The sequence below is a fragment of the Apus apus genome, chromosome 3, assembly GCF_020740795.1.
Source record: "Apus apus isolate bApuApu2 chromosome 3, bApuApu2.pri.cur, whole genome shotgun sequence".
Classification (NCBI taxonomy): Eukaryota; Metazoa; Chordata; class Aves; order Apodiformes; family Apodidae; genus Apus; species Apus apus.
In genome coordinates this window covers 27192351-27336529 of record NC_067284.1, presented here as the reverse complement: position 1 = coordinate 27336529, position 144179 = coordinate 27192351, and the positions used below count along the sequence as shown (strand labels likewise).

At 38.5% G+C, this 144179-nt stretch overlaps 1 protein-coding gene across 2 annotated transcripts; it reads left to right on the top strand.

Moving 5' to 3' along the window:
* Positions 1-57056: 57056 nt before the first annotated feature.
* DLGAP2 (DLG associated protein 2) lies at positions 57057-143864 on the top strand. 2 transcript variants are annotated; one of them, XR_007889099.1, is made up of 11 exons: positions 57125-58126; positions 75282-75493; positions 92577-92724; positions 96255-96474; positions 115398-115747; positions 124677-124762; positions 125848-126263; positions 135467-135558; positions 139192-139344; positions 141667-141947; positions 142375-143864. XR_007889099.1 is itself a non-coding variant. In XM_051615365.1 (10 exons), exons 1-10 carry the CDS (start codon positions 57125-57127, stop codon positions 141883-141885), a joined length of 2898 nt encoding a protein of 965 aa, XP_051471325.1. In that variant the 5' UTR covers positions 57057-57124; the 3' UTR covers positions 141886-143864. The 2 variants fall into 2 exon arrangements, 1 of the variants encoding a protein (XP_051471325.1); XM_051615365.1 differs by having other exon boundaries at positions 57057-58126; positions 141667-143864.
* Positions 143865-144179: the final 315 nt, after the last annotated feature.

The window sequence follows — 144179 nt, the reverse complement described above, 5'->3', positions numbered from 1 at the left end:
TAGAGCAGAATTATGGAATCGTTTTGGCTGGAAAAGACCTTTAAGATCATGAAGTCCAACAGTAAACCTTGCACTGCCACGTCCACTACCAAATCACATCTACACAACTTTTAAATACCTCCAGGGACAGTGGCTCGACCACTTCCCTGGGCAGCCTGTTTCAGAGTATGAAAACCCTTTTGGTGAAAAAAATTTCCTAATTTCCTAATATCCTAATCCAATACAATGTCCCTAGCACAACATGAGGCCATTTCCTTTTGTACTGTCATTTGTTACTCAGGAGGAGACCAAGGCTCACCTCACTCCAACCTTCTTTCAGGTAGTTGTAGAGAGTGATAAGGTCTCCACTTAGCCTCTGTTTCTCCAGAACAGCCCCAGTTCCCTCAGCTGCTCTTTATAAGACTTGTGCTCTAGACCCTTCACTAGCTTTACTGCCTTTCGCTGGACATGCTACAACAGCTTGGGAACACCTACGATGTGGCTCCTGCCCACCCCTCTGCTGGGATTAGTTAATTCAGCAGGCAGTGGGACTTCTCTCCATTGGACCCATCTTTACCATGATGTTCCATGCTTTTTGTGATCTTTCTGCATAGTAAATTTTAGCTGACCATTTACGAGGTCCTTTCTAACACAAAGTGTTTGGCAGATCCGTAGGTGGATAAATAGAATTAACAATATTAAAATCAACTGGAAGTGGCTCAGGCTGGCTCCTACACTGTAATTCATGTATCTTCTACATGTTTCTGTTTTAGCCATGCATGAATTCATTCTGATCAGGCTCTGAGCTGGTCATTCATGAGCAAGTTTCAGGCCAAAAAAACATAATTAGTGTGAATACAGTATGGAACTAATAAAGTCCTGCTGGGAACTGAGATGAGGCCCAGTGCTGTGCTAATGACAACTTACATGGCTACTGAGTAGAAGTTGGCTCAGACATTATCATCAGAGCCTACATTTTTGCAAAAAGCTTTAGAGAGACCCTCAGTACTGATAATCTCATGTTGCATTTTACCATTTGCAGTTTGTGTGAAAGAAGAGCTGACTGAGACATTAGGCTAACTAATAAGCCTTGCAGAAGTACAGGGTTCAGAAAACACCATTCAAGCTGGTGATATTTGTGAACAGCACCTCTTTAAATGTGATCTTTAAGACTGACTAGAGTGGCACTTTAAATGCGCTTGTTCAAAGTGGGCTCTGTATCCAGCTGCGTGAGAGAAGTCTCACAAGTACTTCTACAGCTCTAATCATGATGCTGTGTTTTTCAGGCCGTTTTTTGGTGATCCTGGCTTAAAAGGTCAGATAGTTCATGTAACATTCATTACTTTGTCCTAGCAGTGTCAGGCATCTGTAGCAGTTAACTTTAGCTATTATTCTCTAAACCCTTGGAGTGAGGGCTGGAAGCCTTGAAGTTCTGAGCCTTGAGTTTTCTCATGTTTCAACAAAAATATTTTGCTATTGAAAATGACATAAACTATACCTTAAGTATATCAAGGCTGTAATGTGGGGTGGGAATAAAAGAACAGAAACTGACTGCCAGCCATAATTCTCACACAACTTGAATACACAAATGCACATTAGAAACACGGGAGTTAGGATTTGGGATTTGGGGTGCTTCTTTTTATTATTCTATGTATTTATTTTTGGAATAATATATGTCCTTAAGGCTTAGTGAAGTGCTTCTAATCTTTTTGGCATCGGGCTGAATAAGAACTCACATTACACATTTTACTTTTATTTGTCTCCATAGAAACTGGATGTTCAAATGTGTTAAGTTATTTTTGTCTTTGGAACCTTAAGTGCCTCATAATTTGGATGTGTACTCAGAGGGAAGAGTTGTGATCTCAATTAAATTGTGTTGCCTTGTATACCATTAGCAGGTGAAAAAGATGGTTTTTGAATGACTAGTGCAGCAAAAATAAATGCTGGAAAGAGAAATTCAGAACTCTGTATTGCAAATAAGGTAACCATAATGTTACATCAACTTGCAAAATCTGTAGGGTGGAATATATCCTATTTAGAAGATCCAGTGCCAGCACTTTGTTGCTGTTGCACCTTTGAAATCTAATTGAAATAAGGAAGGCCATTGAAAGATGGTTATCAATATGGCTGCATTAAATTTAATCTCAGTTGGTACTTTGTTTCCCAGCAGAGATGTTATAATTCCTCAGAATCAAGGAAAAACACTACTGCAGCTGAACCGAAGCTCACTTTATTTGGCTTTTTAATATAGAGTTTATTAAAGAAAAACTGTTGTCCAGAGTGGAAGATTGAGAGAACGAAGAGCTTCAGAGAATGGCTCTGTAGTAGAGAGCTTTAATACCAGTGCTTCAGATAGTGACTGCTTTCATTCCTATGACCTAGGAGAAAAGCTGGTATTTATTTTTTATTTTTTATTGGTTTTATTTGGATACAGGTAGTGTCTTGAATTCTATTGCTGGGGGGTGTTACTGCACAGAATTGGTAGATATTGATAATAAAGGAACATCACTTCCTAGTAGGTATCAAGACTCACTCTCTTTTTAAATAAATACTGGTTTGTTGCATGAAGGACAATTAGAATGAGTGATAGTAAAACAACAGCAACAATGAAAAAACCTGAAGACAATATGAAGCTACATTCATTGTGTCATAGAGTAATTTACATTAATTTGTTTGTTACTCTCTGTTGCAAGTCAGAAAGACAAAAGGAGACAAAGTAAAGTGAAACGATAGGAAGTGCAGGACAGATGACACCTAGAACATAGTGGTAGACAGAAGGAATACCATGCAGAGCCAGAAAATTGTCATCATGCAGCAGAGAACAAGCTTGGTATTTATATGTGTGCTGTGACACGAACACAAGCACATGTTATATCTCCATAGCAAAGAATTTTGCTACTCTGAGCTGCCACCCAGTAGTCTCTCATTTCTCTTCAAAGGCTTCAGGTTAGCTAAAGTACATCCACACATCTAGTCTGCAAGGAATAAAATTCCATGGGGGGCTTTAAAAACATTTTTAAGGAAAACATGCTAACCAAAGTTTCATGGGGCAGTACACTGGAAAAAAGGTCAGTTGGCAGAGGAAGGGAGTACAGTAAACTTTTACATTCTAGGTACCTGTGTACACTGAGAGATATGCCCTTTAATTACTTTATACTGTCCAAAAAAATGCCATGTTTTATAGACTAAATTCAATTCTATAAAGTAATATTTTCTTAAGCTATACAAAGTAATTTTAAAATCAAGTTAATTTTTGTTATCAAATGAACAGAAGGCAATCTATTTATTAAACATAGTGAGCAAAGAGCAGATGTTATGAACGGTGTGCTATCTCTTAGCAGAGTGTAGTCACTAAATCATATAAAACAGACACTAGCAAGTACCTCATTAGCTAGAAAATACCTGGCTTGTGAGCACGCTGTATTTTCATTGTTGCAGCATCAGACTTGCAAAATTATTTCTTGCTTTAAGTATGACAAATATGGTGCTCCACAAGAATACTCAGGTACAACTCTGTTCACTCATAAAAGATGGAGAAAAGGTGATGTAGTATGCAAGAGAGTCAGTACTCCAGTATAAATGTCTATTATTCCATATTTTTATGAGCAAGTTTTAAAAATCTAGAATAACAAAATAATAAAAATTATACAGGGCCACTGCAGAACATCTGGTCTAGGTCCCGCTCAAAGCAATGCTAACCTGGAGCTGCTCAGGGCCTTGTAGAGTCAAGTTCTGAACATCTGCAAGGATGGACATGTCTGCAGCCTTTCTAGAAAACCTGGTCCAATGTTTAACAACCCTCAAGGGTGCCACATTCAACTTGCTGTCCACCATGAACTCCAAGTCGTTTTCTGAAAAGCTGCCTTCTAATCAATTGCCCACCAATCTCAGCTGTGGGAAGAGGTTATTACATGCCAGGTGCAGAACTGGGCATTTGTCTTGGATGTCAGGAGTTCATTATCAGCCTGTTTCTCTAGCCTGACGGGTGCTTCTAAACAGCAGTCCTAATCTCCAAAACACTGACCTTTCCCCCTAAACTGATGCTACTGCTGATGGTGAACCCTGTGCCCTCGTCCAGATGCTAAATAAGGTGGTAAACAGTCCTGACCACAATTTTAACCTCTGGAGACGCCACTAGTACCCAAACACTGGCTGAACTTTTTATTAGTGGTCACAATACTGCAAACCTGTTGTCCAGCTGATTTTCCATCCATCATAATAATAAGTAGTCCACCTACCCAAACCCATGGCTATGGATATATGAATAGGGGTTAATTATACATGTGATACTCATTTATACAAATGCATTGGATTTGTATTATTCTCACTGAAAACACTATCTTTCCAGTACAAGATTAGTATTTAGTCAGTATACTAGGATGTTTCTGGCTATGCAGCTGTTTCCACTTCAAAGTGTCTTTGGAATTGGATATTTCAGATACAAATATTATCTTATTCTGCATTTGAGTACTGTTCCAGATGGACTGATAAGCATTTATTTCTAGAAGCAGTGTTATATAGCTGAATTTCCACAGGCCAAATCCCAAGAATGATGAAATCAATGAAAATAGCCCCATCATTGTTTCTAGGTTTTAAATGAGACTCAGTCAACTCCCAAACTGATGGTAAACAAATGTACTGACTTTACTGAGGCACTGGTGGGAACAGTAGCAAAGCAGAGGATTAAGGAAGCATCTTAAGTGTGAATTACTGTAGTTTAAACTTTAATCTGTAAATTTTTATTAAATGTACAAGATTTCACTACAAATATTCATGATACTACTCAGGAGCAGTAATCCTTTAGGCCAAGATCCCAAGAAAAATACTCAAAAGAATTTTGGAAACACATGGGATATTTAAAAAATGCATTATAAAAAGTATCAAGGTAGATTTTGGTCCTTGTTCTTGTCTAAACATCAACCCATCTCTTATTGAGATATTATAGTGAAAAACACCAAAGAAATATAAATACATACACATGAAGATGAACTCTGGTGCTTTGAGAAATATTCCAGAACTACAGTTTTGCCCTATGGCTACCTTAGCTGTTTTGGGGAGTGATTTTTCCTTTTCTTATCAAACTGGAAACTTGCTTACAGGCAATTGCAGTCCTATCGGATAATCTCTTTCATAAAGAATCTATAAAAGCATTGTTATCTGTGTTGAAAAAAAATGTGTGCTTTTATGCATTCACTTAGAAATTTGAAGCATTTCCAGTTATACAGGATTAGAGATGGTTCTGAAGGTTCTGAGTCACAAATGAGCACTTACCTTTATGTGTTAACACAAATATAATTCTCTTCCTGAAGATTTGCTGTATTTTGGAGGAGGATTTATATTCCTTCTTTTAGGGTTAGCATTCAAATTTCAAAGGAGGTGTTCTAGCTGGAATGACCCTAAAATGTTTAGAAACCTAAAAGAGAAGCTAAAACTGAGGGGGGGGGGGGGGGGGAGAAGAATAAAAAAAAAGAAAAGAAATATCTTTAAAAGGGTCCTGGGACTAAAAGAATTCAGCGACCTCTTTGTAGAACAGATACATGTTATTTAAAATGAAAGTATCTCAAATTTTTTCATCAGGTCTAATACTTGCTTAGGGCTTGGGGTATTTTTTCCATTGTTACTTTTAATTGTCTTTCACCAAGCTTTTCATTAACAACTAGACTCCTAGTACACTTTGTAATGGAATATGAAGCACCTGAATTAAAAGTCAAAAGAGTAATTTATCTGAAAGAGCTTTTGTAGTAATTTGACCTGAATCATCAAATTCATTTGGTCAACATAATCCAGCTTTCTGCACTGGAAAGCAAGTCAAATAACTCAGATCTGTTTCATATTATTATTGCTGAAAGCTACTTGTTTATACATTTTGATATTCTTATCCTAAAGTATCATAAGCAGATGCAGGAAGATCAAAGAAGTAATGTAATCTACTCTTTCTGGTATTACCTTGATTTTTTAAAAGTTGCAGTAGTTCTTTATTCGTTGTTTGGAATCATTCCCACTGTGAAGCACTGTCCCAGCTGAGGGATGATGGAAGGTATTGCTTTGTTGGAGAAATTCTGTGTTTAATGTGGGTCACTGCAATTGCACTGAGTTGAGAGATTTTAGGATGGTGTACAGCAGCCTGGTGAACACTCAGGGCTGTCATGAACTGATGATGAGGAGGCCACTACACGGTCATGAGAAAGCTGCCTCTCTTTTTCCTTCCTGCTGCCAGTCAGAAAAGGCAGGCTGAGTAACAGTAGTACAAAACACCCAAGGAATGTAATCAGTGCCATTACCTGCCCAACATTGTCAGTTTTACTATGGGAGTGTTATCACAGTTATTCCTTTGTTTTTAAACAGAAATAGCATTTGTGCTGCTGCTGATAATGCCTGTCTAGATTGCAGTAGCTCCACTGTGACTCTGATAGAGAACCATTCCTCGTATTTAATGAAGGGGGAAGTGAGGAAGGGGAAAAAATCCACATTTTTCATAGTCTAATGACTTCTGTATATTAAACTAGACCAAATTTTGAAATTTTGGTATCAATGAACATGATATATATAACTTTCACATTCACCATTTTTTCAGCTGTGCAAAGATACATTTAAAAAATTACTTTGTACATTAGTCTTTCAGGATATTGATTAGATTTTTGTGTTTAAGTAATACCTCTGTGGATCTATCATCTTGAGACTAGAGCTCTTTTTATTATTGAGGTAGTGGGAAGTGTATCCTCACGCAGCTTTTGAAGCTGTCATTTATGAGCCATCACTTACTCCAAACACTGCAGTAGAGGAAGATGTGTAACATGTTAGTGTTTTGTAGTTCTTAATATTCTTTCTACATGTATTATTAATAATAAGATGGGGAAAAGTGAAGATCTTGTTTTCTGGCAAGTGCACTTTCCTTTGGACTGTCACAATTGCTTTAATCTTTTTTAGATTTCCCATTTTACTTGAAGTCTAAATGTAAACTAAAGATACGTTATTAAAAAAACTGACAAGTCATACAAGATCTGACCCTGGACTATGAACATCTCTGAAAATCCCAAATGCTGCAATTTCACAGAATTAAATGGAGAATCATATACTGAGAGGGTGAAGTGAAAGAGGTTTTGTAGAAACATGTCCTTTAAATTGAATCTCAACTGAGTCTCGTGCTTCTTCACTTAATTTCTTTCTGTTTCAAGTTAGAACAAATTGCAAGTTTGTCCTGAATTTTTATATTTTTCTTCATGTTGCACTTTCAACCTCAGCTGGCTCCCCAAACATGCTAGAGGGTTCCCCACTAACTGGGCTTTAGTTTTGGACATCTGTGGGAAGGAAACCGGAGTAAAATCTATTTGTGTGTGTTTTATTAAGACCAATGACCAATGTTTGGGTTTTCCATTTACTTCAGTGAAAGAGAGTTTACAGTTTGTCCTCCTGTGTATTGTGAATGTACAGCATGGTCTTATCCTAAGTAATAAAAATAATTTTCGAGATCCTGTTTTTTTATTTTTGCAGAATTCAGAAGATAGACATTTTTTCTGCCTTTTTCTAGTATCTTTGTATAGTCTTCAGAGATAATCACTTCTGCAGTTTGAGGAAGAATAATACTATTAAATAAAAATACAAGGAGAAAATAAATACATGTGTAGAGCCCAGATATTTTTCTCAATTACTGTAGCAGTCATAGAATTTACAAGTCCTCCTTTCTAAGGTTTTCCTTCATCTAGTCTTTAAGTCCTTTTAAATGAATCATAGGAAATCGTATGTAAAATATAGCAAAAAATCTCAGGATGAACTTAGATGTTGGGACATGCCAGAGTCAAGACCTCTGGTTCTCTGTCTTTTAACTAGTTGCCTTAAATACTTAACATTTTCTGGTTTGGGCTGACAGCCAGCTTTTAATCTGTGATGTCAATATAATACTTGTTTCTGTCTTTTCGTTTCCCCACCAATTTCTGATGTGACAACTTATCAAATGCCTGGGTGAAATACAGACAGATTGCTTTCATCACCTTTCTGTCATCTGTTTCCTTGGTCACCCTTTCAAAGAGCTCACTTGGATTTTTTTGGCAAGTAAATATTACTTGGAGTTTGGGGTTTTTGGTTTTGTTGGATTTTTTCTGTTTGTTATCCTATGAGAAGTAGATCCTGTTTTGCTTAATGATTGATAGCAGTATTTTGCCCAGAGAATGGGTTGGTCTAAGGGTTTCACTCCTGTTTCTTTCTCAAATAGAATGGCTAATTTACCCTTTTCAAGTTGCTAGCCTGTAACAGCATAGACTTCAGCAAGAATGTCCACTTTGGAAAGACCCAGGTGGATGGGTGCCACTCTGGTGTCAGGGAGAAGGGAAAAAAAAACCCTTAAAAATTAAATCTCTTGAAGTCCACTGATGTTCTTTTAAGATGACATGTCACCTGCTGTATTAACTTGTACAGGGAAAGCCTGGAAACCTCCTGCTTGCAATTTCAACCAGTGAACTGTGTTCTGCAGCTGGTTGCACACTGCTGGGCTTAGCAAGCATAGCATAGCAAAATCAATTGTTAGGCTCTACTTTTGAAAGGTTAAAGTAAATAATGAAAACTCAAGCTAGGGCTTCATGCCTTCTTCTGGAGCAGGCGGGTGATCAGGGAAGACCACGTGTTGGGGGATTCAGAGCGGGAATGGAAAGAGCATGTGGTGCTGCCAACCAGCTCCCAGCTGCTGGGTATTAAATCCCCATGTTGTCATTGTGTGTTATCATGGGTGTCTCTAAATTGTCAAGCCCTGGGAGAAACTCAAACAGAAATCAGCTGCCTGGCCTGTCATTTTTAAATGGTGATAGAGCTCAGGAAGGATTCCGAAGTCTAGTTCCCCAGCAGTAACTTTAAAAAAAATTACCAGGTTACCATGAAAGGGATTTTCTTACCAATCAGGAAGTTACCAGTAAAGAGTAAAAGATGCTGGATAGTTTATAGACCTCTTTTATCAGCTCATTCTACTGATGTCCATATTTAAGGCTGTCTGAATCTCTTACCAAATTTCTAAAATCCAGGTGACGCCAAGTGGCACAGAGTGTAGTAACACATTCATATGCATTAAGTGGGTGTCTTTCCTTTTGCAGTCTCTAGTATCTGACATTTTGTTGACTAACTCTTTCAGGGAGTCGTCTCTGATATGTTCTTACTTCAGTTCCTATAAGATTCCTATGCAAATTTCTGGAAAGTTCATTGTTAATTTTTCTAGTGCTGAATGATTAGACTACTCTCCCATGCAAGGACAAAGGGGCACATGACCTTATTAGGTAAGGATCTCATAACAATGAAAGCTTGATATTACTTCTTTGACATAATGCAAATACATATATTGGACTAATGAAAGGTATTACTTTGAAATTCATTCTATAATACGGTTCAAGTGCATGGATCATGAAATAACTCCCATAGTGCAGAGTCACTTATCAGAGCCAATCTATTAATTTCCATCCCTTTATAACTAAGAAAATTATGTTTTTCTATTATTTTATCCTTTGATTATCCCTCTATTTCATTTGTAAAGAAAGAAAAAATGTAATATTATTCCTTAGATTTGAATTTAAATACAGATATGAGCTGGCTTAATTAATCATCAGTGCATATGACTAAACTGTATAACACCTACCAAACCAATTAAAAGATAGCTAGCACTGTCAAAGCAACTCAGCAGTATATAATGAGTGGAAAATAAGAATAAGCCTGCAGAGCTTTTCTGGCTGTTATGTGTGCCTGTTTTCCCAGGCAGCAGGAAGTGCCCAAAGAACTGGATAAGGTACAATAATGAGTCTGTCAAATGACAGAAACAGTTTTAAGATCTCTGCTTACACGCAATATTCATGTTTTAGTTTAACTCATTTTTATGAAGGAATAGATATAAAAAAGCTATATGTGCTTTATATATAAAGAGTGTGACTTAGCCAAACAGATCAAAGTCTGCTTCCTGTGTCCACATTCTCAGCTGACTCACAATCCATATAATAATAATAATAATAATAATAATAATAATAATAATAATAATAATAATAATAATAATAATAATAACAACAACAACAACAAACAACAACAACAACTTGGTCTTTCTCCCCTTTTTGTTTAATGACAGTGCTACAAAGAAAGTTTCACTCTTTCTGTTGGTTTTAGTTTCCAACAATGACCACTTTAAAAGGTTCAGAAACTTGGGGGAAGGGGACTAAAGAGGGACAAAATTTGTTATCCCTTACACGTTTTTTTAACTAACAATTGCACACTGCTTTGGTGTAATTAGATTTAGCAAGGCTAGAAAGAAAGTGACCTTCACATATTTGTACATTTCTCCTATGTCATTTTAGCATGACAAGATTTATTGTAATGCTGAAGAATAGAATTCCATAGCATCTTTCTTTGCTAATTTATTGTAAATGTTGCTCTGCAAGTTCTGTTCTTTTCATGGAGGCAGGAAGGATTCTGTGTGATTCTAATTGCTCTATAAATAAATAAAACTGGGATGAAAAGACCACAATCCACTCACTCCCAAAAGTCTCACTGCAATTGCATATTTAACAGTGCTGACATGAGATGTCTCAGTATCAGGTAAAAAAAAATGTGACTTAATTGAGGGAAGTGTTAATTCTGCTTCAGTGGATGTTTCAGGCATGAGTCTCCAGGGAAATCCAATCCCAAAAAAAGAAATAAAATCAGTTGCAAATGAGGCTCATATTTTTACTGTGCTTTTCAAAAGACAGGCTATGCTTAAATACAGCCCTACTTTTATGGTTCCTGCTATGCTAGCAAGTCCTGCAGATTTTACATACTGCAGCACACTGCCATTCAGAAATAAATTAAATAAATAAAGTGCAAACTCAAGCTTCTCTCCATGGCAACTGCTGCATTGCTTGAGCCTTGTGCCACTTCCCAAACAACTGCACATAGGAAAATAAGCCAGCAGCCAGCACTGGAAGAATAAAAGGGAGAGGTGTATAAAATCTGCCCAGGCAGTCAAAGGTGGACTTTGAACAGACTTTTTAGGGCTGCATTTTAAAACTTTTTTTTCAGTATGTTCTGTAGCATGTTCCTGTTTGTTCTCACTGCAGCATGGGAGGCAGGAGTTGGGTGACTAATGGGAGAACTAAAGGCCAGGTTGATGCAGACCTTTCTTCCCAGCAGTGGCCTCATGTGACAGCCTTGCCCACTGCAAGTCTTGTGGGCAGGAAAGCAGGAGTAAGGGCAGGCTGCCCTTGGGTCTTCACTAAGCTGTCAGGACCAGATCACTGCAGTCGTTCTTGGCAAAGACATATGTAGCTGCACTTGCAGACTGTTGGCAACAAGTAGCACAAATCCCTGAACCGTACTGAGTCCTGCAAAAGCTACCAGTTGTACCTCAGCCTCTTTGGCTGAATCCACTTTAGGAAGTAAAATGGGCCACAGTAAGTGGCTAAACTGTCCCATCTCAGTGCAGCATTATCTCATCTAAAATGCCCTGGAGAAAGGGCCCCAAAACATGATCAAGTATTGCCCAGTGAGTGGCCAGTTGGGATGGCTTGGAGGAAATTGGAACAATATTTACATGCCTGCCCCGATCCTCTTTATGAGTTTTCAGATAAAAATGTTGGAAACAAGAAGACATCAGGATGGCATAAATGTGGGCTATACTCTTTTTACAGTTTTGCATGTTTGAGCAGAGACATTTATGCAGGGCTGGCAGAGTGAGCAGCTGTACGGGCCAGGTTTGCTTTTCATTCAGCACATTGATTTGGCTAGAACAGGTTGGCATTCCTCTAGCAAACTTTTTGTCGTACTGCAGAGATGTGATTCTTACAGTGTTTTTTATATTTTTCCTGCTTAATGTAGTTCATAAAGAGATAAAATATGGTGGTGCCTCCTGCAGGAGAACAGAACAAATTTTGTGACCTGCAACTCCATCATATGGAGGCCCTGCGGGTCTAATGGGTTTTCTCTGCTCAGGCATTCAACATACTGCTCAGAATTAGGTTTTTTGGTACTTGGTACCATATGAGAGATGGAAAATCTATATACAGACTTTATAAGTGTACACTGAGCAAGTGTACATAAATCTATAATGTGTACTTTGCAACTGTATATATGTGCACTCTTCCTTAGCCCATTTCCAATCCAAATCATAACAATATTTTCAGAAGAAATTGCTTTAAATCCATTTTATGTTACATATAAAATAGTAAGCCCACTTTATATTAGGCAAACATTTTGTTACACTTTGTAAATGTGCTACATAGAGAATTGCAAACTGAACAGCACTGTGGCAACCAGCAACCAGTGTGCTGGATCAGGAGGCAGGTGGCTATTGAGAGAACTAATGCAGGGGTAATGAAAAAAAAAACAAACAAAAAACAAAACAAAGCTAAAAAACAAACTGTCTTCTTTTTGTTACGAATGAATTGACTATAAATATATTTGCAGAATACTTTCTCATCAGACCAACGGGTCAATTTGCCAGCAAATGCCCAAGTCACTGGATTAGACACACACTCTTCATGGGTCATTGGATACTTATTATTTAAACCAGATAGAATATCTCCAACTGGAGAGAAAATAACATTAGCCTGGTGGTTGGGGTACTCAGCTGTCACTGAGAGATGCAGAGTCAAGTCCCTGCATCAAAACAAGCAGCATTTAGGCATCTAATAATTTGCCTTTTGACTGGTCTTTAATACCAGTGTAAATGTCATGAAAAAATTTGAAATGTCTTGTTTTTCCAACAATAAACATTAAAATATGTTAATAATATTATTATCTATTATTTAAAAAAATATTGTTTATGAGGAAGAAAAGGATGACTAGGTAGACTTCCTGATGAATTGTTCAGGAACAATTTTAGTTCACTTTTTTTCTGATGAATATGCAAAATTTGGTGGATTTAGTAAATTGAATTTATTAAGGGAATGTAAATATGTGCATGCATAATTGGGGTAGAAGGGGGAAAACAGGGGGGAAAAAAAGATGTCATGTGAGGAACAGTCAAAAACATCACTTTACTGATACTATTGTCCAGGAGCTGCTTTGGAATTTTTCTTTTTTCAATTTAGAGGAACATCCTCATAGCTGTAAATTCTCTATAGGCCATTTTCTGTTGGCAAAGATTGAACAGCTTTGCTCTTCTACCATGTCTTGTGTGGGAGAGGCTCTCTGCTAAATGGTCTGCTGCACTTAGAGTCAGTCAAGGTCTTTGCTTCCTTTGTGGGACTCCTGCCAACCCAGGTAAAGTGGCAGCCTCCTTGGAAAAGCAGAAGAAACAGCTGAAGGCAGTATTTGAATGTCTTCCCATTATCATCAAGGGGTAGGGGAATCTAGGGCAACTGTCTACCACCCACTCTCCACCACCTACTCTCTGATGGATGCTTCTACACTGCCGAGTCACCACCAGGACAACTCTACCCAGGTCAGCAAATGGTACATGTTGCTGCACCACTCCTTCCTGACACATGTCACTGAGCTGCTTCTTACCACCATGCAGCACAGCACCTCTCGTCCCCACTGCACAGCACCATGTCCCCAGTCCTCCCTGCAGCAGGGCAGCCAACTGCTCCCCAGTTTCCTGAGCGAAACCCTCCTGTAGTTCTCCCCACTACCTTCCATCTCCCCTGCATGTTAGCTGGCCACACTTATGCTGGTCAGAATTTTAATTTTTGTATTTCGAAACAGCAAAACTTGTTTAGCAAAATGGCAGGATCTCCTGCTAGCCAGTGCTCAGGTGTCCAGCTTCCCCTTGCTGCTTGCCCCCCGGCCTGTGTGCCTCCTCCTTCTCCCCCTCGTGTAAGGTGTGCTGCAGGCAGCGCAAGAACCAGCTGACTGGCAGTCCCTGCTCCGCCTCCCACGAGAGACCATTCACTGCTTGGTGCTTGGGGCTCCCTGTGGTGTCACAACAGAGCCCCACCAATGTTGGAGGGCTTTGTGGAGCTTACCATGCCGGGGGACGGCCAGCGGTGTGGTGCGGTGCCGCACAGCAGGGAGGACCGACATGGTCCTGGGTGGCAGGGAGAACCAGCAACAGCACCAGCCAGCAGGGAGGAATGGCACAGGGGTGTGCCTGGGAGGGAGAAGCAGAACAGCTCTGGGCACCATCTGCCAATCCATGTAGAGTTGTCCTGGAAGAGAGTCATTGGTGTAGAAGTGTCTGGTGGAGAGCTGGTGGGGTGGAGTGGGGGCTTGGTGGCTGAGAGTTGGTTGCAGTGGATGGTTGGCAGTGGAGAGTTGTCCCTTTCTCCACCAAGGGTTATTCAAACACATATCTTAATTATTTCAGGTCATAGCTGTATGGTACTTTTCTGCTTGTAATGAGTGACATATGTCATTCTTAACAGAGAGATTTCAGAAAGCTGTGCTATTCCAGGCTTATTTAGGCTGTAGATTTTACATGCTGGCTATGACAGCTCTGTGCTGTAGCAAAAGTCTTGAAAGTTTTTCTAATGTAATTTTTGGGAGGAGAGAAAATAAATAGCACATAATCAGGGTGGATCCTCAGAGATGTGTTCAATAGCAGGCTCAGGGTGTGGAAACTTTTCCTTTGTTTAGTGCAAGGACCATATGCATATCATTGACTTCAGCAAGAGATGTATTTTCATGTCCGAAGGTGGATTTGGGCCTTCAAGACACAATTTATGTCTGTTATCCTCACATGGTTCCAGGAATTGGCTGTAATGGGTGTTTTAGAGACGTGTACAAAAGCTCAAAGTCACTTCAAAGGTTAGTTACTCTTTGAAGTAGTCAGCCAAGACTAATCACCTTATCAAAATTTGAAGTGACATATTGAAGTAGTCATTTGAATGCTGTATCCAGATGATAAATGTTCAGAATGAGACTTACTTTCTATGTCTGTACTATTCTAATGTCTCTTCACATCATGTACACATCCTGAGCCCCCTTTAAACTAGTTTTGTAAGTACTGTGGTAGTAGCTTTAAATTGGAAGACAGTAGATTTATACTAGACGTTAGGAAGAAATTCTTTGCTGTGAGACTGGTGAGACACTGGAACAGGTTGCCCAAGGAATCTGTGGATGCCCCATCCCTGGAAGTGTTCAAAGGCAGGTTGGATGGGGCTCTGAGCAACCTGGTCTAATAGGAGGTCTCCCTGCACATGCAGAGGGGTTGGAACTGGATGATTTTAAAGGTCCCTTCCAACCCAAACCATTCTATGATTCTATGATCTGTACTGGTTACAGAGCAGCCATAGTAGACCACAGCATTGTGTGGCTTACTTGATACACCTGATTATTTCATGTGAAGCTGAGAGAGCCAGTTTGTCGGTTCTGGATCTAAAATACTGTTTTCTAGATAGACAAAAGCTTGCTCTGTCCTGCTCTGGGGCAAATGAAAGGTATATGAATATAGGTAACAACATGCAACCCTAAGCTAATGTTATCCTCCCTCGCAGTAGGCTTATTAGCTCAGACTCATCACCATGCTAATTGCTTTGTTCTGGTGTGGTGGGTTTTTTGGTAGTGGGGGACGGGCCACAGGAGTGGCTCCGGTAAGAAGCTGAGAAGCTCCCCCTGCTCCAAAACCAGCCAAAGAGCTATTAGAGGGACAATAGATACACCTCAGCGATTAACATATGAAAGAACCGCTGTAACACCTGAGCAGAGCGAGCCCTTAAAGGAGGAGAGCTGGGCTGGAGGAAAAGAGCTGTGCTGGGGAGGGAGAGCGGTGCTGGTGGTTGGTGAGGAAGAAGGGGAAGAAGGTGCCCAAGCAGAAGTTTCCCTGCAACCCATGGTGAGATGGCAGCTGTTCCCCTGCACTCGTGGAGAAACATGGTGGAACATTCCCTGAAGGCGCCAGGAGGGGTGAACTTGGCCAGTGGACTTGGATTTTGTGGCCAGAGGATTTGCTGCCTGTGGACTGATCGTGCAGCTTTGGAAGACCCTGGCGCAAGGTTTGTTCCCAAAGAAGCCCGTGATTCTGTGGGAAGCCCAAGCTGGAGCAGCTTGCTCCAGACCTCATGAAGGAGAGATTTGTGGAGGAGTCTCTCCCATGGCAGGGACCCTGTGGGGAAGCAGGGGAGTACTGTAAGGAATCCTTCTTCCTGAGGAGGGTGGCGCAGCAAGAACCACCAGCCTGTGAACTGACTCTAAACCCCATCCCCCTGTGCCACTGGGAGGAAGGAGGGAGAGAAACCGGGAACAAAGAAATTTGGGCCTGGGAAGAAGGGAGGGGTGGGGTAACATATGGAATCCCTTCTCTTTGTATTGTCTGTGCCCTGTGTGTGTTTGATTAGTGAGAAATGAAATTATTATTTTTCCCCAGGTTGAGTCTGTTTTGCCCAGGACCTTAATCGATGAAGAACCCTCCTTGTCCTTTGTCTCAACCCATGAGCTTTGTCCCCATCCCAGTGTGTGTGTGGGGGAGGAGGGAGTTGAGTGAGAGGCCATGGGGCTGTTCCTTCGTTATGTTGTCCCAAACCACGACATTATTGGAGAGCCAGGCAGGAGAAAAAGACAAAGAACAACAGCTTTTAATATCTTACGAACATAAACTATGCAGGATGGACAAGTGATCACATCTCCTTATAGATAACTATTCAGACATTGAATGAGCCCAGCTGTTGTGGTGGAAATGCAACTGAAACACAGACACTTCTTGAGCTTAACTTTTTCTCCTGGTTTTCCTATAAGAGCCAGAATACTGTATATCTCAGATGGGGTGTTAAAGGGGTTTGTGATACTGAGTTACTGCAACTGAGTTTCCCTCTACTTCTTTTTCATCTCAGTAGAAGGCATCCCAAATCTCTGGTTTCCAGTTGGCATAAGAGAGCAAGAGGAAGTCCTTTTTTTTTTTATTTGTCTGTTGAAACAGAGAAATAACTAGAGATTGTTTATTGCTCTATGAAGAGCAACTGGCTCATTGCTTCTGTCTGTTATTTTGTGTTCATAGCTTACTGAATAGTGTATTAACCAGGGATTCAGGGGACCTAGTTATTAAAGTAGCCAGTTGCATGACTTTTGGGCAAAAAAACCTTACTGCTTCCTAGTTCATAAATTGTGAATAATGACACTTACTATTTCATCAAGAAATCTGAGAAGTACTGGTGCACTGATGAAGAGAGAGGTACACATTAGAAAGTGGTATTATTATAGTCATTAGTTATTTCTTGGTTCAGTGAACAATAATTGTTGGGTAAAATAGCATTGTGTAACAACAAGTGCTCAAAAGAAGCAGTGACAAGTAATAGTCGTGTGGGACTCCCTTCTCAGGAGCACTGAGGGATCCATTTGCAGACTGGACCTGCTTGCTAGAGGGGTCTGCAGCTTAATGGGGGCTCAAATCAAAGACACAGAAAGATTACACAAGGTTCTGCAGCTAGGTTGGGGCAATCCAAAGCACAAATACAGGCTAGGTGGAGGATGAATAGAAGTCAGCCCAGAGGAGAAGGACTTAGGGGTGACCCAAAGGCTAAACAGCTCTCCACTGACAACAGGCTGAGAGAGTTGAGGCTCTTCAGCCTTGAAAAGAGAAAGCTCCAGGGGTACCTTAGAGCAGCCTGCCTGTACCTGAAGAGTCCTACAGGAAAGCTGGGGAGGGACTTCTTACAAGGGCATGTAGTGAGAGAACAAGGGGTAATGGATCAAAACTGGAAGAGGTGAGATTTAAGTTAGACATTAGGAGGAAATTCTTTAGTGTGAGGTTGGTGAGACACTGGCACATGTTGCCCAGGGAGGTTGTGGAAGCCCCATCCCAGGAAGCATTCATATTTGGATGGGGCTCTGAGCAACCTGATTTAGTGGGGGGGTGGAATTAGATGATCTTTAAGGGGCCTTCCAACTCAAACCATTCTATGATTCTATGAAAATGTATTGAATTTACATATTAAGATGGAAAATGTCATAGATATCTCAAAAGGGCTGCTCAGTGCAGAGCAGTAGAATAGAGTTTGAGTAGATTAAATAGGTGAAAAAATGCCTACCTTGTTTCTCCTGAGGGGGTTTAGGTGCTTCCTACTCACTACCTAGTATAGTGGGTGAACAAAATTAGTGATGAAATGTTTAATTCTGAGGGAATATTATAGATAGTAACAGAGTGTGGATCTGAGAACTAAATTTTTGGACTGTTACTTAGGTAGAAAGATGGATAGAAACCTGCTTAGATAGATAGGCAGCATTTATATTATATATGTAGGTAGTCAGACCAGATTTGAGACTCGATCCCCTTGGAAATTCAGTCCTAAAAGTGTTTTCTAACTTTGAAATAGGATGTATTTGTCAAAATGTTTGCCTCAATTCTGGCATTTCATGTCTACACTAGTGCCAGAACAAGCATGTCAACTGCATTTCTTTTCAGAACATCATCAATTATGACAAACATGAGATCTTCATGAGAGTAATACAAGTGTCTATAGAGTGCATAGAGATCAAGCAAATAGTAATTAAAACCTGTAGAGAAGACTATCACACAGAAAGGTTCTGAGACCTTTTTCATCTCTGCAGCTTTCAGTCTTACATTTCTATTAGAGAAGAAAGGGCAAGAAGGAAAACCAAAAGAAATAATTGGAAGATGTGTTTTGCAACAGTATGTAATTTAGTACAGATTTCCTTTGTCTCCATTTAAAAAATGTTTTTCATGTGCCAGAACATTATTTTTTTGGTGAAGAGTAAAAAGAAAATCTAAGAAATGAAGTTTGGGAGGGCAGAGGGAGAACTGCTCTATTTCTTCAGTAATAGTTTGGTAACAGCTGTAGCACAGCTGAGTTCTTCAAAGTGTAGTGGGGAAAAGCTACATCATTAATGGTGAAGTATTTATCTTACATTGTTCTCTGGGCTCTGAACATTATCTAAGTGCTTTGTGCCAAGCATAATAAAATGGCCAGGATTGTCATTATAGAAAGCAGAAATTGGTGACAGCAAAGATATTATGAGGGAAGCTGTCAATGTGATAATCGTGCACTCCTGTCACTAAATTGCATCATTATATATGTATTAATGAATTTGCTAACCCACTAGACCATTTACTGGTAAGAGTAACCAGAAGAGTGTGCACTGGGTATATTTGTTCCGTTTTTCTTTTTTTCTTTATCTTTTTTTTTTTTTTTTTAATTGCTAGATAACCTATAGATACCACAAATTAAAATATATTTGAAAAGTATTATAAATAGGTCAGGATGCCACTATTTGCCCAGTCACAGTCAGACACTTGCAATAATATCATTGTAGGAATTAGAAAATCATTTGAGCAATAAATTAACAAGGGAGCTGAAAATCAGTCGATGTAAATTGGGTCTCTGTTAAAAATATTTAAGTCAGCTGATTTTACTGATGAAACAAAATTCTCATCTATAAATCTTTTAAATGGTGATAGTCATCAAAGAAATACTGGCTAACATAATTTTAGCAGATTAATGATAACAAGTAGCTACCTTTCAAACATTGAATTAAAAAAAAATAATTACAAAAATCATTACATGTAAGTATTTTACAAAACAGCATTTGTATACTATTAATAACTTGGGCTTTGATATCTCCAGCAGAAATAGTTCCAAACCATAAGAAGCAAACATAGTCAACCAATCTACCATTTCTCAATTTTTGCTTTGTTTACAAAAAACAGGATGTAATATTAAATACAATTATGCATCAGAAATATATTTCCCAAACTAGGAAGTCTGTGGAAGATGTAAATAGGATGGAAAGCAAGACATAGGAAACACATAAAAGGAAAGAAGTCCAAGTTCTTCTTGGCTACTGTCAGTGAATGTGTTCTGTATTATTAAAATGACCTTCCTAGCAACCAGGAATTCATTTGAATTGAAAGGGATGAAAAAGAGTAACGGTAGTCTCCATCCTCACCAAAATGAGACAGTAGAATGAGATACATTGAATGTATGCACCAAACAATTTGAGTACTTTCCAGCTCTGTTGTGGATGCTCCACGCATCTACATGCTAGAGGGACCTGCTTCCCCCATGCTCTTTTTCCTGTACACAGATGGGAACTGGAATATGCTCCAGTCCTAGTTTTAAATCAGACACACACTGCAGCTGAGTTATGCACCCCAAGCTGCCTGGCCTTTAAGCTAGCCATGATGCTACAGCAGAGAAGAAGGAATGCAGTTTTGTTTGTAAATTAAAGCTGTGCTTTCTTAATTTATCATTCGGTTCTTTAGCTTCACTTATAATTTAGTCATTACGAAAATTACTCTGCTTTTCTGTCTGTGTGTTTAGAATGACCTTAGGTAATGCTGCCAAGCACAAGTGTGTCAGGCAGAACTCAGTTTGGGATTAAAATGTCAAATATAGGTGTTCATAGATTGCCAGTATAGACTCTGTTGACTGTATTGAATAAATATTTGAGTATGTGGCAGCTCAGGTGCCTAGGACACATGTAGACACCTTCGTTAAGTGTGTAGTTAGTAAGGAATTAAATCTCACTTGTAATATCGTAGAATCATAGAATGGTTTGGGTTGGAAGGGACCTTTAAGATCATCTAGTCGTTCCAACCTCCCTGGATGGGCAGGGACACCTCCCACTGAACCCGGTTGCTCAGAGCCACATCCACCTGGCCTTGAACACTTTCAGGGAGGAAGCATCCACAACTTCCCTGGGCAACCTGTTCCAGTGTCTCACCACCCTCACACTAAAGAATTTCCTCCTAATGTTTAACTTAAATCTCACCTCTTCCAGTTTTGATCCATTACCCCTTGTCCTTTCACTACACACCCTGGTAAAAAGTCCATCCCCAGCTTTCCTTCAGGTACTGGAAGGCCTCTATAATGTCAATAAGGGCCTCCTCTTCTCCAGGCTGAACAGCCACCACTCTCTCAGCCTGTCTTTGTAGGAGAGGTGCTCTAGCCCTCGCATCATCTTTGTAGCCCTCCTCTGGACTCACTCCAGCAGCTCTATGTCCTTCTTGTGTTGGAGGCTCCAGAACTGGACACGGAACTTCAGGTGGGGTCTCATGTGAGCTGAGTAAAGGGGAAGAATCACCTCCTTTGACCTGTTGGCCACACTTCCTTTGATGCAGCCCAGGACATGGTTGGCTTTCTGGGCTGCAGGTGCACTTTGCCAGCTCATATTGAGCCTTCATTCAACAAATACCTCAAGTCCTTCTGCTCAGGGCTATTCTCATTCCATTCTCCATCCAGCCTGTATTTGAACTTGGGATTGCCTCAGCCCATGTGCAGGACCTCTCACTTGTTTAACTTAATGCCTATTTTCATATTTTACAAAAGAATAACGAATGTGGCCAGACATTTTGTGCTTTTACATAACATGATCAGATGGCTGTAAGAGCTGTTTGCTGCCCTTAATGTTCCAGCATAGGGTAGATGTTGTAGCTGTAGCTATGTAAGTAAACAAAACATACCTGGGAATGATGCTGGGCAGTGAAACCATCTGGCATGGTCTTACCTACATTTTGTTGGTAAATCTGACAATCTCCAGAATTTTCTTGTGAGCAGGGATTGTTGAATGTGAAGTATCCACTGGGAATGACAGAGATCTGATCATCTCCCTGCAAGACTCTGATCCCAGACCACTGCTGTAAATGCCTTAGGACTTTTTTCTTTCTTTTTCAAGAAGGCACAGACAAAAAGCATGCTGCAGAGCAACCTAACAGTTTATCCACATATATGACAACACAGCAGAGCCTGGGAATGTTCCTGGGCATTGTTAAATTTATTGGTGTACTTCCATCTTGTAGGTAGTTCTTGCAGACTTTTCCATTGCATCTGGCATGAGACAGCTGTAGTGGAAGAGTGTTATCGTGCTGTGAATGAAATGTAGCAATTTGGTTACAGATAAAGAAAAATAAATCACTAATCCAAGAAATAAAGAGGTAGGGTTCATGTTGATTTGTTTCCCCCTTCCCACAGCTTATGATGATAACTCAGTATTGGAAAAATGATGCAACATTTTCTAGTAAACAAGGTAAAAAAAAAGGAAGGTAAATGATGCCATGAAAACAGAATTTAAATATTTCCTTGGGCAGGATGATACTATAGTGTAGGACTAGCAAAAGCATGCATAATTATTATATTAAATATAGTCTATATATGAGTGATTCTTGCATGGAAATAGAAGCTAATTCTATAAAGTTATGCTTGCTGTTTTTCACACACCTCTTTCCCCCGAAGTTCTATCTCACAGTGCAGTGACATATGAGATTGTTTTTCTATAGCACCATGCCTACTGACTTTTAGAGGTAACACATGTATTTTTGTACTGTATTTGAATACATTCTCAAGACAGATTTCTTCCCATTATTCTTTGCTGTAGGAAAAATACAGTTAGCTCTAAGTATGCTGAAAATCTCTCTCATCATCATCTTCAGAGCAAACTGAAATTATGACAGCAGATAAAAGAAAAGATTAAAATGTTCCTATAAAGATAGCCTAGTTGAAGAACAACTAGCTTTTCTAGTAAAATATGAATTTGGTGAATAGCAACTCCTTTTTTTTTTTTTGAATACTTAGATTAAAATTACTTCACTCTAAATGAAAAGCAGGTTGTTTCCCTTATTTCATCTTTTATTAATTTTGCACATAACTTCTTTTTCTCAAAGTGTTGCTGAAGTGTTGGAACTACCAATAGATTTTGGAGTCTGTGTGCTGAATCTAGTCTCTACATCGTCATGTCTTTATTACTGGGAACATCTCTTTTGGCATGTTTGAAATTCTCCACCTAGCTATTCTAATCTATAAATAGCATCATATCGGTGAAATAAAATTCTGTATCCAAAATAATTTAACAGGATTTAAGTTTCTGTCCCTAGAGGCATTGAATGAGCTGTCACAGTTTGCCGGGATGCCTAGAATGTGTGGTTTAGGATCTAGGAGACAAAACCAAAAACAATTAATAAGTGATACTTGCTTTGTTTGTATATTATAACCATCACCTTTACAATCATTATATTTATGAGCCTGCAGGCTGCAGAGAGGCAGGCAGAGACCAGGGGAGGTGTAAGGGCATGAGCTGTCTCAGGCTGTGGGAGCAGCTGCTGCCCTGGCTGCAGCGCAGGTGCTGAGCAGCCACACAAGGACAGGCCCACAGACACACAGCTCCTCCACGAGCATTGCCTGCTCCACTCCATCTCAGCCCTGCTTTCAGAGGGCCCGTCACAGCCACGTAGGCAAGGAAGGCCTGAATAAACTCAGAAACAGAGACTCATGAGCTGTCTTTGAAGAGTACAGCTGCGTTTCTTGTTACAGACATTGAGTACTTGAGGCAGAAAGACTGTCACTTTCCCAAGATTTCAAATCAAACCAGCAGCAAAACCTGTAATGACGACCCAAAGGTTCCTGATTCATATCCTTCCCACATTTTCCCAGATCCTGCCACTTCACCATTCTTTTTTCTTTTTTTCAGAACTACAATTGTGAATTTTAATTCATCTCTCTTTGAAAGACCAGGGTATGACAGCCTCGACATGCACTGGGCAGCATGGCCAGTGGTACTAACCTGTTTCTTGAAAACTGAGAATAGGATATTGAACTCAGTTTTGTGTATTAAAATATTTATCACAAGAAATTTAGGAAAAAGGATGCTGAAAGGTCAAATTTTCCATTATGGCACTGCAGCAGAAAGGACAGCACAGATCTTCAGTGGTAAAAATATTGCTAAGATAAAAATATTGCTTTATTCTAAACCTTACCATGCAGACTCTTCATTTATTTCCAAAAACTGTCTTACTGCTATTTGACCCCTGCGCCCCATTGACATTCACCTGTAAAAGGAAAAGGCTTCAGAATTTCTACTTATTGTTTTTGCTCTCATTAAATCTTCCATACTTGTAGGTGCCCTTTTTTTGCATGCTCAAAAGCAGTTCCGTGGAAGTAAAATCTTTGCAAAAGGAAGTTTTATGTAGCTTTTTCCACTCTCTGATTAATTGTTAACATGGGATCTCCTTTTAAAAAATGTGTGAATCTTCCACTCATTCCTACCTGATAAAAGTTAAAACTTTTCTGCTTTCTTTTCTACTTTTCACCTGGACGTATTGAACCTCATGTAATTGGTCTTGGCCCATTGATCCAGCCTGTCCAGGTCCCTCTGTAGAGCCTTCCTACCCTCAAGCTGACAGGCCTGCAGTTCCACAAATCCTTCTTCCAGCCTTTCTTGTAGATGGGTGTCACATTAGCCAGCCTCCAGTCATCTGGGACCTCCCCTGTTGACCAGGATTGTTGATGGAGAGAAGTTTAGTGAGCTCCCCTGCCAGCTGCCTCAGCACTCAAGGGTGGATCCCATCTGGCCCCATAAACTTCTACATGTCCAGGTGCAGAAGCAGATCATTAACTACTTCCTTCTTAATTGGGGGGGGTTGTTCTGCTCTCCATCCTAATCTTCCAGCTCAGGAGGCTGAACACCCTGGGAGTAGCTGCTCTGACTATTAAAGATGGAGGCAAAGAAGGCATTAAGAAGGCACTTTCCTTATCCTTGGTTGCAATGATCCCCCCTGCATCCTGTAAGGGATTCTCCATGGCTCTTTTTTTATTGTTGATGTATTTATAAAACCTTTATTTGTTGTCCCCTGTGTCAGCGGCCAAGTTGAGCTCCAGGTGGGCTTTTGCCTTCCTAATTTTCTCTCTATGATTTAATGAGAACTCTGTACTCCTCTTAAGTTGCCTGTCCCTTCTTCCAAAGGTGGTAAACCCCTCTTTTAGTACTAAGTCCCAACAAAAGCTCCATGTTCAGCCAGGCTGGCTGCCTTCCCTGCCCTTTGATCTTGTGACACATGGGAACAGCTGCTCCTGCATCTTTAAGATTTCCTTCTTGAAGAGCGTCCAGCCTTCCTGGACCCCTTTGCCCTTCAGGACTGTCTCCCAAGGGACTCAACCAATGTCCTGAACAGGCCAAAGTCAGCCCTCCGGAAGTCGAAGGAGGAGGTTTTGCTAACTCCCTTCCTTACAACACTAAGAATTGAAAACTTCACCATTTCATGACCACTAAGCCCAAGACGATGTTTAATCTTTTTACTTATTTATTTTGCCTTTAAAGCTTTGTGGTTTCTCTTGTCCTTGTTGCTGTTATCTGTAGAAAGGTAACACCCCAAGTCTGGTATCTTGTCTCTTTTGCACTAAACACTCTTCAAATGCAGAAAATCAGCTTCCTGTTACAAACAAATCACTCTCCAAATAGAAGACCCAGAGAGAGAAGGGAGATGGGTATGCCGTATAAACAGATTTATGTTCAGAAAGCAAAAAACAGGTTGCATTTTTTTTAGTATCATGTAGCCTGTATCAATCATGAAGAGGAGTTACCCAGAGGAATACCAGAATACTAGGGAAAAGAGCGTACTAACAGGAAGAAATGAAAAAGGGAGATGAATGAAAAAGATTTGGGAATGTACAACATTTGATCTCATTTAGATTTTATTTTTAATGTACAGTGATGAAAAGTTGGACCTAAACATTTTGTTATAGCAGAAAAAGGCCCCAAGTAAATACTGACTCAGATTAAAGGATATTCTGAAAAATACTCTGAGATCTAAGAAAGCAGCAAGGGAGAAGACATATTGCTTGTCTGATGAGTCATTTCTAATGCAGAATATTATCTGCATAGTATATTTTTCTATTGACTTATTTACTTGGAAAGCAATTTAAGGAAATTTTTATGCTCTGAAAAGCTGTCTTCTGGGGTTTGTTTTGTTCTGTTTTGCTTTTCTCACAAAGTTGGCTTTGCATAGACAAACCAAGACAGTTGGCAGAAGTCTCAGGACTCCAGCCATGGAATAGAATAAATTTTGATTTTATTGTTAATTATTAAAAGCAGAAAAAAAAACCCAGGTGGTAATATCACCTACTGCAACTTTGTAACCCACACAGAACCACCAATATTTACTTAATTCAGCAAGCTGAAGTCAATAGCAATTGAAAATATGACAGGTTCGTTTTTGCTAAAAGTGTTATTTTGTATACCAGGTAGAATATTGATGCTGAAAGACACCTGAAACTTAAAAATAATGGGGAAAAAAACCCCAAAACAACACTTTTCTGTATTTTTGTAAAAAGTTACTTTTTTACCTTCAGATTTTTAACTCATTTTTTTGAGTTGGAAAGTCTTTCTAGTTGTCTCCAGTAAGACTTTTAATAATTAAAAGGGAAGGGTAATATCTAGTGAGAAGAATTATACCAGATTGGATTATTCCCATAGTGAGCCTGTCTCAGAGTTGCAGATGCTGCCTGGCTGGGTCTCCAGACTGCAGCCATGCTCCTAAGGAACAGAGGGAGGGTCCAAGGGAAAATGGAGTTTTATCCTGCTGAGTTTGGGTGAAGCTTTGTGGAGAATAAAACGTCTTCATAAATTACCTGGATTCCAGTGAACAGAAGCCTGGATATTGCTTTGGGCATCATTGGTGTTAGCAAGATTTCTTTTTAGTTTTGCTGTGAAGCCTTGGCTTTATGCAAGTGCTTGATTGGTGTCAATTATTTATTTTTCATCTGCTCGTGAACTGAACTGCCTTTTACCTTACATGCTGTATTTCTAAAATACTTTTCAAATGAATGTTGGCCTTTCACCCATTTAAACAAATTCAGACATAATAATACTCAATTTAATTCTGCTAGTATTAACATTTTTCTCACCAGTGGTATGTGCATAAGCAGCTGCTGTAATAAATGTACTGCATTTTTTGTTATATTGATACATCATGTTCTAGGAGACTCCAAATGATGAAATAGACATAAGATTAATGAAAAGAAATAATGTGGTGTTAATAGCTAATGAGAAAATTTTGAACGTGTTTAGATAAATAAGCCCTGATATAAAAAAATGCAGTTTAAATACCAGGGAATGTTAATTACTCACAGTTTAATGAGGAAATTAATTAAGGCACAGCACAAGTACAAAGTAAGAATGCATATTGCTTTTCTCAGCAGCTAATTGGTAGCTTTGAAATACTGAGAAAGCCAAGCTTGAGACATACAAGGCTATTACAGGGCCTATTATTTAATGTAGAGATGAGCTGTGGGCATATATTCAAAAGAAAGTTAACTTCATGAAGGAATCAACAAGAAGAAGCTGGAGCCATAAGAGAAATTACACATGTATTAAAAAGAAAAATCTAAGAAAGTCAGTGAAGTGGTACATGCATTCAAATCCCAGCAATGAAAGGAGACTGGATATGTAATTAGGATAATGAAAGATCCTTCCAGTTATCTTCTGAGAGGTTATCCTCCTATTTTATTTTATTTTTACTTCCTGGCTGTGGAAATTGAGAATACTGAGCAAAATATGTAATTTCTTAATGTGAATTACCAGCAACAGGAGAAATACATTATTAGCTAAAAAGGTTTGAGCTAGTTGTGGGAAGGCTAAGGAAAAGTTTTGGTAGTTGTATGAAGGGCTTTTAGGATCAGGGAGACTGTAACAGTATCACATATATACTCCTACTGGGTAGAGATTTTTCCAGTTTGCCCTTGGCAAGCAGGCAGTAGGTTTCTATCACTATGCCTGCAAAATTTCTGTCTGATAATCTGATGAATCATGATACAAGGAAATTTTATTTTTTAGCCAGATTTTTTCCTTTCTATCGTTATATCATGTTCCTCCTAATTATAGTCAAATGGATAGAAGAAAGGCAAGGAGAGTATAAACAACCAAGGGAATCATCAGTGGCTACTTTTTAGAGTCCCAGAGACTCAGAGAGTTTATCACACACTACATAATATAAATAATGTTTTTTAAAAAGTACAGCACTTATCATAAACTAGAGACTGAAGCATTGAAATTACTTCTGTTTAGACTTTAACATGCTCTGTTTTGTCTTAGATGCATCTCCAAGGGAAGACAAATTCCTGTAAATATAAATAAATGCTAATGAATTATGGCTTTTGGATTCAATACATATTGACAGTGCAAACCTATATTGCCACTCCATTTACATGTCCATTTGTTTACTATTAATTTTCATAAGTCTTATGTGTCTATTGCCACAATCCCTAGTTCCTGATTACATGAATCAAATAATTATCTATGTGAGATAAATCTGTATCTTGTTACATATGGCATCCAAATGTTTGTTTCTTTTTGTTTCTATTAGCTTTTCTAATGCTATTGCTCATCCTTGAAATTGTTATTTTTCATTAAAAAAGACCAGGGTGAGAAATTATGTAGCTGTAGCATTTCCAGGCTACAGCGGGTTGTCCTAACTGTCATTTGAGGGTCTTGCTGTGCCAGATGATGCACTTTCTTTATGGTGTGTTTTCCATATCGAATATTCTCCTGTAAGATATTAGAAACACTAGTACGACCATAGTACTAGGAGTTATAAGTAGAGTAAGTCTAGTATTAATTAGTCCTTTCATTATGTGTATATTAAGTCTAGCATCAGGAAACCATGACTGAATGAATGCAAACATACTAACATGCTGTAAACTCACAAGACTAGTATTTATAATCCATAATCCCAAGATGAGTAAATAACAGGAGAAAATACTGTAGCACAGAGATTGAGCAGTGATGTACAGGTATCATGTTAGTTCTGTGTTTGGGAGTTCTTTTCACAGAGTTTTGCTTGTTATTTATAAATTTTAATTGGAATTTTGAGAAGAGAGATGTTGCTAAGTGAGAACCCAAACAAAGGATAGCAGGTAGGAATGTTTTAGAGGCTCCTGGATCATCCCTAGGATGTTTTCATGTGTACAGAACACCAGTGGTGTAACTCAGCGAATGGCAAAACAAGCCCTGTCATGCTGATCTGGAAAACATTATTCATGGATATGTTTATGCTGCCATCAAGTGTGATTTCCATTGTTAGTTCTGCAGATTAATTGATGTAGTTAGCTCCAGTACTGATGTCAACAAAGCTGCTGCTGTTGAAGTTTCTGTGAAGGTCTTGCCAGACTCTGTGTATATTCTTAGTGGCTGAAGACTGAGTTGCTATTGCTTAGCAACTGTTAATTTCTAACCAGATTAAAGTTACATGTGCTGTAATAATTCTTAGTAGAAAAGCATAGTATATCAAGCAAGTGTGTGTGTGTGAGAACAGAGGGCTTGGAGATGGACATAGGCAGTCAATCAGCATGTGGGAGATGGAATATTACATAAATGAGCTAAATGGCATAAGAGGTCCTGCATTCACTACCTATATGAGGCAGTAAACTTTGAGGAGATGGGAAAAATGAATTTGAGTCTAACATCTAGTGCCCTTCTTTGAAAGCACTCCATGTGTTTGGTTACATTTCTTTAAAAGGTGGCAATTTTTAGTCACTGATAATTCCGCTTTTTTCCATATGCTTTAAAACTTCAGATAGAAGTCCTTGGAGAAAAGACTTGTCCTCCTTCATCCCTTTATATAATGAGTTGCAAAGTAATATCCTCATATTCGTGTGTTGGGTAGTGCAAATGATGGTCATGTTAAATACCTGCAGGGAATATACAAAGAGGTTCTGGTCTTATTTGGAGAACTGAACATTTGCTTTGTACTGAATTGAACATAAAACAGTTTTTCACCATCACAGGGATTTTTAGGATTGCAGGTTTTCAGAACTGCAGTAAAACTGTGTGGTGGGTTTACCCCAGTGAGCAGCCAAATGTTCCACAGGACAGGGAGAAAACAGAAGGAAGGTGAGAAGACCTGTGAACCGAGATAACAACAGTTTAATAGAGGAAGCAAGAGCTGCACATGCAATCAAAGAAAAAAGATGAAATAATTTACTACTTCCCATCATCAGACAGGTGTCCAGACACTCTGAGAAGCAGGGGCTCAGCACTCTTAAAGTTTGCTTAAGAAGACAAATGCCATAACCACAAACATTCCTCCTTCCTCCATCTTTCCTCAGCTTTTAGTGCTGAGCAGGACTTCATATGGTGTGGAATATCCCTTGTGTCAGTTTGGGTCAGCTGTCCTGGCTGCATCCCCTTCCATAAAGGGGGATGATGAATGAAGCCTGGAGCCTGCACAAGCACTGCTCAGCAGTAGCCACCACACTGGTGTGTCATCAACACTTTCAGCCACAAACGCAAAGCACATCACTGTATGGACTAGCATTAAGAAAGTTAGCTCCATCCTAGACAGACCCAGTAGAAATGGAAGCTTTTAATATTTTTTTTATTATTTTTTTTCCTTTAATGAAAAGCTGAAGAAGGGTATGGCCAGTGGTGGTGATATGAGAAATCCAGACACATTCTTCCGCTTCTTATATTTTACTTGATATTACCTGGTATTACTTTTGGCATGCTGGATCAGCCTCCTCTGTCTTAACTAATATTTACTCATTTAAATTAAGTATTTCCAACTGAAAAAACTTGGAAAGATCAAGGCCAGAACATCAAGAGACTTTAAGTGCTTGATCAGAGTGTGAAGGACTTGCTTTCTAACCCCAAACCTGGCCCAGATAAAATAACAGCTGACAGCTGTTATTCTCCTAGGCTGAATCAATGTCAAAATTACCAAGTTCTTCTAAAGCAGATTTTCTTCTCTCTTTGAATGGAAGGAGAAGCCTGCATCAAAATTGATACATTCCTGCAAAAAAATTAAGGTCTCAATAAGTTGATATTTTCTAAGATGAAAAAAAAACAAACAACCCACCCCAACAACAACAAAAAAGCCCAGCTTTATTTATCCATCAGGGAGTAAGTAATGTAAAAATTCATCAGGAAATCCAAGAAGTTGGATTGCATGCAGTAAGGCATGCTCAGAAGTTATGTTTTGAATGAGAAACATCAGGTGTGTGTGCAACTCAGAGCGGACGCAGCGCGAGTTGATTATTGGCACTGGTGTCCTGTGGGAAATGATTCCACATGTAAGAATTAAAGGTAAAGCAGTCAACTTTAAGCCATTGAATACTTTCAGTGCTAGAAACTGATGGCTGGAAACGCATTGATATACATTGCTTACACAGGGTGATGTATTTAGTTCTGGCTGCCATCTTCACAGTCATGTTATTTCTGCAGTGTGTAAATACATGGTGTGTTTTCAGTGCCTTTGCCATTTTCCTTTGGTCTGACTCAAAGTTTAACCAGCTGAAGGTCCAGTATGGACAGACTGCTTAATTCAACTCAAATTAGCTTATTTTGCTCAGAGTCCAGAGAATGAATACTAAAAGTTATATTACTTTAAAAATAAAGTCATTAGTAATCGTTAAAGCAGCAATCAGATGCAGAAGGCATTACAGCTGCATTAAAAATTGGAACTGGAAGTCAAACATTATTACTAATCACTGCCATTGTCCTGAAAGAGCAGAAATTAAGCACTAATTTAAACTCATTTCAAATCCCATTACTGGGAGACCAAATTACTAAAACTTTGGAGCCCTTACTTATGGGTTTCTATGGAACAAAACTAGTTCTGCATTTTGAAACATTCACAAATGATGAAGAACCACCTGAGAAGATGACAGGTTTTTTTTTTCCCTCTTGCCCTTTGATGCTGAGACAACAAAAGGAAGGTGAAAGCGGACACCTCTCCCACAGGAAATGACAGAATTCACTAATGCATTTTCAGACAATGAGTGTCACTACCAGCCTGGGCTTGATTTGAGCATTGCATCAGAAATGAAAACCTCAATATTTCATTTGCAGCTTCCTGACCTTTCTGCTGGCCATATTTATGGCTTTGAAAAACAAAGACATGGAGAAGCAAAATGGACACAACAGCATTCATTTTCATTTTGCAATGTGAACTTGAAGACTTCTCCTCCTTCCTCAGAAAAGGAATCCCTTAAATGCGGCTGTGGCTGAAATCCTGCATGACTATATGTAGCATCCCAGCAAACAGCAAGTGTTTATGGATGCCCTAAACAGTTATTAAAGTAAGATAATGCAAAACACAGATTGCAATTGACAGGCACTGTGTTCAAGATAATGAGACTACCCAAAATGGTGGTTTAGTTCCTTGTATATTTTGTCTCCATGATTACCAGATCACAGTAAGGGCCCTGCCACACCATTGTATTGCTGTAATTTAGCAAGTGATCCTGTGTCTGGTGAGCCTTGGTAACTGAACTTTATTTATATAGTTATACTATTAGCAAATATGAGCTAATTCTGGGTACTTTGCTCCCCAGGCTATGGCTTGACTAATTTTACTTACCTTACAGGCAGATTGATGGTTACACCAGCAGAGCTGATATGCTTAAGCACATTAAACCATCAAAATTTGACCAAGTATCTAAGTCATTATTATTAAACACTTTTTTATTGTTTAATTTGTCAGCTGTGTGAGTTCCTCCAAAGAACAAACTGGATGTATTCCTGACCATGCACTGTTGCCAGGGCTGGAAAAGGCTGTGCTGACATCTATCCAAAGTACCTTTAGTGTGTTGCAGATCCAGGAGCATAAAGAGCCCATGCACATGTCAGTTACTTTGGATTTGCATCGGTACAGGGGTTTGCCCACGTACAGACCTCAATGAGAAATTCTTCTAGTGAGTATGGTCTGGAAACTATTTTCCCTGTTTAGCACAAGCAGGCTTAGCAACACCTAAATGTGAAAGAAATTTAGGTCGTCCCTGTCCCAGTGCTGTAGCTACAGACATAGCTGTAGATAAGGAGCTGACCTGAACAAATAGCCTCTTTGCTGAAAGAACAAGTATTTGTATTCAGTTTCTGAATTCCTTTTTAACCAATCATGATGATATCTGCATAATGTAATTTTTCTTTAAGCCATCAACTGAAAAACAGAGCCAGGCACTTTAGCCAGCACTCCTCTTAGTCCCTGGAGAGGTGGGCTGGACACTGATCAATCCAGAGCTGCCTGCTCTTCTCCATTAACAGTAGAAGACAAAGGTACCCAGGCTCCAAGGTGCTTCAGTGCAAACCCTGTGCTTGGGGAATTAAATGAAAACTTCATCTCTTTTGGTGAGACCAATCCATTGAACTTCAGGATTAGGAACTGGCTGAGCATCTGCAAACCTTTTTCCAACTTAAATATTGATTCTGCCCACCCTGCAGTACACAGCTTATAATTTTGCTTTCCAGTTTAACTGCCTACACACAGAATTGATTCTTCCTCACCTTCACTTCTGTTTGTGTTATAAGGAAAATCCAAATAACCAAGCAGCTGCACAGGCTGTAGTCAAATGTCACAACCAACAAACAGAAAGGTCCACCTCAGTGTAATTGGTTTTAAAATGTAACATGTCAGTGTGTCTGTCTATCCTAAGCAATCACAGAAATACGTGCTATATATTACACGGTTTCTAGAGCAACCAGAGAGGACCCGAGAGGGTTGCACCCACTGTGCAGAGTGCTAAACAAATGCATTAGTGAGAAAGCTCTCTGTGGTGAGGTAGATGGCAGAAGCCTTTTCTTTGTAAAATGCAGCCTTCCTAAAGCTGAAACTGTTTCCTTCTTTAAGTAAGAATGCAGGAGGGGGAAAAAAAAAAAAAAAGAAAAAGAAAAAGAAAAAAAAAGGCATTTTCAATTGCTGAAGCACTCCTATTTGACATTTTTAGAAGTCTCATTTATCCAGCTCAAACGTGTTGCTTCAGATCTCTTTTAACTCATAAAAAAGGTGAAAATATAGAAGTTTCTTTCATTTTTAGACTCTCACTTAACAATTGTGTTAATTTTAATATAGTTCTAAGTTGGGATTTTTTAATTTGTAGTTGAAAATTTCTATGGGAAATTTCTTTGCTGTTTCTAATTACTTGCAATCCTTCATTAAAGGCCTTGCTGTATAAATAACTCAGTAGAGCATACAGTTGGGAGTACATATGCATGCACAACATCTTCAAGTGAGCTGTAACCTGTGACATTGCTGGCGCCTCCGTAGTATTACAGCTGAGGTTGGAAGGAGAGAAGGAAGAAAAGAAGGACTGGTGGGGAGGTTTTAAAGGAAAAAGGAATAATAATTAAAAAAAAGCACATCTCTGAAGGAGACAGGAGAAAGAGGGATATGGACAACAGAACTGGTTAAAAATGAAACAGATTAAGAAGAGTGGATGAGAGAGGATAACTTGCATTGCAAGTGCTCTGCAGGGGTGGGGGAGCTGACAGGGATGTAGGAGCTAGTGACCAACCACTGGAAAAGACATGAACTCTGAGGGATAGATCTGAGCTGCTGAGCATGACTTCAGGAGTATCCACAGGACAATGAAAATGGACAAACAAATGAGGCATCCTGATCCATCAGTCTTTGCCTGCTACAGCTGTTCCAGACCCATGATTCTTTCTAGGAGGAAACCTTGTTTTGATTATTATTTTTTTTGAGAGGGGAAAATGGCTCATTTAAAAGTTACTGGCATTCCATATCTGCTTAAATTACCAGAAGGAACCTACCTATTATATTTTATGTAATCATATTTACTAAATTGAAAAAAAAAAATTAGCTGTCAATCCTACCGCCCCAGCATTTAAGTGTTCACAGAAATCTTCACCCAAATTGACTTGTGTAGGAATTAATAAATTTGAGCCCTCCCTCTCCTCTCTTTTCAACCTTTCACATACAGAAAAACCCAGAAGCATCCCATATCTGGTAATATAGACCTTCATCATCAGAAGGCCTTTTTGAGGGTTCTCATGGCTTTAGCTACTAATAGCTGATTTCAGTTTTCAGTGGAACTACTGACTTTTCCCTCATCCCAGTGAGGTCAAAGGGTTTTTATGCTAAAAATATCTTCTGCTGTGGCAAACCAGTAACCACTATGACTCATCATGTATCTCAGATCCTTCTAATAAATGCAGTTGATCTCTAACTTTAAAATATCTTATTTATTGGACATTTGAAAGATGGTAACGGTGCTCAGACCATTTGCCTTACTATAAGACAAAGCTGTAAAAACAGAATGCAATGACCCCCTAGCAATAATTGTTGTAGATCTGGATGTTGGTTTTACCAAACAGTAAATGTAGTGTGAGCAGACCTTGTTTTAACCTGAAAATGAAAAGGTTACAAAACCCATGTTCTGTCATAGTTTAACATTAGAGATCTCAGTAATTTTTAGGAAGAGTCTTAAAGAAATGCTTTTCCTTAAAGCGTGTTTGAAATATATTGAAAAGACTAATTGAGGACACACTAGTAGCCAGAAGTCTTGGGCTCACACAACAAGCGTCAAAATTCACAACAATTAGCTAATATATTCTTTAATATCCCCACTTTTTAATATAAAGAATTTGGAATTCCTCTCACAGATCCTGAAAAGCAATAAAAAGCAAATGGCTCATTCAGGAGCTTGACACAGTCATTCAGCTGTGAAAAAAAAAGAGGAAGCAAGGGCTTTTAGGAATTTCCTAGGATGATTGAAGTGCACAATCACACGGAGCCATGTCTGAACACGTGCTCTTTTTGCTTGCAGTTAGTTGTTAATCCTGATAAGGAGAGATAGAGTTCTATAACTGAATGAGTCATTTAAATTCTAGAATGACTGAAAAGTGAAGCTACTTTAACATTCCTCAGCATTATCCAGCACCTTTTTGCATTTATTGCTTGAAGAGTGGCAAGGAAGGGGAACTTGCAGATCGCTGGGGTAAAAGGATAAGGCAGCTCAGAAAGGCTTCCAAGGAGCAAAATCACCCTGGCTGGCTCAGAAAAGGCTGCTGTGAGGAACCAAAGCCTTTCAGGGTGATCACCATAATATTGCTAAGGCAGCTCATGTTTTGTGGATGATTTTCAGAGTTGGTGCTGCTAGGATGAAGAAGACCCCTGTTACCTTCTGTGATCCCCTGTAATATATTTCATTTAAAACTTTTTTTTTTTTTTTTTTTTTTTTTCCCCCAAGATGGAACCTGAGGAATGCAGCCAGCTTCCTCTCCTTGATTTAATAAGCTGTGTGCCTGGCTACTCTCTCGGGTGGCTGAAGCCTGATTGCACAGTCCTGCTAACTGCAACTACGCTATATAAATGTGGGCAGGCTGGACGAAATCAAGAGATCATGAGTTTCTCAGTCCTACTCTTCTGAGGGTGGGGAGAGTGATTGGTTTTAGCAGTCTTGGTAGTAACCTGAGCTAAGCAAAATGCTGGGATTCTTCAGTATTTATTAGAGTAATATATAAGAGAACTATGTTTGTGTTTGGAAAGCCAAACAAATTGTCTCTCTTGGGCACAACTTAATATAAAAAATGAATTGCCTGAGTTATGAAATGGGCAGATGAAAATATATAAAAAAAAAAAAAAAAAAAAAAGGCAAAAAGCAGACAACAGCAGCATGCCACTGGAAATAAAACATACCATAAAGCCTCTTGAATTTCTGGCTACTGTGTCTGAAAATGGCATAGCAGATTAACGAAAATGGCATAGCAGAGTAACAAAAATATACAAGGAAGAGTGAGAAGGATGATGAAAAATTTAGAATGGCTTTGCCATAATAAATTCTAAACAGATTGCTACCTTGGTTTGGAAAAGAGAGGACTGAGGCAGGGATGTGGTAGATGTCTACACAGTTAAAAATAATATAGACATAGTGAAAAGGGATCAATGATCCATTGTTTTTCACAACCAAGAAATAGGGGCACCTAATTAAATTATCAGGCATCCTGATAAACAAACAAAAAGGAAATTCTTTTTCAAATAAAGCATAATTAAATTGTGAGGTGCACTGGCACAGGATACAGTAGAGGCATCAGTATAAATGGGTTCAGAGAAGATTAGATGAATCCATAGAGGACAGATCCATTGGTAGCTATTAAAAAAGATGGTCTAGATTAAACTTCCATCTCAGAAAGTCCCTTAAGTGCTGATTGCAGGAAGTTGGAAAGATATTGTAGGTTTGCCCAGTTTCCAGCAGCATCAACTTTTGGCCAGTGCTGGAGCCAGCATACTGGGATGAACAGATTGTTGCCAGATTCATCAGGAATGCTTTTTGTGTATGTGTGAGAACAAAAAAAAAAGATGAGGCATGATAAAAACAAAGGCAACTTTATTAACCAATGATTTTATATTACTGATAAGGCTTTTCACACAGGCCTCTTGAAAGAAAACCTCAATAACCTTAAATCTTCTACTATCATCTTTAATTTTTACTTCAATCAGAATTTACCGAACCCTGTTATACTTCTGTGTATTGGTTGCTTACCAGTCTACATCTGTAGTAGTAAATTAAACTGGTCCAGGACAAAGGCCAAACAAATAAGAATTTGGTTATTTAAAACGCTGGTTGAAGACGTGTGTGTCTTCATTTTAAGCTTGGCCAACTACTTTTCACTGTCCCAGATCATTCCAAGGCTTGACTAGGGAGTTAGCAGGGGCAAGGGACCATTAACAGTTTGGATGAAGACAGCCTGTTCTGGAAGATATGGCTAGACCACACCAGTTGGTTTCATGGCCAGAGAATGGGCCTTCCCCATGCCTCATGTATCGTAGAGTTGCAATATTCATTGGATGCAACCTCTTGGAGATCGGGTGAGAAAAGGAACAGGTTTACCACAAGTGAAAATGATGACCTGGAGAAGACCCAAACCAAGCCAATTCACTGTCTCCCATGAGGGGTGAGTGGGCCATAATAGCGTCTGGGTGTTCCTGAGTTTGGTCATTTCCCTTTAGTCAGGATCAGCCTAATGACAGTTCTCAGTGATACAGGCCCTGTAGCAGACTGGCAATATCTTTGGCTAGAGCCAAAGGCCACTTGCAAGAAATACTTTAATTGGATAGTAGGGTAGTGGACTTGCAGGTACAGGAGATACCTCATCTGGCATCTCTAGTCTGCAAGAGGCAGTTTGGTTTTCTCAGATCATAGAGTGAGATGGTGAGAGCTCTGTATTCATACTCTGGACACATTTTATGTTCTGTAATTATGTAACCAAATGAAGTCGCCCAGTTGCTTAATCCAGACATTTTAGGTCCTGTATTTTGTTTCATGAGTTGTCATGCACCTCTGAGTTAATGCACCAGGTGCTACCTAAGACAGAACTAAAAGAGCAACAGCTACAATAGGGAGCTTACAGGCTAAAAGAAAAACACACACAGGAAAAAATCAATGGGAGGCCCAGAGCAGACGAATAATAAATAAATTAAAATCCAATAAGCTGAGAAGCTCAATATCAGTTGTAGTTCAGTCTGACTCTTGTATTGTGATGGCAAAGGCAGTTAATTGATTATAAGGCTTGCTGATGTAAGCCTTTTAAAGTATATGAGCAACAAATCCATTGAGACTGGGCCTGTTTTGTGGATGGGTTGGTTATGGAAGAAATGCAATTAGGAGATGGAAACAGTAGGCTTAGTTATTAAGGGAATGAACACATAAAAAATGAGGGCCAACATAAAGGCATATCTTGGTGAAAGACTTTTCAGGTGAAGAAAGAGAATTTAAACTGATAAGTCAAGCTCAGACAGTAGATTGAGAGGTTAGAACTGAGATGATAAAATTTGGAGGGTGGGTAAAGGGATTATTGAACTGAGGAAAAGCAATATTATCAGATGGTTTCTGTGCAGTGACTGTGAAAATGCTCACTTAGACCACAGGCAGACAGGAACATGATGGAAGAGAGCATGTGTCCATCAGCTTATACAGAAACTGCACTTCACTGACCCAGAACACAAAGTAACATCTACTGTCCCACAATCCAGTACAAAGTGCATCTCAGGCAGGATACAGAATTGACACTCAAGAAATTAGCTGCATCTCCTTTACCCAACTTTACAAAGATGTGTTTCTGTAGCCTTAAGCAGTTTTATTTGGGATTTACTTTGGACTGTAACCAATGTTCTAGACATGGAAAACTAATTAGAAGCCAAGGCTCCCACTGTATGTGTAGCTCATCAGGAACCCACCACATGCCTGAGCAGTGGCTGCAATCACCCCTACCACAGCACACACCTTCGCCCAGATTTGGCCCATGCCAACCAGTGCTTCCCTAGGTAATGTCTCCTTAGCAGGGTAAGGAACAGCTCAAGCCAAGGCACACTCCTGACAGACATCCAGCCTGTTCTGAGGAGCAAAGATGTGCCATGCCATCTTGATCTCTGGCACTGGCCCAAGTCATTTCCCACTCTACATGTAGTAGCCTCAGGTTTGAATGAGCTGTCTGGACCTATCAAGCTGATTCCAGCTCAGCAATGTCTCCTGACATTTCCAAGCTTAAGTCTACAGAACTTCAGCTTTGAAAGGTTCTTATCATACTCTGGAGTGTTGCCTATGCAGTGTTGCATTGGAATGCATGACATCATCACATTTTTTAAAAAGATGATACTCAATGTAAATAATAGTTTGTGCTCTCCTATTTATGCAGATCTAAACATCATTTTACTATACATTCAGCTTTCACAGAAGCAGACGTCTCTGTACTTTTAAAGCCTATCATTTTTTGTCACTACTTTGAAAAGAGAGCAATGATTTCTCCCACTATTTTTTTGTTTCAGAGACAGGTTTTTGCTTTCTGTTTAGACCAGTCTATGATGCAGTAGTTTGTATATTGAGAAGGTATTTTAAATAGTAATTGTGCCCCTTGTCTGTGGACTGTGTGTTCCATACATTGTTTAAACCTTGAATTGTACATAATTCTATTTTCATAATCTACTTTTTTTTTTTTTTTGCAATTCATCACCCATAAAAATATTCCATGTTAAGAGTACAAATTTTCCTCCATGTCCACCAGTGTAGAATATTCTACCAGAATTGCCCTCCTTGAGCAAAGGACAAGCTGAAATATTATGGATCTATGAGGTAGAGGAGATGAATGACATAAAATGAATGACTAATTTTATGACACCTGAATTGCTACATGCACGAGAAGTCTGTGACAATATGTCTGACTTCATTACCATGAGATACAAAGGTTGCTGCTGTGCTTATGAGTGAAAGGTATACTTTTCACTTCCACAGCCAATAATAAAAATTGTAATTTCTAGGAAAAATGTATGAATAAACAGAGACCATGTATGTCTGTTTCTGAAGGAATAACGACTTTTCAGTGCAGTTCAACCACCCACAAAAATTATCTTTGTAATACTGGAAGAGCCACTGAGACTTCCAATTAATTTATGCTTTGTAAGTGCAAAATACAAAAAATTAATCTCTTCAAGGAGCTAACAGTAGTCTTTTGAAAAGTCTAAACAATCAATTTGTGATGTGAATAAGTATAGTCATACAATATAAAGAAATAAGAAGTCCTTATCCTTAGGAAGTAAACTAATCACTAAGAACTACTGATATCCCTCTTGCAGATTAATAAACCTAAGGGAATCAGAAAGGAATTCTAGAGTTCTTTGAAGCTTGTGCAATTGACTTTATTCAAAACAGAATACAGCTTTTTGCAGGATGGAAATTCTAACCTTTTTATGCTCTCTATGGGCTCTTCTAGACGATAGGCTCACTGATACTAACAAATTTATTAATATAGGATAGCTACAAGAAATAAAGTAATTCTATTCCTCACTCTACTGGATAATTGAGGCAGAAAGAGATTAACTGAATCGTCCACATCTGCACGGAATTCTTATGGCAAAGTCAGACTCTGACTTATGGGTCATACTGCATGACCTTTCCTTTTTATTTTGAAAACTAAATTTATTTTCTTTTTTTTTTTTCTTTTTTTTCTCAAGTGCAAGAAACCCATAAACATTTAATCTAGTTTAGCTGACCCCTAAAATTATAGGCTAGTATTGAACAGAGCTTATGAGAATAATGCTGACTTCTTGCAAGGGAGAAACAGTGTTGCACATTTTATTTTCCTTGGATCTTTAAGTATTTCTGAAAATATGTATGTGATACAACTTTGGAACAAATTAATAGCTTCTTTTTCAAAAATACAAACCTACTATTTCAATGTAAACTTCTTTATTATGAAGGCAACATTAAGATCTCCTAGTTATTTACATGAATGCTAAGGATCCTTCAGAATATTTTTGTTGTAACTTTCATTTGATTCGTTACTCCTGTGCAGCCAAATTAAAGGACACACATTTGAGTTATATAATATGGGCAGATCACGTGAGCAAAGTCTCCATGGAAACTGCCTAATTTGTGCTTTTATTTCATTAGAGTTGTCCATTACCTCTGCAAATGAAATTTAATTTAAATTCATATGCCAGTCATTTTTTAAAATTGTGTATGACTTTTTATCCATGTGTCACTTAATGAGATCTCTAGTAGGTTTTATTTCCACAAAGTGAGTTTATTTAACAATTGAGTTTATAAACAACATGTTTATTTGACAGCTCATTCTTAACATCCTTGGGACTTATTTTCTATACAGTATCTGTGCTATACTAACCATTGTTATCAATTGTATATTCTTAACCTCACGACTTGTCAAAACCAAGAACAATTGTTTGAGAGTATCCACATCAGTATATCCATTTTGCTAGCTGTGAGAAAATTGGGAAAATGTAGTACAAATAAAAGTGCAAGACCAAGAAATATACAAATGCATGTATTTGTTAAATGGAGCATTGAAAGAGGCAAAACTATGTCCATTATAAGCTGAACCACAAAAAAACTAGCTCATCTGATACAGGGATTGAGGTACTCTTAAGAAAAGAGTGGAAATGTCTGCCTGAGGATATGAGGAACTGTGACTGAAGTGAGTTATTTAGAAGTCATTGGTCCTCAATCATGCACAACATGGTCTGCAATACATTATTTTTTCTTTCTCTGAAGAACTAGTGATCAAACATTTAGTGATAGGCTCTGGAGTCCTCCATTCTTTCACTGTTCTTTTGAGGTGTCTACTTGTAACACAGATGGTAAGAAAGAGTACAACGGAAGGCTGTATATACTCAAACAACTTCTACTCAGCTGAGATACCAAAAAATATGGACAATAGGACAAAAAAAATAAAAAACATTGACAAGATAATGTTGTGTACTTCTGTGAAACATGTTACTGTGATGTTTTGTATCCTAATCTATGTATTCTTTAGCCAATCTTGTATCTTAAGGAAGTGTTATTGACCCGAGTTTCCATATGCAGCATTCCATGTTAGAAAAATCTGAGCTAGGTGCCAGGGACAAATAAGTTTGTATGCCAACATGACAAGTGCACAGTGCAGAGGCAACAAGCTGCAATTTTGACAGCACTGTAGGCATGGTAGCTAAGAGCTCACTCAGGCCATTCAGAAGGTTTCTGCACACTGCGCTGCATTCATACAGCATAGAGATACCATTGGAGTTTAAGTACTCTTCCGAAATTGGAGAAGTTGTCTCTGACACAAAAGCAAATATTATTGATAGGAGAAAATCACTATCACAGAATTACCAGAGTTCAGAATTACAGAACTGAAATGGTTATGAATAAAATGCAAAGAAAGTGGCCTGAGAATCAGTATTATTATTACCATCTGAGGAGGGAAGTGCTAAAGGTACAACTGGAGGACTGACAATAATGATTCTTCCTGGAATTAATACATTATGGCTAAAAAGTAAGTAGAATTCAATGTGACTAAGCAAAGCTGAAAAGAGGAATGTAAAATATGGTTTTTAAAAAGGACATTTTTTAATATTATGACACTAGTGATGTGAAAACATCTTGTAAAGTTAAAAATAAAAATTACCCCCAAAAAAATAAGTAATGAAATGGAATCACACGTGAACAACTGACAAAAAGGAATAAATGCTGCAGATAATAGCACCTCAACAGCTCCACCATATCAGAGATACTGAATGGTAATAGGTATCACTGAGTGGATTTTAAAAATAGTGGAGAGTTTATGTCTGGGTATACAAAAATATCAGAATTATTAAATAGCTACTTTGTTTCTGTCTTTTCAGAAGAAGAGGGTGGCGATCTGCTCAAGTCGGGCTTCAGTTTTCCAGGGACACCAGAGGAGGAGCTAGGTACAGATATCATCTCTCAGATACCTTGTACTGCTTGTACATCCAGAGGCTGGGTGCAGCCATGGGGGTGAGGAAGCATGAGGCTGCTCTGTGGTGCAGCCTTTCTGCAACGACAAAGCCCACAGCAGGCATGGCACCATGCGGTGTTAATAAGGGTGGACAAAAAAACTCCCATTCCAGTCCCCCTGGGAGTTTTTCACCTGCTATATAAGGTTCGAGAAATGAAAGCAGGAAAACATGAGATTTGGGTAACATCCAGGCAACCAAGAATTCAAAAGAAAGTGTTCCAAGAAATAATACACTTTCCTTTTTTTTTTTTTTTTCTTTTTGTCTTACCCCTTAGAAAACACAGTAGTTGCAGAAAGAGTTTTCAATGCCACCTTTTAAATAAAAAAACACCAAAAAACCACCACCAACAAAAAAAAAAAACAAACAACAAAACACAAAAAACCCAACCAAAACAGAATCCAAAACAACAAAACAGAAGCAAGAAATCAGAAACTAACAGAGCCCATGAGTGAAATCTTGATACTGCTGTCTCACAAAGCTAGTAGCAAAACATCCCACTGGCTTCAGTGTAACCACATTTTAGATAGTGCACCGTTTAGATTGGGCAAAATTGGGTTTCCGTTCCTGGAATTTCATATTCAGATTGTCACTGTTTTGTGTGAAATCCATAAAAATTTTCATTTCTATGCAATTAATCTATGTGGTTATATTTGGAAGAGATATACAAAAAGCAGTTTCTGTGTTTGCTAGTTAAATGTCCCTTTATTCAAAGTGAGCTCACTTACATTTCAGAAGTTAGAGTAACAGCAATTTTTCTTCTATTCTGCATATTCTCATGTTAAAACATGTGACAGTTTAGTTTGTGTTATTAGGATATTTTTGTCTTTGACAAGAATATTATAAACTCTCACCCTGACCTTATTGCACATTGATAGGAAGATAAATCATAGTTGCTGTATTAAAGAAAAAACAAAAACAGTTTGAACGAGGAAGGAGCATGAATTCAGGCAGGGGAAGTCATTGGGTTTAAATAATCTCTTACAACAAAATTTTCTAAAACAAGTACTGTTGTCACTTGGTTATACTCAAGTCAGGGAGTTCTATAAACATTCAGCATAAAAATATCTCTAGTGGACTTGTTAGCCCAGTTAATATTTAAAAAAAATAAATGAAAGAAAGCTACAGGATAATTTCCAAAGATCAGACAGAAGGATGTGTTAAGGAAGAGACCGAACAACCTTCAGGCAGTTTCTGCCTTAATTAAAATAGCGTAAGAGGGAAGACACAGTTATAGATACGGCTTCCTAGGAATCTCCCAAGTTAATCCTGTGGAGAAGTCATGGAGTGAACACAGCTTTCAGCCTTCTTGGACCTTTTGAGGTTTGTCACCCTGCTGCCCCATTTCACAGCACACAGGAAGGTGTTCAGATGCCTCCAGGGTAGAATTCATCTTGTCTAACAGTTGGAAAGTGATTCAGATGTAGATGTCTGAACTGTAGATATCTGGGCTTCCATTAGAGTCGATGAAGAGTTACAGACTTTTCTAGGACATAGCAGATGTGGCCTACTTTAGATGCTTGACTTAGGGTGAGATGAATCATGCCCTAGACATATGTCAAAATTGTTCTCCTTCCCATTTGGTTGAGAAAGAACTGCAGGATTTCTGAGGCCAGAGTAAATTACGTATAAGTCAATAATGTTAAATGTCAGGTGTCTATAGAAGTAAGGACCCTCATATGAAAAAGGTAAACAAAGATTAATGCAAAGATATGTGCTAAACGGATCAACCATCCAGCACCTGGTTAGGAAGAAGATGAGGGATTAGTCAACAGAAATGAAGAACAAGAATGAAATGGCAACCAGACTACAAACAAACTAAGCTACTTTCAAAAACTTCTGCTATTTGTGGCCAGAGGACTGAAAAAAGAAATATTATAAAGAAAGGAAACATCTGCCCTTGCTTCTAAATTTTGTGTGCCTATTGGAGTCTTCTGAAAGTAAATACCAAAGATCACTAGGTAATGAATGGAGAAAGGTAAGGTAGCTCTGACTGCAGACCCATTAATTACACCTAGACACTTGTACCTGCTCACTGTCACAAGAAACTTAAAGTTAAGTTCTCTCTGGTACTGAAAAAATCTCTGGCTCCAGGCCCTTGTTTGTAAAATGAGTTTAACATTTCCTAGTGAGGTTTTAGGGCTTTGGTGGGGATTAATTAATGTTTGCACAGTATCTCACCAGAGTGAAAATGGTGAATAGTCACTAAATAATATTATTAATACAACTATCCACTGACTTAATTGGGAAAAGATACCAAGGGATGGGACTGATCTCAAGTCTTTTACATTATTGATTCTATAAAGGACCTCATTAGTTAAAACAGGCAGAAATGCAATGGATTACTTAAAAAAAAAAGCTTACCCAAGCATTCCTAATCTGTTTGTAAGCAATATTTCATAGCCTTTCTGTTACCAGTTATTTGTTAGCAGAGTTACGAGTGATAAGTATTGTCATAGTTACAAGATTCACAATGACACCAAAAATTCCTATTCTTTTCACCAGGAATATCTCAAATAAGCAACCCGATAAAGGTAGCAGGGCACGGTGGTAGGAGCAAGCAATCTGACATGCATGATCTCAAGCAGCTCACTCTGAGTTTAATGGAAACTAGAGTTCATCCAACTCCAGGCTTTCTTCTAGCCAGTGGTTATAAAATCTGAAGCGTGATTTATTAGAAAATATACATTTTGTGAAACTACTCTTTTCTGTGCAAACTGGAAACTTCTCAATCTTACTTTAGACATATATAGGGTAAAGCATCATTTTGCTTTAGTGCAGTCTTAACAAGAGACAGATGGAAAATGCGCTATGTTTAAATGGCATTCAATATAGTAAAAGAAACTTGTGAACAGGGAAGATGGTATGAACTTTACATTAAGTACAGATTTTTATAAGTAGTACATACACAGAGTGAAGAGCAGAAAATAGATTATTAAAAAAATATTTTAACTCCTTTTTTTAAGTAAGGAAAACATTTTTTTTATACAGGTATAACACTTAGCAACTTCTAACATTAAGCAAAGAAAGAGAAGCTGCATTGAAGATTTTTTTGTTCCAGTAAATTACATTTTTCCCTTCAGGAAAGGATATTGAATTGATGTTAAAAAAAAAAGTTAAAACAGGGTGCAGTTACTAATAATGCTCTTAGCCTGCTAAAATTGCAAAGTAAACTGAAAGGGCAGGTTACGAAAATGTATTTTTATTTAACAATTTATACAGTTGTGCTTTTTGATTAATTGATACAGTTCAAGTGTCAGCCAGTAACTCATGGTAATTCAATCACTGTTGATTGCATGATCATGCCTTTATGACCTTATGTGTTGAAGGGAAGAAAGGATATAGCTGTTCTTGAAATAAAAATATAAAGGCACGACTTCCCAGTCTGTTTTTGTTTCTACTTCTTTATCCAGCCTACCTCAGTACAGTCCGTGTCTGAATATTTTGCCTTACCCTGAACCATACAAAAAAGTCACGGCTGGACAGGAAATCTTGACTGCAGATTTCCCAAGTTAATCGTCTAACCACAGGACTGTCTTTCTTTCACATAAGAAAAAATATGGAGACAAGTAGTTTGGTACAGAGATATAACAGTCTTTTAAACTTACAAGAGATTTTAAATACGAGATGCCCCATTATGTCTCTGTCTCACTGTCTTGTTTGCTCATTGTGACTAGCTGAACACATACTGCAAAAAACAGTCCCTTTTTTTATTATTATTCAGTCATACCTCTAGGTAATTTCACTTCAAATCCTTCCTTTTCCTGTACCAAGAAACCATAGTGCAGTTTACTGATGTTATGATCAAGATCACAGAAAATATTAATTAAATAATGGAGAACATTTTTAAGAAAATTTGAATTTCTTTAGTTATGCTTGAGAATTTACTCTGTTAATTACTTTCAGTCATAGAACAAAATCATATCATATGGCCTGAGCATCCTATAAAACATGCTAACTATCCTGCATTTTAATTAGAGGCTGTTGGCAACAAATGCTTACTAACAATCCACAGACCAGAAGCTAGTTCTAAAAATTGAACACCTCATAATGTCAGATAACTCTGCAAAAATCCCATTAGGCCCAAGGTCAATTGACAAACAGGAGAAGATATTTGTAAGGATGTAAGATTAATCAAATAGGTTATTTGTTATGAATTATTCATCAATTTATACTACACAATACAAATGGGGGTGTGCATTCATTACTTTGCCAAGAAATAAATACTTTTGTTCTAACTGATTTGTGCATTCTGACAGGGCTGTGCAGCTGAGGAGGCTTCTAAGTTCAGTTGCAGAGGAAATGTTTTTTTTCCAAGCTGGGAAGCTTCATCCCTTTGTTAGACCACATCTGTACTGCAACAAATGAAAGACCTTACCATGGAAAGGAGAGACAGGGAAGCAGTGGGGAGAAGGTGAAACAGCTTGTATTACATATGGGATGTGGGATGCTAGCAAAGAAGGGAAGTTCTTTATGTCAAGCCCTGCTGACCTGTGTAACACCCAGGTGAATAATTGATCTGCAACATATTTTTTTCCCATAGAGAGTGCAAAGGCTGTAATGGAGATGAGAGCCTGACTCATCTGAGTGCTTCGCCATGCCTGCCTTCTTCACTGAGTGTCTTCACTGTATTGTCTCCTTTCAAAAGGATAAAATGTGCAGCCTTTTGAATGTCTTCCCATGATGGGCAGCTTAAACGATGGGATCTCTGTTTCTCCAGAAAAAAGTTACCATACTGTACCTCCACATTCATTATTGGCTTCTTAGGCTCTGTTGAGGGCAGGAGAGTTTGTATTGGCACAGCCAGGGTGCTCTGGGTACTTCCAGCATGAAGGTACATGGGCCACGGCTGTCTCACGCACTGCTGGCCACATGGGTCACTGATTCAGTCTGTCTTCCTAAAGGGATTTGCACTAGTATGAGTAGTGCAGCAGGATAACCAGCAAATCCTGCTAATATAGTCTAGGCCTTTACTGCTGAGTTATTACCTTTCATCATGCATTTCCTGTGCAATTCTGTTTGTTTACTCCATCCTTTTACAAAGTCATTTCTCTTCATAAATAATCAGACAGCAGCATGTAAAGATGCCCTGTCTCAAACTTGTCGAGGGTGTTGGTACCTACATCACCACCTCGTCCCAGGAGCATAATTCACAGTTTGATCCTTCACTGCCACATGGAAAATCTGGGTGCTGCTGGTTGCAGGAAGAGGCAATTAATATTTGCAGTGTTTCTCTCAGAGACCCAAAACAGAGCTCAGCCAGGGAGGAAAAAGATGGCCCCCTGACTTGAAAAATTCCCAGTCTGAAGGTTATGGAAAGAGGGAGATTTTCTGCTTGTTGCTATGACAACAGGTTTTAAAAGGAACTTGTCACTAGGCTGCTGTTTCTTCCTGCACCCCATAGGAAAACCAGGATGAGACCTCATCCATCTCAGTGGGTTCAGCTGAGCAGAAAAGTTCACAACACAATGACAAAGCAGCAAGAGGCAGCACCAAGGGTGTACAGTTGGGCATTAAATTATTAACTCCAAAAAGTAAAAGAAATAACTGTTTTGGGTCAGACCAAGACTGAAACTCTGAAAATTTTGGTAAATCAAAAGGCTACAAAGAGCTGATGCTGAAGCAAACTGAAAATCAAATAATTTTCTTCAGTGCTGACCATTTAAAAGCTGTCTTGGACGTTTTTTTAGAAAGCAAAAGGTATTTTTGAGTAGAGAGGTATTTTCAATTGAACTGTCATATGAGCTGTGGCAATAATCAGTGCTTTTGAGAGTTAGTGCTTGGATTATTTATTTCCCAGAAGATCACTCTATGAAATAAGCAAAATCTTCAGAATATATCCATGTTTAAATAAATAATAAAAGTTAATTTAGAAGGAAGGTATGGTATTTTTTCTTGGATATAGAAGCATTAGTTCTTGCTAAAACTGAGGGGGACTTGCTAAGTAAACTTCTTCCATGATATATCATCACAAATAATTGACAAATTCAGAAGAATTCCAGAAGCACTAGTAAAAAGAAAAAATCATTCAAGGAATAAGTTTATAAAATTCAGCATTATTTCTCTTGTTTGACTTTCATTTAAGAATCAATGGTAAGTATTTCTTATTAGAAAAGACGTTGGAAATTTGGTAGTTCCATTCAGCTGAATAGTTTATCCAAGGGGTTTACATCATATAATCATGGAATCATAGAATTAAAGAATCAGAGAATCAGAGAATCATAGAATGGTTTGGGCTGGAAGAGACCTTAAAGATCATCTAGTTCCACCCCCTCTGCACAGACACCTCCCACAAGATCAGGTTGCTCAGTGCCCCATCCAACCTGGCCTTGAACACTTCCAGGGAGGGAGTGTCCACAGCTTTCCTGGGCAACCTGTTCCAGTGTCTCACCACCCTCACACTAAAGAATTTCTTCCTAATATCTAATCTAAATCTACCCTCTTCCAGCTTAAAATGGTTACTCCTCATCCTATCATTACAAGCCCTTGTAAAAAGTCCCTCCCAGCTTTCCTGCAGGACCCCTTCAGGTACTGGAAGGCTCCTATAAGGTCCCCCTGCAGTCTTCTCTTCTCCAGGCTGAGCAACCCCCACTCTCAGCCTGTCTTCACAGGAGAAATGCTCCAGCCCTCTCATCATCTCCATGGCCCTCCTCTGGACTCTCTCCAGGAGCTCCATATCCTTCTTATGTCTGGGGCTCCAGAACTGGACAGAGTAATCCAGGTGGTATCTCTTGAGAGCTGAGTAAATGGGAAGAATCACCTCCCTTGACCTGCTGTCCACACTTCTCTTGATGCAGCGTAGGACATGTTGGCTTTCTGGGCTGCAAGTGCACACTGTCAGCTCATTTTGGGCTTCCTGTTCACCATCACCCCCAAGTCCTTCTCCTCCAGGCTATTTTTGATCAAGAATGTTAAGATCCTTGGGGTTAAATATTGGCCTGTATGCTATCAATGGCAGTCTTTCAGCAGAACCAGTTTCACCCTTCCATGCCATCATATTCCTGACTGAGGACCCTCCCAGGCTTCTAACTGTTATTCCAGTCCAGCGTTACTTACGATTTCTGCAAAATACAGCCCTGATTAGAGATGATCCTCCTCAAGTGACTCCAGGATTCACAGATAAACTGACTGAGAACTTTCCTCAGCAAAAGTTTAGAGCTAACCCCAATCTCCGTGAAGTTAGAGGCAGATTTGTTGTTACCATTCATGTGACAAGGATTTCCCTTTTATTTCTAGATTCCTGTGTATCTCTTTGAACTGTACTACCCAATTACTTTGGCTTTCTTTAGTTGCTGAGAAAAATGGTTGCATTTTTAATGACACCAAGTGAAACTGATTGCCTCCTGTATGTGACCTAGTAACTAGAAGTAGTAAAATTTTCTCCTTTTGGAAAAGTTCATAAAGCCTTGCACAATAAGTAGCACAAGAAGTCTGATGGTGTTGGGCTAGGTTTTGCTGATCTGTATTTGGAAATATTATAGCAAATTTTCTTAAAACCAGTTGTTCAATGATACTCACATGGTGAAGCCCTGGTTGACTCCAGGCTGTATTTTTCAAGAAGAAAGCTTACAGGTTAGATAGGTTAGGTCAGCCTAATCCTGATACTTTACATCTTCACTGATCATACAGATTCTGTAAAAAAAAATGTTAAAATATATATAATTTTGTGGACTTACCTCTGTCACAGCACTGTTGAAAAGGTGAATAGTGGCAATCTATTTCAAACTTGAGAAGCACTATTGCAATCTGTGTGCTACATACCAATCAATACTAGAACATCATACACTCCAAACCAATGGAAATAAATTTTGCACCAACCCAAGGACTCCCTGCATCCCTCCACTCCAAACCCTGGAGGTTCTTGCAAATCCCATATTGCCTCTCATGTATTTCTGTGGCTCTCATCTTCCCCATAAAGGGCAAGTGCCCATTCTTACATGCTATAGGATGTGGGATGTCATAATTCCTTAAACACTGTTTCCACACTTCTCTTTCACATATGGCTTACCCTGTTCATCATGCAGTCAGTGTTGCAACCCTGCTTAATACGTCCCTGGTCACAGCTTTTCCCAGTGATCAAAGGTCTCTGTGCTTTACTTCCTCCCAGTGCATGGTGCTATGTGTCCCCTGAAATTGAACACCCCCACCTCCCATCCCACCACCTCAAAGATCCTATTTTTGTTCATCATTATTCTGCACTCCTTTTACTATATACCTTTTTCTCTGCTCATGCTTATTTATCTCAGAAATAAATCTCCTGGGATATTGAATTGCCAGTGTACTAATCTCTATTTGAAAGATGGATGGAGCTGAAGTCAGAGAACTGTTGCACTGAACAATGTGATTGGGTGCCATCAAATGTTTTTTTTCCACCTGCAGACATCTGCGTCAGTGCTCAAAACTGTGATGGTACTGAATAAATGGCAGCACTCCAAGTGCTCCTTAATTTTCTCTGGGTTTTCTGACTTGGCTCCAAATTGATATGTTCTGGTCACCGATGCTGTTTTAGGAACAGAATTTGCATGTCCATTTTTATCTAACACGGGAGTTATAAAAAACATCTTTCCCTTGGTCATTATTCGTCATGTGGTTCCACTGAATTAGCTTGGACTGTCAAGTCATTTTCCATGTTTTAGCATTAGACATGAGCCTCAAATCACCTAAATTTATATATTTATGATGTAGGTTTTTTGCGTCAGAACTTATCATCCACAGCTTTCACTGCATTCAGCAAAGATAAATAGGTACACAAGGGTTGGTATTCATCTCTCATTTTTTAGGTATGTACTTCAGGCTGAGATGAATCATGCCAGTTTCTCATACTAAAAAATAAAAACATATCCAGACAGCATATTTGTAATAATCTTCACCCCATGTTATTCTTGAAATCATGTCTATATGTTGGTTGGAAGAGTCCTGTTTTCATAGTATGAAACTGTGACAGCAATAGTTTAACTGTATGGAATGCTGACATCCTCTGGCTCTGTTTATTCTACTACTATAAAAACAGCCGCATGTGCCTACCACAAGGACCACTCAGGATCCTGAGTAGAGAGGGGTTTCATTTTTAGGCTTAAGTGTCAAAACAAAACAGAAATCCACACACATCCCATGGCTAATGTTGGGTTGACAACCTTAAGCATTTTGGTGTTTGGCTTTAGGTCCTCGGAACTGACTACTTCTCTCCTTTGACTGCACAGGGAGACCAGGTACTTTGTTGTAATAGTCCTGAGAGAGCCATTACTTATTTGTGAGAGCATGCTACCCCTCAAAGTTCAATATTTCAAGTAAACAGCCTGAGATGTTAGATGGGAATTCACAGATAGGTGAATACCTTGCATGTAGGGCAAATACATCAACTCAGTGTAATGGAAAATAGAAGTCATCTTCTAAAGCTGGAGGTTAAAGTCAGTTAGTCACCCAATCTTTGCAATTTTGTGTAAATTTTATACAAGATTTTGTGCTACATAAATGGGTTGGAAATCTCATGAGACCAGAAGAGCAGCTCAAGGCATTTCCAGAATTTCTTCCTTTCACTTGGCATGTTAGTCATGCTTTTCAGTCTCTGGAAGTATTCATTTTCAAGGTTAGCATAAACCAGAGAAAAATACTGTAACAAATTAATGAGGAAACAGTGCTCATCCAGTGCTACTTACTGCAGTCATTAGGCTTCAGTCATTAGTCTTCAGCTAAAACATTTTATTTATGCATTTTAATATTTAGTATGTACTTATTCTATTGATATACTTGTTTTTACACTATTTGGTATTTGTATTAGTTACAATGTACTGTGAGTATGTTTTTTTCATAAAACATTGCAGCACTAATTAAACTGAGTGAAACAGCACAGTGCGGCAGCCTTGTTCTCCATACCAAATATTTCTGAAAGCAGATTGGGTATCTCTTTTTAGCAATGCATTTTGCTGCTTATACTATGCTAAAGAGCTGTTTCTTCTCCAACAAAAAAACAGCACAAAAGTTTCAGATGGGCAAGCAGTTTACCAAGGGACTGATAAGTTAAAAAAATTAAGTTAATTTCTCGATAAAAAAGAGGTGTTTTGCAAAAAATAAGTAAGTAAAAGCATAATTCAGGCACATTTAGTAGTTCCAGGAATTACTATTATTCTCTGAAAGTTTGCTTTCAATACGTAACACACAGAGATTTGTACAAAAAGATTTATAGAGACATGCGCTTCTTCTAAATGTCACAGAAGTTTTCAGTGTTTTTACATTCATGCTTTTTAGCAGAGTTCCAGGAACTTAAAAGATACATAGCCCTTATTTTTCATTGCTCAGAGGTTTTTAGTCCTTTTTTGCTAGAACATTAGTATTAATTCTAATTCATCATTTCAAATACTATTCTTGGTCCTTGAACTTCCCTTACTTCCCTTGCTATGGACAGGCACAAGGAAGAAGCTTTAATGCTCTAAAAATTGTGACCAGTCCCTGAGGATGGGCAAACTAACATCTGCTTAGACTGAGCGAGCAACTCTTTTAGCATCAGAAAGTCCAGAAGAAAAAACGGAGACAAAGCAAGAAAGGATGTGGCGTAACAGAGAAAGAGCTGGAATAGAAAGGAAGGGGTACAGAAATTCTTCCATCTGTCAAGGTTAAAGGTTGACTTACGTCTATACAGTAATCTTTGAAAAGAAGAGCTTTAAGGGATTTTCAGGATTTTGGAGTTAGTGAATTCTGTCTGACATAAAAGCCCATGTTTTGGTTTAGGGCCTCCTACATAGTATCTGACTATCCACTGAAGTAAATGGAAAGGTTCCATTTTGCTCTGATGAAACTTTAAATAAAAAGCCATTCCTGAGCTCACATATAATACATTTTTTTTCTCTGTATTCATTCCTGTCTGCTTTGGATTATATTTATTTGTTCTTCTGTCTCCCTTCAGATCTGTTGTTCTGATGGTGGCACTTTGTCAATTTCTTTAAGGGACTAGACATTAGTATCTTCAATTACTTTTATATTTTAGAATGATTACCCTAAGGAAACTTAGAAGCTGCTGTTAAAAATAAATAAATAAATAAATAAATAAATAAAATTATTGTTTTATTCTAGATGTCATTATCACAGACTAAAAATCCAGTTCTATCCATCATTATTGGATAAATCTGTCAGTATTTTGTTATACCAAAATCTTATATCTCGATTTTAAAGGATTAAGAAAAATCATTAATACTGTAGCTTTACAAATTTTTATGAATCAGCTAAGCTGTGGACATTGACCATAGACACACTTTTAACCCTTTGCAAAAGCTAGGAAAGCATGTTGGCTTGACTGAATTTTAAGCTAGCGCATGGTCAATGACAGAGGTCTGGTACCATACATCAATCTATTCAGTCACAGTTCAACTGTTTCTTCGAGGCCTGAAACAGGCCTCCTGAGCAACGTTGACTGAATAGTACAGCACTGATGACTTGAGAAATTTATAGATTATAATGCAAAATTTTGAAGATTTTTGGGGGGGTTGTGAGAAGAAGTTATGGTGCCTAGGACAGGTTTGATGTCCTGAGCAGACCCCATACCTAATTGAAATGATAAATTTAGATAATGCACATGTAAATAATTTGGGATTTATCTAGTATCAGTTACTCTCTATGGCAGATTTAAGAGGGGAAAATTACTTCTGGAAAATGCCCCCTTCTTAATTCCTTTTTTAATTATTTTGTTTATGCTTATTAAATGCCTATAGCAGTTTCTAACTACTGTGTTTCAAACAAAAAAATAAATAAATCAGAAATTCCACGAGGCACATAAAGTGCTATAAGGCTGTGAAAGCAACGTACAGAAAATTGTATCTTTCTGTAGTTGCACTGAGCTAGAATCATAGGGAGTCCATGAGAAATGGAAAAACTGTTGTTAGATTATTGACTGCAGTGCAATTAAATCATGCTGTCTCTTATTCCTAGGAATGTAACAGGATGAAAATGTTTGAAGCCTTCTGGGCTATGTTTGATGTTGCATGAGACCTAAAGGAATCAGGAGGGATTAGCAGTTCTGTGCTAGGGAACTCATTTAAATGAGTTTCTTGCTTCCAGCTAACTCCCTCTTTCATTCTGGATCTCTGCTCTCTGACAATCGAGACATAGCACAAGAGTTACCTTCATTCATAGGTATGCAAGATTGAGACAAAAAGGCCCAGGTTTGACTCTCATCATGTAGTCACTTTGACAGAGGAGCCTCTTTCCACCTCTCCCTGTCTCATACCACTGTGAAAATGAAAATAAGCAAATCAGCAATCACTTTGGAAAATGTTCCATGTGTTCCAGTTCCCTTTTCTATAAAAGGAGAACAGTGCCTTCCACATCTCCTGGGATTGTAAGAACTAATGCAGTAATCTCTGCCAGGTGCTTTGGGAACCCTTTATGGGAAGCACAGATTAAACTCAACACATGGGCCATTATTATTCCACTCATAATGTTTGGTATATGGGGTTAAGTACCATTAATTACAGTGCTACTTGTGCAGCTGAATCCAAATGACCTGTTATAATTTACTACCTTTTCTATATATAACTGTACTTTTAATTGCATAACCAAATTTTGTTATTTCAGAGAAAGTTACTTTTTTTTTTTTTTTAATGTATGCAGGTATTATAACCTAAATTGTACAACAGACTGAGTAAAAAATAGTAATAAGTTTTTATTTTAATGTGAAAATAGCCAAGAATTCAGTAAAAGAAACTGGTATAAAACCAAAATATAAGCAGAAAAGGATACACACACATCTGTTTCAGACCATGATGAAGTGTAGAGGTGGCCTTCAAATCCATCTTTGACTTCAGTATGGCAGGGTGCCTAGGATGAAGACTACTTTATTATTTTAATGCTACATTCATTTAAAAAAAAATATGTGGAGCTCTTTTGAAGTTAGGATGTAATAAAACTATCTAAGCATCTTCCACAGTAGGAAATTTAGAGCATTTAAGTTGTGAGATTGCTGATGCTAAAGACTTGCAACAAATTGGATTCTTTACTGAAGGTATCATGGCATAATATTTATTTACTGAATAAAATTAAAGAGATATGGGTATTGATCTGTTTCATTATCATATCCAGCCATTGATTTTTCACTAGTAGTGAGAATACAATTTAGGAGAGTTTTGTCATGTACTGAGAAACCCCTCAAAGTGCTGTTGGCTACTGTGTTGTTGCTACAGGCTGGTCTCCAGTGTCCAGTTATGTTATTATATAGGATGAGTACATATTCTCTGGATGCTGTGGTGGTTGAGGTCTTCAAGTTCCTTGTATCGGGCACCTGTGCAAGATTATTTAGATTCTTTAGAGCAAATTTGCAGAAAGACTGTGCTAAGTGCGTTGTATAAACACTTATGCATCTGTCTGATCCGCTAAAGGATTGCCTTGCATCCTGTGTCTTTGTCTGCTTTTGAAATGCTGCTTAAATAAGCTGAAACTGAAGAGGGAAACTGAATGCAAAAATCAAATTGAAGCGTTTCTGGGTTTTTTAATTTTCAGTTTGAAGCATTTGACAGCTGCAAGAAATTGCCTGAGAGAAAAAAAAAAAAAAAAGAGAAAAAAAAAAATCAAAGGCATGAGTATCAAAATGTTTGCTTACAAGCTACACTTATTTAGTAATCATGCTTGTTTAATAAACACAACTTAGAGCACATGATCTTTAGGAACAAATAATTGAATATATAAAACCTGTAGCTTGTACTTCAATATATTTATTTTCCCAGGAATAACATAAAGGTGTTTAAAAAATGTTTTGTAATTTGTACCAAAAAGGGGAAAACTGCCTAATAGAGAAGACTTTACATGTATGGGAATAGCAATACTTCGGGAATAAGGATAACAGATGTTCAAATAGTATGAAATGCGTATTCATAAGCTGTTTAGTGATACAAAAATTAAGCTTCATTTCGGAATGTTCATATTCTTCTTCTTTTTGCTGTTTGTTATTTATGTTTATGAACAGTGAATTTGGGATCCTGAAGCTGAGATTCATTAAAAAAAATGAAGTTCAGTTTGTGATACGAAAATGGCTCCATGGAGAAAGGATACATTTAGGTTAAGACATTTAACTGAGAAATGACAGAAATAGAATCTAGACCCGTGTAACTTAAATGACTAAACACAAATCTTGACATATGAATTCCAAATATCAAGTAATAAACTGAATACTTGAATGCATCCATTAAATCTATTTGAGTAAATTTGCATAATTAATAGCTTCAAAAATTTAGAACTACTAGCAGACAATTTTGCAGACGAGAAGGATGTTGCATTCACACGATTATTAACTCATAGAGAGCAATTTTAACCAGTCTTTAAATGGCAAATGTAATTCCATGAATGGTGACACTTTCCATCAAGCTCATAGAGAAAAATATTTAATTTTGCAATAGACTTCCACAAGTTAATCTTTTAATCAGACATGTAACATAGGTTTTATGTGTTCTCCTGACAGACCAACAGTACTCATGGTCGCCTTCTCAACACTTCAATGAAGAAAGATACTCTCCTGCTCCGAGGAATATGAAAGGATTATCTGGCAGTCGCAACCAACCACAGTTATGTTCAGCTCATACTTGTGGCTTAGCATCCCCTGAAGATTGTGAACACACCCACGACCATATCCACCATGGGCAGGAGACAAGGCAATCGTATCTTCTCAGCCCCACAGAGAGTTGCCCGATGGACCACCATCGTTGCTCGCCACGCAGCTCCATTCATTCTGAATGCATGATGATGCCCATGGTAATGGGCGATCACATGTCAAGTAGCACTTTCCCCAGAATGCACTACAGCTCACACTACGACTCTAGAGACGACTGCGCCATGTCTCACGGTAACCCTAAGATTAACCGTATTCCTGCAAATCTTTTGGACCAATTTGAGAAACAACTTCCTCTTCACCGAGATGGGTTTCACACTTTACAGTACCAGAGGACCTCAACAGCTGCGGAACAACGCAGTGAGAGCCCAGGAAGAATACGCCATCTTGTTCATTCAGTTCAGAAACTTTTTACTAAATCTCATTCTCTGGAAGGATCATCCAAGAGCAACGTTAATGGAACAAAGGGAGACAGTCGAGGGGACGACCATCATCATGGGCACCATTCCAAGCATAGCAAAAGGAGTAAAAGTAAGGAGCGAAAACCAGAAAGCAAACATAAATCTGGAATGAGCAGCTGGTGGAGCTCTGATGATAATTTGGACAGCGATAGCACTTACCGAACCCCTAGTGTGGTAAATAGGCACCACGCAGATCATATATCCCATTGCTACCCTGAGGCACTACAGGGGCATTTTGGGGATCTCTCATTGAAGACTTCCAAAAGTAACAATGATGTGAAATGTTCAGCTTGTGAAGGGCTAGCAATGACCCCTGATAGTAAATATATGAAAAGGAGTTCTTGGTCCACGCTTACAGTAAGTCAGGCTAAAGAAGCTTATCGCAAATCATCACTGAACTTAGATAAGCCTCTGGTTCATCAGGAAATCAAACCTTCCTTGAGGCCATGCCATTATCTTCAGGTAAGAGGAAGATTTTCTTAATATTTGCAATGGGAAAAGCATCTCAGTTTATGCCATTAAGTCGTAATTAAAAAAACACAATAATGATCTGTGTATCTCTCTTAAAGAATATTTGTGTGTCTCACCTAATGCAGATATTCCATGAAAGTAATAAAACTCTAGCTTTTGTCTTGGTTTATAGGGCATAGATTAAAAACTAAATAAAGCTAGTGTGATATAAATTAGTTTAAGGTCACTGGGTGTGTTTTCATCTTCGAAGATCACACTGAACATCTCAATAAAATCCATACATAAGACCAGAAAAGGGGAAGTTCTTCCCAGTCTGACAGCTAGAAAAAGTGTGTCAAATACATCTGTAAATGAGTAATTTTAAAAACAGGCGGTATGAATTTCTATTTTTGTGTTATTTTATTCCTTTATTCCTTTTCTCCAAGATTTTCTAAGTAACAGGAGAACAGATTTACTGCTGTACTTAATTGCTTTGTCATGATGATTACTCACAAACTCCCTTTTTGTGACAAGGTCACCCAAAATCATAATGAACTCAGCTTCTTGAGACCATACGATAAACTATCTTTCTAAAAGTTATGTGGGTACCTTAGGAAGAGAAGTATTTTAGGCTTGGTACTCACACTGTTTGTGGTGGTGTCCTGCACCCTTGCTTTCTTTAGCAGCAACCAAGAAGCTATTACTTCTCCTACTTCTATAGATGCTCCTTGCTGCCATTTGGCACCCCAAAGTCATGCTAGTGTAGCCATTTATGATGCTACACGGTTATATGGATGATAAAGTGATACAGGTTTTTTAATTAGTTTCCAAATTCTGATTTGAGTTGTCTACATAATTTACATGGCTTAGGTCTAGCAGAGTCCTATGACAAGTGTCATTAGCACGTCAGGGTGTGCAGAGAACTGCAGTGGGAGTAGAAGGAAGTGAATAGCTGGGAGGATAACTTCTTCAGCTAGCTTTGCCACTGGAAAATACATAGTATACAATTATTCCATTAGGTATTTTTAACAAGCACAGCCTGCAAAGCCTACATTGTTCCAAGTACCTTCTCTTTTGTTTCTTTTTAAGGAACTTGTCTTTCTCCATAACTTAACTGATTCTCACATTGATGTGGGCAAATCTCCACTTCAGATACAGGTTTTTAGAGATTTTTAGTTTCTGTGTACTCTGCAGAAGCCAGCAAACACAGACTAGTAACTATTGAACTTATGTGTAGAACTCTCTCCCTTCTGAGCAACAGGGGACCAATAGTAATGAGTCACATTTGAAGAGCCAGAGTTTTGAAAAGCAGACATCCAGGATCAATTTTCCCCAATAAAACAGGGAAACTTCCTCATTGCAGAGAAAGGAAAATAAAGAAATTGCAACCTTTGTAGCATTACGATGCAAATTTATTCCGTTTTAGACTGACAGCTGTGATATTTTATCATATCCAAGCACAGTTCTCATGTATGTAAAACAGCCTGCACTTCCCTGGAAGTGTTTAATCTAACTCAATGAGACAGAACTAAAAGCATATTGTGTGCAGAGACTTCCACTTTTGTCCATGTTCTAAAACCACATGTACAGCTCCAACAATACAGATAAGTTTAGGTAGGGCTAGCATGGGTCTTACCTTGACATACTCTGATTTCTACACAGACAGCTCTGGTCCCTCTACATCTCTGCTGGGTTTTGTGCTTTCCTTTTCATCGTATTTCATCATTTCTTCTTCCCAAATCTTTACACCTCATTTTTCTTTGCAAAAGCTACCAGTTTTCACTTTTCATGAGCCTTCGTCATGGTCCACATTTTCTGCAGTCATTATTTTACACTTTCTGTGAATTTGGGATGGCTACAGAATAGAATTTTAATCCAATAATTAAATAATTCACTTGTAGGGTCATAAATCTTAAAATCTAGAGGATGTGAATTTAAATTTTTGCTGCACCAGAGATTTTCTCTGTGAACTTTGTTTTTAAGCCCTTTTAAAAATAGGATAGTAGCCATTCCCTATTCACAGAGATCCTATATAATGGAAATTTGTTAAGACTTGAGTGCTCAGTTACTACAGTAAGGACTATATAGTTGTGCCCAAAGCCAATAATTCTACAACAGGAACATTCTCATTACAAAATAGAATTACAGAATTGTCAGAGTTGGAAGGGACCTCTAGAGATCATATAGTCTAACTCTCCTGCTAAAGCAGGATCCCCTAGAGCTCATTACACAGGACTGCATCCAGATGGGTCTTGAATATCTCCAGAGAAAGGGACTCCACAACCTCCCTGGGCAGCCTGTTCCAATGCTTTGTCACCCTCACAGTAAAGAAGTTCTTCCTCATATTTAAATGGAAGTTTATATGTTTCATCTTGTGCCCATTACATCTTGTTCTGTCACTGAGAACTACTGAAGGGTCTGGCTCCATCCTCCTTACACCCACCTTTACATACTTATAGGCATTAATATGTTCTCCCCTCAGTCTTCTCTTTACAGTAAAATAATATATATGTTCTGTAAAATCTGGATATGCAATTCAAATCATAGACATGCCTCAGTTTGAGTGGCTGGCTTATTGAGTAGCCCAAGGTCAGTAAACAAACTGAAGGGAACCCATTCCATCAATGTTATAACTAAATGCTTAGTTTTGAAACTTCTACTCCCAGGAATGCTGTACTATCACACTGTAATAGCTAAGACCAGACATGTAAGTCCCATTATTAGCTCTGCCATGAACTTTGTCCCTGACCCAGGAAATGTAATTCGTTAATCACTGCATACTTCAACTACTCTGTCTGCAAAACTGAAGAAGAGTATTTAACTTTTCTTATGACAATGTAAGAAGCATCACTAAATAATGATTGTATAAAAATAACCATGAGGTTCAGAAACTGAGTAAGGTAGAGAAACAAGTCAGGATCTCTAGCCTTGCTCCAGAATATGGAGAAAGAAAATGAGAATTCAAGGGATTATGAAGCTGATTATGCAGCAGCAGATTTCCCTGAGGTGCACAAGTGAACAGACTAGCAAAAAACCCCAGGCCCTTCATAGAATCTTTGTGTTCAAAGCATTACAACACATGATATTAAAAGACATTTCTCCTGAGTGATGTCAGGTATATACTTTTAAATTATTTTTAAAGCAAAGCCATGAAAATACAGTCCTTCAACAATCATATATATTAATACATAAACATACTCCATAATAAGAAAAAATATTTTTCCGTGTTTACATCTTAGTATTATAAATTTATAATCTATAGATTGCTTTTACTCTGCTACATAGTTATATGAAGGTTCGCTGCACCCAACTCACTTTTCTATCTACTAGTCTTCTTGTCATTTTTGTCATTCAACACCTATATAAAATATTGCTATTTCTGTTTTCCACTGAAGAGTTTTAGTATGCAGAGTCCCAGACTAGAAGACCATGTCAGTGGGTTAGGCCTGTGCTTGAAACCATGTTTTCTGTATTGTGTTTCTGGTCTTCCATTTTGTCTTCCACAGTAATTTCTGAGCTGCTTTTGCCTTAATATTAAAACTGCAGAGTGAACAAAAGAAATTTCTTTCCAAAATATCACCAAATTCAAATATGGCTGAAAGCAGGAAATGAGAAAAGAGGTTTCGAAGGTGTCTTCACATTGCACACTTAAGTCACGTCCTAGGGTGAAAGCAGATATTTCTTTAACCTAAGAAATCTCCAGACTTAACCCCTGGCTCGTTTCTTGAAGTTTCACATTCTGTGCCCCCCCACACACACAGTCCTGGCAGCTGGAGATCTGCTTGCACAGGGATTGTGCTGCTGCAAGATAGAGGTGATTCAGTTATGTACCTTGTTCCAGCATGAGTGGTCATCTAGTCCTAAAGTGGACCATTTCAGAAAACTAACTTATTAGAATTAAAGCTGTATAAAATAGTGATTATTTTTCTTATCTACAGCTCAGATTGGATTTATAACACTCCTGCTACAGTGGAGGTGGTGGAAACACACAGAGAGAAGGGAGAGGGGAAGAGTGGGAAGCCCCCTTGGGCTCCAGCTTCTTGTTATATCAGCTTAGCTGTAATGTGAACTAGAAGGTCAACCAGCACCACAGGAGCAGAGAGCAGCCGTTTGTAACAGTACACGAATAGCATTTATCAGATTCTTGTGAATGATTATCAACAGTTTTTCTGTATGGGCCTTTAATTTCTGTTTTGAATGCAGACAAATTGAGCTGCAAATACATTTCTGGGCACAAAACACTTCTGTCATCTCACTCCACAGGCAGAATAGCCCAAGTAGATCACACATGCAGTAAAGCACACTTTTGTATAGCTTTAGTTATAGCTGCTGCTGCTCTCCATGCCATTTTAATTTTCATATAAAATACCATAAGAAAAAGATAAATGAGTTGTGAGATCTCTTCTGTCTTCATCAGCTCTTTTGGCTTTTTAGGCTCAACAATACAATACAATACAATAAAATACAATACAATGACTGATTAATTTTACTGTGGTGTGAGAACTAGTGAAGAGCAAAGATTTTCAATAGAAAAATTATATATTAACTAGATAGCTGTGCTAAAATGATTAATACAATAGTGTCGCTTCCAGTTTCCAGAACTGAAATACATGTGAATGCTAGTTAAAGAAAAGTAATTCCTATAATAAAACCAAAAGGCAGTCAAGAGCATAGCACTCACCATCACTGAAGTTCTAGAGCACAGTGCTATGTGTCACTGATTAATATTCCTCTCTCAACCATTCAACAGCCTGCAAAGCAGCAAGCAATCAAGGTAAACATACCACAAGGTACAGTGAATGAGTCAGCACTCTCCCTAAAAGAAAAAATAGCATCTTGTTCTAAAAATGGCTTCAGCCCACTCCTGTCTTCCTGATGCATTTAAGTACTAGCGTCATCCATTATGGCCCTGGCATTGCTAAGCAAATGGGTAATAATGTCAGCTGTGTTCTTTACAGAATTAAAGAAAAGCACAAGAGTTCGTCTCTTAAAAAAAGAAAAAATAAAAAGCAACAAGGGTCTTTGCTGGTTTAAGTTATGCCTACATGGAGGAGAGGTTTGAGGACAAGCTAGTGGATAAACGGGCATTAAGTCCACAGTTACATTTTTCCAGGGGCTCTTCTGGGATCAGGACATATTCCCTCAAATGGGATCAATGCCTTTGAGAGGCATGCTACTGCTTTGCACTACCCGGTCTGGTTTGCAAGGATAGATAGATTTGAACTCAGTGCACCTTTCTTTGTACTTAATCTTGGTGAAACTAGATTGTATCTGTTTGCTTGACATAAACCCATAAATGAACTGCAGAAACTACATCCAATACTCTACCAATGGATTGCAAACTTTAGAGTCAGTCAGAGCTAGCAAAGTGTGATGCTAGCTTCCAAATCACTATCACCCATGCTGCCTTCACAATGATTTATGACCAACCATCTCTCCAGAATTAACGGGGCTTTTCCACAGCAGGAATCATAGAACAGTTTGAGTTCACAGTGGCCTGAAAGATGATCTAGTTTCAACCCCCCTGCATGGCCAGGGACACTTCCCTCTAGACCAGATTGCTCAAAGCCCCATATAGCCTGGTGTTGAACACTTCCAGGGAGGGGACATACACCCCTTCCCTGTTCAGCCTGTGCTAGTATCTCACCACCCTCACACTAAATCATTTATTTCTAATATCTAACGTACATCTACCCTCTTCCAGCTTAAAACTGTTCCCCATCATCCTATCACTACAAGCCCTTGTAAAAAGTCCCTCCCCAGCTTTCCTGCAGGACCCCTTCAGGTACTGCAAGGCTCCTATGAGGTCTCCCCACAGTCTTCTCTTCTCCAGGCTGAGCAACCCCAACTCTCTCAGCCTGTCTTCAAGGGAGAGGTGAAAAGCTAATTTAGCTACTAGGGTAGCAGAGTAGTCTGCATCCTAAATCAGCATGGACATGTGCTATACCATTTTGATTTCTACTAAGCCCACTAAGTCCCATAGGCATGTCTCAGATACCCCTACACCCTCCCAGTCAAGAGTGGAGATGTGCAAGAGAGACATAGAATGCCCAGACAGTAAGGGAAATGATGGGACAGTTAATGCCTCACAGTCCCTTTGCAGTGTTAATGTCAGCCTGCAACATCTGGTGCAGCACCTGGGGCCAGTCGGTGAAAGTGTTCCCCAGGTCAGTAAGGGTGCAGTCCTCCCATACAGAGCAGCAAGCTCAACCACTCCTAGTTGTTCCTTATGATGTTCTCTCTACCCATTGTCTCTCTGAAGCATTGCTCTTATTATATTCTAACATTAAATTAGAAGGATTTAATAAATCTGACTTTCCCCTGTGTTTCCAGAATGCTGGTGGTTTCTTGTGTCAAAAACCAGAATACTACTTAAATATCCCTTCCAACGGGGAGAAAACCCCAACCAAACAAATACATTCAATCAATAATCTTGTGAAGCTCTGACCAAAGAGTTATCTCAGATTACTAGTGTCTTAAATTAGTATGTTAAGCATGATGCAACAGGGCACTGCCACCATGCCTATGTGCTAGGATGCTCATATTGGCTGAAACAAAATGCTGAAGCTTTTTCCAAAGAAGAGTGGAAAGATTTCAGTTAGTATTTTCTTTAAGCTGCCAAAACAAGTCCCTATTACTGTAGAAATGTCAAAGCTAGGAGTAGAAAAGAGAGGCCATGATCCCACTGCCCTTTAATCAGGGGGAATTGTTGTCCTTTATAACATTAGTGTGGTGTGTTGCCAAATTGTTTTTCAACATTCACCTCACTGAAGCTGAAGGCTGACCTTTGCAGTTGTTACCCAAAGGTGTCACCGGGTCTGAAGAAGTTTTCAGCCAGGAGTAACTTATTATTTTAAACACTCAGACCAGCAGCATCTGTCAAACAAGAGTGCCAGGAACACACATGGAGGGCTGTAATGACTGCACACTCTGCTATGCTGCAGGCTTGCTGCCTAGGGCAGACCTGGCTCCTCTCCTGAGCAGTCTATACTGTTTTTTTCCTGCAAGGAGGTGACCACAAAAAACAGTGAAGCATTCATAAGTGTTGCTTTACCTTCTTTTTTTTTTTTTTTTTTCCCAACTGGGTTTTGGCCATCTTACAGCACTCTGTTTAGTTTGTTTTTTAAAGCAGGGTTTCACATGTGTCTAAATGGCTTAATGTCTGTAGGCTAAGGTCCTTGGTACTTACGGCAGGGTGTCATGGTTTTAGCCGATAATCAGGTGACAGACACTCACCATTATCCCCCCACGACCCTCCCAACCTGATCTAGAGGGAAGCATCCCTGGCCAGAAAATTCCCAAACTAGACTCAGCAGCAGATGGGAATGCCTGAGCCCAGGGTCCCGATGACAGTCCAAAAATGCCTTGGAGCAGCAAAGCCAATTGTACTCAGGGAGGCAGGAGAAGGCATCCTGCCTCAATGAACAATGCCCTTCTCTGTCAAGAAAACAAGATGCAGGAATAGCAGCAGGAGAGTTGAGAAAACAAAGTAACTCCAGCCCATCCAGCACACCAGGCAGAGAGGTCAGCAGAGGGCTCTCTGAAGAGCCATTTTGTACTGATCCCCATGGGCAGGAGTACTGTGATTGGTCCATTTGTGTCACCTCACCCACCCTCTCCTCCCCACAGGCACAGCTATATAAATGTTTTTTTTCACATAAAATATCCCCTTCCACTGTATGTAAAAGATCTGACTGGGCAGGGCTGCCTTGATTGATTGATCTCCTGGTATTAACTAGCCAGGTGGGTTGTGCTAAAAGTTTGTGCCAGTTTTTTTGAAGGCTCCACCACCCATTTCTTTAAGAGTGGTTTTTAGCAAGCCGTTATGACATTGCGTCTTTGCGGAGGTTGGTACATGATGGGGATATGATAGATTCACTCTATATCGTGCTTTTTGGCCTGATTGGCTATTAGGTTGCTTTTGAAATGAGTCCCATTGTCTGATTCAGTCCTCTCTGGGGCCCCATGCCACCATAAAATTTGCCTTTCAAGGCCCTGAATAGTATTGCAGGCAGTGGCATGAGGCATGGGATGTTTTTCCAGCCATCCGGTGCTTGCTTCTACCATCATAAACATGTAGTTCTTACCCTGGTGAGTCTGAGGGAGTGTGGTAGAATCAATCTGCTAGGCCTCTCGTATTTATATTTAAGCAGCTTCCCTCATACCACAAAGGTTTTAAGCAGCTGGTCTGCTTAATGGCAGCTCAAGTATTACACTCATGGATAACCTCGGTCATAGGGGAACTGATCTTTTAAATAAATGTGCAGATAGTTAAACCCTACCTCATGGCTAGACAGGAAAAAATTACTCATTTAACTCTGTAAGCTAAATATTTGGAGTAATCTGGAGTTAACTGTTTAAAACTGTCAACCTTTAGTTATAAAAATGGATGAGGAGCAAATACATCTATTTTATATAGCTTTTAAAATTATATATGTTTGAAAGACATGCACTGTTTTTTTTTTAAGTAGTAGCCCTATAAAAAATAGGGGAGGAAGAAAAAAAAAAAGAGTGGTATAATTTTCTGCTTACATTAAGTAAAACACTGTTTACTAATGCCTTCTTATGGTTCAGCACTGGGTATGCTGCCTTTTAGGTTCTTCTTCCCTACCTAGCCTTATAACAGCTCTGCAGTTTTGGAGCCCTTCATACACCTGCAGTCTGTGTGCTTTTGGAGGTGCTGTGCAATTTAATTATGTTGGAAACACTTCTCCTTTTCTTCTTTTAAGGGCATTTTTGTGTCTTAGTCTATTCTTTTGTGACCATGAAAAGTCTATGGAGTCTTGCCTTACTCACACAGATAATGATAAGGTGACAACCCTTGTTAGAAGTCCCTCTCTAGCTTTCCTAGAGGCCCCCTTCAGGCAAACTGGCCCAAAAAAGGTAAACAGAGAGAAAAACAAACTCTTGAGTGCATGTACAGCAAATTAATTGGCAAAAATGCTACATGTTGTGCCAAGCATGAGAAGGTCCAAGTTTTGGTCTTTTATGCTTCTATGAACATCCATTATTAAAATAATTGTTACCTTATACTACAGCTATGCTGTCAAACTGCATAGTTTCGGGAAAGGTTTGTTGGCACTGCATCCTGATCTTTTATACCATTACATGGCTCAGCCTGTCTTGAGAATTTTTTCCATCCAACTCAGACACTATTTCCCTAAACATCACCTGGGTACAGTTCAGGACTTAGGACAGGCCATGGACTGTTTTGGTAGTCACACTGGTTTGGAGGCAAAGATTGCTCAGTAGCATCTGTGTGGAATGCTGCAGGCCAGCTGACCTCCAGGCAAGACAGTGGCTCTTCATTTATTAATATAAGCACAGCCCTAGGATAATCACTGGACCATTTTCATCCTTCTCTCTCACTAGTACTGATGTTTGTGCAGCAGCAAAGCAAGCTGGAGCAACTCACCAGTTCAGCTGAAAACTTTTCTTTATTTATCTTCGTTATTATTGTTAGAATAATTTTGCAGAATGTCACTTTACCATTACTAGAATTGCTCGAAAAGGTGAATTAAGGAAAGTCTTAAGGAAAACCTGCCCCACTTTATTTGATAGTAGTACAATTTTTAAGTGGCTTAAGCTGACCATGAAACAGCATCCTGGGTCAGTTACAAAAGGAAATACACAGCCAACTGGAATCCAGGTTTGTTAGTTGAATCCCTACTGGTTTTGTGTCTTAGACTGAGAGGCTATATATCTCTAGGTTCCCATTTAAGTACAGGACAAGCTCTCCCTTCATTACAGCTTATCATAGCAAAGTTCTGGCACAAGACCTCCATGAGCTCCAGGCTAAAATCACAGGCCCACCACTGCCTTCTGACTGCATCTCACTTCACCATGTCAATACAGCACAGAGTCCAGAGAGTCTCGGTGATGTAGCAGAATAATTGCAGGTGGCTGAACTGCAAGGGTCATTGCCAGGAGTCTGATCAGAGCAGGTCATGAGGTAGGCATTTGGCCCACACGCATCCAAACAATATAAAAATGTCACAGAGTCTTCACAACACTACTAGTATTTTACCACCTTGGTTATCACATAATTGCTGGAGAACCAGTTAGGAAAAATAGTGCTGGTTCCTTTTTGGTTTTTTAGTTCATCACTACTGGTGGTGACAAAGCAGTCCTGAGTACACTGAATGGAAGTTTTCTTTCCATTAAAGGATCAGTTAGTGCAGCTTTGCCTGTGACTACACATCTAAAATTGGGCAGTAAATAATGCTGGTACTGGTTTTCCTGTTTCAATATGTCACAGCTGGATGGAATATTATGTTTGTGTTCTGTCATCTGCATGGTTGTCCAGTCCATTCCCAAATTACAAATTCCTGAAATCAAGTTGTTTTCAACCCAGCATAACGCATATATTGTTTGGGATCTATGTGATTTTGTTCCTCTCTCTGATTTGTGTTTGTCCATAGCAAAGCCTAGAGAGAATTGCTGGCAAGGCACAGATGCCTTGTGCTTTCCCAGATTAGCTCTTGTCTTGATGGACAATGTTGACTAACTTTCAGGAAATGCTGCAAGAACTTTGTGTCCTTCTGAGCTGTCAAGGAAGCTCAGAAGATAGAGGATGGCATGAGAAAAATAAAGATAATTAAGAGGATTAGCATTGTTAGTGGTGAGTGGACTCACTGACATATTTTGTTGAGACTTTTGAGTGATTTCATTCTGTAATTCATATTCTTTGAGCAATGAATCAGTATATTAAAAAACCCACAGAAAAAATAGTTTAAAATGTGCACAGAGAATGGTGTTGAGGTGCAGGCACAAGGTTTGCTACTGACTGAACGAAGTGTTATTTTCAGATACTGCTCTCTTCCCTGCACCAAAGAGATAGACCAATAGGGCCTAGAGTCCACAGGTAGTGTAGTAAATGGGGGAATGTCATTAGCACCATTAACTTCAGGAGAAAGTTCTAGTAATTGGTGTGTATTCCTTCTTCAGCAAATTTTTTGAAAACACGGGAGGTCCAGCTCCTACATTCCATTACAATGTCAAGGAAGCTTTCTACCATGCTAAAAAGCATTGCTGTGTGCCTTGCAAGATTGGAATATGTTTTCATTTACTGTGCACAAAGGTTGTTTTTCTGAGACTCCTTGAAGAAAGCATGATTTAAAAGAAAATCTGCTACCTACATTTCAGATTGTGTCCTTTTGTCCTTTTTTGGGGGGGGAAGTCATCTTCTTGACCAGACTAAGAAAGCACAAAATTACAAAAATTAAAAATGTAGTGTTTCGTATCTTATCCTTCTTCATATAATCTGTAGTTTTAATTTCATGCACAGACAGCTTCTGCTTCTAGTAAAATATGAAATTTATGTTACTAAAATAAGATTTAAGTAATAATGAATATTTCAGTGCATTTTACATCTGCAAACTAATTAAATTTCAACAGGACTCCTGTGAGGTAGGTAATCCTCATTTTAACCTTTGAGAATGAGAAATATGAAGAATTCCCTCAGCTGAAGTGTTTAGAATTGTTTCATTTCAGATAGTAAAGTGACATGCTGGATTTTAAGCAGAACAGCAGTTTAGTGATGGAACACCTTTAAAACTCTGGAATCTGGGAGCAAATGCAATAGAAGTAGGTGGAACAACAGGAGCAGATCTGTTTTGAAATGCCAGTTGCTAGTTTGTCTTCTTTAGCTAATCCTAAAATGAAATTAAAAAACCTTGAGTTAACAGTGGTCAAAGTCCAGAAAAACAGATATTTCATTGGTTCTTCCAGTATTGACATCAGTATTTATTGGGCACATGGTTTGATATTCACACTAGTGCCTGAATGGCAGCCTTCCAGTGTCTGAAGGGGGACTACAAGCTGGGGAGAGACTTTTTGCAAGGGCTTGTGGTGAGAGGACAAGAGTAATGGATTAAAACTGGAAGAGGGGAGATTTAGATTAGATATTAGGAATAAATTCTTTAGTGTGAGGGTAGTGAGACACTGGCACAGGTTGCCCAGGGATGTTGTAGAAGCCCCGTCCCTGGAAGTGTTCTAGACCAGATTGGATGGGGCTTTAATCAACCTGGTCTAGTACGAGGTGTCCCTGGCCATGCAGGAGGGGTGGAACTAGAGGATCTTTAAGACCCCTTCCAACTCAAACCATTCTATGATTCTGTCACTCTGTGAAGGGGAGCCTAGATTACCTATCTGATTAGATAGAAAGAAAAACTTCTTCCCTGTGAGTGTGGTCAAATATTGGAACAGGTTGCCTACAGAAGCTGTGAAGTATCCATTCTTGGAAACATTCAAAACCCAGCTGGGTACAGTCCTAGGCAATCTGCTGTACCCTACCCTGTTTTGATCAGAAGGCTGGCCTAGAGACCTCAAGATATGATTCCTAGTTTGTTCCAGAGGTTTGGCCAATTCACCCCTGTTTTCCCTGACAGCATGCTGTGGCTTACATGCAGGATCTGTGCAATCTGAGAACCAGGGGACAGGACAGACTGCAGAAGTCCAGTCAGGCATCCAAAATCCTTTTAGTCTAACGTGTCTAATCTGAGTATAACCAAGACACCCAATCCAAAGGACTTTTAACAACACACAAGAGTAATGACTTTTCTTCTAAAACACGAGATTTCATTTTCCTAGTAACAAAGTTTCTAGAATACCCACTATGAAGATGTGAGTTCAATTTCTTCCTTAGCCTGCACAAGGTTAAACCCCCATCTTCTTCATTCCCCAGACTGCATTCTGAGCAGCAGGCTGTAAGGCAACTTGGAGCAAAAGCACTTCTTGCTCTGTTAAGGTGCCCCACGATTTTTATCCAAACACCCTTTCACAGAAATTCACCGAATGCTTGGCCCAAGGACTTTGACTGAGCTCCCTCTTTTCAGGTGATTGCCTGGGCCACTAGGCTGCAACACACCCTTTCTTGTACACTAAGTCCTTTTCTTGCAAGCCCTACCCAGGCAATCTGTGAGTTTTCATGAAAAGGCCATGAGTTATAAAAAGAGGAGAGCATGGCAGTTTATTTGTCACCCCTAAGTCTTCTCCTTTTCAAGCACTGCAGCCATTATTGATTAGAAGGTGAGCGGTAATGTCTACCACTTCCGCAGCTGTTTTGTCATGGAAGGAAAGAATAAAGCTGCCCAGTTCTTTGGAAAAAAAACAACCTGAATTTGTTCTTCAGGAGATCGTTATAGGCTGTGAATGGGAAGGGCCTTTCTTCTGCTTGTAATGAGAGACAATAAAACAAGTAATGGAGAGAGGTTTGAGATTCTACTTAATGCTTTGCCTTTTGGTTGCTAATTAAAGGGACCTTTTGGTTCCTTTTGGATGCTACGCTGAAGGACCTAACTCTCCTCATGGCTTTTATGGGGAATTTAGGGCCCTACCTAAGGTTCCAGAGTTCACTCTCAGGGTCAGTTCCATAAAATGCAGAAAGTTTTAGGTATCAGGTGCCTTAATAAAATTGGTCCTGGGTGACTAATGTAATATATCACTCCTAATCAGCATCAGAACAATTAAAAGATCCCAAATTTCCTGAACCTGCTTGTGCCCATCACAGTAACAATGCATGAAAATGACGAGAGAGACTCATCATTTTCCACAGTAGCTATAACCAAAGCAGCAGCTGGTGACAAAATGGAATGAGAAGATCATTATTTATACAAAGGAAATTCGTATGGTAATATGCAGTATAACTCCTTTGTGGATAGAAACTGCATCTACAAGGATTCATGTTAACATCTAGAACAGGAGGAAGACCTTTTTAGACATTATAAATATCAGCACTCATCACTATATGCAAGTGGATAATTAGGGTAATTATTCCCAATTAGCAGCTGCAAGCCCTGCAGATGGGAATTTCAGGGGCTAGTAACTATTGTAAGAAAGCATTTCTGCAAGCTGCAAAGCCCTTTTCATGTTTTTAAAAAAAAATTTTAATGACCCTCACACATGCTGTTAAATATTTTTTATAATATTTCAAAATAAATATCTTTCCTGCACTAGTATAATACTTCAGCTTTTCTGTGAAGCAATGTTGGGGCTGAAATGGCCTGGATTTTGAAAGATTTTTCGAAGTATTTAACCTATTGGCTAAAGTAAATAATGAACCAGGACAAACCGGGATTCAAATTTTGCTTCTGTTCTCAGTCCACGAGGAAAAACAACGTCAGGGGCACTTTCATTGGCTTTTGAAGACAGCAAAAGACCTCCAAATGTTTTCCTAGGCTCTGCGTGAAACCTTCTGAGAGAACACATTGTCAAACTTACTTGCCAAGCTCCAGAAGCCTTTTCCATGTGTTCTATTGTATTATACTCTGTTGAATAGCTCAAGGGTAAAAAAAGATACATGTATTTTAATTGTGAATAATGTTTTTTCAATTATAAAGGCTTCTGTGATTGCTAATGAGTCACTGTGCTTAGGAAGGGATACTTGGTGTGTTTGTGAGTACAGGGAGTACATCACAGGCATAAATGGAGCAGGATTTCTTCCCTTTTTAGCTCTTACACACTTTGATTTAACATAAAAATTCAGAAAGCAAAAGAAATGTAAACAACAAAAATAGTAAGGCATATAATGCTAAAATTTCTCCTCATGAAGCTCCTTATCACAGTGAAGAAACTTAATTTTTTAGATACTCTAATGCAAAAAAAAATCAGTCATTCCTATCTTTTAAAGTAAGATTTAAACTTCAATCAACAAATAAGCCTGTGTTTACTCATTTAAATCCAGTCCTTATCTAGTTATTTGAACATGGAAGATCAGGCAAAAGAAAGTTGAGAAACTAGTAGGTTTTTTGTATTTGAGTAAGTAAAAGATTATTGATCAATGTCTATTTAAACTTTCTATTTAATTATCTTCAAGCTCAAATGAAGGGAATTCCAAGCTAAAATAATTATTCTATGAAAAAGTTATGAGCTTTTTGAAAAAAAATATTAAGACTGAACATAATAATTCAGCTTTAGTACAGTTATAGAAGATTGAACAGTATAGTTTGCAGTGCCAATAAATACATTTTAAGCATTTGAATTTTGTTTTTAGCAATGCTAACATACAAGTGATGAAAAAGAGTTAAAAGTGAGAGTATGTTTGAATTATATAAATTAATTTTTCTTAATAATCTCTCTGATTTTTTGCATTTAATAGTGTTACGAGCTGTAGATTTAAAATTAAAAAAAAAAAAAAGCTTATGAAAATATATTTATTTTTGTGTATTTTACGAGTCTGGCTATTACAAATATCACCGCAGGTAAATACCTTTTTTGTCTCCCGGAATCTCAGAAGACCTCCTTCCAACATTGATCTCATAAATACTAAGTTTAAGAAAAGAAGTTAGGATGATGTATCACATTTACAGGCTCCAAGTTAGGGATTTTTCATGCTCCCATTCCAGCCAATATCCAAAGCTGCATAACAGGAAGAGTTTGTTTCTTTGCATGGTCAACTCATCTTTCGTTTAGATTCATGCTCTGTCCTGTTACTTTGTATAAGAATGTAAGTCATATTTTTTTTTCTCTGGCATTTATGTCTAACATTTTTTTCTGGTCTGTGCCATCTGTTTCATCTCTTCTTAAGTGACTTCATCCTCAGTCTTTCTTTTTCCTCTCCTGAGCTTGTTTCTTTAATTTGATATCTCTAGCTTTGCTTGGTCACCTCCTTTTAAAACTTCATTTCCCTCTTAATCCCTTTTTGTGACTCAAAGCACCAGGTCTGTTCAACTGGTGTGTGGCTAATTCATTAACTTAAATCCAGTCTCCAAGGCTGCTGAAATCAATGGGAGCATATGCTTCAGATCTGCAATGAACTCTGTAGAAAGTCTCAAATATGTTTGACTTGAAAGTCTTCATTAGATGTCTTGCTTTGCGGAAACTCCTTAATATATGTTTAACTGGAAGTTCAGATTTATAGTTTATTGGTAAATAGTGCCATTGTACTATTTAAGATATATTACATCATTATGTGTATAAAGGATTTGATGCTGCCAACTGCATCGGCCCTGGTCCACTGATTTATTCTGTAACATCCTTCTTTTTAACCATGAGTCATTATAATGAATTTTGGAGAGTTGCTTCTATCCTTTAAGTTAAGTAAATCCTTTAGTGTGTTTCTGGATTAGAACCAGAGGACTCAGCACCTTGGAAGATTAAACAAAAAGCAAGGAATCAGCAATACTGGCAGAGACAGGCTTGCTGAGTTTATCTGTAAGTCTGAAAATAAGGCTGATTTCACTTTGGATTGGAAAATCTATTTGTGCTCAATCCTCTGCCATTTTATTTTTTTTTCCCCTGGGTGGATGGTTGGACTCCGTGATCTTAGAGGACTTTTCCAACCGTGACAGCTCTGTGATTCTGTGATATCCATCCACCAGCTGTAGATTATCTGACTACCAATCTTACTATTTGAAAAACCACCCCATCTGTATGGAAGGACCCTCAACCAAATCTATTAATAATTAACTGGCTCTGTTCCTGGTGTGTTACAGCTTCTGTGAACTCTTCACAGAATCTTAGGGGTTGGAAAGGATCTCAAAAGATCATTTAGTCCAACCACCCTGCCAGCTAGAGTACATCACACAGGAACACGTCCAGGCTGGTTTTGAATGTCTCCAGTGAAGGAGACTCCATTTTTTTTTTTAGTTTCTAAATAAGAAAGAAAGATAAATTGCCACATTTATATTTTTTTTCATGGAAGTTTGCACTAAATCAGAATCCCATCCATTTATACCAAAATCAGAACTTAGTTTAGTTTAATTTAAGTATTTCATTCACCTTCCTGAAAAGCAGCCACAGCCCCTTATAAGTAGCACTAGCAGAAGACGCTGAAGTGCTCAGCTTTCGATGAGTTTGTGGTCTGAGGCACCTGATCAACTTACTGCTTATCAGCTGAAAACCTGTGGGCAAACTTTTAAGAGGTTAAACTATGCTATTTCCTGCAATTTAGAGAGTGTCAACAATTAGATATTACAGCTCAGCTTACAAACCATGACTTGATTGTTCCTTAAATTCTAACATTTTTAAACTGAAAGTTTGCAATCTTAAAGTTGGAAGGAATTTGCCAAATAGTTTGGGGACCTTAGAACTTTCTTTCAAAGTGATCTGTTTCTGAAGAATAAAAAATTTGTGACTTGTCTTTGTGAAATGAAAAATTGAAGGAAGTATTTAAGTATATGAAAAATAATAATGCACTTTTCACATGTATGTTTATGATGTCCATTAGGTACCTCAGGATGAATGGGGAGGATACCCAGCTGGTGGGAAAGATGAAGAGATCCCCTGCAGAAGAATGAGAAGTGGAAGCTATATTAAGGCCATGGGAGATGAAGAAAGTGGAGACTCTGATACTAGCCCCAAGACATCACCAAAATTAACAGTTCGACCAGAGTCATTATTAAAATCCATTGGACAAAGACCACTGGGAGATCATCAAAAGTGAGTTTCATTAAACCATGTTATATACCTTTCTGAAAGTTGCCACGACTCAGGTAATTTGTGTCTTACTGGTAGTGGTCAGTATCCGTGAAAAAATATGTTATTGTAGATAAAAAGCTAACTTTTTTGTCTTTGTTTTGAATTAGCTACAGTTTCTTGTTATTACTGGATAAAGAATTGCCATCTTCCTCCATCCACGTAACAAACGTGCTACTTCAGAAAAAGTTTGTTATATTTACTAAAGGGAATATATCCCCATTTTTATAAAAAACTTTAAAATTCTGAATATTTCTTCTTTTTTATTTTATATTATACCTCTTATTTATTTCATTGCTTTCTCTGAAGGAGAGAATACACCCTGTTCTATACTAGGTATAATAACAAATGCATAATTATATATATCTTTGGCATCTTACACCCTTTTTATCAGTACAATGCTTTATGTATCAGCCATACTGTATCATACTCACTTAAAAACATTGTGGTGGGCTTTGCTTGACTGGATTTTTTTCATTCATACTACCTGCAATATGGCCTACTAAATAGCTTAATCAATTTTTTTAAGCTGTAGGAAAATATGCAGTTATATATATTTTCCAATATTTTTTTTTTCTCATTTTTATCCTTTCCATATACGACTTTATAACTAAACTAAGTATACTTCTGAAGACAGTTCCAAAGTGGAAGCCTGATTTCATATCTGCAGCTGCTATTAATGTGACTGAATGTTTCTCACGGCTTAGAAAATTGATCTTTTTTGCCTGGAAGGAGTACATAAAATGAAGAAATTAAGAATGCAACCTTTGGTCAAAGATTATTTGTTGTTCTCTAGGCAATGCCAGGTGTAGTATACCATAGTGACTCACCTTTTCATAACATAAAACAAAGCAAAAATCTTAGGCAAAAATCCTTTTGGCTTAATACATTGAATTATTTAGCTTGCAATCTTGAAGAAAACCATCAACTTTCATTACAACTGAAGAGAAAGGTTTACAACTCTATTGTTTCATATAGCTTGCTCATGTAGTTCTGTTGGTTCAATTCAGATGCACAAACAGTGGTGTCTGTACCAGAAGCTGCTCTGAGATTTCTGAGATACCATGAAATAAGCCTGGCAGGTCTGTGCCCTCAATTGGCAGCCAAAATCCAGGCAGAATATATTATGGCATCCCAAAGGGTGCCAGAGACCTATATTTAGACAACTGAACCAAATTCTGAGTATGAATCTGAAGGATTTGCTACAATATTAGTTCCAATGATGAAAACATGGCCTATAACATAAGTATTGCTGGCAGACCTGTACCTGGCTGATTTTGAAAGAAGAAAAGATGAGCTCCTAATGACAGTTGTTGGAAGCAACATTTGAATTTTTGTATATGCTCAGTCATTGTATCTGAGCTCAACATTAGGTTTGAGGTATGCTGGCTACTTTGACTGGTTTAGTCCGGATTTGTGGAAGTCCAAGGGAAATGAACATTTTAAGCTTGTGAGTACATGTCAGTGGGAGAAGATTGTTCAGGACGAGGAGTCCATAATTGCTCAGCCATGGTGGAGGCATATGTTGTGAATTCTGCAGTCCTGGATTTTCCCGTAAATGGCTCTGAAAGCTGTGGGTCCTGCAAAAGGGCAGTTATCCTTGTGGGATAAGATGTGCTGAGGGAGAATGATCTATGTCTGTGGCTTGTTAAGAGTGATGCTTCTGAAGGCAGCAGTGAAAGAAGAGATAGTCAACTTTCTCAGACTTCTGTGCATGAACTCAGTGCCTTATTGCTGGTAAATTAAACATTTTCAGAAGACAGGCATGAATACAGAAACCTGACCATGTACACTGAGAAGGCTTTGGAGTGGCCCCAGCAGACTTGTCACCTGTGTCTATTAGCACTGTCCCAGCCACTGCCTAGCCATGTTCAGGGCATTAGTGTGGGCCAGGGATTATTCCCAGAAGACAATCTGGATACAGCCATCCTGTTTTGGAGAGTATGTCATATCCGTACTAGTACCACAAACCAAAATCTTTTCTCAGAGACGGTGTTCTAACTTTCCAAATACTTAGAGCAAACTAAATATATTCTGTTCTGTTCTTTGGTTTTGGCTGTGGTTGCACCTTCCCCAAGTGAATGTAGATAACATAAATTTTCCAGTGAGGGGCAGGTCTCAGTATCTGCCATAGATCCCCCCAGCCTATTACCAGATCCAGACAGCATCTAAACGTAGGTATTCAAACAAAGAGTATGTTTCAAGAAAAAAAAAACCTCTTCCTGAGCTGTTAAATCCTGAAGACAGGTGGTTACTAGTAGTTCAATACCAAATGGTGTGTCTTCTGTCAGTTCTCCATGTATTACAAATAGAGCAGTCAAAATATGGATTAAAACAGGGATTAAACCCCAGTATGCTGGGATTGATGCCTGTGCTCTTCGTGGTCCAAAAGGATTTAATGGCATGGTTACCACTAACTGCAGTCAGAAAAGGAGGAAGAGGAGGAAGCTTTTTCTTATACTGTGAAATATTATTAGTGACTCTGCTGAGAATTTGTCGCAAGTGCTGCATTAGGAGTAACTGAGCAGCCAGGCTGCTGCTGATGGATAGCTTTTAAATCCTTGTTTTCCCTTAAACTGAGAGGCAAAACCTTGAATCTGCCAGTCTGTGATCTTCAGGCACAAATCAGACATACATTTTGTATGTCTTTCTACCAAAAATCTGCAAATTTCAGCAGTCCTTAAGCAGACAAAAAAATTTCTCATCTCACAAGAATAAGAAATCCTGATCTTAAACCTGGGTTTTCATGACAAGCCATCTCGTCCCAGTATGTCTCTGTCTCCCTGTCACTGTGGTTACCTTCTGTGACTTTTGGATTTCTATAGAAGATATAGCAAGGGATACTGGTTATGGAGCCTTCCTTCCTCCTCTCACACTGCTCAGTTGTCCCCTCTGCATGCTGAGTTCCCTTTGTACTGCTGATCAGACTGCCAAGCCAGAAGCCAAGGTTTTGAACAGCATTCTTGCATGTATAGCGGGATTCAATAGCATTTCTGGCATGCGTTATGAGAAATTACGTAAGTCAAGATGTCAGCTGCATTAGCTGGCTTTTCAGCTTGTTCACCAGGATGGAGAGAGCTAATGCACAGAAATAAAATGGGGCTTATACTCTCTTAGTCCCCTGCTTGGGTGGACAGGATAGTTCAGAACTAGGGTCTGATACAGCACCAGTAAACCTTAAATAAAAACTGAATATTGATAATTTCAGCAGTATGAAAACATGTATTGGCTGCAAAACATATGTAAATGGTTTTCATGAGAATAAGCCTAGTTTTCTATGGCTAGCCTGAAGAGGATGAAATGAAAATGATAAAAGCCTTCACTTAACCTTCAACAGACCTTTGACATGTGTGCATGTTTCTCCTCTTGAGTTTTACCAGGCATTTTTGCAGAGAGTTTTTTCCATTTAATTTCTGTTTCTATACTGAGAAAAGTAAGCCCATATTTTGTTGGTGTGTTGCTCAAGGATTTAGTAAATGGAACATTAAAAAATAATGAACAATAAAAATGCATATTTTTACCTGAATAATAATTTTATTTAACAATATACAATAGGTAAATGTAACTGATTTAACAGAAGCATTAAAATTCTTAAATAACTTAATTTAAGCTGCCCTTGGAAAGGAGTATGTTTTGCTCCAAGTGGAAATAAAAAAGGATTGCAGGGTCTGACCACTGCTGTTTTATGCAGATGGTAGAAGCAGGGCATATGCCTAACCACTGCCATCTGATCACCACCTCTGTCAAGCTGCTGGCACAGCCAGCGTGACCCCCAGCCCATTTTCAGCCTTGGCTCTCTTCTACATAGTGCCCAGGATCGTTCAGGGACTTACCTGGCAGGATCCTCTCTATAGGATAAGAAAGTTTAACCATACAGGTCAGTTGGCCAATGGGTCAGGTAATGGACCTAGCTTATTTCTGAGTATAGTTCTAGCCGAAGTGACTAAGATTTTGCTGGATTTTTTGTAAATTAAATGCACCTAAATATCTAGATTACTCACCGAAGATAAATGCATTTCAGTTCTTTCCCTGTGAATGCCGTCTCAAAAGACCAAATAGTACATTGCACTAATTAGTTCTGTAACGTCAAGTTGGAGGCCAGTGTAATTTTTTATTATTATTAAATTGCATTTGAGCGAAATATAATGCAATAAGGCTTGCTGTAGTGGAGACAGGACACATGCTTGAATCTGCTTCCTTTCCAACTTTTTGCTTTCTTGGAGTAGTACCAGCAATCCCATTTATTGTGGAAATTATCTTGACTCCCAGTAGTCCCATGAGAAGAAAAAAAAAAAAAAACAACAAACAACTTTTTGTTTATTTATTTTGCATTATGATTAGTCACACAAAATATTTCAGATGTCAGTTTTGGTATCCTGTGAACAAATACAGGTCTTATGGAGGCAAAATGTCCTTTCAATGCAGTCCATTGTTTTCTGCCATTCTGTGATGCTGCAGGGGATGGAGTTAAACTCTTGGAAGGTAGTTTGCACAAGGCAGTTTGTAGAAGGTAGGTAGTGTGCTGCTAGGTGTTTTCATTTACAGTAAAGGTCAAAACAGCTAAACAGTTTGTTGAACTGGTAAGTGAAACAAAGGGAATCTCTGTCCTAAATAAGTTTTGTTCGATCCTGGAAAAGGGGCTGACTCACATGATTTTTAAGGGTACCCTTCTAACCTGGTAAATGTCATTTCTCTGTATTTGTGACAAAAACAAGCAAAGATGAGAGAGGGAAGCATCAGAGACACTAGGTTCCAGAAAGGAAAGCTAAAAAGAAAACAAGAGTTTGGGACTATGTGATGGAAAAACGATTCTGTGACTGAAGATAATGTTCTGGTTATTTTATGCTTCTTATTTTCAGGAAAAGAGTACTTAATATACAGATTATGTAAATGAATAGGATAGCAAGTAGAAATAGCGGGTTCCCTTTTCATTCCTTTTTGAGTGTTGTAAAAGACTGAAAGTTTCAGAGTCAAAACAAAAGCATGTAGCCCAAAGTTAACACACTGTTTCAAGATCATGCTGGTATCACTGGCACAAATGAATAGGCATGCTGTGCTGAAGTTTTCCATCATGCTCTGAAGTGACTCATGGGAAACTAGATGCTGCAAATGTGCAGGTGAAATATGTTAAGCTACAATAAAATAAGATCAGTGACAGCAACATGTACTTTTGTTTCATTATACGCTATATGGCAGACCTTATTGCAGCAGCTGGGAGTCACATGCCTTAAGTTGATGGGTGAGCAGACACAAAGGCTTTCACTGAGAAAGAAAATATGCCATAGCATAGATTATTTGGTGGACTGCAATGGTGTACTACCAGTGGTGCTTTGATTTATCTTGCTGTATTCTTCATCTAAACTTCTGCTGGGTTTTGGCCCCTCTATGGAAGTGAGTGTCTTGAACTCCAAGTCATGTTCTCGGAGAGAGCAGCCATGATCCCCCTCAAATGTTTAAAACCTTTGCATGTGATATTTTTAAAGCCCACAGCACACTTGAAAAGCATAAAGCATGTCCATATTTCAGCTACTCTACTTCACAGTCTAGTATCTGAAGGCAAACCCACTTTTTTCAGTAGTTCAAGCTCACAAGTATGACCAGAAATGGCTGCGACACAAGTGTTTTCTGGGCTTATGGTAAACCAGATCAAACCAGCGATCTGCTTGAAAAGTAACCTTTCCCCACCCTGTCCCTTTTTAGAAAGTGAGATGTCATCTCTCTGTGGCCATACTAACTTATGCTGATTTAGAGGATGTCTGGAGTATGACCCAAGATGCATTCATATATTCTGTTCTGCAGACTCCATTACAGCAACAAAAATGTTGCAGAAGCACACGGCAAGGGGGTTAAACTGCAACAAGAAGATCTGAGAGTACTTAACTACCAGAGCCGCTGGCTCAGCAGGAGTCATGGAACAGCACAGGCTCCTCTAAGACATGTGGGAAATCTCCATTTAAAAAATTCCTACCATTTGTAACTATTTGTGCTAACCATAGCACACCTAAAATGTAAGAAAGTGAAAACCAAATGAGAAGTGGGAAGAACTGCATGAGAGGAAAACTCTGTCTTTTTATCCATGCTTGCCCATGACAGTGCCAATGCCATATTGTTTAGTGATGGACAAATGTGTGGATATTTCTCCTAGAGAAATACCACTTGGTAAGTACCAAGTCTTTGTAGGCTGTAGGTAAGTGTCCACGTGTGGCAGATTGGGTGTGCTGCGAAAATGTCACAGGTGGAGAGTTTAAGCACAGCTCCCTTGCTAAATAAATTAATGTCCTATTTCAATGCTATCCTTTGCTGTACACCACTGATGCAAGCCTTCTTTAATTTTTAAGGGTAAACTTCAATTTACCGCCAACTCTTCTTCCGCATTTTAAGTAAGGAACGGATTTGAGGTTATTCCTGAGAAATATTTTCAATAGAAGATAAGGGAAAAATCAGTAGAAAAGTAACCTTCATCTTTTATATGCATTTTATTTATTTTTGTTTTTTTTCTCCTCAATCTTCTGACTCTAAAAAGCCTCATTACACACTTCATTAGTAGCTTTGTGAAGCCCTATAGTGTACTAGCATCTACTCAGAGTCTCTGAGGGGTGAAATTGGAGATTTACTGAGCAGAGTTGGAGGGCTCATTACAAAGCCTTATCAACTAATAATGCAATCAGTGTGCCACTGGAACAGTGATAGTACTTTCTGCTGCAGTCAGTAAGATCTGAATTAGATTAGTCCACAGGGTTAAGAGGGAATGCTGATGAAGGCAGCTAGTCATCTGGCTACCTAAGAAGTCTCTTTCACAGGGTCAGAAGACAGTTCCCATCCTTTCTTCCTTTGTAGAATAATAATAGGAAATGTTCTTAAGCAGGGTTAGACACCTTGTTCTCTGAGAAGTAGCATAGTGTGAAACCCAGGGAGTAAGTGAGGCTGGATCCCTGGCTTCATTGTAGCTAATACAAGCTTTATGTTGTAGAGCTGAAATGTATTACCCTGGGTTAGGGATGGAAAGGGGATCCTAAGGCTCTGAACAAAGTGCAGAGTCTTCTCAGACATAAAACAGGCTTATGTTAGAAAGATGCAATTTTGTGATAGATTGAGGTGAAAATGCACCAAGAGTCACAGAATCACAGAATCTTAGGGGTTGGAAGGGACCTCGAAAGATCATCTAGTCCAACCCCCCTGCCAGGCAGGGTCACCTAGAGCACATCACACAGGAACTTGTCCAGGTGGGTTTTGAATTTGTCCAGTGAGGGAGACTCCACAACCTCTCTGGGCAGCCTGTTCCAGTGCTCTGTCACCCTCACAGTAAAGACGTTTTTTCTGATATTTACATGGAACCTCCTGTGCTCCAGTTTGCACCCATTGCCCCATGTCCTATCACTGGATGTCGCTGAAAGTGACGTCACTTCAGGCCAGTCTCACATGCAGAAGTACTGAGTTCCAAAAGAAAATACGTTTCTGGTGCTTATTCATTATGGACTTATATATATGTTTAAATCAAGATCATGCTCAGATGCTTACTGAGTCGTGATGGTCTGGAGTCTGTATTTGTTCTGCCTAATTATGATTTTTTTGCATGTGTACATGTATATATATCTAAAGAAAATAAAGAAAAAAAAATATACAGTTTCCTAAAGAAAATGGAGTCAAATCCAGCTGGTGGCCAGTCATAAGAGGTGTTCCTTAGGGCTCAGTGTTGGGACTGTTTCTGTTTAGTGTCTTTATTGATGATCTTGATAAGGACATAGAGTGTATCATCAGTAAGTTTGCAGATGACACCAAGCTGGGCGGGAGTGTTGATATGCATGAGCACAGGGAGGCCCTACAGAGAGACAGATAGATGAGATTGTTGGGCTAATGTTAATAGTATGGGCTTCAACAAGGCCAAGTGCTGGGTCCTGCACTTGGGCCACAACAACCCCATGCAACGCTACAGGCTTGGGGAAGTGTGGCTGGAAAGCTGTCTGGCAGAAAAGGACCTGGGGGTTCTAATTGACAAGCAGCTGAATATGAGCCAGCAGTGTGCCCAGGTGGCCAAGAAAGCCAATAGCATCCTGGCTTGTATTAGAAATAGTGTGACCAGCAGAAGTAGAGAGGTGATTGTCCCCCTGTACCCAGCACTGGTGAGGCCACACCTGGAGTACTGTGTCCAGTTTTGGGCACCTCAATTCAAGAGAGATATCAAGATGCTGGAGAAAGTGCAGAGGAGGGCAATGAAGCTGGTGAAGGGCCTAGAGAATAAATCTTACGAAGAACGCCTGAAGGAGCTGGGAATGTTTAGTTTGAGAAAGAGGAGGCTGAGGGGAGACCTCATCAGTCTCTACAAGTACCTGAAAGGTCATTGTAGAGAGATTGGTGCTGATCTCTTCTCACAGGTAATTAGTGACAGAACAAGAGGGAATGGCTTCAAGCTGCAATAGGGGAGGTTTAGACTGGACATTAGGAAATTTTTTTTCACAGAAAGAGTGGTTAGACACTGGAATAGGCTGCCCAGGGAGGTGGTTGAGTCACCATCCCTGGATGTGTTTAAGGGTCGTTTGGATGTGGTGTTGGTGGACATGGTTTAGGGGAGAACTTTGTAGAGTAGGGATGATGGTTGGACTCAGTGATCCCAAGGGTCTTTTCCAACCTGAATGGTTCTATGATTCTATGATTATGAATATTTCACATCCATAAAGGGATGTAGGAATATACATCCAATATTTGAGCTCTGCTCAGAGTCTCAGATCAATTTACTGAACTTCTACATGGTGTTTGAAAAGCCTCTAAGTTTTTGCCATTACATCTACCTGAGTTTTGTTGCTGCTGACCAGTTCGCTGCCTACTCTCCAGGGCAAGCTCAAAATCGGATATCGGAACAAGAGTTTTAGGATTAGCTATATGTGCATATTTGTGACCTCTTACAAACAATAGCTCTGAATTTAGATTTCCCACATTGAACTTTTTTTTATTACATGGATATTCTGCATGATTTGACGTACAAACTTGATTTAGCATACATCCTCTGTATCTTTGCAAGGAGTGATCAAACCACCAGACTGTTTAACTATTCTGGATTATTTCCTCTTGTTCTCTTCTGGCTCATGTTGTACGAAATCCCTAAATACTTACTTATGAAAAAGGTTCTCTCCCACCAGTGATTAGTAGTAATTTCCTAAGGACGGAAACAGCAGTCTCCACCTCTTTCCTAACATATTCCTGTAATAAATCAAATGTTTAATATATTTCAGGCACCTTTTTTGAAAAAGGCTATGGGTCAGTGATGAAATATATAGGTGTCTTTAAAAATTTATTTGGCCCAAATGCTCATCTCTATCTCTGATCAAAGAGAAGTTCTAATCTGGCAAAGATCAGAGAAGACATTCTTCACTACAGATAAATTCACCAGATTTATGTGTACTTTCAATTTTTTTCAAAGAAGCAGACTAACTGTGCTATTCCAAAGGGAGAATCAGACTTAATGTCTATACTCTGAGTTCTCTAAGGGGCTGCACACAGGCACATCTGTGCCCCTTTGCAGAGCTCTATTGACTTCAGCAGGAATCCTCAGAGAGACCGTGCGACTCGCAGCTGCTGCATAATGGCACTGCTAGCTAAGCGCTAGCATTAGATGCTTGTCAATGAGTTATTTCATGTACCTACAAAGACATAGTTAAGATAGATCCAGATAGAGAAATTAATATCCATTGAAATGCAAATCTTTCAATAAAATAGGTTTTGATAACTTATGCTACCTTGCTAATTCTAATGCACTGCCCTTTTAGGTACCCAAGATGAATTATTTTACAAATTTTATCTTTTTGTCCCCGAATGATATTTCTGAATGATACTGATTTAAACAGCAGCTATTGATTGTACTTTCTTTAATGTTCCTATTCATACTCAGATTTTTTGACAAATGCAGGCATGATCATGAAAATAAAAAGGTATTATTTTAGAATATTGAAGTTCCAGAAATTAATTTGATGAAAAATTGACTTTCTTTATGTCTGATGCTCTCTTAATAAACTTGATAGATCCATTCAGAGTCAGAAGATAACTTTCTTGCTGCAACTTTCAGAAACCTGGGAATATTTTAATTTACTTTAGTACCTTCTCGACCCAGGGTGCACTGGTGGCTGAATACCTGGGAGAGAACAGGTGCTCTGGGGAGCAATCACTATTTTGGATGTGATTAGATCAAGAAATGACCTTGGCAACTGTGCAACATTTGCTGCATTGTTGGCATCATGTCCATACTTTTTTAAGCAAAGATATTAGGTTTATGACAAAGTATACAATCTTAGTCCCTTACTAGAAAACAAAATACAGAGCAGTGTGACAGAAAATCCTTTCTCAGGACTCATAAACCTCATGTTTCCACTAGGCCTGTCTTGGTTGTCAAGTACTGCTTAGGAATCTGAATTTGTAGGGAGAAGTCAGGAGGTTTCTTTTGGTTTTTTGACCCTGGGTTAGCTATGAGCTATAAAACTACTTAGCTTCTAAATCTGGCATTTCGCAGTGGACTAAAAGTGAAAACATGTTGGTGTACTATAATCTTTTTACCAAATGACAAAAAGACTTGTCTTCTGCAAAACATGCAATGGTTGCATAAGTCATGGTTCAGTACTGTGTGCTGTAATTCTGGCTTACAGTGATACTCGTTATATAGCAATGACAAGAGAATTCAGGAGACACCCCACAAACCATCCTGAGTGTTCATCAGAATCTGAACTCAGTGAGGGCAAAGCACGGGCTGAGTGCTGCACAAAGTAATAGATGTTGAGTGAGTGGTACAAGGTGCTGTGGTACCAACCATGCCAGGAACACCTCACATTGAGCACTGTTTGTTGAAGTCACTATAGGCTGAATTAGACTCTATCCACGGACATAGAAACTTTCCAAAAGTTATATAAAAGAGTAGAATGCAGGAAAAAAACAACAATACAGAGTTAGTTATTTACTGTCTATGAAGTAAAGTAAGCATCTTATTCCTTTTAAAAATACACAGTTAATGGAGAAAATAGATGGCTAAATAATAGATGGCTAAAGATGAGGAAATAAGAGTAATTCCCTTATAATTAGTTAGTGCTTGATTACAGCTATTGGATTAGCTTCTGTGATTGTTTGTTTCATTAAAACATGTTCTAAATAGCTCTCTAGTTATATAAGTCTTCCGTTACAATGGCATAAGTGAGGAGAAGATAAGGAGATGTAGTTGTGCTTTTCCACCTTATGAAATCTCTTGACAAATGTTATCTAATGCTCTTTGATTACAATATAAGTAAACTTAAACTTCTTCCAAGTCCTGTTAAGCTTGGCTACAAGCCATAGCAAAACACAGAAGGAAATTTGTTTTCTGAAGACAAAAGACTAGAAAATATTGTCTTTTTTTCATTCTTCTGGTTTTTTTGTGGTTTTTTTGTTTTTTTGTTTGTTTTGTTTTTGTTAAGTGCATCTTGTTGCTTGTAAAGCTAAAGTAATGGGTATTTTACAGCAATTATTTTCCCCTATTATGCTCTTAGTTTCAGTTTAGGTAAGCTGTGGGCAAGAATAGTTAGTTTCTACATGGAGGAGAAGAGTTTGTCCTTTTGTGGAAGCCAGTGTCCCTAGTGAAGGTGTAAGATTATCTGGCTGCAGCAGGGGTAAGCTGGACTCTGCTGACAGGTAAGGGTGTTAAGGGTACTTCTGAAATCTGCAGAGGACAGAAGTAGGACAAGTGGCCAGGTGCTGGCTTCTGTAATGTTGTTTTGGAAGAACTTGAGCAGGATAGCTGTGAGCTGGGGATTGAGAGGAATCAAGGGAGCAGCAAGGATTAGAATCTGAGTTGTTCAGGAATGAAGGAGAGATATGCTCTCGGAGGGTTGGTAAATGTGATTTCTGGGTCTGGAGGAAGGGGCATCTTTTAGATAGGAGCAGAAGGGCATATGAGGTTTGGATTCAGAGGCCTGAAGTCAATCTTTGCAGACTAGAGGAATGCAAGAAAAAAAAAAGAGGCTGTGATGCATGACTCCTAGAAACTTCCAAGCAGGAGCTTTATTTTGGACTGCCGCCTCTTCACTTGCTCTGTCTGTGTTTTGCTACTAGAATAAGCAGCCTTAACCTCTTTCCCATTCAGTTCATATCAGGGTGACATACTGTCCCAGATATGCTATCAGATATACTGTCCCAGATAAGCATACCATACTGTTGTTCACATTGTGTGGTTATAATACAGCATTTTCTCCTCCCCAGATGCACTCAGGCAATCTGCTGAGCATTGAAAGTGCTGTTGCAAGTTTAGCTGTCATCACTGTGAGTCCTAAAGCTTTGCTTTTAGAGTAGAAGTTCTTAAAAGCTGCAAGCTCATTATATGGAACTGCCTTATTCCTAAAAGTTTCTCTAGGCTTTGAGTCTTACTTGCAGCTAAGATAATTGTCATTAAATTTAAGACCTCATCCTAGCTGGCCTGGACTTGCCCTAGCCAATAGAAAGGGGAAGGCAACCCTTGGGGGCAAAAAAGCTTTTAAAAGAAAATCCATTCCTAAGATCTTCTTTGATTGGAAAAGCAAATGGGAAGAGGATTGATGTGGCAATTGAATTTTTCCTATTAGTCTCATCCTCTTCCTCCTTCTCCATAATACTGACCTTTACAGGTGCCACTTTCATGTTAATGTGTGAACTTGTGTGTGGTACTGAAGAGGAACTGTCAAACCATCTAATGTGCTCATGCTTGTCTTGCCTTTCTTCAATGATCAGCTGAGATATAAGATAATCTACTGCAGAGCAAAAAAGAAAATTATTTTCTTTTATCAAAGTGATAGAATTGTGATGTTTTGGAAATGATGATCAAGAATTTTGTTCCTAATGTTATAGAGGGGGTGAATATCATTAAAAAAACATTTGCCAATGCCATACATGGTGTGTGCTTTTGAGCTTTGTTGACAAGCAGAAAAGTTCCCTGAGCAGCACACAAAGATCATAATTTTTACTATGCATTGAGAAATTTATCCTAGAAGATAACTTTGAATGTATATCTTAGGAATAAAACCTAATCTTTTATTTTTATCTGGAAAATTCCAAAATATTCATCAAATGGATGTGAAATTGCTGTTACAGTCTAATATATGTTAACATTTCTTTTATTTTGCAACAGTCCTTTGAATCAATTGCTGTCCTCAGATAAATGAAAAATTATTTAACTATCAGGTAATGTCCATACTCATCCATCCAAACTTAACTGGTTAGCAGTACCATGGAATACTAGCCTTCTTTCCCTAATAAATTGTTGCTGTAGAAATTGTTGATTAGTGATAGCAATACCTCACAAGGATAATTAAATACTAGGTTGTTGACTATTACTTAGCAAAGGAGACAGATATTAGGAGCCATTTTAAATTAATTAATTTTAAGTAGTTTATAAAATAGCCAGTAATTTATGATTTCATTCTATTGCCTCTATCATTTTTTAATGTGGCCCATGTTTTAATGAGGTCCATGTTTTAATGAAGACACCTCAAATGCCTCTTTCACAAACTGCTTCTGACCTCAGAATCCCAGATTTTACCACCTGATGACAAGCAGATGGTCCAGAGATGACTCATCTAACTGTTTTGAAAACTGCTAAATTAACAATACCAGTCAGATACCAGTGGAGCATATGCAAAGAATCAGAATGACACAAAGCAGGTGACATTCATCAACCTGCTTTCTATAGAGGAGAGGAGGTTTAGTTACATCCAGAACCAAAATATAGACGGGAAGGCTCTATACTGCTGTGCCTAAGCTATTATAGAATCATAGAATGCCAGTATCACCGTTTGACTCAGGTCCGACAACAGTGCTCTCGATCCCCTCCCCCTCCCACCCAGGTAGGGAAGGAGAGAGAGAAAAAGAGAGAGACTTGGCTGGATTGAAAACTAAGGGTCGACGGTGCTGGATGGACGGAGTCTTCCCTGGATGCTGGCCATGGATGGAAGAAAAGGGAAGAAGAAACGAAGGAAGTTGTCTTCTGTGATCTCTGACCTTCCTCTGAGCTTATGTAGATATATGGAATGGAATATCTCTGGCCAATTTTGCTGTCTGTCTAACTCAGCCTCCTGCGGGGGGGTCATAGATCTCCCTGTAGTGTCTGAGCCAGCAGAGTGAAGGTGCGATCTTGAAGCCCCAGCAGTTAGAAAAACATTTCAATGTCTTATCAGCTTTAGAAGAACAGAGTGTTGCTAGTTAAAAGAAAGCTTACTGAAGGAAAAAAAAAAAATCAGTAAAAAGGAAAATTGGCTTAATCCTGGCTCAAACTAGGACAGCCAGGTTGGAAGGGACCTCAAGGATCATCTGGTCCAACCTTTTTAGATAATACTATAGTTTACATGAGATGGCTCAACACCCTGTCAAGCTGAGACTTAAAACTGTCCAATGTGGGGGAATCTACCACTTCCCTTGGGAGACTAGTCCAATGTTTGACTGTCCTCATGGTGAATAATTTACCTCTTGTGTCCAGTCAGAATCTTCCCAGGAGTGACTTGTGCCCATTACCCGTTGTCTTTTCCATGTGAATCCTTCTAAACCTACCCTGTTGCAGCCTGAAGCCTTTCCACAGGGCTGCTCTCCAGCCAGGTGGATCCCAGTTTGAACTGCACTCCTGGGTTACGTGTTCCCAAGTGCAAGACCTTACACTTTTTCCTGTTGAACTTCATAAGGTTCCTGCTAGCCCACCTCTGCAGCCTGTCTAAACCATCCTCGAGGGTGGCCCTCCCTTCCAGAGTGTCAACCTCTCCACTCATGTTGGTGTCATCAGCAAACTTCATCAGGGTGCTTTTGATCCCGACATCCAGGTCACTTATGAAGATGTTAAACAGCATTATGTGTCTGTTCCTGACTGCCCCCAATCCTTGAACTGGTAATATTGAAGAAAAGGTAACTTGTGCACCATAACTCTTGACTTTCTCCTTCAGGGCCTTAAAGTCTTTCTTGATTCTGCCTAAGTTTGGTCTTACGGTGTTGTTCATGCCCATATGAAGGAGTAATAAGGGAGTAATATGAAAGAGTAATAGTCCATGGTCTTGACAAGTTGTGACACCATCTTGGCAACATCACGGTTAGCTCCAGGAAGGCAATACACCTCATGTGATTCCCTGTCAGGTCTGCAGATGGGTGCTTCAGTGCCCTTTATCAGGGAGTCTCCCGCTACAAGCATGCACATTATATTTGTCTTCATACCTATGGGAACCAAAAAATGCTGCTACAGTTGTTTTCATCATGTAAGACCAAATTAGAGCCACTATCAGACAGCTATCTTAATCTGCAAATCACTTTGACTGTAATGATTTAATTAACCTCTGATCACATGCCTGCATCAATCTCATACGTTTTGTTTTGGTTTTAGCAGGTTCTATATAGTTTACCTCTGTCTTCAGGTACAGCAGTATTCCATAGAGTACTTCATAAAGACAGGAAGAAAAAAACTTTTATCCTGCAGGAAAATTTCTTGCCTACCTTGCACCAAGATGAAAACAAAGCCTGTCCTTTTTTAGAGGAAGAAGACAGCCCATCATAGAGAAGCAGATGGCCCAGTCATTGGCAGATGCACTGAGGAAGCAAGGCTATGTCTGTTTATCCTGAGATGGCCAAGCCAGGGAGAACACATGGAAGTGCTTGAGAACAGATCTCCAAGAATAAGATTGGGAGAGTCTATAAATCCCATCTGCTCTTGCAGCTGGTGATGTGAGGGACCCTGGGTTGTCTCACATGTTGGAAATCAAAGGACATGACGACACTTGGAGGTGGAGCTCAACAGTATTTTCTACTGTAGTCAGATTCCTCCCTGAGCGCTCCTCAAGGATTGCTTCCAGCCCAATCTCAGGTTGTGTCCACTTAGTGAGGAGGGCTGAATTCTTCCTCCAGCACCAGCCGATGGTCAAGCTCAGTGCTTTTTAAGTATGGTCTAAGAAACAAGGTCCTGGTTTGTGCCTCATTTTGCACCAGGAGTTGAATGTGTGGCTTTCTCATTCAGTGAGCAGTCTGCTCCTTCCAGAGAGGATGCTTCCCCTTACACAGGGAAATTCCCGGCAGCCCAGGCATGTGTCACAGCCAGGCATGAGTAACTGCCAGCTCAGCATCGAATAGCTGTATTGTCAGTGCTGATAGACATTCAGCTGACAAAAATCTATAGGTCCCAGAAACTGTTTTTGTTAAAGCTACCTTTAAAGAATAAATATTAAAAATGTCTATTTACCACATTAAACCAAACATTTTCTGAAGCATAAATTAATTTGTGCACTGCTGACTAGGGCAAGTGTCACATGGCTCCTAGAATCTGTTTTTCACAGGTTCTGAGAACTCAGGTAAACCTTGTTCACAATTTTTGTGGGTTTTTTAAATTTTTTATTCAAAGCAAAGTTCTTCTCTTATGCTTCTTTTATTTTCCTGGAATGACAGATTATAGATTTGACATAAAACATCAAGACTAACATAGCCTTGTAGTGAAAGCATACAGAAAGGGGCTCAGCAGGGGTTCAGTCCTCCAAACTGGGAGATGTGTTGTAAGAAAAGCATTTCTAGAGCTTCATGCTGTTACTCTTGAGTGCCTTATTAATCTTTATTTTTTATTATTTTTTTTAGTTGAATGTGGGATATTATAATCTTTTTGGGAAAATATATCAGTCCTTTGAAGATAAAAGGTCTCTTGATGCCTGACACCTTGATGAAAAACAGATGACAAGTAACAGATTTTATCTATGAAGAAACATTTTTAGTTACTTTGGTTTATGCTTTAGCTCTGGTTCTTATTCCTGTTGACATAGACAGACTCTTCTACTTAAGTTCAACATTAGTAGTCAGGAGGAGTGATGATGTTTAAATACAGCAAAGACTTAAATTGTCATATTGTCTAGGTAGCAGATCTGCACACAGATTATCTGCTCATGCTAAGATGTTTGATTACAACAGATCTGTGATGCTTAGAGAGAGAAAGAATTTGTCCCTGGGGAAATGGATTTGAGAGTCTCATACAAATTACTGTCTTTAGTGTCCTAATTAATTCCATCTGTAGTTTTACACCCTTTCCTTTTTTTTCTTCCTCTTTCCTTTGTAGTCAGAGCTACCTTCAAACTGCAAGTGACGTGCCTGGGGGTCACAACCTGGATCCCACTGCAAACTACAATTCCCCAAAGTTTCGCTCAAGGAATCAGAGCTATATGAGAGCAGTGAGCACGCTCAGTCAGGCCAGCTGTGTTAGTCAGGTGGGAAATTCTTGTTATAACTTTTCTTATAGGTTAATCACATATGTGAGAGTTGTTACTAGTGAATGGTTTTAGGTTTTTTATAACTAATATCAAACAGAGGATGTGAATTGTCAAAGTAATTCAGTTCTAAGGAATGTAACCTTTGCTCAAAGTTTCAAGAAAAACACTACTGAATTTTAGAAGCAAAGGGACACTATCCTGCATAATCCGTTTATTTTTCATTAACAATATAAATACTGGTATCTTCATTTGCAGTCTATATTAATTATTTAAATGTTAAGAAGATTCAGACAGGGCATAAGGGTCGCACTTCTACAATACTCATCCTCTGAAAATATCTACTCTGATTTCAGTAAAAGCAGGTTGCCAGATTAAGATAGAGATTGAAATAACTATGCTCCAAAGGAGCAGTGATTCATCTCCAAACTCAATCCCTCACCCTTCTTGGGTGAGAGTAAGTCCCACCAGTTATTGTGTGTATGGGGACTTCTGAAAAGAAACATTTTTCCACCCTGGTGGTTTTGTGTTGGTTAGTTAGTACAAGTACAAGCAACCTATGAAATATGTGCATGTTCTGTTTAGCAGAGAACTTCACATAAAATTTCCAGTGTTTCTAATGTGTATTGCTCCTGACATTTATTCCCTGTGTTACTTCATGACAGGTGGGGCCTGCCCAGTTCTCAGATTGTTATTATTTTCTTTGACCATTTAGTGAAGCATCTAAGGGTATAGTAGCTAATTATGCAAAATTATTATGTTAAAAACATTTTTTAAGCAATTTTATATTAATTCACATTGAATTTGTGTTACATGGCTATTCAGACCTGGATTCAACTCATCTAACTTGAGGCTATTAACTGAGGCAACCACTAAAACTTCCTCTGTAGTTAATGGAGTGAAAGAGGTTTTTTTTCTAGGACAATGCACATCCCAAGTGGGCTAAGAGCCCTCCGGAAATGTTTCTCATCCTCCACTGACTGTAGGGGGTTGGAAGGGACTAGTTGTCTGACTAATTTCCTTCAGTCAAATTCCTTAATTTATGTGGTGTAAATCTAAGTTTAATCTTGTATCACACACATCAGAATTAGAAAAAGACAGTGAGTAGTTTTCCAGACTTTTCATTATTCTTCATAGCTGCCTCGTGAAACCTGTCCCCATCATTTTCATGCCTTGATTTTCATTACCCTGGTTTGGTTATTTTCTATTTTTATTACACCCTGGTTTTGAGAAATATTCAAAAAAATTAGATTCTGCATTCAAAGCAAGTGCTGTTGGCTGTCACCTAACAGTGCTATAATATAGAACTGTTCAAACTTCTTCCGCCTCTTTGACCGTGTCTGTGCATGGAGATGCTCACTGAGCTGTCCATAATGACTAATTGGTTTCAGCAGTGGTTAAAATTCTTCATTCCAATGTGCATTACCTGGAAAGGTTTCCACAATAAATGTCATTTGCAGGTAAATTGCTCAATTGGCCAGATCAACTAAACCTCCTGGATATAGTCCCTTCCCTTACCTACATAATTTTGTGAAACACATACTTCCTCCCTCACAGCCCAGCTGTTTCCAGACCAGTAATAAATGCACTTAATAGATACTACATGAAATAAATGTATCAAAATAACAAGTTCTGAGCCTTTGCTTTTTCCTGGTCTTTTTCCATGACACCATTATCTTCTTGCCCCATCAATATAATAGAGTTTTTGTACGATTTGGGGTATTTTTAATGCCCTTTTTTTGTGAGATCCTTCCTTTTTCACTTGTGGCCAGGGATAGAATCAAGAAAGATGCAGGGTTCCATGGTTTATATTTTTTATTCTATTCTCTTTTTCTATTGTCAATTACTGTAGTTTCAAAGAAGTGGTTAGGACTTAAAGTGTTTATGGAATATATTACCATAAATTTCCTGATCAATGATGTATGCAAAATATTTCAGGGTAAGATTTTATTTTAAATCATTTTGAGATTGCATTAGTGTACTTAACTTTATTAGAAGCAAATTTTATGAAGGGTAATGTAATTCCTTTCGGAAGAGATTTAGTAGCCAGAATGTCTTACATGAAATTAAAATATCAGTTATTCATTATCATCAGAAGTTCCATATGAAATTTCCATTTACTTAATCAAACTCCTAAAACATCTGAAACATTTGCACTCACTCTGTTTCCATAATGAATAATGTACTAAGAACAGCAATAATGAAAAATGCACTTGGCAGCCATATAGAAAAAGTAGTATCAACTGGATGTGCTGTTTAGTGATGCTACAAATTTAACATGGTGTTTATACTGATTCATCTTTCCAGCACTGTTTAAAAAAAAAAATAAAAATAAAAATTACCAGGAGGTTGTGCATTTGTCTGTCCAGTATTAACTTCCTATCTGATTTTGGATAAGCATAATTTTGAAATATTCAGGTACATTTACAGGTAGTTAGGGCTGACTTCAGAGAACCTGTTAAAAATTATCTAGGTAGAATTTAGGCACTCATCTTCAAAACTGTAACACACAGTTCCCTAAAGAGAGGTTCCCTAAGCCTGGCCAGCCTGCCTAAACCCTATTTGTCATGAAAGCTACCTAAAAATGTACATTTTTGCATCATGATCAACTTGTAGGCCAGGGTCAGTGTGTAGATGCTGGCTCCTGCCCAAGACCTGTGTAGAGCTGGAGGGTGGTGCTGAATCTGGTAGGCGATGCAGGTAGGCACATCTAGTGTGCTCTGTCAGGCAGGGTACTTCAGCACACCCGGTGGCAGAAGTGTCAGACTTAAAGCAATTCTGTTGAAGAAAAGGCAGCAGTAGCAGCTGCATCTCTTTTTTTTGTGGTAGTTGTATGGCTAACCCGGTTAACTGGGGGCTGAGTTTGGTTTAGGGCCATTCTCAGCTAAAGGTGGTCCAAGCATTACTTTCTCATCTGTCCACTTTTCACTCCATTTCAGACAATGGTTATTCTTTCACATGGTTCACTGGATAGAACTCTAGAAAAAATATTTCTCAAATTTTTCAGAAACATCACCTCATCTGAATTTACACATCTCCAGTTATGAGATAATTCCCTGAGTCCTTTTTTCATGAGAGGAAGATAACAACTGGCTGCATAGTTTAAATGTCCACATGAGCAGTAACTTCACTGATAAGTGAAGAACCCAGGCAATCCATCGTCCCTTTTTGAGGCCTAATATTATTATAGCTGATTTTGTTCCTCCTATCCTGGCAGAACATGGATTTCTATCAGTGCAGAGTGATCCTGTTGGTTACCATTTAATCATATATATACAATCCTCTGAATATGCCAAAAGATATTAAATGTAAAATTAATTGTATGACATGTGTGATGTACTCACTATATACATATGAACAGCTGATGCAAGTTAAGAAAATGTTAATGTGATCAGGAGGGATTACTACATTTTAACTATTTGCTAAAACAGTTCTTCATCAATGTACAGGTGTCCATTTGAGATGTTGAGGCCGTGATGATCACAAAAAAAGCAAGTCAAAAATCAAATGCATTGTTGTTGTTTATTCAGATGAGTGAAGCAGAGGTTAATGGGCAATTTGAATCGGTGTGTGAATCAGTGTTTAGTGAAGTTGAAGCTCAGGCAATGGATGCCCTTGACCTCCCTGGATGTTTCCGAACAAGAAGCCACAGTTACTTGCGTGCCATTCAGGCAGGCTATTCCCAAGATGATGAATGTATCCCCGCGATGACATCTTCCAACATCACCTCCACTATCAGGTCAACCACAGGTAAGCAAATCTTCAATGACCCTTCCACTGTTCTGCATGTAAAAATATGTCATCTTGTTTTGTAGACAGATATTTGACACTGGAAAAAAGTTCCCTGTGTAGTAATAGTATTTGGTACCAGTATTTTGAGGCTTGTAATACTGTGCTGTTGTAGCTACAGCTTGAAATAAGCTCCTTCTGAGGTGAATCCTGCAAGCATAATATAATGGACCTGGACTTCAACATAGCCTTAATTTGACCTCTATTTCCCATACCTACAGTTAACCAGGTACAAATGTGAAAGTACAAGTGCAAATGGTATCAGTTAGATATTATTAGACATTGAGGTATTTTTTATCTATCAAGTGATTGATCTTCTAAATGAGATCAGTTGCGCTGATTTTAAATTAGGTGTTGAAGTACCAAAATAAAAGGGTAAGCAAGATTTGAAATATTTTATCTAAACACTTACAGGCAATTCACTTAACAGGGAACGAACTACTTACTTTTAGAAGAGATGCAACCAGTTGTATCAATACACTGAGTTATAAACATTATGGCAAGCTTCACACATCTACTATTGCTCCTTGTTAACCTTTTAGATTCCTTGTTAACCTTTTAGATTCCTTGTTATACTATTATTTTTAGGTTCTTTTAACATTCATCAGACCACTTTTTTTCTCTTTTTATATCCTTCTTAGCAAAGATTATAGCTTTATTCATTTTAGAATATTAACATTTAATGTTAGTAGATAAAAGATTGCACAGATAGCAGTTAAATAATTAAAATTAAATCTGTAACAAATATGTATCCTTTGTTAAGTGATCCAGATTCACTCTTATGTTTCCAAATATGTTAACTTCAGTTCCTAATTATGATACTATCCTTGCCACAAACCATTACGTTGCAGAGCAGTCTACCTATCTAAAAAGGGGAAAATAGAGATCAAAAAGTATCATGGAAAAATACTTTTTAAATTATTTGCTTGACACATCTGTTGTAGAACAGAACAGTGAGAGCAGAGAAAAGGAAGGAAGCTGAGGCTGAGTAACATAAATCTGCATTCCCGAAGTAGCATAAAATGTTATTTTGTCTTAAGCATAATATTTTAATTGCTGTATGTAACCTTGTGTAAAACCAGAAATTGTGGTTTATAGTGCCACCTCTAGGGATGTTTCTGTCCTTTGTTTAATAAATATGCTATCATGATATAAAATGATATTTTATTTCTACCCTGAAGACTAATTTTCACCTTTATCATATAGTACTGTGTAGTTACTATGAAGAAGCCTTCCATGGCAAAAGACAAGATTAAATATCTATTTTAGTGTCTGATTGTAGATATGAATTGGGATACTTTCAACATTGCTTTGGTTACCAAGTTGATTGGTTTTATCCTAAGCTAACTTGAATTTATATGCTAGATAAGGCCAAAATTCTTGCTGAAAGGAATTTATTTTATTTTCTCTATAACAACAAAGCTGAAAATTATTACTGGGAAAATAACCTGGTTAAGCAGCAAATGTTTGCATTCCAGTGTTTTCATGCTTACGAAAAACGCTTTGCATTCATTGGCAGTCTGCTGGTTAAATAATGTGGTTTTGAAAACTTTATCCTTTGTTTCACACATGACTTCCCCCTCATCTCAGAAATTATTTATCAGATAAATTTTCTTGCCCAAATATGTAATCTTTCTGCTTTGTTGTGGTGAGATGATATTGGCATTGTGGAGAAAAAAGATTATGTGAAATGTTTTCCTGAGCCAAAACTGCTTCCAAGTCTATGGACTGTGTACAGTTCCGAGTGTGGTTCAGTACTCAAAATGTTACCTCTACCACTGAGTAGATTTGTCCTCAGCTTCTATGTAAGATAAATATTTAAATTAGATGTATCTGATTTACAAGAAGAGGAAGAATTATGTGATTCACTATTAATTGAAAATTTCAGTTGCCAAATAAGTTCTCATTTTTTAAACCCTAGTGGAAGCTTTTCCATATTTCTCTCTTCAGCCCCTGTTACTTTGGAGGGAGGTGCTTCATTTCTTATCATTATGGTAATTCAAGAAAAATACCTTGCTTCTCCAGCCCTTTCTGAAAATTGTGAAAGAAGCCGTTGCCTGAAATGATAAAATGGTGTTGGCAGATATCTGACATGTATATGGGCTTCATTCAAATAAATGTCAAAAAGGTCAAAGTTTCACATCAGCCTTCAGTTCAAATTCAGTCTTTTGAATTTGCAGGAAAATTACATTACATTAATTCATTTTTTTTTGCTTCTGATGTAATGAACTCTTCTTGGCAAAGAAACTGTAGTACTGTATTAGAAATAATTAACAAGCATTGCCATGTAATTATTACTTAAAATTTTAGTGATACAGGTCATGACTTCCCTTTATCGATGTTGTAAAGCAGTTAAATCATAATACACAGGCTTAGCTGAAAAGTCATGTAACTAAAAATGTAAATCTAAAATAGAAAATTTAAGATTTGATCTATGAATTCAATTACAAAATTATGGGAATATATATTTACAGCATGAAGTTCCCTAAAGGGTTTCCTAGATTAATTAATAACTTTCAGAAGTTAGGAAGGTTGAAACTATAATGAATATTATGTGGGGTGGTATTAATAGGCTCTGTTAATACACTAGCTCTTCTTAAATGTATACAACTTTATAGAAAAAGCCAGATGATTCATTGGTACCAATCAACACATAACTTTTGCATGGACCCATGTAGTTGAATTATTTGTGGAACCAGCCTTCTCCACCTTTGATGGAGACAGAGTGACAAGACATAGGGCACTATGTGTTGCCCCAGGTATAAATGAATCAAACAAGTGACAATGCAGGGGAAGCAGCCAGCATTGCTGGCACACCATAAGCTAGACCTGGACTCCGTGTGACCCTTGCTAAGACTCATATTTCATTGTGGATAGGGCATTTCTAGCCATCTTGTTTTATTTTGTGAAGAGATAATGAACCCAGTAAATAATGTGTCATGTTAAAAGCCCTGAATGACAGCGTGTGCTTTCTGTCTCTGAACTGTATCCATTTGCAGCTGTCAGATGCACAGCTGAGAAAATACAGCTACAGCTGCTGCTGCCACCCACCTTGTCCCTCCATCGCAGACAACATGTAATTTTCTGAATGAGAAGTCACAAAGTGCAGTAGTCATCCTAACTAGTACCGCCTTACATCTCTGCTACTTTTGCAAGCAATGCTTCACTTGTGAGGAGTGCATAAATTCTGGGTCACTTTTCCAGGTAGTACCAGCTTGAGTCCCTATTGTCTAAGTATACTATCTGCACGCATATACCCTGTGCTTTTGGCTCCTTCCTGGTAACATCTGGCTCATGTAGCAGAGTGCTGTGGGGACATACACAAGCTACCTCAGTAACCAGATCTCTGTCACTACCAGCTCAGTGCTACTACATTCAGATGTGGGGGTCACACATGGTTTCTTCTGATGACATTACTATACATTGTATAAAACACTTTCTCCTTTATTGAGAGAGACACTGCTTCTCTAGCCTGCTGCTCAGGACACTCACCCATCAGGAGGGATGATCAGTGAATATTACTTTTATATGCAAATTGAAATTAGTAAAGTGGAAAGGACTAAATACCCTGTAAGGAGGAACTCAAGTGCTCCAGTCAGAGGTACAAAATCCTCTTCCAGCAATGAGCAAGGTTTTTAGGCTGATGAAAAAATGTGAGCATCATTTTTAGTTTCTTAGAACTATTTCACATTTTCCTCTAACCCAAGATTTTTTGGCTACAACTGCATTGTTTGATGAACGGTTTACTGACAGATAAACTCCACCCAGCTATGGACTTCAGCGCAAAGGGGCCACAGTACGTAAAAGCAACCTGGACTTCTGTTCTATGTTAAGTGTCAGTCCAAGATCACTTCTCCCGCTGCAGGGATTTCCAGCCAATCTTGAGAGAAACAGCACGAAGCACTGCTGATTCCAGGGGGTATAGTTACTAGCCTCAAATGGCCAGTACAGTGCATTGTGGTGACTTCATTTTTCTGGAAAATGTAGCATAATACAAACCATTCAATCAGTTGTATACACACCTCGTTTTATCTAATTCATAGTAGGTACCTCTAGTAAACTCTCGCTCACTGAAGAGTCCACTGAAAGAAGATGAGAAGTAGAGAACTATCTTCTGTCCATTTTACTTTTCTCAGGAAGTAGGATTCTGCTTGACAACATGTAAACTTCAGAAAATTCCACATTTACTGAACTATTGAGCACTAATTCCAAACCAAATTAATTCAAACAAGGTCACACTGCGTGAGGGAGTTTTCAATTACAGCTCACATGATTATTCAGAATGCCTGAGGAACTGCAGGTTTCCTTTCTCCTGACTTAAATCTATTTTCATCTTTCCATTTTTTAAATAAGGGGCTATGTAAGGTGAATTTTTAGAGCCCATGTTTGATATTTAGCCACAAAGCTCTGATAGCCAGTAAATAGATTGCATGGCCATGTGCCTACAAACAAAAAGGTATGATAATATGATATTTCATTGAGAAGTTGTACTGTTCCATAGCACAGCTACCCCTTCAGATCCCTAAAGGACTGATTCTCTGGTTGCTATCTGCACACTAATGGCGGTAGTTATTCTTCTGAGGTTGGTTTGGGCTGTTTTTTTTCCAAAGATATGAGAAAACCAAGGGTAGGCAAAAGTTTTAATTCACAGTGCTGCTACATATGGAGCTAGTGGAGTTCAGTGAAGGGTCACCAGAAAGACAAAGGGTCTTGAGCATCTCTCCCATGAGGAAAGGATAAGAGAGGGGACTCAAGAGGGAATTTTATAAGCGTGTGTAAATATAAAAATATAAAAAGCATACTCCTCAGTTCCTAAAAGAAAAATGTTCTATGATCAATAAAGGCAGGATTTTATTTCCTCAAGAATTGGATACTTCATCCAGATGGCTGCTTAGATCTTCTTAATCCAATGCACTAAGGCTAGGAAAACCCAGGCAAATGGGGGGAAACATAAGCATGAAGTAACATCTCCACATTTCTTTTCTCTCTATAGAAATAAATGCTGATTCTGAGATGTTTTAACGGGTATCCACTGCTAAGTAATAGTTAGCAGTGGTATCCACAAAAGGTATGTTTAAAACCACAAAGCCTTAAGTCCAAATAATATATGGAAGGCTGTTTGCTCAATTATAACTTGCCTGTTGACTTTGCTTAATTACTTTTGGGGCCCCATGGAATTATCTGGCACGCTAACTCTGCAGGAAATACACCGTATATCTCTGGGAGCACTTGGGGATCCTGACTTAATACTTTGATGCTGTGCCAACCTGTGTGCCTGTATTGTGAGAATAAATCTTGTACTAACAAATTATGAGCCTAGTTCTACACTTGGATATGTGCACATCACTTTCATTGCTCTGGGTGTATCTGGGGGGAATAGTTAGTCTTTAATTCTTTTAAATATATTGAAGTTCTGCTGCTTTGCTGACACTGCTGTTTAATAGCAGCTTTACTTGGTGGAAATAGCCCAGGGAATCACTGGGATGAAGGTGACACAAGCCCTTTTGGTTTGTGGAGTTCAACAGAGGATGGCCACGAGGCCATTGCAACTGTTTATAAGTCTGGGATTGCCTGAGATGGAGTAAGGCTGTGCTAATCAGGGCTGCCTGGCTGTCTGGCCTCTTCAGGCTGATGAGGCATGAAAACAGTTGCAGCAGTAGCCAGGAGCATTTTCTAATTTTCATTCTCCTTGGTACAGATGATCTGCAGAAGCAAAGATAAAAAAAATGCAGTCACTGCCTTCCATCGATGTTTAGTTTAAAAACGTGTAATGACTGTTTCTTCCTTGCTCCTGCTGTTCCGTGCTTGACATAATTCCTCCATAACCTAATAGATTTGCCAGACAGCTGGTTCATTCTTTATTAAAAAGGACACCCATGCTCCCTCCCCTGGCAGAATTTGTCTTCAAAGCTGTTCTGGGGGATCAGTTTTCACAGACTTTTCTTAGCTTCATTTTCTGTATGTTTTACAGAAAAAAAAAAAAAAAAAAATCTAAGAAAGAGAGGAAAACAGGAAGGTGATTCACTGCTCAGTGTTTGAAGCCTTCCTGACATGATAGAAGCTAACAGTGGCAGAGGTAAATCTCAGCCCAACTCTTTAGTTTGAGATTGCCAGAGGGTTTTGTCCTCGGGTGGGTCTGTGAAGCTGGAGGAAGCTCACAGGAAGGCTGAGCCTGGAAGCAGCAGTTCATGGTGCTTCCTTGTACTTGTAGTAAAAAAGAAGGCAGGACCCCTCTCTTGCCACTGTTTCTCCTTCTGTGTTCCCCTACAAATGAAAAAGAAAAATAAGGAGTCTTCTCAGAAGCTCTGCATGTATTTAGTCCTGGATTTTGTTGAGGGCATGTATGTCAGGAGCCATAGTGATGCCTTGTGCACTGGAACTACAATGCTTGCTGTGCTGGGTACACAGATATGATTTTTCTTGTGTTCTGACACTAATTTTTACTAACTTACATGTACTATTTCATCAGAGCCTCAATCTATCACTTAATGTAACTGAGCATAACTTTCCTGAAGTTGACCCAATTTTGCTTGCTGACAAATTGGCCCTTTGCTTTGTTAGGCTTTCAGTGCAACAGGAGCGTGAGCTGTGTTCTCTAGCTTGTTCACAATAAAGAAATTCTTCCCAAAAATTGCATGTGCAGCCACAGAGGAATTCCTCTTCTGTGGGTCCTAGCAAAAGCACAGTGGCCAACAGACTCTACGTGTAAAGAAAGAGAGCTGCACTTCACATTAAGAATAAACTCCTTTATGGCAGATGACGTCTTGTTCCATGGGGACCCTCCCACTTCTAGAATGCCCCATGCCTAGTAAAGCTGTTTCCAAAAATATATTATCAAGCATTTAATGAGGCAAGTTCAGGTGCCTTCACTACTGTTCTGCCTCATGATAAGGACATTTTGATTAATGCTTGCCACTTACAAATAATGTTCCTCTCCTGAGGAACATTATTTATAACTTGCAAAATTGCCTTTTCAAGGAGAACAGAATGCTAGTGGGCAGCTGCCACCCAAATTCTTCCCAATAACAGGCATCTGAAGGCAGAAACAAAACAAGTTCTTCACTATTTAAATAAAGCCATATCTATGTTCAGCAGAGAGGCACAGGAGAAAAACTTTTGTAGTTGCCTTTAGTTTGACTTCCAGAAAATTCTGTTTTGTTGGTATAAAAAAACCCTCTTGGAATACTTGCACATCTCTGCCAGCCTCAGCAACTCCCATCCTCTATTTTCACTTCCCTGAAATGGAGTTTCATCAAGATAAGCTTGTCCATTTCTGTCAGGAATTTTATTAAGACTCAAATCTGCCCTAGAAGGGCAATTGGTAAACCTGGTACTTAAAACATACTTGAAAGATTTTTTTTTTCCAGAGGATCAGAGAAATAAAGATACTAAAATCGGTGACATTTCTAGGGCATAACAAGACACACTTAGCCTCTGGCCAGACAGGTATGGGGTTTGCCTCCAGATCAAGTAATCTAAACATAGATGTTTTCAGGCAAACTAGTTTTATAAGTTCCCATGAAAATAAATTCATATTAGTTCAAAGATAACTGGCTGGCACCATTTCAGATATTTGAGACATCTACATGGGACCTATGAGAGCATTGCATCCTTCTGAACAAGGAGCTGTAGTCTAGGCAGGAAGGCTTAGGACCTCTAAAAAGGCATGAGATACCTATGTTTAGGTGAATTTGACTCAGACTGAACACAGTCTATGGATCCTATTGTGCCCCATGAGGGAGTCAACAAACCCCTACCTACACTGAAGTCTCTTACACTCACCTAATAGCACCCTGTTACTTACCTACAAACTCTGTACTCACTGTAAGGCCAACGTTTAGTCTCAGTATATACTCCATTAAAAAATACACACTGGAAATCACAAATGCCAGAGTAATCCAAGCCACTCATTACTGCTCCTCAAGGGCAACTAGAGGACATCCAAACAGGGGTAGGGAAGATACTGAGTTTGAAATGAGCAACCTGTCACTTGGCTTTCTGAGACTGAGAACAGAATATCAAGGACATATCAATGAGTCATGATTTTTGTACACATTCATTTACCTTTTGAGATAGTTCTGTGTCCAGAAAAATACACATATTTCCATCCTTTCTCTCATTTCTTTATTCAAAAAAAAAAAGCATTAAAATTTTTGTAATAAAAGTTCATATCATCTAATACATATATCTAAAATGCAGCTGTCAAAGGCAGCCACCTTAATGTCTTATTAGAGTCAGCGAAATGTGATTTATCTCCTTTAGGATTCGTACCAGTTATGAAAGAGGTTGTCCTTTGGATGTCCCTATTTCTCTCAGTTGCCTTTAAAAATAGTCTGCAATGGTAACAGCATAGCTAGCTAACTTTTACAAACCTGAGGTAAAAATCAGGCCTATTAAAATTGCATTACAGAATGAAACTAAAGATCAAATCCTGGTCCCACTGTAAATGAATAACTGAGAGAGCCTTGCTCTGACTACAGGACAGAGAGCTCAAAATTTGCAGCATAATTAGCTGCACCTAAATACAGAGCTGGCAGCTGGCAAGCAGCTCTCTGAGCACTGGTTTTGACACTGATTCCATCTGCATCTTGGGTAGAGAGATTTCTTGATTTGACTTGCCTGTAGTGTTACTCATCTCAAAAGTCCTCTCTGAGCTTGTGTCCAAACTCTCTGTGGATTAAAATAATTATTTAAAGGTATTAAGTTATCTTTAATTAAGATATTTTGTAATCACTTAAATTCTTTAATGTAGGACCATTATTATAATGCACTGTTAAAATTATTCTGCTGTGCAACACTTCCATATGATTAAGCAAAGTGTTCTTCCTGTCTTAGTTTAGAATTCCTTACTGTAAATTAAAGAAAAACACAAGCTTTATGTAGTTATTGTCAGAATAAGAATATAAAGAATACAAACAAAACCAATTTTAAACTTACATATTATGTCCCTGAGTGAGTTTAGGAGGTTGATGGAAATTATTTTACTTGAATGATAAGAGTATGTGGGAGTTCAATAATTAATTTGGTTTTAAGGTACAGAATTACAGCAATATTAGTTTGATTCCACTGAAAAACATTTTCAAATTTTCTATTTTATTTCAGTGTGAAAAGGGTAGCCCAGTAAGAATTACTTTTAGCTTTTGGAGCTCTTTTTTCTCTTTATCTTTTACTGTTTTGATGATGTGACAAATGCAATCTCTGTTCCTGAAAAGCCACACGTACATTCTGTACATTAAATGCAGTATAGTTAAAGGTACATTTTTCCTTTCTGCAACCAAAAAAATGGAAATGGTGTTTTTTCAATGATACTCCAATATTTTAGAGGCACATAGGAACTGTTCAGCAGAGCAAACCAGCTGTTAGCACTTTGCTTTGCCATGTACAGGATGTTGGTTAGGCTATAATTTCTCGTTAATTAACTGATCTGAAATAGAACCCTTTGTAACCAGTCCATCAGCAATCCATGAGGTTTTTGTTGCCCACATCTCTTTTTAACTTTGGCAAAGGCTTACAGTTTCTGACCTTGCTGTCTTGTTTGATTTGCATTTCTGTTTTGAGACTAGCATTAATTACACTGTCAAAACAGATTTTACCGTTTATGTAACATGGGCTGCCTACAGACTTAAGTTTCCTCAATATGGAGGTAACAACTTACGCACTGAATGACTTGATTACAGTAATTCCTTTTATACGGTTCTCCTCCTGGGAGAATGTTGTGTGTACTTAGACTCCAGCTTTTTCCAAATTTAGTGGTCACATTTCCACTTAATTGTTAGCTTCCTGTACAAAATCAGATAGATGTACAGAACTTAAGCTTAAAGGATCTATTTTGAATATTGAGTCTTACCGGATGCACACACAGATTTAAATAAACAAAACCAAAACCAAAAACAATGAACAACTCATCCAGTAATTTTGCCTTACCCCAGTAAATTTTGAGGCTACATGTCATACTAAAGACTTCAGTCTTTTTTCACAAGTGCTTTGTATTTTTTGTGTAGCAGAGAGATATCAAAAACACACGCTGCTTAAAAAATTCATATGACAGCAGTGTGGAAGTGGCATGCTATTTTGAAAAAACACTTTTAAGAAGTTTTATATGAAAAGAACAAATCCTGCCTTTCTTAATAATATATTGTGATAATGGTCCAGATCCTGAGTTTGTGTGAGTTGGTCTGATTGCACTGGCTTTAGTATCAACAACTACAGTGAGATTACCAGCATGGTCTAGCTCACTGCCTAAAACTACACAATCAATTTTAAAACTACAGAAATACATGGTGTTTGCTTCTGATTCCTCCATGGAGCTACAAAGGGACTTTGGGCCAAGCTATTACTAGCTGCTGTGTAGTAGCTCCTGAAGAAGGGATTGAGGAGCAGGAAATTGGGATTTAGTCATTAATGCAGTCATGGTTCAACAGCCAGCTCACAGAGTGGAGCAGAGGACATGAAGCTTCCACCTTTCCAGTGAATGCAGGTAATGGAAGACAGGAGAGGTTATGTCCCCAGTGCATGCCAGAGTCCTACCAGTGCTGTTGCAGGGACAGAGCTTTTGACTGGACTGTACTTTATCTCACCCCTTTAGGCATTTCAAAAGTAGATATCCTGATGGTTGTCCTTGAATCTCCTTATGGTTGATGGAGAAGAATTATTAACTTGCTGGTAAAATAAGAATCTAAGATGGGTGAGAAATGCCTCCAGAACTGCTTGTTTTTCTCCCAGTAATTCTAAAATATATCAGACAACTAACTTAGACTTAGATGCCTGTTTTCTAAATTATTAATGTGATGTGAGATGGTTTCCCATGTATAGTTCTCAAATACTGTCTTGAAGATATGATATATTTCATTGTTACTGAAAGACCCCACTTAAAAAACTGGCACAGGAAAAATGCAGCATTTTTCCCCCATGGACTATGGCAACATGAGACCATCAATTTACACCTGACTTTAAGGTGTAACAAATATCCAGGTTTACCTAAACATAATACATGTAAAATGACCCATCAGGAAAAAAGATTAGGAAGTAAAAATACTTACCACCCAATGTTTTGGGTTTTGCAGTTTAAATATAATACAGCCCATCATATAAAGGGTGTTGATAAAACTGATCTGGGTGTAAACAGTCTCTAAAAAAAAAATCTCACAAAAATATCACTGTGAATATATTACTGATTCTTACTGCTTCAACTGGAAAGCAAAAAACAAGGTTCTTTTCATGGATATCCAAGCTCAAAAAGGCTTTCTCTCTCTACTGAGAGACTACCTGGTCCCTTTACTGGCTAGGATTCACTATGAAGGACTGAGTGGAAGAAGGAAGAAGCAGGAAGATAGGTTAATAACTACAGTATCTCTCTGATTATGTTTAAGGGAAATCTGTCCAAGATTTGATTAAAAGAATTAATTTAAAACCAAATCCTCTCTTGAATTTCAAGCACAGTATTACATTGGTCAATTTTAATGACTATTTTTGCAAGGTTTTAATGTCCTTACAGTTCAAAATATGCTGTCATAACCTTACAAATGGAGAAACTCTTGAACGTGGAAAGCCCTTAGAAATGACATGATTTTCCACTATCAAAGTAGCAAGCAAAGGTGTGGACCTATCCAGGGAGAAGCAAAGACTAGGACGGGAAGAGCCTGGACTGTAAAAGAACTTGGCATATCTTCCTCACTTGCCCTACACTCACATAAAGACAATGTTTCAGTTTAAGTGCAAAGAGGGTGCATTTGAGAATAATTTTTAAGGACTTTGTATTGGAAGTAGTGTAGCCAGCAGGGCTAGGGAAGTGATTGTGCCCCTGTATTTGGCACTGGTGAGGCTGCACCTTGAATACCATGTTCAGTTTTGGGCCCATCACTACAAGAAGGATATCAAGGTGCTGGAGTGTGTCCAGACATGGGCAAGGAAGCTGATAAAAGGTCTAGAGAACATGTATTATGAGAAGCAGCTGAGGGTACTGGGGTTGTTTAGTCTGGAGAAAAGGAAGCTGAAGGGACACCTTATCACTGTCTACAAGCACTTGAAAAAAGGTTGTGGTGAGGAGGGAGTTGGTCTCTTTCCCAAAGTAACAAATTATAGGACAAGAAGAAGTGGCCTCCGGTTGTGCCAAGGGAGATTTAGGTTGGATATTAGGAAAAAATTCTTCACCAAAGGGATTGTCAAGCACTGGAACAGGCTGCCTAAGGAAGTGCTTGGTCACCATCCTTGGAGGTATTTAAAAGACAGTTAGATGTGGTGCTTAGGGACATGGTTTAGTGGTGGACTCAACAGTGTTAAGTTTGCAATTGGACTCCAGCACTGAAAAGATAGGCCCCAAATCAGGGGTGTAGGTCTTTGAAGTAGCCATTGATGGCACACATAGAAAAGAGCAGACTTGGACCCAAACAGAATTATTTACCTTATCCTTTCCCTCTTATTCTAGCTGATCACTTTTTCTTAATTAAGTAGCCAAAAGCTACAAATGCGAAAAATAAGCTTTTCTCAATCATCTTGCTATGACTTAGATGTAAAGGTATTACTGATCCAAGAAGGAAACCTCTTTTGTAACATTTCAGAATTTGATGGCAGGAAAAGCCAGATTTGCTTTGTAAAAATTAAATTGGGCTGTTTGACACTACCGTCGCCTTTTAATTATGTTTGGCATTGAAAGCCAGTGTATAATGGAAGTTGACAATAGGCATCTATAAAAAGATATGTCCCAACATCCTTGCTTTTAAATAGGGATTTGTACTCTTATTTTTGACATCCATGCCCTGATAGAAAAATCATCAAAGAGTTCATTCTGGGTTTTTGTTGTGGGAAATAAACTTTTAGTGGCTGAGATGTTTTTTCTCTAAAGATCCTTTTGATTTCTTAATGGTCTTTTAATGTTCATCATTCTTCATTTTGAGTAGTAAGTGTTATACATCCATACGTACATTTTTATTTTAAGAATAGCTCAGGGGTCCTGATGACCATGATGGAACATAGTGAAGAGATTTCAGGGCATTTCAAGGACAGCCATGCCTTTTTACAGTTTAGGACTGTAAAAACCTTTGGCTAGAACAGTATTCATGATGGTCAGAAGACCGTACCAAAAACTGAGTACTCTTTTCATACAGGATTAGATACAATTGTGGCCTTTCATTATGAGAATGATTCTCTTTCCTTTTCTGAAATGGTTTCAGGGTTAGCATTTGCCTTCCTTTGCCTGTGCAAAGCAGATCTAGCGTCAGCCTGCGAGGGTGCACTGTATTTCTCTCTGTGCTGTGGTTCCTCAGAGAAGTCCTGTCTGCCTGCAGAAACATGCCCCTGGGAGCTCTGCCTCCAAGGCAGTTCCATGCTCCCTGCAGAGTAATTATCCTCCTTCTGCATAAGCCTCCTTACAAAACAGAAAATCCAGTTCCCTTCTGCCATGTGTCATAAGGGACAAGCATTTCTTTTAATTGATGGTGCTTTCATGTAAATTCATCAGCCAGTTAACTTTGTGATCTCAGCCTAAATAATGTTATTTTGACTAAGTGCTTAGTGGTTATATTGATTTGTAAAAACCCCTCAGGTGACTCTGTCTTGCAAATGGACCAACAACAGTGATTTATTAAAAGGCTGCCTTTTGAAAGGTGTTCTGAATGTCACCTGTGGCCACTGATACTTCATCAAATAGAAACATCTCTCCTGTCTTTTATCTGTGAATCTCTATGGATAACCTGAAGGTATATCTAAATTGAATTATTTCGGTCATTTTATTTCGAGTATGAGCTATGTTGGCACTGAATTATGGGCAAAATAACTGACTTATTTCTATAGCTGTAGCAATAGTAACCTTGGGCAAGTTTAGTCAAATGCAGTGTAGATTAAGAGGGGGGTATTCTGCTTCCAGGCATATCAATTAAATAAATGCCAATTACTTACTAATTATCAGGAAACTTTCTTTTGATTTCTAGTGTATGTGTCCAAACCATCAAATTGCCAGTTCTCCTGTGCTGGGATTGTCTTCTTGGTTACTCTACAGTATTGCCATAATACCTAATACTCTGGTTCTGACTGGTGCTTCCCAGCTGGGATCACACAGGACATAAGAGAAATTAATGTAGTTTATAGAATAGGTCACTTGTAGCCATCTCTGTGCCAAATTCAGCAGAGTTGTGTATATGTGACGGTCATCTGGCAGTTAAGGTAACAAATTTAAGTCATAGAGTCATTGAATGGTTTGGTTTGGATGTGAGGAAAACTGGAGCTGGCACGAATGGGCACTGCACTCTACATAAAGGCAATGATCCTTACAGAAACAAATGGATGTGTCACACTTCTTCCTGCCTGAGTGACAAATTAATGCACGTTATGCTGCATTGCTCCCTGCTCCTTTCTCCTAAACAATTTATACCTGTTTTTTGTCATCACTTAGACTAGCCCACTATGAAGCAACACAGAACAATTTTATTTCTCTCCATTTCTCTAACAATGTCCTTCCTTAAAGAAAAATCCAGTGGAGCTAGTTGCACATGTTTTTGTTGAAGTGGGGCCACTACCTGCACAGCGAATACTTTGATTTAAAAGGAAGTCTGAAATCATAGAATCATAGAATAGAATCATAATTCCATATAGTTTAGAAGCAGAACAGTTTTTTACCATTTTTATCTTTTTTGATTGATTATCATAAGCTAACAGATGGAGATAGACTGTATCTTATGATCACAAAAAAATATATTTTCTACTTTATTAAAACAGGCAAAAAATAAATTCAGATTTCTATATTTAGATAGCCTTTGAATACAACTGGAAAGAAAATTTTAATTTCTTTTTTGTAATTCCTTCTGTGTTTATTTTAAACATTAAGAAGATTTATTTTCCTCTTGTGCCATCTACTTTCTTCTTCTTTGCATTTCAGAGCAGCTATAGATTTTACAAACTGATTAACAGCATGGCAGAAGGGTCTTGCTTTTGCTTTGCTTGAGCTTCCTTGCTCAGCAGTAGGATTGCTGAGAGAAATCTCAGGAATGCCCAGCACAGGCACACCAAAACTACTCAGAAAATAAATAAATCAGAAATCCTTGGTCTTCCTCTGTGAGCTACAGGAACAACAGAAGACTATCCAGGATCAATGTTTTATGTATCAAAACATGAAGCATGTCTCTACTTCCACTGAAATCCACCATTTGCATCAGTGTAAAGTCACACTGGCAGCTCTGCCCTCCTGATGCTCTGCTTTTGCACGCCCCTGTCCTTGCAGTGTGTTTCATCCCCAGCTTCTGTGCAGCCTCTGGCACCCAGCTTGTCCCTCTTCAACTAAAGGCAAGCATCCTCCATCCCAATCTTCTTTTTCCCAGTTCAGCGTCCAGCACCAATGGCCTGAATGGAGTTGCTGGGACCCTGTCCTTGGCCAGCACGCAGTACCCCAGGGGCTGCAAAGCCCAGCACCAGCCCTCCCTGCAGGGATGTCAAAACCCTCCACAGCTCTGGAGCTTGTAGACTGATGCAACAAAAAATGGGGACATGAAGCAATGCTGAGGAGGTTTTATGTGCTCGCTTTGAACTAATATCCACTAAGGCAAATAAAATTTGCAAAGTAGCAAATGATGCAAAGCTGGCAGGATCTCCTGTCCATCAGCATAAGAAGGGCATGATAAATGAAAGGAAGCTCCTCTTCTGTTAGGAAAAGGAGATGTTTCTTCCCATATATAATACATGGTATGTATGACTGCTAGGGCCAAGAACTGGATGTGATAAAAAAGACGTTGCTTCTGAAAACAGGAACATTCACAGACATAATAATTAATGTAAACAATTGTGAAAGTGACATAAAATTTCATGCTTCAGACCTTCAGCCAATACTTATTTGTTACAGACCAAAATCGAAGAATTAACAGTAAACTATGCATTACAGGGTTACTTTTCTTCTTTAACAAGCCCCTAATCTATTATGTAGTCATCTCATAAGTCAGCAACACATGCCAAGTTTATCTAAGACAAGTCCTTGTCAATTTTTTCATCTAAGTTATCCCATTTACTTCAGTAGAACTGTTTGAGTGATTAAAGCAAATAGAATTTGGTGGCAAGATTTGCCTCACAAATTCATGCCTCCATCCTCTTACCTCATTTTGTTACAGTCTCCAATTAGTCTGAGATTTCTGTGGCTCTGAAACTTTGTTCCAGATAAGAACCCATTAACTGCGTAGAGATGGATTTTTTTATTCCCTGCCCAATATTTGATCTCTGTGATTGTAGCTTAGAAATTAATCTAATTTCTTCCTGCCACATTTCACTGTAAATATATAGTCAGCTGCTCATGAATTTTCCGTCTTCCTCTTCAAGTCTTCTCCTTGTTGAACACCTGTGGGCTTTGTAGCTCTGTTTAGTGCTCATGATCAAATGATTGCCAGAATACTGCAGTAACTGTAATACTCAGTGGCTTCAAGGCATTTCACTCCATCAGAACAATCAGAAATTTCCAAAAGAAAATGTTCAGCAAATGACGGTTTAGGTTTTGCCACAAGGAGATATTTTCTTTTTTAGAAATGTAAATGGAGGTTACATTAGCTATGAAGGGCTGCAACAAAAGTTTATCATTTATATTAATTGAACAGAGGAATGAAGTGCTGCATGAGTAGTAAGGATGTACTTGCTTGTGATGTTTCATTGTAACATTTACCGGGTGTTTCATTTTTCACTGCAATTCTTTTGCATGAAGACAGTCAGTAAAAAACAGTAAATTAGTTATAACAATAATAGCCTATCTTATAGGTAAAAATATCTTTCTGTTCTTGATTTCACTCACTATATTTCACCCCATTGCTTCTCTTTCTAATATTTCCCAGCACTTTGATCACTTCCATGTACATTTGCAGGAGGAAGGCAGGGGAGCAGTATTACGGCAACTCTCAGTGGAAATATTCCTTAGAGCCACTGCTTGAGCTCGTAAGACTGTCTTAATTTCCAAGCTTTACAGCCTCTTTCTTCTTTCATGAATTTACTGTATTCCCTACAGCATCTGAAAAATATTGGGCTTTTCTTTCCTCTTTACCGCTGGTTACAAAGTTGACAGGAGATAAGATTGGTGACAGGACAACAAAATGGCACTTGAAAAAAAGGACACAGTCTCAGAATCTGAAGAACATGTTTTCATGTGTTTCACTCTGTTAAAGTAGTTAAGCTTAGAGGACAGCTCTCTGTGAATCTCTATGAGAATTGAGCAGCACCAGTAGCAATGCAAAAGGTGCTTCAAATTAGGATTTTAACTTCCTAGCTCTACCTCACTCTCTTTTATTTATGATTGTCAAGAATCAAAATTTGAGATTAGTTTCCTCTAGGCTCATTTTTCCCATAGGCTAGCCTGGCAATACAGGCTTAGCAGTCCCAGGTGTAAGCAAATTCCTAAACTGTTCTTGTCTCTCCAGAGGGCAGCATCATAGCCTCATGTGCTAAAGCATGACTAGAGAGACTCCTTGGCTTCATTGCTCGTCAGCCCATTTTTGTATAATGGGAAGAGGAACTCTAGTAGAATCCTTCTTTGACTCAAGTAACCTCAATTCCAAGGTTACCTGAGTCACTGTTGCAACGTCCAATGCATTTAACAGCAGAAAAAGGCAAACCTTTTCCTTAAGTCTTTCAGAATCCCAGTTTCTGCATGTTCACACTATGCTATTTCAGCATTATTGATATGGGGAAACATAATTGTCTTCCTGCAATTATACAAGAAATTAATTTGACTTGATTTTTCTGTACAGGAATACGGAAAGCTATATCATGATGCATTTTTCTTTCAGTTGCTAATTTTATAAATTATGATTCTATGTGCTTTGGGGAAAAAATACTTCCGAAACACAAATTATTTAAAAAAAAAAAAAAGTATAGTGGGCTTAGACAATCAGAAAAGTCAGCTGTGTGAAATTAATGACTAAATACCTAAATACCTAAATACCTATGTCTATTTAAATCTCTAAAATTTGGTAAGGAAGCAGTATTGGCATAAATCTGCATCTGTAGATCTTTATTGCATGTTTTATTGAGCTTTTTGCTGTGAGCAGAATCTATGTTAAACCAGCCTCAGACCTATTCTGTTCATCAAAGGAGAAATTTTAGTTGTTTTCATGTGTATCCAGTTCTCCCAGTCTTTCAAATCCATTTTTATAGATGTATTTCCATCTTCTCTGCATTTAATTTGATCCCTCTTCAATGTATGTTCTAAGGAATTGGGGCTTACTGCAGGGTAATAGATAAAAAGTCACTGCTTTTGGTATTACTTGTAGTTTTTACTTATTATCCAAGTATCTAGTAGCTTTGCATATATTGTAACATTTTTACATGCCTGGAATTTTCCTTTTTTAACTATGTTGTGGATATTTTTCAAACATATGCTTATTGCTTAATAGACAATCTTGTCTAATTCCAGCCAGTACACTTGAAAGTATTTTTGAAGGTTTAAGTATGGCATACTGTAAAATGGAAGTTTCTGAGTAATATTTTGTTCCAGTGTATTGATGCCACTCTTTTAATACTATCAATACAGAGTCCACAGTTTAGAAGACAACAGGAGAAAAAAAAAAAAATAATCTTCCTTTGTTTCTTTTATCAGCTTTAACCCATGCCAAAACAAGCTCAGAAGCTCTCATGTGTACCTACCCAGAACAAGTCTTAACACACACACAAGTTCTCACTAACTCTCTTTCTTCTTCATCATAATCTGGGACCCTCATTTCCACCCCTTGCTTCCTGGTTGAAGTAAAACGTCGCTGTGGACACCCATCTGAAAGACACTTTCAGCTAATAGTGAGGCTCACAAAGAGCACTATGTTGCACCATCTTTAACTAGCATACTCTTAATGTTGAGGTGATTTCTGTCATGAAGCTTCCATCAGATTAATCTTGTTTTCTCCTTCCTTTTTTTCTTTACATTCTTCCTGTAGCTGTAACTTACACAAGTTACAAGAAAACACCACCACCGGTTCCCCCTCGTACCACCTCCAAGCCACTGATCTCAGTCACGGCACAGAGCAGCACAGAATCCACCCAGGATGCGTATCACGACAGCCGGACTCAGAGGATGTCCCCGTGGCCGCAGGACGGGCGAGGGATGTACAACTCCACTGACAGTCTGGACAGTAACAAGGCCATGAATCTCGCCTTGGAAACTGCAGCTGCGCAGCGCCACGCGTCCGAGAGCCAGAGCACCTCGATACGAACCAGTGACAAGGCCATTTTAGTGACAAAAGCAGAGGAGTTTCTTAAGAGTCGACGTTCCTCTATAGGGATCCAGGTAGCCTATCATTAACATCTGTTCTGTCATGCATTGCTTGCCCTCTTTCTGAAAATAGCGTAGAATGAGTCATTCAGCTTCACTGGCTCCAATACTCTAACAAACAACCCCTGGCTGCTTTGTGTTAATTGTAATTCACATCATGGCAACATGGCTGTGCAGAAAAGTCTCTGTATGCTGTACCTGGAAGAAAATGAACAAATAAATCTCTAGGGAGGTTACCTGTCATTAACACTTGATATGAAAATTATAATGCAGAGCTACAAGTGAACAGCATGTTCATCTCCTTCCCTCCATGAATTCACTGTCCTTTTATAGAGCTACACCAGCTTTAAAATGCTTGAGTGTATTTTTTCCATTATTTTTCTCTTTTGACCTTGGAAAATGTGTAATGCTGTTGGATCTTCAAGTTATTCTACATAAAACAAGCTCCCAAAGCCTCACTTTTAGTTGTGCTGGGGAGAACATGCCAAGGAAGAGAAAGAAATGTACTGGTGTAGATACAGCATAATTATAGATGGCAAGGAATTACATAAGGTTAATAAGAACAATCTCTGAGCATTCCTGGATTTGTCCACCAAAACATGCAATACTTAGTTCACCTGACAGAATCGCTGTCAGACTGTGGAAAGTTCAGTCATGTGTCCACATAAATGAAATAAGACAGCTCCAAATACAAATTCCACACACTTCTACTAAATTCCTTCTACTAAATGGAAGACACTATCGATAGCAATGATCATTTGTTTAAATCTCTAGGAAATACCAAGTAAAAATAAAAATCAGAAAATTCAACTTGAAATGAATGCAAAGCCCTTTCAAACTCAGGAGTAGAGGAAAAATTAGGCTTCTGTTCTGCTGTTACTTAGACATGTATGTAATTTTAAGTATGTGAATATTCCCTTTTACATCACTGGGTTCACTTCTGTTCCTAAAAATCTCTACTCTTGCCAGATCCATATCACCTATAGAGGAAATGCCATGTATTTTGGCATAGCTGCAGGTATTGTGGAGACAGCAACACAGGTCTTGAGAATGTAACAGTCTGTGTAACAAAGCCCAGTGAGTGACTATTCATCTACTAGGAAGTATTTTATTTAAGAAGTAGTGATTCCAATTCCATTAATTTCAGAATACCATCAGAGAAAAGTATTTAAGTATGTCACAACTATTTATTGAACTTCACTGTTCAACATCTTACTGTGGTATAATTTGGCTCTTCCACAACATACTAGACTAACGGGAAGGACTAGGCTTTGCCAGCAAGCTGCTTTTCCTTTTCTCGACATGAGTATTTGCTACTGCTTCTTTAGATGCAGAAGAGTAAAATGCCATTGAAGACCAATGGTAAAATATCCAGATGGCTACTTTTCAAATGTTTTACAAAGTAGTTAGTGCATCCTAAATTGTTCAGAGAAGCGGCTTAGCAGGTAGCAGTGAAAACCTCAAAGGAACAGCAAGTAATTTTGTGTACCTCTTAGCCCCTAACTTGAAATTTACTCTTCAGAAAGGAATAGCATCTAGTGTTGTTCTTATCTCTTCTTTACAGCTACTGTGCATGGTGGTATTTAACAATGTTGGTATCTTCCTTCAATCAGTCATGGTATTTCAGCAATTAATTCTGAAACTTTGATTATATCACTCGATCCTGTTTCTTACTGCAGGTGATGACCAGTACTTTTCACTGTGTCTGACTCTTCTTGGTACGTGGAGTGTTTATAATCCACAAAAACGTTTGTGCAATTATTTCCATGGAGGCAGCGGATCTTCTGTAGCTACTTATCTGATGCTTGGCCCATAATACTGCTCCTCAGGTGCACACGCTGAACAAGGCAAATACTGTTTACAACAGCAGATTTTAGAAAGATGAGCTGCTTGTTATCTTTTGTGAAGTGCAAACTGCTTGGTTGTACCATTTGGCATTAGATAAGGTAAAAATTGCAAAATTACCCTCAGTGCAGTATCCTGAGCGCACAGTTTAGTTGTTTGGTTTTTCTTCTGCAGTAAATTTCAAATTGTCACATTAGTTTGAAAAATAACTTTCTGCAGCATCTCTAAGCAGAAAATACTTTTTATTTTTTATTTCTGTTGCCAGGTTTGTAAGGAATAAACACACCAGGTAGAATACTCATATTGCAAACTTCGTAAGTAGTATATATGCCCTCAAAATATAGTTGAAGTATTTAATTTCTTTTGGACTTCTGCATCAAAGCACCTTAGAAAAGGATGGGTCTTATTTGCATATCTTCTTGATTGACTAAATGACTTGTTTTCTCATTAGCATGCCATGCCAGGGTAATGCATTGAATTTGCATTTATTTGCATTAATTAATTTGCTATCAGGATGGTTAATTTGTGCATTTGTTAATGTTGCATTCCTTTAACACATTGGTGGGAAAATGTTTGCTTCACGCAAGAGCAGAGAGGCACAGAGATAAAGAATGACCAGTGATGCCTCTGCATGTGGAACTGCTCTGGACCCAGCCTAGGGCTCTCGTGTCTTTGGTATATATAATTTGTGTAGTGAATCATTAATACAGGTCCTTTTGAAAAGACCTGGCATACTAGGCATGTGCCATAGGATTGATATTTGCATTCACAGGGAGCTCAAGCTCCTACGGGAGCATTGGACTTACTATGAAGAGCAGTAGCACCCAGTCTGCAAGGACAGAGAGCAGCACAGAGATGGTAACCCATCTCACGGAATGTTAGCCCTATCTCCAGTGGGATTTTTGAACAACAAAAAAAACTTCAAAACCAAAGCTTTACATAAAATATCTGGTTGGTTGGTTTGGTCTTTTTTCATTGCCATATTTAAATCAAGAAGAATTTTGTCAGATGCGTCAGTAGGCACTGGAAAAAAAAATATGTTGATTCCTAAATTCAAATGAATTGCAAAATACTGATTCTGGGATTAAAGATTTAGTCAACATCGTTAAGAATATAAAGAGAGAACAAAGAATTAAACTTCAGTAATACTAGTAGCTATAATCTTCATATATGTCTTCTACCATGACAGCAGAAGACTAATCAAAGTATTTTAATTAAAATGGAGGGTAGAGATTATCTAGAGTAAAATAACCACCAAGTCAAGACAATGTCATTGCTAATGTATTTTCAGGGATTTCCCTTGCTTTTTTGCACACCCTTGTATATATGCTAATTATTGACATTCAAAAACTGCTCTAGTTAGAATTCATATTAAAACATTTGGATTGTAATATATGTGAGAAAAAATGTCATTGAATTTCTCCTTATTTATTTCAAGTATTTCGAAACCTGCAGGGTTTTTGGTTTTTTCTCTATTTAAAAGACATACATGCTTTTCAAAAGAGCAGAGACTCCAGAAGTGGATGAGATGGAAACAAATGTTTCAAGTGTGGAGGCTGATTCATGATGATATTTTTGGAGACAAGTAGTAATTGTAGCATAGAGAATGGACTCTGTCATCTTCATTCATCATCAGGAGATCACACTTCAAAATACCTGGGGTGTTTTTTAATCTCCAGAATCTTCATTAAACAAATCATTCTTATGAATCAAAGCCTGTATTCAGGAGGATTAGTGCCTAATTTTTTGTGTTGGAAGGGGATCTTCTGCCTAATAGTTATATATATTCAATAAAATTATTACCATCATAAGGTAAAAAACTCTGTTCAAGTAACTCTGGAGTCTCAGACTGGAATTTCCCTTCAAGGCAAAGCATTTTGTACACACATGGCATACTTACTTGGATGAGCACCTGCATTTTCTTTGTACTGTTTTTTTAGGTTATACTATCCTTGCCAGTACTGTACTTCAGTGTACACATAGCAATCAAAAGAAATACTTGCTCTAATCATAAATGATCCAAAGTTTTAGAGCTAAGTGTTGTTCATTCTGCTCCTAAAATCACTGTCAGACTGTGCTTTTGTGAGAGAAGTGCATTAAGTCCTTGGCCTGCAGGAGTCAGAGGAAGTTTTGAGAATGTTTCTGTAGCACAGAGGCTATAACCTGACCTCTAGAGTCAGCATTGGCCTCTACATATATAAAAATAGGTATAGCTCTCTCTATATATATATATAGAGAAGTCAGAGTTCACAGTCTTAGTCAGATAGCACAGTTCCCATCCAGTGGTTACATTTTGGCCTCCCCACTTGTCAAAAAGTATAGCAGTTGTAGTTGTAGTCAAAACAAAGCTATAGTTACTTTAGAGCCATCTAAATTTTACTCTTTTCACAAATTACTGTTGCTCGTTTTCTTAACTGCCATCTAATATAATGAAACATTCAAAGTGGGGAAGACCTAGATTACTGCCTTGCAGAGTATTTGTTGGTTCAGAACAATTTGCCACTTCACATTAAATACACCAAAAACTTACAAGCAACCACTGCTGTGTGCATTATTTTGCTGTTACTACCTCCTATTAGGTTGACATGAATCCCATTTCTAAACTCTGGTACACATTTTTATCAAAATGTGCTTTCTTAAAAGATCAGCAGAAGTTTTCAACCCATTGTGGGACATGCTTGTGGTAATTAGCACTTACTGTGTCACACAACAAATTTGAGTAGTCCAGATGTTCTGCTAGGAAGTAGTGGAATAGCTATATGGAGCCCTGTGATGAGGCACAAAAAATCACTCAAGCATGCACGTGTAGGTTTATTTTGGTTTCTAAAATTTCTTTTAAAAGAGCATATGTTTTTTGGCTGATAAAAGTGTTCCATCACTTAAGGAAAGCAGTAGCAGTACTGTAATTTCATTTTAAGTATTTTTCCTACTTTGAAGTCACTGCATACACATGAGATCTCTCTATACCTCGGAATGGTTATCTGCATTCAGAAATACAGGTACTTGATCCAGTGTCAAATGTAATGTTTTCTTCTCTTTATTCTTGTTATCACTGAGAAGCCTATGCAACAGAGGAAAAGAATTATTTCCTTCTTGTGAATCATCAGAGAGATTGTTTATTAAATTCTAATTATAGATTGAATTGGTTACAGCAGCGAAACCCTCTGAGGGAAGTGAAGTTGCATGGGGAGAGATAATGTGGTCTGAAGGACTCCTATTACTGATGCTTATGAGAGAGAAGCAAAAGATGCCAGGTTAAAATCTGTTTTCTTATGCATTGAATACATTAACTTCAAGCCTCCCTTAAAGACAGTACGTATAGAAGATTAATTAGACTGGAACTTTTAGGACACTGCAATAGTACGTTGCAGGGCTCATGTTTAAGAGTAGAATAATACTTTAAGACAGAAACAGAGGTTTCTTTTAAGTAGTTAAAATTATCAACTGAAAAGGCTTAGTGAATGCTTCGGAGGACTAATATAGCCAGTTCACGCATCCTTGTCTAGAATTAGTGCCTATAAACAAACCAAGATTCATTATACCAAGCAAGTTATTTGTAATAGTGATTTGCATTAACTCAAATAATTTTGTGTTAGTATAATTTACTTGTAGATAGTTTATTACCAAGTCAGTGTCCATATCTGATACTTAGTTTTCAAATTTTGTGCTGGATCAGTCATCAGTGACTGATCAAAGAGGATTCAAAGAATTGTCTGCTCCTTTTATTGGCAACGAAAAATTTGGAGAGGAGTGTTATGCCTTTGTGAAAGGTAAGACAGAATCTCAGAATGCTAAATTATGGTTACTACTAATATTATAAGCCTTATGGTCATACTGTAAACCCATAAAAAAACATTTTTCACTACATACAGTACCAAATTTTAAAATAAGTTTTAGTTCTTTGTTAGCAAGGAGAGAGGAAGATGACCTGCTATATTAGATCTACTCCTTTCTTCTGCTTTTGGTCAGTGTCTTGCTATTTTTTTGTTTCCTCATCTGTGTGAGACTTCCTCATAACCAGACAGATATAATTTGTCACATTTTGCTTTACTGAGATTGTAGGCCAATTTGCAAATATTAAGCCTTTTAGAACCCATGTAAGTATTAAAGCAATAATGAATCATGGAGAATAACAAGAGGTTTATTAAGACTTATTTTAGTTTCAGGAGCGACACAATCAAACCAAATGTATTACTTTTTCTCCTCTGCTCATTTGAATCTAGCCTGGCCAATCTGATTAAATCTAAAGAATTTCCTGCTGTCTTCTAGCAGGAGTCTTTATAATATCTGTCATTCAGAAATGCAATTTATTTGTTCATTCGTATCATTGTGAGTGCAAATTATTTCATTATTTCCCACTTCTACTTGTGTTGGCATTTGCTCTCTTTTCAGATCTTTTTCTTTCTTGTTGTTGGTTGCTAAAATATTTGCAATCCTAGATTGCACACAGACACACACATAGAATGGCATTTTCCTGCTGTTACAAGGAACAGTGAGGAAATTAAAGTATTAAAATATGAAGGCAATCATCTGGTTATTTAGTGAGTGTCAGCCTAGACAGGGAAGGATAATTTTGCAAGAGTTTATATTTAGAGGTAACTAATGTAATTTTTATTTTGATACCTAGGCCATCAGTTTCCTGGTAATTGTGTTTTGAATAAAATTTTAGAGCAGATTACTACATTTATGTCTGTAAATTATAGCTGTCAGTTGTACACTGGGAAAATTATTCAGTATATACTTCTCAGTGAAATCCCAAAAAAGAAAAACTTGAAAACAGGTAGATGAAGAAGACTTTTTCTCAATGTGTTGCATCAATGGAAAGATACCAGTTTTAAACCACCATAGTGAATCATCAAATGGTTTGGGTTGGAAGGGTCTTTAAAGATCATCTAGTTCCAACACCCCTGTCATGGCCAGGGACACCTCCCACTGGACCAGGTTGCTCAAAGTCCCACCTTGGACATCAGCTTCCTGCTAGAACTCATACAGGTGCACCCAAGAGCCACAGTCTAATCATTTTGTGTTATCTGCTTTTATTCACTACCTGCCATCTCCTCTCCCTTTGAGAAGTTGATTTCACTCTTCAAACAATGTTGATCTATATTTGACTGGGCCCTCATCATTGTGGTCAAGGCTGTGAGTGTACCTTGCCTCTCTGCTCCCCCCGACAGACTAGATGAGTATCTCAGTCTTGGCCCAGTTAATTCATTTGTGCTCACCTATCTCTAGTGAAGATGTTATACATGCAGCTTTTCTCACATCCCAGAAAGGACTAAGTGAGTGCCTAGTCTTTCACTTAGGCTTGAAGTTATTATTCCAGACTCTTTTGGACACTCCTATGCTGTAAATAAGGGTGTCTTTCCTGATACTTATCTCTTGAGCTAAGAAGCTGGACCTTATGGCTGTGCCACTAATAGCAATGTTCTTTCAGGAGAAGGTGACTCTCCAAGTACAGCTTAGGCTTCTCACCCATGTTGCAGGGAAAACCCACCTTAACTAGGAAACCAACTTGCCTGTTTTTCACTTGATTATTGTAGGTTTTCTCCCCAGGCTGCCTACCTCTGCGGTTGAGGCTTTTTTTCACTGCCAACATCAAGCAGGATCCTTCTTTTTATACTGACAACAGCAAATCCTGGAGTCTGTTACCAAGTCTAAGTGCCTAGTTCTCTCAATGCACTGGCCCTCCAAGTGAGCATAACCAGCTTCCATGCAACTGCCAAGGTGGAAGCAGATGGCAGAGTGCACTTTTTCCTTGACCTCATGCAGAATACATGGACTCGCTGGGAAATGTTTTTCCCTTACAGCTGCCACACTAATAGCTGGAGGTTTTGGCAAACCCATGCCTTACACTACGCTGTACAGTTCAAGCATGTCTTCAACATTTACTAAAGTGTTCCTGCCCTAGTTCTTTTCATAAACATCTCCAAGACCCACACTCAGGTAAATAGGAATGTGTACTGATTACTGTCTGGAATTCCCTTCCATGCAAATCTACATGGACCTATGGCTTGAAGCTGGGAAGAGAAATATATTCCACATGTACATTCACTTCCCACTCTGCTCCCCACTTCTCTCTGCCTTGCTCCAGAAACCTGGTGGGATTGGGATTGGGACTGTGCCACTGAGAAACAGCTGCAGAGGCCACTGGGCCCCTTCCAGAGGCACCTATGACTGCTGCAGGGGGAAAGGTTATCTTGTCTTCATCAGAGGATATACCCTTGAATTCACACATGGAGTGTGCCTATTGAAAAACTGGTTGCAGATGTTATTTTTTTTTAATTTAACAGTGAAAATATCATTCAAAAGGAAAAGTCAGTTCTACTCTTTCCCTTTTTTTCCTGCCTCTCCCTTGATTCAATATAATTTGCATACTGCAGCACTCACTGTGTTTGTGTCAAAGACCTGGGGGCTGTGTGGTGGTGGGAAGTGTTACATAAAATCCCACAGAAACATCCAAAAAGCAATGTGGTCTCAGTTATGAGGAAAACTACTGTGAATATATTTCAGTAAGTGCATTTCAGATAGGAGTACTATAAAAAGTACATAAATTACTTGCTTGATATTGCATTTTCAGGACCATGTTATTTTAAAAGGTGAGATATGACATTCTGCTGTATCTCACTTAAATGGTTCTATATTTGTCAACACAGTTGTCAATAAAATCTCATTGCGGCATTTCTTTTTATCACTTGCAAGTTTATCGGGCTACTTGAGATTTTATTTTGTTTTGTAAATCAAAGAATATAAAGAGAATTTTTTATAATAATATTAAAAGGGTCTATCCTGTGGATTCCTCATTCTAAGAGCTCTCACAGACCAGGCTTGCTCCCTGCTTCCACTGAACTGAGTAATTGCATCTGCTTAGGTTTGAAATAGGGAATTACGCAGCAGAACAACAGTGCTTGTGCAAAGCTTTATAAAACACAGCACACCAAAAAATGATCCCAGGCAGAATACCTATTTCATTTCTTTTACTGTGCTAGGTGTTTCTTAGCAGTTAGAGAGGAAACATGTAATCAATTTTTAATGAGTGCAGGTAGAAATAGTGCTGAGTGTCAGTGCTCACTCTACAGACTAATCTTTTCTGTTGAATTAGGTGGAAACAGCAACTGATTCGGATACTGAAAGCAGAGGCCTACGGGAATACCACTCTGTTGGAATACAAGTGGAAGATGAAAAACGGTAATTCAAGCATGTTCAAAAATCTGTAGTCTTTCATAACACAACACACATTTGCAAACAGAGTTAATAACAAACAGCTGGCAAGTGCTGCCCCAAACTAATTCACAAAGCCAACGTTTTTTACATGCACACTGGTAATTTGGTAGAATTTTTAGCGATTACTTAGCAGTTGCTTAATGTTTAGTTATATTTCCTGTTTTAAATTGGAGGGAAGGAATTGAAAGTTTTAAATTAAATTAGTGGATTTATATAATTTTATTATTGGCAGAACAAAGAACAGTATATTGGAATATTCTTCCTTTGATAGGACCCCCATGCTGATCCAGGCTTTCCCAGTCAACTTACAATGGCTAGGATGGAACCTGTGGTACTTTTATCTTAAACTGGAATCAGCATTTACTCTTGTTCTCTAGCTTTGTAAAACTGCCGGCCAATGTACTAACCCACAGGTTAGCCCTAGCAGGCACTGCCTGTTAAGTACTGGACTGGGACCATTATCTCATTTCACAGCAGCTGTCAGACCATATCTGGCTGCTAATTGCCTTTTACCATCATTGACTAGAAGTAATTTGAAACAATACGCTCAGGTGTGAAAAGATTTCATAAATAATCTTTGCTTCTCTATATAACTTTTAAACATAAAGCTTTTCTAAAATGTCAGTATTCAGAGGCATATCACAATAGGAAATCAACAGTTCTTAATATTTAAATTTTTTTAATGTATGTATTTTACAGACTTTTGTCAGGAGCTGTAACCCTGCAGTTCTACTAGGTATTTCCAGTTCATTTAGTAATGATAGGTGGTATTTTGTGGTATGAGAATAAATCAATATTTCCTTCCAGAGATAATTTAAATTATTTTCTTTTGTATCTTTGCTCAGATCAATGATGCCACTATGCATTTTTATTTTCCTCTCTGTTGTTACTGTTTTATTTTAGTGAGATAGGTACAAAGAAAAAGTATTTAGCATAAAGTTCAAGGAGAAAAATAGAATCCATTCACTTAAACATTATTCTGTGCCTCTCTATAATCACATATGTATTTACATGTCTTAACCTCTTTTCTTTCTTCCCTCTTCACCAAGACATGGACGATTCAAGCGCTCAAACAGTGTAACAGCAGCTGTCCAGGCTGACCTGGAACTGGAGGGCTTTCCAGGACACATCACCATGGAGGACAAGGGACTTCAGTTTGGCTCATCATTCCAGCAGCACTCAGAGCCCAGCACACCTACTCAATACAGCGCAGTGAGAACTGTACGGACACAGGGACTGTTCAGTTACAGAGAAGATTATAGGACCCCAGTTGACACCTCAAACCTTCCACCACCAGAACCCTGGCTAGAACCAGCCATTGAGACAGTAGAGACTGGTAGAATGTCTCCTTGTCGACGAGACGGATCTTGGTTTATGAAGTTACTACATACTGAAACTAAGAGAATGGAAGGCTGGTGTAAAGAAATGGAAAGAGAAGCTGAAGAAAATGATCTTTCTGAGGAAAGTAAGAGCATTTCAGTATCTTTTATTATAGATGTCTGCTAAAATAAGAAATCTGTTAGGATAAAGTTGTGGTCTGTAGTTTTTCCTTACTCATTTTTTAGTACCAAAGACACTCTACAGAACCAGTAGATATAAGACCTCTGTGCTGCAACTAACTGTGCAAGCTGGCATTCCCCAAGGTAAGGTTTTGTAGAGGTAGTTGAGGAGCCAACTGTAGAGTCAAGCACAGGAACAAAGTCTGGTGTTAGATATGGCTGCAATAGCTTCATCCACAGCTCCAACTCTGACACATTCTTCTCACTCATTTCTATGGCTTTAATGCTTAACCTCTTTGCCAGAACACACAATGTGGTCCCACATGAACATTTTTTTGCCATTTTTCTGAAACCTGAGAATTTGCCTCTTATTAATAAATAGTAATTTTAAAATGTTTTCACTCATTTACAGGCACTTCTGCCTATCACAAAGGGTCTGTTAGAAGAACAGAAGGGAGTAGTCAAGTACACTAGATAAAGCACTTCTGCAGTTACACAGACATATGCACTATTAGATAATTCAGCTGCGTTTTCTTGTTACAGTTTTGTCAAGAATCACTATTATTCTCTCAAGTCCTGTGGACACCTTGAAAGGCGTGATGGGATAAAGTGAAAAATAATGTAGACTATTTTGGAACAAGATCCAGGCCAGCACTAATGATACTAATATATCAAAGTGGTCCTAGCACTCAGTAGCCAGCTCCTTGTGATTCCCTCTGAGGTCAATTATCCTTGTTCTTCAGGCTCGGTTTTATAAATATTTCAGTCCTTGCCAATCTGAATCATTGTCTCAGCTGAGATTTTCTCACAACACAAATTAGTTCATGTTAAGTTTTCGTACTAGCATCTTTTCCTGCACTCTCATGAGTCTCACTGTCACCTCTGAATACTCCTTGATCATTATCTTTCCTTCTCAATTTCTTGCTATGATTTACCCTCAGGTCATGGGCCAGGCCTGCATGGTAACTAAAAGGCCAGTATCTATTTCTTGCACTGACCTTTTCAAAAGAAAGAATGTTTACCTTTTTAACCTCATCATTTTTTATTTTACACTCATATTTCTCCACTATATTGTGCACAAGTCTGCCAAGTAACAACATAGGATTTGGGGTGAGGGAGAGCATAAGACTGGTTTCCTTCCTTCAGCCTCCAGTGCTTTCTGGATTGTAGGGTTTTGTCCTTATTTTCATCTTCACAGAGCTGAGAATTTTCCTTTTGCATTGATACTGTGAAGACTTTAATATCCTGCCAGAGGCTGCTAAAATATGAATAATAAAATATTTGGCTTTGCTTAGCCTATGTGATTTCCAAGCCTTCTTTCATAAGGGTTATTATTTTAATACTTCTTTTTAACATATATGTCTTATTTTTGAACTCCCCAAATCTTTGCACTGCTGAATACTGGCATTTCTCTGCCGTCACTAAGTATTCCAAAGCACCTGCTTCCAATTATTGCCTGTTACTGATGTGGGGACATCAATGGTTACTATCTGAAGCAGAAGTTCAAAGAGCAAGACTTTAATCTGCTTGGAAAGAGTAAAATTATTAGGGAGCAGAGGGGAGAAACACATGGGCAGTTGTGCCTCCCTTTCCCTAGAAGGCCAGGAAGGAGTCTGCAGGCAAGGGGTGGACTTTTCTCATCTCCTCTGCAAGCTCTTCCTCATGCACAGCCGTAATCAAATCTGCAGCCACATGAAACAAGCAGTGGAAACATTCCCATGTCAGTATTCCTTCTTCCCTTGGAGACACAGATAGCTAGTCAACAGTGTTATTCTCTGGAATATGAGCCTGTGTACTGCATCAAAAAAAATGTGGAGGATCTGATTTTAGCTGATTACCAGTTCCCAGGTGCAGAACCACTCTCCCTCCCACCAGGTGAAGCTGAGAAGTACTCTGAAACACCTTGCTGCATGGGGAAATTAGTATTAGGAACATAGTTTTCAGTAAATTCAGGACCTGAAAACAAATTGGATTTTTTTTTTTTTCTTTATAACTTCTATTAATATTCAGAATTAGTGACATTAATCTTATTAACCTAGAATATTTCAGTCAGAAAACAAAATGGAATATCAGGATTTCATGTTCCCCAGTTGCAGTGTGACTCTACTCTGTAAGAAAAAAAATAATTCCATTTTATGTGACTCATTTCAAGAGATCTTCCTCAAATAATTTCCAGATTACATTATCTTTGAAATGTTGTATCCCTTCACCTAATATAGCTTACATTAAGTAAAAGGAAGTTACCAAGGAATTACTTTCATGGAGGGGATGAGCTTCACAGCATTTTAAAATTTCAGTATGAGCAATATTTTTTCGTGTTGAGTCTTTGACACATTTTGCATCCCCAGTTTGAGCTGTGGAGGTTAGAAGGTGTGTATCCACAAGAACTAAAGTTTAATGATATCCCAGCATGAAATGTATCCTGACATATTAAGCATTTGGCAATTCTGTGAGGAAAATACCCACAAATGGAAGAGACAGAAGCAACTAGATCTGTTTTTCCATCTTCCAGCAGGAGCGACTATTCCCAAAACACTTGACAGCAAAGTTTGCACATTCAAACTGTCATTGTTAATGCCAAATAATTTCTTTATGGCCTGGGTATGTTAATTGAGTCTGAGGACCAAATATAACTTTGTGTCTCATAGGAGAAGGCTGCCTTTATGATACCATTTCTCTTTTGTTTTAATCACAGGAAGAGTTAAAAAAGAATTGCATTTTAGAAAACAATTTCATTTTCTGTGTTAGCACAATAGGCCTGAGATCACAGAAAGCTGTCTGATTGCTGTATTGATTTTTCCTTTCACTGTAGCTCTTCTCTGATTATGTTGTTTTAAGAATTTCACTCATCAGGTCTGAAAAAAGGAGAAGATAATAATAATAATAGTAGCAAAAATAACTTCTCTTTCTTTCTTTTCACAGTCTTTGTTTATTTGGTCAGTTGCCATGAACTGTATTTTGGAGTCTCTGCAAAGTTCATATATTGTTTGTGGGGGCAGTTATTTGTGTTCTCAGTGTTTATTTTAATGCATATAGTTTTATATATATATAGGATATATATATAATATAGATGTGGCTGTAACTGTTCCCAGGGTAAGTCATCTGATTCTTTGCACTAGCAGGGTGCCTTCAAGCAAAGATGTGTTTCTCAAGGGTGCTGACTGGAGTTTCAGTTTTATACCCTGAAAATTGTGTTTGGCTATTATTGGTGTGTAGGTGATGACAAGAAAAACACTCTCAATTGTCACAGAGCTATTGAAGACAAAGAGGGCCAGGACTGCCACGCGCAAGCTCCTAATGGGAGCAGGGAGACCAGCATAGACAGGGGAAAAGCAGGCTAGCTGGCTCTCTACCCACAGCTTACAGGCAACGTCTGGGAGAGGGAGGAAGCAGAAGACATCCTGAGCTTCTGAATGCCATGTGCTTGGCCACTGAAATATTTCAGTACACAAGTCAAACAGAGAACAGCCACACAGAGTTTACTTTCATATAAAAATCCTAAGATATGGGGAAAAACACCCCAACTATCATATAAACTATGCCAGCAGAAAGGTTGTTTTGCTGGGATCTTCTGCATTATGGTTAGGAGCTCAGCTGGCATAGGTACACAGTAAAGTGATCTCTAGAGAAAAAAAAAAAAGGCATTAGATAGAGCAAGAGCTCAAAATACCACCCTTCTCTTCCAATACCTCTTCGTTCCATGGCTGCTGGATTTTTCCATGCTAATCTTCTGGCTGATATTTCCACAGTACTGCAAAGGCTTTACTCACATGGCCAAATAGGAATGGAAAACATAGAGATAACTCTTCCATGCTTTAAGAAACAAAACTTTAAAAATATTCACAACCAATTAATTTTAGTCTATTCATCAATTAATCATCCATACAAGCTTTCTTAAGTGTTCTACCAAATATGGATTATCCTTTAGCCAACGAGAAATTACTGACATAATTTCCTAGCACTCTTCACAAATCTATCATTCAGGAAGTATTGAAATTCACATTTGGAGTGTTAAGAATTACTCCAAAAATTATTAATTGCTCTGAAACAGTCTTTAAAGTAATAGAATCATAGAAGAGTTTGGGTTGGTAAGGACCTTTAAAGGTCACCTAGGCCAACTCCCCTGCAGTGAGCAGGGCCATCTACTACTAGACCAGGTTGCTCAGAACCCTGTACAACCTTGTCCACTGATGCTCCATCATAGAAGGCTACTAGGTTGGTCAGGCAGGATTTGCCCTTGGTGAAACCATGCTGACTGTCTTGAATCACCTCCCTTTCCTCCATGTGCCTTTGCGTAGCTTCTAGGAGGATCTGCTCCAAAATCTTGCCAGGCACAGAGGTGAGGCTGACAGGTCAATTGTTCCCAGGGTTCTCCTTTCTACTCTTTAAAACTGGGTGTAATGTTTTCCTTTTTCCAGTCACCATGGACTTCACCTGACTGTCATGACTTTTCAAATATCATGGAGAATGGCTTGGCAACTGCATCAGCCAGTTCCTTCAGGACTCTGGGATGCATCTCATCAGGCCCCACTGAAGTACATATATTCAGGTTCCTCAAGTGGTCACAAACCTGATCTTCTCTTACAGGGGGAAGGACTTTGCTCCCCCAGTTCCTATCTTGTGGTCCATTCACTCAAGAGGTGTGGGAATAGAAGTTGCTAGTGAAGACTGAGGCAAAAGTCTTGTTAAGTGCCTCAGCCTCCTCCATGTTTGTTGCTACCAGTTTGCCAGTCTTGCTCAGCACAGAGGGTACATGTGCTTCAACATTCAAAGTCAATAAAAGACAGTCCTGTAGTGTGGAATCCAATAATTCCTCCTAGCATTTGTATTGTTCTGATCAAATTTTCTCCTCTTTGAACTCAGCTCCATTGAGGTAAAAAGCAAATTTGTACCAAGTCCCACTTAGTGCACAAGGATCGCACTGCCCTGCCTACAGGGCACTGCCAACTGGTAGCTGTGCTGTCCTAAAATGTCATCTCACTCTGAACATTATACATTTATTGTTATGCCTACCTGCTGTGTTGACGGTGAAAAACACATGTATTTCTGCAAATAACTAATTTAGGTTTATAGAGTAGACAAATATCATGCCCTGCTTTGAGTTAGGAGGATTAACTAAATGCCAATTTCAATATTTTTTCCAGGTGTATTTTCTCAGATTGTTGGTGAAGCAATTTATTTATGAATATAGAAAAAATTTGAAACAATCAAATGGAAAGAAAAGTAAAATAAAACACAGCATTTAAATAAACAATAATGAGGACCAGAAGCAGACTGTTAGTAGTTCTCGTTGCTGGTGCAGCAGTGACACAACTCAGGAGAGCTTTTAACCTGTCAAGAACAGAGATACAGCATCAGATTATAATCTTGGTTTCATCCATATAGATCTAACTTCCCCCCCTCTACCTTTGTGATATGAAACCATTTTCAATTACAAGATTCTGTAGCATTTCTCAAGCAATACAACACATATATATTACTTTCAATTTTGTAGTATGCTTATTGCAGGGGGAAAGACACCACTGTGTTAATTTTGCATGTTGGATACATGCTATTTACACAATCACTATCCAGGGTATAAATGCTGAGTCTGCTTCTACTGAAGTCATGGTCAGGGTTTTGTATGTCTTCAGAGTAGAAGCCATACCAGACCACACAACAAAAACTGAGTGCTTCAAATGCTTCACGGACCAGAATTAAGGTTGTGTGACTCTTTCCTGACATTCAAGTAAATATAACATTATCCTAATGGGGGGAGATGTATGGATTATATGAAAATTATATATATATATTTGTGTGTGTTAGTAGATTTTATCATTATTTATTTACAAGCAAAATCTTCTAGGCATCACCAAATATCTCAGTCTCTCCAGTCTCTAACATTCATCATTCTTTCATGGAGATAATCAATCTGCACTCATTGGAATAATTCCCCAATGCATGAAATTAATAACAAGGCTTTGGCTGTCTATTAATATTGTGCTAAATATTATGAATTGAAGTGGTTTAATACTTTAATTTAATTACAGCAAAGCAGGGTAGCATGAATATGAGAGATTCTAACTTCTATGTCTTATTACATCTGATTTACTTATTGAAATGGAAATAGAGTTCGATCTTTAGTAAATGGTAAGGCTGTCATTATAAATGTGTATTCACCACAGTGACACATGCCAATAGCCCAGAACCACTGTCTCACATCCCTAGTGGAGGTGTATCACACCAAAATGCTGCATTGCTAGCACCTAAGTCTTGTCTGGTCTACCTGGGCTGTAAATCACCAATGCTTGTTGACATGAACCTTCAGGTTTTGAGGTAACTGTGAGATTCACTAGAAAATATTGGTCATATATAAATTCTGACAAGATCTGCATTTCTGCAGCTGGGCCAAAACCAATACCCTTTTCTCGGGCTGTGAGATTGAGCTATGAACTATAAACTTGAATGGAGGAAACTGAAACTGCACTTCATTCACTATGAGACAGGGACTACAACCATCATCCCGGTTCTCTTACTGCCCAGTGAACAGCTGAACGTAGCGCAGAATAGGTGATGTCAGGGACCTGCTACAGCACAATTCCTCATCCTGGCAAAAAGGGACTCTGACCCCACACTGAGATTTTTGTCTTATGTCCTGAGCTACAGAGCACCAAGGGAAAAGGAGGATGCCAGGCTGTTTGTCACTTAAGTCTTTGCCTTTATTAAAAATGCTGAAAACACAATCAAAGCAATTTGTTTCAGATGAAATGAAATATTTCTTTTCTTATTTAGGATTTTGTATGTTCATTCAGGTTTTAACACCCAAAACATTGTTTTTCTAACTCCCTAGGGTAAACTGGGGGGTTTGGTGATCAAAAACCCCAAACCAATTAAAATGCTTTATTTCATTTGGACAACAAACTAAAACCATAACCACAGTGAATTACTTATGCAGTCCTAAACCACTTAACCTTTTCACAAATGAGTGCCACACAGGACTGGTGAATTATGCATGTTGCTGTTTAATTTAGAGTTGTGGGGCAGTGGTACTGTTTGTCTAACAGAAAACAGAATTGAGTTTGGGAATTACAGCTCTACATATTAACACATGCTTATAAAGTTGCAGAGCTTGTGCTTCCACAGAACAGGAGCCTTGAACTTCTAAATTATCTCTTGCTGCTACTTGTGATTAAGCAGATGTTCGACTGATATAGAGAAGGCAGAATTAAAATATAAGACCTACTACCAAAAAACTGTTTTAACATGCCACCCAGTCCCATCCTTTACTTACTCTAAAAAGCAAAACATTAAGCCCTGCCAGAGTTTAATGTCTTCTATGTCACAGACTGCAGGTCTGTTCTGCTGCCCTATTGTAGCTTCATTCTGCCCTCTGAATCCTGTTAGAATTATCAATTTTATTTCCTCAGGTTGAAATAAAACATGTCAGAGTAATATCTGACTTGCTCCTCCCCCTACCTCTCTCTAACTTCACTGTAAACATTATTTAAAGATCTGGAAATTCTCCAGATCAATCAATCTTCTGTTGAAATCCCAGCTTATAATGCTTTTTAAAGTGTTGATTTTTTTCAGCATGGAGATGGATGTGGAGGAAAGGAAGTGTAGGAAAGGATGTGTAGGAAGGAGGTGTAGAAAGGTATATTGCTACCTACCAAAATATGGTATTTATCTCAGCAAATGTGGGAGTCAAGGAGGAGTGAGTTTCCTTTCCTAGGGATAAGCCAGTCCCCTTAGGCAATCCAGTCAATAGAAAGATCTCCAGGAAGACATTCAGCTCATCTAAAAATAAGTGCCTAACATGGCTGAGCTGATGAGCTTGAGTTACTGATTATAGAGCATCTAGAAATTATGATTTAGACAGATGACTCTTGGAAGCAAAGTCAAATAAAATTAGTTTGGTCCCTTTCCCCAGTGCTTATGCATGCTGTGAATGGCAAATACACTGACAGTGGGGAAAGCCCAGTGAACCATGGGGGTGATCATGATTCAGTGAACTCCAGGAGCACTCGCTTGTGTCCCACTCTGAGGCTCCTGTGCTTAGGACTTTGGGTATTTTCCTGGGTAGCCAACTTGTAACTCCTAATGGGGGTACCAAGACATGTTTCAGAGATGTGATTCCTCTGTGGGTTTCAGCCTTATAGTAGGAGTATCTTATGGTATAGTTTAATGTATTAACCTTGCCCCAGAAGAAATGGGATAAAGAGAGCTCATCCAGGGACCATCCACATGACTGAGTGAAGTCCTCAGTGACTGCAGAACCAGAAGTTATTACTTAAGATAGATGTAAAGCTCCTTTTGACATCAGAGGGAACAGGCACCTAACTGGTTCTCCAGACAAGACTATTTCAACAGCTTTCAATTTACATGAGCAAACCTAGTTCCAGTCTTCATTCATTCTCTCTGTTACTCTGCACCCATAACAGGTGGAAAATCCTTACAGGGGAATCTTTACAGATTCAGATAAATAAATTATTGGTGATCTCAAAAGAGTATTAGACAATGTTAACAAGTTTATTTTTGGTCTTTATATAAAGATGTTTTCTTTATGAATACATTAATCGTACCATCTGAAACAAAATTACAATCTGTTGAGTAAAGTTACCTTTGTTAGTTGTGCCTGATGGTGCCTAGGATATGAGCTGGTAATTATTATGTTTGGTGATAATGTAATCGTTTTGATGTCAATAGATCTACTGAATTATTTGCAATTTGGTGCTTTGTCAGTTCAGGATCACTGAATTTGCAGAAAAAAAAAATAATAATCAGGATGATAATGCTTATCACTGAGCTTCTTTTTTGTTCGTTTTGGTTTTTTTGGTTTTTTTGGTCATTTACTTTGAGATGTAATTTATTCTCAGAAACATATGTACTCTGCCCACTTCAGGAAGCAGCCTATATTCCCTGGTTTTTTTCTGCTTTCTTTGGCAAACACAATCTTAGCTGTTGTGAGTTGAGAATACATCACTTACAATTGCCAAAGGGTAAAATGCCACAGAGCTCTCCTCTATCTTCATCTTTTTCAAATATATTTCTGTATCTAATCACAAGCAGTAAAATCAAATATTCACTTCCCTTATAAAATGAACAGTAATTTCTGCTACATATTTTTGAGCTGGATTTTACATTTATTGCCGAAAGATATTTATTGGTAATAACCTTTCTATATGCTTAGTCCTAGGTAAGATCCGAAGTGCTGTTGGAAGTGCTCAGCTCCTCATGTCTCAGAAATTCCAGCAATTTTATTGGCTTTGTCAGCAAAATCTGGTAAGTCACCGTGTCTGGCCATTCTTGAAGAGTTTAAGGCTATTCATACAAAACATAACTTTAAATTTTAGAATTCAATATTTTTACTTCAAAGGCAATAACAAAACCAAGTGTAGCAACAACATTCTAAAATGTCTTTTTCATGTCTCACATTTTGTCTTATTGCTCCTCTTTTTTTTTTTTTTTTCTTTTAAACTTAATCCTTAAGTATGGTGTTAGTACATTTTTTTATCAAAGCAAACATGTAATTTCAGTAATTTCAGTCTGAGTGTGTTTTGTCTTTATTTGCTGTCTTCAGTAAAGAAAAAAAATGAGAACTGAACAAATGCAAGTTTTATAAGACATAATATTATGGCTTATTTGTGTAACACCCTAATATAATAACTCTATTTCTAGTAGAAGGGACAATTTTTTCATATTACCTGAAAAGCAGAGAATAGTAAAATAGCAAAATAGTGGAGAATATGTGGTCCAGCTTTCTATCTACCTGAAAATAGGACTGATCTTTGAAATGAGAATATACATAATGTTCATAAAATTAGGTTTCGTAATTTGCATTGCCAATTATATATAAGATGTCCTAGGGCTAAAGGAACAGATGCAGTATAATAATTATGAGAGTTACTGCTAGTGTTCTGGAAGTTCATTAGAGACTAATTCAATTCTAAATGTTATCTTCATTAACATGACAGCAGCCATCGGTGATACAAACATTGTGGAAAGATGATACTAATCAATAGAAGAATGTAATTCTTCTAGCTACAGTTAGTGGTAGAGCACCTTTCTTTGGCTCACTTGAAAAATCAAGTCTAGCTCTCACCTCTTGACTGCTCCTACACCTCATATATTAAAAGTTCTGAATTCTGTGGCATGCATGACAGCAGACAGGACCTATATGTCTGGTTAGAAACATTTCTTTACTTGTGAGTATTTGCCACATAAATTTGTAAGGCAGAACATTCATTCTGCAGAAACCTACTTGCTACTTTCTATTCATAAAGTTAAGCATCCAGAATTCCTGAAAATGCAGTCAAATATTACTGGGAAAGTCATGCCAAAAATGTCCTACCTTCTGATAGAACATTATAAGATACATGGTCCTCATTAGGAAAGAATCCAATTATCCCCTTCAAAGACTCTGTTAAAACAAGGATTTTAACAGCTGTTACAGAATGACAGAGGAAACATGCAAAGTCAGGCAAGCAGGAGAAGACCACGTATGTAATATCAAATACATGATATGTGCTCCCTATCTAGTCATTTGTTCCATAGCAAAAGGAGGAAATCTTCATCAATGCCTAAAGGTTTCTCACTGCACATTTCAAAGCATCCTCCATTACCTGATTGATTAAGCTATGCAAACTAGGATTTGGAGAATCTAAGCTCCACTCCACTTCATTAATCTTCAAGTGTGTCCACCATTTGTGCTTGAGAGCATTACTGTAATAACAAGTGCAGCTTTGCAGACAACATGACCAAAAAACTGGCAAGATTTTATTTCCCTCCTTCTCATTTGGATAAGAAACCTTTGACTCCATAATTACATCTTTACCCTACTCTGAAGAATTAGGCTCTGAATATTCTTCAGCTTCATGAAATCATCAATGGGCTGTGCAGAAAGCAGCCACTGCTTTTAGCTTTGGGCTTTTAGTTCATTCATGTTTTGAGGCTTTTTTCCCTACACCTAACAACAGAATTTGTTGCTCAGTAGTCACCTAGTACATATCCATAGAAGGCTTTCCATATGCTTCCCAGGCAGCCTCTTGATGGGAACGCAGCTGGTTAGTGCACTCCCCCACTCAAAACCCTCTAGCACTTGCAGGGCTACCACACAGCAGTTTCTCTAATAACAGTTGAACAACATTAAGTGTAAGTGTAGGCAAAGAACAAGGGTGTCTACTTCTGCCATTGTAAAATGCATCAAGGGTTTAGGAAGAGGAACACACTTATTCAGACTTGAAATTTAACCAGGAAATTTGCTCGTTGCCTATGGACTTTTGTAAAGAACCACAAAAACTTCAAGGAATACATCTGATTATGCTCTGGGTTAAGATCTCTTACCAAAGACTCTTAATCAGAGTACATTCGTAACACTTTAAGCTTCGATGAAGTGTTTTGTTTTAAGAATCTGGCTGGTTGTCTCCTACAGTGTACTGTTCCCACTAACTGCTGCAAAAAAAAATAATTAAAAAAAATCGCTGATTAATAACTATTCCTTGCTGCATTATTCACATTATCTCTTGTAACACCTTTTTTCTTTGAAGTGTCCTCCTCCATACTCAAGTCAGCACAGATCCTGCTAAGCTCATGGGATCATCACTCAGTATGTCCTGGTTGCAGGCAAAAACAGAGCAGCGTGAGCACTAACTAGGTACTTTTGCTTGCTTTAGGCTTCCTTCAGAAGGGGGGCTGCAAAGCTGAATTTCAAAGAAGATAGAAGTAAATGAGAAGCTTCTGAAAAGAATAAGGTGTAAGCCAACCTTTTCAAAGCTCAGTTAGCTGTAATAGTAATCATTTGTGCCAGCATTTATCCACGGACTGTGGATCCATAAGGGATAGCAGCAGGAGGCAGCCCTCTTGTGCTCAGACTATGCACCACACACTCCCCTGCAAGCTGCCGTGCTGGAGGCTGCCATGGTTCAAAAAATTATGGGCAGAGTGAGGAGCAGCAATAACACCAGTGCTTCTAAGGCAGTAAACTAGTCATTGCAGTTTTTGCCCTGGAAGAGGGAGAGCCGGAGTCCCTTTGGTGTGATTTTGACTCCATCTCTCTCAACTCCATTCTTTAGACCATCTTAGTGGCTTCCTCATACTCTGAAAGGGAAGAGACATTTATCCATCATTTTCACAGAGATGTGTACCAATTAAGCCCTATTTCGTTAAAATGACAAAGCTATCTCCTTGAACTAGTACCAGTGTCTATAGGGTTAACAGTCTTCGTACTACCTTCTAATGTAATTTTTATCCAGCACTGACATGAGGTTAATAGTCAAATGGAGGGTCATCTTGCTAATTGTTACCACCAGTGTTTGCACCATTAAGTCCTGTGTACAGGGTGCCACTTTATCGCAGCACCTGGGGGTTGTGTCTTCCCAGTTCCTGAGCATGATTCAACTCCCTGGAGAACAAAATCATACCATCCCCATCAAAATTTTATACCAGATGTGTATATTTGAAAGTGCAAGACAATGTAAACATGGAATTCAGCATAAACTGACAACTTCTTGGTGGTGTTGTTTTGCCTTCTAATCAGCTATTGTGAATGTAATTTTTAACCAGAAATACTTCAGGCTTGCTAGTATACAAACCACATTCCCCTTCACTTTAATAATCAGCAGGTAGAGGCTGTCATCTTCCTTCTTTTTGGAGAGGCAGGTCAGCACAGCATATGGTGCTGAGGAACTTCCCTCAGGAAGGATTCAGGAAGGCCTGGGTATGACATCCAACTCATTCATGTTTTGGTTGTATAGGAGGCACAACTTTCCAGTCTCAGGTTCCAGCTGTAAAGCACACATAGCCTTTAGCACTGAGCAGCTCTGTAGCAGTGTAGTCCAGTGTGGTGCCTTCCCTGCCTCAAAGTACATTGTTTAAAGCCTCCTGGTCTATTCATTTTCTCTCCTTTGTGCATGACAGGACCCGAGTGCCATGCCGAGACCAACTTCCCAGGACCTAGCAGGTTTCTGGGACTTATTGCAGCTCTCAATTGAAGACGTCAGCATGAAATTTGATGAGCTGCACCAGTTGAAGCTCAATGAATGGAAAATAATAGAATCACCTGAAAGGAAGGTAAGCAGACCATGGACAATACCATTTACTCCCCATTTGTAGTCCTGCAGTCTCCTTGTGTGTAACACAATAGGTTTCTAAGCCTGGAAAGTATCTAATTGGCATGGCCTGATTTATACACAGAAACCTTCATCAAATGTGAGCACTTTTTTCTTTCTAACAATGTTGAGCTGAAATGTATAACAAATAAAATTAATTTTGCTAGTCTATTCCATTCCATAACGGTTTTGTTCAACTAATTTGGATTCACATTCTAAAGCCTAGAACTGAAATATGCTTTGATAAATTCAAACTGAGGATAATGCCCCAACAATTCAATCAAAATAAACTCAGCACTCTGCTACATTTGAGGCAGCTCAAGCCTAAGCACTACAGTGTTTAATCCTGCCTGCACAACATAACTGGTACTAGAGCAGGAGTGAGATAAAAGCATGTGGCAAAACATAGTGCAGGTCAGACTAAAGCTTGGCTTACAAAGGTTTGGGGGACAAAGAGTACTTCTGGTAAACTGCCCACACCTCAACTCTACAACTCAATCACCTGGGCGACACCCCAGCCACGATCCTTGCAACCCAAAGGTGCCAAACGGCACACAAAAGCAATGTAATTCTGAAACTGCCTCTAGAACTCCATCCTTTGCCTTGATTATCCCACTATCCTTGCCGATTGTTGTTATCAGTCAGATGAAGAGAACATTTGGTTTGAGTCAGTATTGTTAGCTTCAAGTGAATACTTGTTTGGTTTGGGAGGAATTAGGAGGCATTTTGACAACTCTTTCATTTCTTCATGCTCCTCTTGGATTTTAATTTTCAGCCAACTGGTTGGTGGATGGTGAGTTTGCAACTCTTGCTTACTAGTGACAACTGGAAGTAAGAAATTGTTATAGTGACAGCAACAGTGATGTTACTAAGAGGGAAAAAACTAAAAGTGAAAAAAAGAGAAAAAGCAGATGGGACAACAGGAATGGAGTCCTTATGTTCCTGGCTGAAAACAGGAAACAGAGAAAATAAAGACTGGAAGAGCTTGTTGTCACGAGGAATAGCATCTTAGGCTGCTGCACTGTCCTTGTGGAGTTGAGAATGTAGAACTATACTCTAGATAACTTTAGTTAGTCTTGGCTAATGCATTTTGGTAGTAGACTTAGAATTAGTTGTTTTTAAAAAGACCAAACAAGGAAGAGTCTGTAATCCATAGGTGCCTCAGTTCAATTTTTGTATTATTTGAATCCTGCGCATCGAATTAACTGTGTTCTCCATAAGGAACAGCCCATACTCTGGACTATTGCTATTACTTTAAGAAGTTATATAGCAGAAAGATCAATCATAATACATATGAAGTTGTGGAGTCTCTGTCTTTGGGGCTATTCAATCCAGTATTAAATATGATGTTGAAAAACTGCTTTAACTTCAAAACTGTGCCTAATTTGAAATGGGCTTTGAATGGAGGTTGTTTAAGACCACCTCCAGAGGTCTCTTCCAACCTAAACTATTGTATGATTCCATGTTTCTACGATGTCTTTTTAAAGCCCTTATATGATATTTCACAGTCTCTAAATGGAATAAAATATCCATTTCATACTACAAAATACCAATTTCATACTAGAAATAATTTTTTATTTTAAACCTGCAGAGCAATTTACAGTTACTTTGGTACCAAAAATCTGTTGTCTCTCACTTTATAATTTAATAATCCTTCGATATAATTTTCTTTAAAATGGTCGAGGCTGGCAAGCAGAACAATTAGCCCTATGTTCTCTGTCTGGTTGGTGCTTGTATGTTTCCATTTAGCAATTTATGGAGGAGACTAAACTAACAGACATGTATACACAGCTGCTACCTTATACCCAGCTGAGGCTAAACTCAGTATGATTAATTTAATTAAAAATCCTGTCCTGTTAATCTTAGACAGTCTTTTAACTTGATCAGACCACACAGATGTGCTGACTTCTTATTGGAGAGCCAGTGTGTGTTTCTGTTTATAATGACTGTAACAATGTGTCAGCTAAAATTAAACAAACGCATATGAAAGTAAGGTATGCAGGTTGCATGTGCAGGCTCCCTGCAAGGACAGCAGAAGGAAGCGTAGTCTTTTAAGGCACTGGACTGCAGAATTTGTAACCGTTACTGAAACAACAGGATTGTGTCAGTGTCCCTAGTGTGGTTAGCTATTCATGTAACCCATTAGTCAGCTGATTGGAGAGCACAAATGGAGCATGCTTGATGTATGTAACCAGTATTTTGCATTTCATGTCTTCAATTTGCATGCTTGGCTGACGGTACCTTCTGCATGCAGTTCACCCTCAGTTTTAATACCCTATTGCAGGAAGAAAGAAAGGTTCCTCCTCCTGTACCAAAGAAGCCCCCCAAAGGAAAATTCCCTATCACAAGAGAAAAATCTCTGGACCTACCCGACAGACAACGACAAGAAGCTAGAAGACGGCTAATGGCTGCTAAGAGAGCAGCCTCTTTCCGGCAGAATTCAGCCACAGAGCGTGCAGACAGCATCGAGATATACATCCCAGAGGCTCAAACACGGCTTTAAAGACAGAATGCTGCAGAGTTCCTTTTTTAAACAAAATGCTTGTACAGTTTGTCATTTACCTGGTAATTTTTGTCTTATTCTCTCCACTAAATATGCCCTTGCTGTTGTGTTCTTTGTGCCATAAGCACAGTGGAATGCTTTTGATTTCCTCAGAATTTGCTGAGCTCACCGCAAGAATGACTTCTTTTTGTATTTATTGTCCGACTTACAATCAGCTACAATGGATAGGGCTTGTTGAGACCTGACTTATCCAATATATTCTCAGAGGACAACAAGAAACACCTCTTGAGATGGAACCCAGCTTACTTTTTTGTTATTTATATTTTTATAAAATGTGTGATAATTAGGGATAAGAATAACAAACTATAAATGGGTGCATCTCACCATTCACTAGAGGCATTAGCTAATCCAAGTAGAAGGTGCTACAAATGTAAAGAGCAGGAAAGAAAGAACCCATTTCTCTCTCTGACCTCCAGTTTCTTTTCCTAGAACCCAGCTAACATATCTACCCATGTGCTCTGCCACTCTTCTCATCTTTGTTACCGCAAAATAATATTAGGCCTCTCATGTCAAGTTTCTGGAGATGAACAGGGATATCCAGCCACTAAAACTCCAAAGTTCATCAGAAACCGAGAAGCATGCAAGTCTGGTGGTGGTGGGAATGCCCACTGAGAAACGTTTGCCGTTAGCAGTATAACAACTCTCTGAAAAACTAAGCAAAATTATAATGCAAGAGGACTTGAGTGATGGGTGAAAGGAAAATGGAAGCCTTAAAAAGTTAGATCTTCTGTAGCAAGATGTGTAAAGAAAAAGTTATACTTGCTCCTTTGGAACACTCATTGCATTTTTAACAGTTCTTTTATGTGTTAACATTTATTTTATAAACCTTCTCTCTTTCATTTCGAGAGCTGTGCTACATGTAATATTTCAAAATCTCAACATTGAGTTTCCAGGGTATCCTTGAGAAAAAAAAAAAAATCTTGCTTGTTTAAAATGCCAGTTGTGATGTTGTAAACAGTTTAAGAAATATGAATGTGAGTGGTAAGTATATCTTAGTTTAAATGGTTATGTTAAGGTAAAGGTGAACTGTGGTTTACAGTTGGTTTTTTTTGTTTTTTTTTTTTAGAACTATTTTTCTATGCAGTATCATTTATGGCAAGAATAAATATCTTGCTTGCTTCAGACATAAAAAAAAACCAACATGACTCAAGAGATAAGTGATTTCCAGCCATGGAATACAAGGAAAATAGTATCTTTTCAAGCCTCACATTGTTAGAAGAGAGAAGTGGTAACTGCCACAGTCAAGAGGCTCTAATTTAAAACAAATTAAGACACAATTATTCCACTTCCCCTACCTTCCAGAGCCAACCGAGCAACCCAGCACTTAGAAGTCTTCAGGTGAAGACGCAGTAAGATGAATAACCCGCAGCCCCCAGTTCCAAGGTTTGAATCTTACTGAACACTACTTTAGGTTAAAACAGTCTGAACCCAGTGAGACAGACAGCCCCAACTACTGCACCCCCTATTTACCTGCTTTATCAAATGCAATGTATTTAGCCATAGGCAGAACAGCTATTTAATTATACTCAAGCACTTTGGTTCTTCACCTGATGAGCACTTTAAATCTGAATCCCATGCACCCTGCAGCCTGATGGATGATTGAAAAGATGAAGTATCATAGGTTATGCAGATCTGACATTGCTTCAAATCTGTTTTCTTTTCAGGTTTTATTTTTATTTTTCCTTCTCTTTTTCCTGCAGTGTGTAGTATTAAGCATGAGTTCTGTCTTTGGAGCCCAGCTGATAAAGCATGCTTAGCTTCAAGATATGAATCTTTAGAGATGAAGTTTGAGATGTTTCTGTGAGAAGAAAACCCTGTAAATTGAGCCTGGTATCTGGTATATACTTTACCAAATAGCCTTAAACTATATTTGGAAGCAAAAACCAAGACGAATGTATACCCTTCAAAAATGAAAAGAAAAAAAAAAAGAAAAAAAAAAAAAGAAAAAAAAGTATAAATCCCTGAAATATTCTTCTATAGATGAAAACATTATATTGCCCATCCCCTCATGTTTTCAAGGCATTTTCTATTAAGGAAAGAGCTGAAGCCTAGGTAGTGTACCATATTGAGACTACTTCCCATATTTGTTGTACTACTTTAAATGCAAATGCAGATATTGGCATCTTGAATCCTGAAAACTGCTATCTTATTTGAAGTGGAGCTTCTAATTAGAAATACCCACACAAAATTAAAGCCAGTGTCTTTTCCAGATATAAGAAATTTAAAATAAACAC

Excerpts from the sequence above, each read along its gene's own strand:
- DLGAP2 (XM_051615365.1), top strand. The coding sequence starts at position 57,125 with ATGAAAGGATTATCTGGCAGTCGCAACCAACCACAGTTATGTTCAGCT. Across the intron at positions 75,494-92,576 it reads CCACTGGGAGATCATCAAAA|TCAGAGCTACCTTCAAACTG; the intron begins GTGAGTTTCATT and ends TTTCCTTTGTAG. Across the intron at positions 139,345-141,666 it reads TAGAATCACCTGAAAGGAAG|GAAGAAAGAAAGGTTCCTCC; the intron begins GTAAGCAGACCA and ends ACCCTATTGCAG.